At 41.6% G+C, this 121,896-nt stretch overlaps 1 protein-coding gene and 1 pseudogene across 10 annotated transcripts; both read left to right on the top strand.

Moving 5' to 3' along the window:
• Window positions 1-4,378: 4,378 nt before the first annotated feature.
• KCNC2 (potassium voltage-gated channel subfamily C member 2) lies at window positions 4,379-89,789 on the top strand. 9 transcript variants are annotated; one of them, XR_014502103.1, is made up of 6 exons: window positions 4,390-5,564; window positions 6,804-7,533; window positions 79,081-80,008; window positions 84,287-84,454; window positions 88,560-89,205; window positions 89,238-89,789. XR_014502103.1 is itself a non-coding variant. In XM_083399739.1 (6 exons), the coding sequence occupies exons 2-5, from the start codon at window positions 6,823-6,825 to the stop codon at window positions 87,465-87,467; spliced, it is 1,869 nt and encodes a 622-aa protein (XP_083255865.1). In that variant the 5' UTR covers window positions 4,390-5,564; window positions 6,804-6,822; the 3' UTR covers window positions 87,468-87,500; window positions 88,560-89,789. The 9 variants fall into 9 exon arrangements, 8 of the variants coding, with proteins under 8 accessions (XP_083255866.1, XP_083255869.1, XP_083255862.1 ...); XM_083399739.1 differs by adding an exon at window positions 87,406-87,500 and having other exon boundaries at window positions 88,560-89,789; XM_083399736.1 differs by lacking the exon at window positions 89,238-89,789 and having other exon boundaries at window positions 4,382-5,564; window positions 86,537-88,665.
• Window positions 16,725-17,683, top strand: LOC310658821 (nucleotide sugar transporter SLC35D2-like; annotated as a pseudogene). Its single transcript has one exon. The product of its transcript is annotated as a nucleotide sugar transporter SLC35D2-like (transcript).
• Window positions 89,790-121,896: the final 32,107 nt, after the last annotated feature.

Here is a 121,896-nt window from a genome sequence, read left to right as displayed (position 1 = left end):
ACAGGGTGTCTTCCAGCAGCAGTTACTTCCAGGACTTGCTGATCCCTTTCCCTGCCCCATGATTCTTGAAAAGAGAGAGAAGCTTTCACTGCCACACAGGGATCCACACTAGCAGCATCACTTAGCTGTTTCAACACACCAGTATCTTGCTCACTGCATCAGTAGGTGCTCTTACTTGTGGGCGAGAATGAAAGCCCAGTTCAATCCACTTGAAACTCATACAAATGAGAGGCAGGAAGAAATTTCTAACAACCTTCTCAAAAGGTCTGTGGTTTAACCTGTTTTATATTTTCTATTCTCCTTGGGCCTTTCACACATCATGCTAACATGGGTGTGTGATATCCCAGAGAGCAGATTGCAGCTGATTTGCATCTCTAGTTGTTTTGCATCTTTGCTATGCTCAGCAAAGCCTGGCTTGGCTTAGTGCAGGGATGGGGAACCTGTAATCCTCCAGATGTGTTGGACTACGATTCCATCAGCCCCAGCCAGCATAGCCAAGGTCAGAGATGATGAGAGTTACAGAGTTACCATCTGGATACCACACGTTCCCTATCCTTGGCTTAGTGTGTCATCCAAACACAAGACTCGAGGTTAACTCCCCAGAGTCTCACCACAAGCTGTTACTAAGGTTTGTTATTGGTCTACAACTCATGGTTAGCCTGGACAGAGCTAAACCATAGACCCAGGTTCAGACACCACACCAAGCTATGGCTTCCTAGTTCAGCATGTTGCTGCCGTTGCGATCTCCTCCCTGGCTGCTTATATGGATCACTATATCTCTGAGATGATTAAAGCTATTTGCACTAGTAAATAAGTTGGTTTCATGTTTCCTTCAGAATAGCTTTTTTCTGTTTAGCCCAGTGCAAAAAATAAAATAAAATATCCTGTTCCCCTCAAACACTTTAATGCTCTTTCAAAAATACAAATTGGTTTAAAATGGAAGTGCAGAACCTCAGGTCTAGGGGCTGAATGTGGCCCTCTAGGTCTCTCTATCTGCCCCTTTGGACTTCCCTCAGACTATGCTTCCTTCTCATGCCATTCATTGGTCGTGTTCCTCCTTTTTTCTGTTTGTTTGCAGTTGCCAGTATAATTGGTTTCACATCATGTCAATAATCTTTTCATTAAAGTGTTACATATTTAAGAGAGCTTGCAAGAAAGTGTTTGTTGTCTTCTAGTAAGATATCTCTTCAAGGAAGTTACTTTCTGCTGATTCAAGATGAATCTTTCTTTTAAAATTCCTTTCAAAAGAAGATTTCTTTTGTTTAAAGCTGAGAATGTCTGCTTCAACAAAACCTCAACTATAAACCAGTTTCCACTGAACAATATGCAGTATGATCACATCATGCATGGGGATGGCACATATACACAAAAATGTGTATACTTGAACCACCTGCTTGGAACAGCTCCTGTGCACACATTCTTACTTTTCTGGATGGTTCACTGAGCAGGCCTTGTCCCCCAAGCAAGGCAAAGTGCTTTTAAGCTCTCCACCTTCAATGCACTTAATTTGTATGTTTTCAACCAGTCAGTCTTTAACCATGTAAGTTTGAAATCACACAAGTTAAGTGAATTTAAGATGCTATCATACTGTATGTGAAATTCAGTTGGGACTGATTTAAGGAGATGTTATAATATTTATGCAATCTATATTGCATTCTACTACACAGAAACAAATTTGGACAAAATAAATGTGCAAATACTTCTAAAAACAAGGGGAAATATTATTTTTCTGTTTTTCTTTTAGCAGAAAAGCATATATGTTGCCATTCTCTAATACTTAAGTAACTTAAAATTGTTGCCAGAGGGAAAAGTTATAAATGTCCTTAAAGCCACTTAAGAAAACAAAAGTTAGAAGAATCATTAGATGATTCAGAGAGCTCTGCAGGATTGGGAAGGGTGACGGTGAATCTAAATGATTTTGACTCCTTGACTATGTTGGATGTGTGTAGGATCTTGATAATAGGCATAGATGACCTCTGAAGTCAAATGCTGTTCAAGCTAGCCTAAATTAAAATTACAAGTGGATCCCTTAGCTTGGAGAGAAGCAAATCACAACAAAAGGGAAGGAAAGAATGAGGCCAAATGGACCAAAAATATGTTTTAATGTCCCTAGAAGAGGGATATAATGAAGTCAAAGGCCTACAAAAAGCCAGAGTTTCTCCCAGAAGTGGGAACCAAAAAAAGAAAGCTGTAGACACTAATGAAATTAATTAGGGGATGGTGACCCATTTAAAGATTATTCTATATGTTACTGTGTTCTTGGACAAAGATACAAAACAAATATAGCTTTTAGATAAGCAACTTTTCCTTTTGCTATGAGCACACCAATTGAGCAATGGTACAAAATAATACCTTGTGCCATGCTTCAGATGTTGCAGTTAGTTTTTAATGGATTCAGCAGCTGTGGCACAGACACTGGAAGGCATTGAGAAAGACAGCCCCTTCTTACAGACAATTACCAGCATTGATCACAAGGAGACCTAATATCCAAGGTATTCTTGAATCTTTGATGTTCTAGCGCTGGAATGGGAAACTTGTGGCTATTGGCCTGATGACACACAGCTTGAACCACCATCCAACTCTGCAGGTGCTGCAGGCCTGTTCTTGCTTACCAAATTGCAATTGATTTGCAATTGATTCCTCTTATGCCCCATGTGTATATGTGAGGTAGAGGAAAGAGACGGTGGCACAGAGGAATAGCTAGGTAATGCTACAATCTCTGCCAGCTTTTGGATCTTAATTGTCCCACCATTGGCTGAGCCCCCTGGTTGACTTTTGTGATGTGTCAATGGCATTCTATGGGGGGGCGGGCGGTTCTTTATGTTGGGAAATTTCCATTCCACCTTAAGGAGCAGACATGGAACTGTTACGTGTCGCATGTCTGTTTACATTCCAGCACTGTTTTGCTTGCGTTAGCGGAACTTCCGCTGTGTTATTGCTTTTGCTTCTCTCGCCGAGAAGACAAAGAGAGAGACAACATGTTTTTTGTCCTGATTTATGATTAATAAATTTGTAGTTGTAGTATGCTTCCACAAGCCTCACGCCTATTCTGTGTGTGCAGTTTGCTCTGCTGATATAGTGTGCCCTGGCTTTGAAGCCTGGGTCGCTGATTTACGTCGGAGCAGAGGCCGATGGGTCTTCGCAGTGGGACGGCTGGAAGGAAACGACCCGGCTGGGGCTAGCCAGCTGGCCTTTCGACCCTCTGCATGCTGACACTTTATCCCTAGCAGATGATCTCCTTCAAATGTACAAAACAGAGCTCAAGAAATAATGGGAAGTTCAGGCTGTGTAACATCTTAGGGCATGCCCATGGTATTTGCACACATTGCCTTTTGACTTCTTTTCTACTAAACTATCTTCTCTTGCCTGCATTCATTCCTTAGCATGTAGATTGTCCTGCAAAGGAAGATGGACTGAGTATGAATTAACCTGGTCAATATTGGTTTCATGTAGAAGCAGCTCACCATCATCTAAAAACTTTTAGGAGCTGCTAGTCTCCGTATTTCAGTTTCCTTGCTGCAAGAAATGTAGGCAGACATTTCATCATTGATTCTCCTCCCCCCCGTTATCTGTCAATGGAGCTTCCTATGTTTTGTCTTGTTGTACTTCTTTGTTTGGTAACTCTTCAAGGACAGTTCAAGCTGATCACTGAGATTTAGTTTGTTTCTTGGTGAACAATCAGCATCTTCCCTATTCAGGCCATAATAAGACAAAGATACTTTACCAGTAAGTGTGATTATAGTGTATAAGCATAATTGTGAAATTCTCATAAGGGAGATTTTTAAAAGACAAGGACCTGCAAGATCATAGAAATAAAACTATAGCTATATATTTCTAGGAGCAGATTGGTTGCACCCCAAAAGCTTAAAACTTTGTTACACAGATACAGGACGTGTTTCTAATACTAGCAAATTGGGAGGAGTGAAGGTGCACAGAAATACAAAAACATGCAGATAAGCTGTAACCTGCAATGCAGTTATGGTCTTAGGTCTTGTTGAGGGGTAGCATTCTTTATAGATGTCAGGAATATGTGGCTGCTTCTCTTGGGATGTAGTCTGCCTACATGTAGAGCAATCCAGTGAAAAATTGCATTTGCTTTTGAAATCTTGTGTATGCATTTGTAACGGTGGATTTAAAGATTTTCAGGCTTACTTGCACTGAGAAGGGACTTCAGATTCCCTACTTGATTCTGTTTGTTATTATCAAGTGATCTCTGCCTGTTTTTATGCTGAATGAAAAATCACACCTCTTTGTTGTCCTTCAGCCTCCTTGGACCCTTAGGGCAAAACATCATATTAGGCATTGCGGGGTTGGTCCTCTGCTTTCTGGATAGTGGCTCTTCCTGATGTCAGATGATCTAGGTGAGCTTTTCTACCACCAAGGAAAGGACTACAGGATCAGTGGGATGGGGTGTGTGCAAGTGTATTTATGATTACATCTGAAAGCAGTCTCATAACCCTTGAACAGATTCATTTTTTTCGTGGATCATGGAGAAACAATGGCTACCTAATGGGAAGCAGAGCTAGCCACTATATCCTTCTGTTCCAGATACTTTTTAATGTGTTGTTGTTGTTTTATAAAGAAAGATTTTGGAACCATTCTGTTCATGCTGAGCTCCCAGAGATTGTGGTGAGGTTGTGATGGAACATTCTGTGGAGATGGGATATAGTAGTGACACACACAGCAAACCTTTAAAATGCTCCTGTGAGTCCAGTGAGTAAGGAGGCAGGACTAGAAACAGAGGTCCTTAGACACGAAACAACAACGTTCAGCCACATCCTTGTGTCTTTCCCCTCATCCTTGCTGTTGACTGCCATTGCACTTCCTACATCCAGAATTCTTCTTCTAAAGCCCACTCCGTGTCACTTTCACCTGTAGCTAGGTGCCATCCTCACTGCTCCTCTCTGGTAAACAACTCTTCCCCAACCGGATGCTCTGTTTCCCCCGAAGTGAAATCAGCGGGTGAAAGGAGCGGAGGTGCATTCCTCAGAGATGGCTTTTGCGTCGCGTTTGGTCTGCTTTCAGCGATCGAAGCAATCGCGCAACCCGAGAATACAAGGCTAATGGGGTCGCCTGCCACGTAATTGCTGGAGAATGGTGCTGAAGGGACAGCTCCCACCTCGCCTCTCTTGAAAGGCAGGGGAAGCCTTGGCAGCAGCGCTCCTTTCACCTTGGAGCTGGAGCGAGTGGAGAGGCGTTTGGATGGAGCAGCGCCGACTCCTTCAGACGCTTTGAGCCCACCCTGCCGAGGACACCCTCGTCTCCCCCCCCCCCCATGTTTTTGTGATGATTTTTCCTCCTCCGCGAAGCTAAAGCGTCTCCTCGATCTGGCACAATGACTGACGAGAGGTTTCCTAGCAGCAGGTGGGGGCTGCTTCCCTTGCTTTCGGGGTTGGCAGTCAAGGGCGCTGGCATGGCCACCTGAAGATGGGAGGAGCGCCCCCCCTTCCCGGCTACAACAAGTAGTTCTTCGTTTGACAGCAACACAACCGAGTCTGGAGGCAGCTGCGAAGGAAAGAGCGTTTGCAATGTGAAGAGCAGCCTCTTTCTCTCGTGTCACCAAGGTATGGGGAAGGATGGCATGGGGAGGGGGATAACCATAGCAGCGCATTTCTGACTACATCTGCTTCTCGGTCCTGAAATTAACCTGCACGTATAATCTGGCGAGGATCAGGAACGTAGAAATCTGCTGCTAAGGTTACACGACAACAGATCCTATAGGGTGTGCCCGCTGCTGGATTTGGGAAGGCGGGGGTCGGGGTGCAAAGAGTGTTTGGTTATCACTAGTCAACCCCAGATGTCTCCTGTAGATTTCTCTCCTAATAGATAGAAGATGGACAAAGGGAGGGCACCTCGTTTTAATTCCTCATGTTTGTCCAGACAACTTGAACGAAAGAATTCAGAGAGGAGGGATGAAGAGGGTTGACGAAGGTGACTACTGATTGCTAGCAAGGAGAAGCGGCTCTATTCCGGTGTGAGCCTCGGCTGTATTGGGGTGTTTGTGTGTGTGTGGAGGGAGGGGGCGCTTTGAGGCAGAGTCCGGATCATCTCAAGCGGAGGGAGGGCGAGGAGATGGAAGGATGAGGAAGAGCAGCCATCTGAAAGCAGGAGAGGCGAAGGCGGAAGGAGTGTGGGGCAAGAGGGCTGCTCCGGATTGTGCCCAGGGAAGAGCTGGAAGGAGCGCCAGGTTGGTTCCAGGGTCGTTGGCAGAGCAACTTTTCCCTTGAGCTGCGTTCTTTGCCACTGCTTGCGAGGAACTTAGACGGGAAACTTGAGCGTTCAGAGTCTTGGGCGGCCAAAAGGGATGGGACATGGGGTTGGGTTTTGTTAAGAAGAACGGCGGATATTGGGAGTGGGGGAGGCAAACGCGGGACAATGGAAACGGAGACAACAACATGGGGAAGTCCCTCTGGTGACCTGGCTCTGGGTTCCAGCAGGAAACGGTGTAGGTTGGGAAGAGCGCCCTCTCTTGGACAAGACCAGCAGGGGGCTGTAGGCTCAGGACGGGTACGCGACGCCTGGTTGTACGTCTCTTCTCGAAGGGCTTCGACCCTTCCCCTGAAGATCCAACCAGCTACCCTTCCCTTCCATGCAAGGTGCGACCTCTAGGAAGCTGCTCATCCCTCCCTGCTACCTCCCATTCATATTTGGGGGCAATTATCACGTGGTGGTGGCCGTGGCCCCTCCCCCACTCTCCCATGGCAATCGACGTCTTCCTTTCCCCAGGCGGCCTAAAGATAGCCACCCGGCTCTGTTGCCTCTGGGCGCCTCTCTCCTCCTTCTTCTCCTTTTCTCTCCCGCAGTCATGTCTGAGCCACAGAGATGGGGAAGCTCGAGGACCACGAGAGGGTGATCCTCAACGTCGGGGGCACGAGGCACGAGACCTACCGGAGCACCCTCAAGACGCTGCCGGGCACCCGCCTGGCTCTGCTGGCCTGCGAGTCCCCCGGCGGCGGGGAAGAGCACCAAGCGCCGCCCCTGCCGGCTCCCCCGCCGCCCCTGCCCGCCCCCAACCCGGGACCCAACCCGGGCGGAGGCAGCGGCGGCGGCGGCCCCCTGGACGGCGCGGGCGGCAGTGCCTGGAGCCCGCGCAGCAATGGCGCCACGTGCTGCGAGTTCTTCTTCGACCGGCACCCGGGCGTCTTCGCCTACGTGCTCAACTACTACCGCACCGGCAAGCTGCACTGCCCCGCCGACGTGTGCGGGCCGCTCTTCGAGGAGGAGCTGGCCTTCTGGGGCATCGACGAGACCGACGTGGAGCCCTGCTGCTGGATGACCTACCGGCAGCACCGCGACGCCGAGGAGGCGCTCGACATCTTCGAGGCGCCTGACCTCATCACCGGAGAGCCGCCCGTCGAGCCCGACGACGACGAGCTGGCCGCCAAGCGACTGGGCATCGACGACGTGGGCGCCGCCGCAGCCGCTGCCGCCGCCCTCGGAGCCCCGCTCGACGGCAAGGGCGGCCGCTGGAAGAGGCTCCAGCCGCGCATGTGGGCGCTCTTCGAGGACCCCTACTCTTCCCGCGCCGCCAGGGTAAGGAGAGCGAGGCCGAGGCAGGGGTGAGGTGGGGGGAGGGGAGGGGAGGGGAAGGTCCAACCTCTCTGCCCCCGGGTGCCCCACCTTAAAAAACTCACCCACCAACCCTTCGAAGGAGGCTGCTGTGAGAGGAAGGGGGGTGACAGAAACCAAGGGAGTCCCAACCTGCAACCGGTGACCTGGGAGCTGGTTTGGCAATTTGAATAAAATAGGGGGGGGGCAGGTAAGCCCCACTCCACATAATCAATCACATGATGGGGAACAATTGCACCATTTGAATGGCAATGTTCACCAACTTTAGGGTGCCCATCCCCTCATATATTTTAATGGGGACCTTGGCCCCTAGAAGTTGGCTCCTCTTCCTAGGAGTAACCGGGGGAGAGCTTCCTTCAGGGTAAACGTGCATAGGATCGAATACTTGTTGCTACTCCTATTCTTGTAACTTCTTCATTGTTATTTTTTTAAGAGCAGTTATGTGTAGGTGGGTCCCATTGGGTTCTCACACATTCCCAGGTGTGTGTGAGACTGCCACCTTTCTTAGTGCTCTTAACCACGTGAGATGCCTTACTGTTCCCATTTCACACAGTGGCATTAAGGGGGCTAAAATGAGGCGGGTCACAGGCCACAGGTAAGGGCCTTCTCAAGCATGTGTTTTAGGTGAACTCCCTCATATGGTGTGAGAGAATTGGTCTGTGGAGAGCAATAATTGACATGAATAGATGTACTTGCCATGGGCAGTGGCGTATTAGTATGGAGTGGTGCTAGTGGTGAATGGCATCAGTTGCCCTGTTAACACTATATGGAAAGGGCTGGTGCATGAATGCTTTATTCATAGAGTGTGTCACATCTTCCCCCAGTCCTTTACTTATTGAAGGCCCTGGGGCTCTGTCAGTACCACGAGATGTGAATCCAAGTCTTCCACATGGAAGGCCTGCTCATGGTTCATCAGCTGAATGGGCTTGATGGTGATCTTGGATGGAAGAATGTCTTGTAGTAACTGACAAAGCAGGAAGGGAGCCTAGAAGTCAGGTCTTCCTCGCAAACTGAGAGCATGCAGCCGCTACTGTCTCCAACACCAGCAGGCCTTAGCTGCCGCAAAGGGAGAGGCTTGAAAATGAGGGTCAGTTCTCCCCAGTTTTCTGTTTGTATCTGTAGATTTGTCATCTATAAGATGGTTTCCTGAATGGCTCTGATACACCTGTGAGAAAAGTTTAATCAGAATAGAGTTTCTATCCATCTTTCTCATAAAAACTAACCTCGGTTGAATAGAATTGCCAGCTTAATGCTAAATCTGCCTCCCCCTATTGTGTGATTCTTTCTATTGTGCATGAGCACACTCTTGAAATGCCCATCTTAAAGATAGTACACCATTGAAGAGCAGCTGTATGGAAGCAACAGGATGCTATGTGCATGTCTGAAGTTGCCTTATGCTTCTGTGATCCAACAAGCCGTATCAATGAAGCAGGGCACTTTAGCTTACAGGGTTTGCTTGGGGAAGCTCTCCTGAAAAAGCAGATACCAACTCCTACTTTTGGTACAGAGAGTCAGGGTTGTCTACATTGATCTTGGCTTGGTCATTGTCTGCTGTGTGGATCAGTGGAGCTCACGGCAGAATGAAGTACACCAAATCACTGAACAGCAAGGACTGGAAATACTGAAGCAGTGCTCTCAGTTCCCAAAACTAAGGCTGTCAGGGTGTGCCTTGGGGACAAAACATATATAGATACCTGTCGGTTCTTTGGGGTCCATTTAAAAAATCTGTTTTGGATCTGGCCTTGTTTGAATGAATGTAGAATAAATGTCTGAGGTTACATTTGCATAGCTTCTCTGCAATACAAGTAGGCTTTTATTAGTGTTATTTAATGCTTGTGTCATTTTTTACTACATTTTTAACTGCAAAGTTATTTTACAGCTCCTGTGTCTTAATTTGTCTGTTTTGTAGATAAGAAACTGAGGCTGATAGGTAGTGAAAAACAGTGTACAGAGCTGGAATTATTACAGCAGGATACATGCTCCTCTGCTTAATGGCCTGGTTCATCTGACACAGTCAAGCAAAGTATGGCTTATTGGGACCATGGGGGCTCCTGAAGATGAGCTTGCAGCTGCTTTCCTCTTCCCTGGTCCCGTTTACTGTTGCACCACAGTGAGTTAACCCAAGGTTGGTCTTAGTGTGTCATCTGAACTAGGAGGGCTTGTGGTTAATTTCTCCTCAATAGCCCTGCACTGTAACCAAGAAGCAGAAAGGACCAGGAGGGAGTCAAGCAGCTACAAGCTACTCTCCAGCAGCCAGCACCTTTATGCGTTCCCAGTACTAAGGTTACCAGATTTTTTCCCCAATGAATCTGGGGACACTTTTCAACTTCCTACTAAATAGATGGATTTTGTCAGGGGACTGATTTGTAAATCAGGAGACTGTCCCTCAGAAACGGAGATGTCTGGTAACCTTATAGTAAACCATAGCTTGGCTTACCGTGCTTTGTGAATGAGGCCATTGTCCATAACTTCCCTTGGGCCAAAGTACATTTCCCAATTTTCAAAAACACATTTGTTAAACCAAAATCAGCCCATTTTAGTGGGCAAACAGCAGGGGATGGAAGAAGAGCTGCTTAACCCTTTATCTTCAGGCGGTTTTCCCACTCAAAATTTTCACTCAAAATCTACTCAAAATGGATGTTTCCCCATCCATGCTGCTCTTCCTTCTGTGGAAGAAAATGATACTTTATATATCCTTGTCCACATGTACAAGGAGGATATAGTGGGTGGTATTCAATGAAATTTTACTCAAGAGTTGATCTACAGAAATGAATGGACCTAACCTAGACATGGTTTTTAAAAAATTTTTTTAATTAAACTTAGTTGAATACCACCCAGTATAATCACACAGTGTACTGTATATATAGAGTATAAAAACATATTTCTGTTAAAGAATAGATGCTTGGACATCTTTGTCTAGTGGGGAATACATATGTTGTTATTTGATGACGTGAGCAGTACAGGTATCTGTAACACAGTCAGACTGCTTGTCTTTTGATCATGGCCAAAGGAGAATAGGAATGCATGCAGCCCTTGAGACCGATACTATATATGTTGACTTGTTCTTCACTTGATCAGCATGTATCTTTGAAATCATGCTCTGCATCCTGCTGTATGGTTGTTTGCTTGAATGTTAACTCAGTTTATAGTACCTCATATTGAAATGCAGGGTTTGTCCATTTATACTGCATTGAACTGTCTATCGAAAAGCTTATTCTCCATCTTTAAAATGATGTGGTGGCATAAAGGAATGGGTAGTATTGGATTTGGGCTGCTGAGATGAAGGTTGGAATATCTCCGCAGACACAAAGTTCTGTGGGTGACCTTGCTGCAGTCTCTTTGCCTGACCTTTCTCAGAGGGTTGTTGCAATAGTAGAAAGTGTATCTGAGGCCCTTGGAGGAGAGACAGGATGCATTTACCTGATATTTATCACATTTCCTTTTGTATTGCATTACTATGTTATTGATAGTTACCTGGAGCACCAAGCAAGGAAAAAGCAGAGTATTAAAAATATTCAGAGAACTGTTAGAAATAAGAATTGTGAAGGACTTTTCACATCAAGGTCCCATTCCATAAACCAAATTTAGGTTAAAAGCCTTGTACCTCTTACCTGAAAGGAAACCATGCTGAACACAGTGTGACTTATTTCTGAGTAAACATGTATAGCAACGCTGCTTTTCTTATGGTGCTTTCCAGATGTTGGAATACAACTCCCATAATCTGTGACCATTGGCCATGCTGGCTGAGCCTGGTCAGAACTGAAATCCAACAACATTTGGAGAGTATTGCTTTTGTACTGGGTATTGCCCACATTGTAAGCTGTGAAATGCATCAATAGTGGGATTGATGTAAATAAAATTTCAGGCTGAAACGTTTCTTACTCTTTCTTTCTTAGGGCCCCACTCCCAATGGCAATTTTCTCACTAACACATTTTCAGGAGAAAAGCTCAAGTACTTTAGAAGGAGGTTCTTATCCTGAGATGGTTGTCCTAAAGAGCTGTCAGTATGGTGCTTGGCAGTATGAGAAGTATAGAAGTATGAGAAAGTAGGTTAGTAGAGTAAACTCAGAACTGCATACTGTGTTACACAATCTGTGTTGTTTTAGTCCATGGATAACCTGATAGAATTATCTAGGTCTAAAGTCTTTTAGTGCTTCATCATTGCTGGTTTTTCACATGGCTTCAGTTACTGCCTCCTCACCTGTAGGTTTACTGGGTAGGAAGCATAACAACAACAACAAAAATAGTCCTTTTGTTCCAAAGAGCAATATATGCAGGCAGCTGGACCTCAAATGGATCAGCTGTTTGAATGGATGTTGGTGAATTGTAGGCAGTTGCTACAGGAAGATAAAAGTAGCAGCAAAATGACAGCACGTTATGGGCCTACAGTGATGTAACATTGTGGGGGGGGGGCACGGGGTGGTTGTCCCAGGCAAAAAATTGTTAGGAACACAAAATTACCACACCTAGTGGTGCCTCAATACAGCTGGATGCTTCCGTTCCTAGGCTTGGTTGAAAATGGTTTCTCTCCAGACAACGGAACAACTCTTCTTTGCCTATCACTGCAGTTGTAATTTCCTGGGTGACACTGACACCATTAGGCAGTTGAATACACATGCGTAACTCTGTCTGTTTCCCTCCCACCCCTGCCTCCATGCGGTCCCGGGCTCTGGGAACCCATACTATGTCACTGTGTGCCTTTTATAGATGGAAATAAGTAGAAGAGAACCACTGTTGAAAGCAGGACTTTCAGAATCACTTCCTCCTATGGCAGCAAGCACAATACTACTGGTTTCATCTGGCCAGAACATAGTTGGTTGCATTGGTAACACCCACCTACCTCTTAAGTTTTTTTTTTTTAAAGCAGACCCCTCAGCATATTACTATTTAGTTACTTTATTTCACCTGTACAAGAAGCACGATCCACTTTCTTGAACCATGGGTACAGCGCCCATGCTCAGAGTACTTGATAGGACTCAATAGGACCCAGTTCCCCTCCCACCATTACTTATGCTCACAAGTGCAACAGGATGTTAGGCTGAGTAGGAGATACATATGTGCCTCTTGCATTCCCATCTGGCCATCTCTCTCTGTGCCTTGTAAATGCTCCAGCTGCATGAGGCAACAGACAGCAGACACAGACCTCCCTTTCCCTCTAACATCTTGTTGTGTGACCTCTATGTTTACCTGTCTGCACACATGGATGGAAATAAACCAGGCTATGTTTGCTACTGGGATGCAGAGCCCTCAGTGTGAGTGCATTGTGCTCAGTGTGTCCTCAGCTATTGATGATACAGATGTCTTCTATCAGGAACTTATTACTAAACTGCCTCCAGTAAATAAATATGGAGAACTACTTTGTCACTATGGTAAGAGAAGCCCGCTCTACTTATTTAGAAAACAATATATTAGCATAAGCTATCAAGTTCCAGCTACGCTATTTGAAAATAATGGCTCTTTAGGGACAGTTTGCTACATGAAAGAGAAGTGAAAAGGTTTTTGATTAAACATCAAGCATGGCAATAAAGCTCTTTTGCTGACATTTCTATTCTGTTTTATCCGTTTTCCAAAGGTGGTATGAATCATTGTGAGAGGACTGTAATAGTTGCCTTTTGGAACAATCCTGCAGTAGTGTGAGAGGATGGCAGCTGGAGGACTGGCTGACACCTGTTGCTTAATAAGTTTAGAAATGCAAGAAAAATGGAGTCAGTCGGCCTAATATTTTGATGGTAACTGTGTGAAAAAGATATGTGAAAAAGGTAACATAAGAGATATTTCAGCCCCCCCCCCCCGCCCAGCATCTGCAATTCTCCCTTCTAGAGCAGCACTGTCTAGTCCTCCTCTTGTTTCCATGGAAACAGGTCAGCTTCTGGCTTCTTCTTTTTAATTGAAAACAGCATCCCCCTGCCATTTATTTAAACATTTCCGCATTGTTCTGACATAAACATCACATAGACAATGCATGCTGTCATTTCAGATGATGGTTGCGTGTGAATGCATGTACATATGTGCACATTCTGCTGTGGTGGAATAACCCAGAGAACACCTTCAAAGTCACTATTCAGTCATTATCTGCATTAGTGTAGCTGGGAGCGGAAGTTGGCTCCAAATTGTAATGCTCACATATGCAGCAACTGATAAATAAAGTGTGGGCTTCCTTCTCGTTTGGAAAGCTTCACCGACAACATTATGTTCTGCTTTTTTTAATCTTTCAACACTGTTTATACTTTCACTGTTCATGTTTCAACTTGTTTATACTTAAATATTTTTTAAATAAATAAATAAATAAATAAATAAGAAAGCATATCTGGAAATGGGGTCTCTGAAATGGATGGCTACGAAGATTGCTTGGAGAAATTCCAGTCTGTTGCCAAATATCTTGATATTGCACTGACTTGGAATATTGGGATACATACAGCAAAGAGGAGATGTTGCAGGGGCTGGAAAAATTCTACCTGCTTCATTGCTCAGGTGTGTAGAAGGGTAATTCTGGGACCTAGAATTCTGAATATTTTTCCAGCTTTTATAACCAGCATATTGAAAGCTATGTTTAGATAGTAAGCTGCCATCCTCAGGTTTCTCAATAATCCAGAATAGAACACTTCTATGGTGAAGGAAATAAGCCCTGAGTGCTCACTGGAAGGACAGATCGTGAAGCTGAGGCTCCAATACTTTGGCCACCTCATGAGAAGAGAAGACTCCCTGGAAAAAACCCTGATGTTGGAAAAGATGGAGGGCAGAAGGAGAAGGGAACGACAGAGGACGAGATGGTTGGACAGAGTTCTCGAAGCTACTAACATGAGGTTGACCAAACTGTGGGAGGCAGTGGAAGACAGGAATGCCTGGCATGCTCTGGTCCACGGGGTCACAACGAGTCGGACACGACTAAACAACAACAACAACAATGGTGAAGCTATTTACTTCTTGTTTTGGTGAGCTACTTTTGACAAAAGCTATAGTCATGTAAAATAAAAAATAATGATTGTACATTCTGTGTGGTAGCCAGATTCTCAACCTAGGCCCTATTACTGCATGTTTCCCCCTTTTCTACTCCACAGTATCTCTCTGCATTTAGTTTTCAGATTGACAGGTTAATTCACTGCCTTGTCTTTTCGCTGACAGAAACTTCTGCATGCTCTCAACAGGGATTCCTCTCCAATCATATAAGTCTACTGCTCAGTTTTTGGGGAATGATTCTGGAAACTATGGGGCATGTTATAATTACTGCTGTACTTATAATCTGTTCCCAGGGCTAGCCAGGAGTGGGAACTGCTCTTTAAATCAGTGCTGCTACTGGCCATGTCTAGAGTGGAGTCACCTCAACTTCTTTATAAGATAGACTTGCCCACCAAGAGAGACCTAGGATGTTCTCTGAGGAAACCTGCCCTGAGAGAACCATTTTCCAGCTGGAAGGTGGACATGCCAGATGAGGTGAATGGCCAAATTCGCAATTTTATGACTGGAAGACATGCAAGTGACTTTGGCTGAAGGGGGTGGCTTTAGCTAGCAATTCTGTTTAAAAACATACGACTTTTTATAGGCTTGTGTATGGTTACGATTCCTTTCACTCCCATGTCTTGCTGAGATCAGGCAATGTAGGGTTTCTGCTGACTACACATATGCATTGAGGAGAACATAAAGCTACAGAATTTTCAACATAGTGTACCCAACACTTGAATCTCAACATTTTTTAAAAAAATAAGCAGCTAGGAGTCTGGGGTGGAAGGGAAGGAAGAATATTGCATTAAGGTAAGTAGCCTTGGGGGAGAAGGTGTGCCTTCTTCACCTATTTGCTCTTTCCCCAGATGACATTCCCCTACCTCAAGTTTCTATTAGGTGCAGGGGAGAGAGATGAGGACAGTATTGGTACCTATTTGTTTTCTCCAGTGGGGCAAATAGCAGCTTCATGGGAAATTGCCTTTTACTAGATCAGACTATTTATCCATCTAGCCAACTATTGCCTGCTCTGAGTGACAGTGAACGGAATCTGGGACCTCTGTGCTCTGCCAATGTGCTCTGCTATCATTCCCCCACTGCGACCCCCAAAAATCCATGCTGTGTTTCCTTCCAACCCTCTGGAGTAGTTTTGGGCACTGTGGGGGGCATGCAAAGGGAAAGGAGAGGGTGAAAAAGTATGTTGTGCAAGTGGAAGCCGTACTGTTTGTGCATTGATTCAGTTGAATTCTGCTGAACATTTCCAAATGCTACATGCCTTTTTGCTCAAATACAAATACAGCAGAGGACAGGATCTGACTATTAACCTCATTTTGTTCCTTAATGAACACTAATTGCAAGATGAGCCAATTTGTAAGCCATTTAAGCAACAAATATCAAAGGATTCATAACATGATGACCACAAACTCAACTATTTAGTCTGGTCCAGCTGTCACAACAAACCAAAGATGTGCTGTATCAAACCTTGAGCTCTCCCCTTTTCTCCTTATTTCTGCATGAGGCGAGAAAGTTTAGAAGACCTGACTAGGCAGTCAGGATGTTGTGGGAGAAGATGGTCCTTTAAATATCATGTTCCTCTTAGACCATTTGAACTGGGTTTGGAAACAGGCAGGGCGTCAGTGAAGATGCTGTAATATTGGAGTTGCATATGCATGCACCAGTCAAAATTCTGGCTGAGGCACTGTGTACCAGCTTGTGGCAGCCCAATGTAGAGCATACTGTAGCATTCCAACCAGGATGTTAATCAGGCGTGTGTAGTGTCCTTTACCAGGAAAAGGTGCATGCAAAAGTGTCCCTAGTGACAACTACCATTGGAAGATCCAGGAACAGTAAACGCAGGATGCAACCCTGCCTGGTTCTTCAAGGGGGACTACACATCTGCTGGAAACAGGTTGTATGATGAGTCCAGCCCATTCAAGGATCTGAAGTATTTTGTTGGTTCCATATTAAATGGAATTCCATGGAAGTCATGCTCCCTTGATTTCATGTTGTTTTTGATTCTCGGTCTTGGTTTTTCTTCTCCTACAACCCCTCTTGTAGATCTTCAGGTGACATGCCTCAGGTTTTGAGAACTTTCTCTGTTAAGCAGAAATGTTAATCAGCCCCTTCGGTGAGGAGGGGCTGTGGTGGCTTGCCAGAGTGGCGGGGATGCCATCTAGTATGGCCAACAGATTGGGGCTTGTTGCTGCACATGCCAAGAGATGAAAGGCAGACAAGAGGAAGAGGAGTCACTCACTTCTGCTGCCGCTGCCACCCCTTCCTCTCTGTTCAAGCTACTTTCTGCCCTCTTCTTTGGAATCTGCCCTTCATCCTTCTGGTAAACAAGGAGGGGCTGATTGATTGCAGATTCCCATCTCCAGTGCAACTTGGAGCAGGACAGCACTATTCTAATGTAAAAAATAAAATTAAATCATTCACTTCCCTGATTTTGGTAAGGTTACCCCCATGAAGCTGTTTCTACTTCCTCTGATTTAGGTTGGAAATCATTTAAGTGGATTCTCAAGCACAAGCAAGGATAAGTTTGCCAATGCTTACAGTCCTTAGGAAGTTTATCATTCCTTTTACATTACTGCTGGAAGTCATTATTCTTGGGAAGCACTATCCTTTGAGCATTCTAATTAGCCTGTTTGCAATCATCCTTGGGGCTTTCAAAGCAGCAGGATCATATCTAGCTTTCAGCATGGAAGGCTATGTGTCTGTGTTGTTGAACACAGTAAACGGTGTTTACACAAAGCAAAAAATTGACCCAAAGGAGCTGGGAAAATATGAAGTCATTTTTTTTAATATCGCCTGCTTTACTGTAATTCCTACAGTTCTCATAAGCTTCATCATGGGAGACCATGAAGGCTACTGATTTCAAGCAATGGACAAATGTTTGATTTATCTTTCAATTTCTTCTTTCCTGTTTTCTGGTGTTTCGTCTGATGTATTCTACAGTCCTCTGCAGCCATTATAATTCTGCCCTCACAACCATGGTGGTCGGTGCTATAAAAAATGTGTCCACCATGTTGTAATGCTAATTGGTGAAGGGTATCTCTTTTCCATGCTGAAATTCATAGGGCTCCATATCTGCATGGCAGAAAGGCTAAGATATTCATTTCTAACAAATGGCTGTCCTAAGAGCTCCACAGATGAAGAAAAAGCAGATGCCAAGAGCTAGCAGAAGCAAAAGGCAAGGGAAGCTGTAAGGATGTGGGCGCCTGTAGAAGTTCAACACACACATGCAGAATTGGCTGTGGAGTGGAAGTTCTTCCTCACCTCGCATTACAGTCCATGTGAGCCAAGTCATGATCTTAGACAGCTGGGAACAGTTGTCTTCAGGCATGTTTGATTATTTATGTAGACAGACTAATCACAGTAGATGGATGGGTGGCAGGGCTTGGGTATTTCTTTGTTCCTTCCACTGAAAGCCTTTGCACTTGGTCAAATCCAGGGGTCCTTGCTCAATGTTTTTGCTATCAAGGGCGCTGATTCGCCATCTCCCTCAGAATGCCTAGGGTTGTGGGCTCCTGGGTAGATTCAGATGAACAGTTTAAAACTCCTTGGCAGTGACAACTACAGTGAATAAGTGTCTCCAGACTTATCTAAGGAGGGGTGGGGTTGGGAAGAAGCTGACAGTGTCACCATTTTACTGTGTGGACTTTGTACATCTTTCTCTCATGTTTGTACAATATGCTGCACAGCTATCTGCCCAGTATTTCTTTTCCCTGAGCAGCATGGAAAGGAGCTGGCACACTTAGCTGCCAATATATATATCTATATTCTCCTTAAATCGGGAAGAAGCAGGTAGTCTGAAATAGTTGCCTGAACCAGCACAATAATATCTGTCTCCGAGATCAAACTTGGTGATTGCCACAGAAACACTTGCTTTTGTCGCTTGGTTTGCTTTGGTTTTCGTTAAGCATTTTAAGGATAGGATTCATATGAAATGATGTGCCAAGTAAAAATATAATTGAAAGAGTCAGTTACTTCTAGAATTCTAATAATAAATAATAACACTCTGACTTGTTTTTGTGTATAAGGCAGATATTACATGCATTAAACTGCTGTCATTTGAATTGGGGGGGAAAACATATAGCTTTTCATTATGATTCATTGCTTTTTCTACCACTTCTGCAAAACCTAGTATACCAGAAGTGAAAATCTGTTTTTTAAATTTATCATACCTTTCCTCCAAGTAGTTGAAATAAAGCATACATGGTTCTACAAAAACAGTATGTATGTCATTCACATCTTTCCTTTTCAATGTACGCTAATAATCAAATTGACTGCAATTATAAAAGGGATGGGGGTGGGGTGTGGATACAGCTCTATAGAAATTATCTATATTATTCTTCTGCTGTTGTGAATACTTCCAGTTTGTGTGTACAGTGGGTCCCCAACCTACGTGAAGGTTCAGTTCTGGGGGTTCATGCACAAAATCAAGTAAAGCCAGAAAACCTTTGAAGCTACCCCTCCATGCAACTCCTGTCTGGAGTGGGCCTTGGCCTCTGCTTTGCTTAATGGGCTCTGGAAAGGTCGTGCGAAGGTCCTGAGATGCTCCCAGGGCTCCTTGCATGGCTTTCCCAGAGCCTAGTAAGCAAGGCGGGGGCCTCAGAAAGCACAAACTGCCACAGAAAGAGATTTTAAGCCCTCTACCTTGCTTACTGGGTTCTGGGAAGGTTGCAAGAGATCTCAGACAGCCCCTACTGGCTCCCCTCCTATTCCCCATTTCCCTACCATCAACCTCAAGCTGCAGTCGCCTAAGTAAATTACACATAAATTGCAGGACCACTGTATTTCTAAAGCTGCTGACCAGGGTATTGTCTTCAAAGTGCCATATATTGTTGATGCTACAATTGGTTCTGATCCATTGGAGGCTCCTTGAACACCATTGAATTACACCTTGTAAGATCACTTTTGGTTGTTGCAGCCTGTGAATGTAGACAGGATGCTTGTGGCAGTGAGTCTGACAGTGTGCCCTCTTGATCCCTGCTCACCACAGTTGGAGCAGGCTCATAGCTTTCAGGTACTCCGGGGTCCAACACTGTCACTTGAAGCCCAGGTTGCCTTGGTGGCTAGGTGTGTCTGTTTCTACCTATGGCTTATTTACCAGCTCGTATGGCCCTTTTTGGACGGAGATGACTTGGCATGGTACTCCATGCTCTGGTGACTTCCAGATTGGATTACTGCAATGTAAACTGCAAGAGGCTGGCCTTGAAGCCAACTTGGGAACTTCAACAGGTCTCTATTACTGTTTTGGGTTGACTTTACAACCCAACTTGTACTTTACAACTTGTATAACCTGCTTTAAACCCAACTGTGTTGGCTTCCAGTTCATTTCTGGGCCCAAGTCAAGGCGCTCATGGTAATGTTTGAAGCCCCAAACGACTTAGGAGGCCCCAAATATCTGAAAAATATCCTTCCCTACCAACTCTCCTAGGTGTTAAGATCAGCAAAGGCGGTTCTCTTGATAGTTCCATCTCAGAAGTTTGGGTGGTGGTTGCCATCTCAAGGCATTCTCTGTGGAAGCCCCTAAGTTGTGGAATTCTTCACTATACAGCTTTTGACTGACGATACGCCTCTTGATGCTGTCCTTTGGCACCAACAGCAGAATGCAGTGCTAAATGACTAATTGGAGCAGATGGCCAATGCAACACATCAGCTAAAACATTGGGTGCCCATATGCTACTTAGCTAGGCTTAAGGCTGATATACAAAGCCCTGAACAACATGGGCTCAGGATGCCTTAAAGCCCACAGAAGCCTTTATATCCCAGCTTGTTCACTGAGACCAAGCAAAGGAACCGTGTTAGTTGTCTCCCAACTAGTGTTACAGAAGCCCAACAGGCATCCACTAGTAGTTGGGCATTTATTGCCATTGGTCCCATGCTACAGAACACACTTCTAGCAGTGATTCAGAAGTCATACAGTGGTACCTCAGGTTAAGTACTTAATTCGTTCCAGAGGTCTGTTCTTAACTTGAAACTGTTCTTAACCTGAAGCACTACTTTAGCTAATGGGGCCTCCTGCTGTCGCTGCGCCGCCGGAGCACAATTTCTGTTTTCATCCTGAAGCAAAGTTCTTAACCTGAGGTACTATTTCTGGGTTAGCGGAGTCTGTAACCTGAAGCGTATGCAACCTGAAGCGTATGTAACCTGAGGTACCACTGTAATTGCTTTTTATATTCAGGAATCTCTTCAGGATTTTTTTTTTTTATGCTGACAGGCCTGTGTAGCTGTTTGAAACTTTTTTTGACTGGTCAACAGAGGCACCATCTTCTGAAGCACATTGAGGGGCCCAATGTGATGTCCTGACACCACACACATGCAATGTTGCACAGTGTCCCTCTGTGCCCAGCTCCAACAATAGGGAGTCCCAGATCCCTAAAAAAATATATTGAGGGACCCACAGTGTCTCTGCCCCCTGGAACCAGCACCTATGCTGGCCAGTCATTTTATTGATTGTGTTGGGTGGTTTTCAACATTTGTCCTATTCAGAATAGACCTATTGCCATGACTACCTTGGGTTAATTACCTTAGGTTAATTAATTTCAATGGGTCTACATTGCACTTAGTTGAACACTCACCCCTGTTTTAAACGATGTGTTATTGCTGTGTACTGCCCTGATATTGCGGTTTATAAATACTTTTATAAATAAATAATACTATAAAACATTGTTTAGAATTGTAGGAATGAGCTTGCACAAGTCTAGACTGGCATATTTCCCCCACCCTAATTATAATTAAGTAACAAACAAGGATATCAAACTCTGGTTTGTTTTAAGTAGCCGTAGTTAGAACAAACCAGAGTTTTAGAGTTTTATGTCATGGGGGAATTGTGGGTAGATCTCATACATTGAAATGAAGAGAAAAGAGAACATGAACCCAAGGTTCATACACCCTCATTCCCATATCACGGATTAGCAATGTATCTGAACATGGGACCCTAAGGGTATTTTCAAAAATCACTGTGTTGGTAAAATTAATTGAATATGTGTGTCTTGGGAAACTCCCTGGTATCTCCCTCTTTCCTGCTTCCTGCATGGTTTGTGAGGGTTTTCTAAATTGGCTGTGGATTTATTGTAACATGCCGGGAATCCAAGGCAAGTGAGCTGACACACTTACTGACGGACTGGCACGCTAGAGCTTCTAAAGTGTCTATAAATAGCTACAGTTAGGATATCAATGTGAAAAACATATTAAGACCTTGTGGATGGATAACCCGGGAGCTGCCAGAAAAAAGCTGATGCCCATGAAATGACAATTAATTAGGATGAAAGGCCAGGAAATAAAAGCGCTGGAAAAGATTGTGGGCAAAAGCTTTGGAAGACAGAAAGGCAGGAGGCAGACTGGGAGAAGTAGATAATGCAATTGCCTTGAAATACAGGCTGCATTTGGTTGTAGTGTCTTCTTGATCCCTTTTATTTTGCTGCCTAGGGAAGAGAAAATGCATGTTAACAATTTTGTAGAGTAAAATTATTTGCATTTATCACAGACCTTGGGAATTCTTGAACTGATTATTGTGCGGCAATAAGGGGGGTGGATATTTAATTCATACTGATCTTAGATCCGTAAAGTGTTCTTGGACATAATTATGTACATGGAAAGAGAGAGAGAGGGGCTTTGTGCTTTTTATCCTTTGTAGGCTTGTGATTCAGTAAAGAGGATCCGCTGCCTGCAATGGACTTTCCGAATTGCTTTGTTAGTGGAGTTTTACATTAAGCAGAAATCTTAATTTCTTCCCTTTCTTTGCATGCCACTAAGACAGCTTGAAAGAAGAAGGAGCTGCTGCCTTGGCATCTTTGCACTGAAATGTTACTACTACAAAGGGTTGAGAGCGATAACTACCTGCTTCCTGCCAGCAGTTAATCAATTGGTCAATAGATTCTACCTGGCCCTATAAAGCTGCCAAATCTGGCTTGTTCCTTTGCCTGAGGTGTTGTTTAGATTGTCCATTTGTGGCTGCCTGTCTGACCCTAGACCACAATATCTGACAATCTGCTACATCAAATGTTTGGTTTTGGGCGTTCATCTGTCTCAAGGGACTACAGAGTGCACCTCTGGAGGTGAAGTCAAATTCCTGTGTTAGCAGTACCAAAGTGACCTCCTTGGGGCACAAACCTGGGCATTGTGTATGGAGGTCCTAATCTAATGCATGATCCCTAAAGAAGACCACAAGGATAGAATTTTGCGGAACGTTAGGTATATGTATGCATATGTATATGTGCGTGTACATTTAATTTATAGCCTGCTATGTAAACCAGACCCTACCCTCCTCAAAAGTGTCAATCGTTTCCCATAATGGAGGAATGACTTAGAGAATTTCTTGAACAATCTTGTTCTTGTAACATATAAAACAGCCCTTATGTACTGGTGTACATAGCGCCTCTAATACGCATACTAACTAGTGAGCTTACCTATTCCATTCAGTGTTGAGGAAGAGGAGACATGATAGATATGTAGAAAATTATGGACGTTGTGGAGGAAGTGGATCAAAATATTAGCCTGTTAGGTTTAGCACATCTCACACACACGACACAGCAAGCTGGCAGTTTAACTCCTTTAGCTTTATTTGGCAATTACAGGCTTAGAGCAAACAGAGCCTCCCACAGCTCATTCTTCACTATCAGAGTCAGTTGACTCGACTGGCCTCCGGCCCCTTCCAAGGCCAGATATATGCCGACCCCACCCTCACTTCCAGCTGGTCTTCCTTTGCTGTAATCACTTGCTCCACCTCCTACTTCTTGGAGACTCAGGTACTGCCAATTCCTCCTCCTCTGGAGTTGAATCCAACCCGCTACTACCACCTGCCTTGCATCTCAGTGCTGCTTTGAGAAGTGACAGGCAGTCTTCTGTTTCCCTCTGCCTCTTCCTCCTCCTCTGCTGATTCTTCTCTGTGGGCCATGTCTCTGACATCACCCCCCTCTATAAGCCCCCTCCCCTTCAGACTTGCTGCTGTGAAGGAGGACCTTTCTTTGGCTGGTCACCACCACTCCTCAGTCTCTCCATCTGCTTCCTCGCTACTAGTAACCTCCTCCCTCCACCCTCTTGGTTTGGGCTTGTGTGAGAAACGGCGATGGAAATCCCTCTGCAATAAAGGGGCATGCATATCCTCAGCCTTCTGCTAAGACTTCTCCTCAGGCCCATACCCTTTCCATGAAACTAAATATTGTAGCTTCTTCCTGCAAAGCCTAGAATCCAATATTGCTTCTATCTCAAATTCCTCCTCTCCCTCAACCATTACTGGGGGTGGAGGAGGTTGCCTCAGTTCCTGATACCTATGGGGTCGTGTGACTGGTGATAGGAGAGCCCTATGAAATACCGGATGTATCTTCATAGAATCTGGTAGTTTGAGCTGGAACGACACAGGGATAATTTGTTCCACTACCTCAGACGGCCCCAACCTTCGTGGCCCCAACTTCCTGCACCTCTCTTTTTGAGGCAAGTCCTTGGAGGACAACCAAACCTGATCTCCCACCTTGATCTCACCCTGATAGCTGTTGGCTCCATTCAATGAAACCGAATGTTGGAAGATTCAGGACACACAAAAGAAAGTACTTATTTTTACATTGGTGCATTGTTAAGCTATAGAATTCTCTCCCACAAGATGGCCGCCAACTTGCATGACGTTAAAAGAGGATTAGGCAGATTTACAGAGGAGAATGCTATCAATGACTGCCAGCCATGGGTTAGGTTCTGCTGCTACTGCCAGAGGCGATATGCCATTGAATCCCAGTTGCTGGGAATCACAGGTGCAGAGAGTGCTGTGGCACTTGGGTCTTGCTTCTGGGCATCCCATGGGCATCCAGTTAGCCACTGTGAGAACAGGTTGCTGGCATGGATGGGCCGTTTGCCTGATCCAGCAGGTTCTTCTTATGTTCTTAATTCATAGGGTGCTAATGAGAAATAAATTCCTTTTATTTTATAAGACATTTAGTAACCACTTTACTATATAGAAATATCAATGTGTGGTTGTATTAATAAAGCCTGGGCCAATAATGCTTATTATTATTATTAGTTTATATGCTTCCCTCAACCCCACATTTAGATACACTAAATGTTCAGTATATTGATTTATTCAGAGAAAGAGACATTTTCAAGAATACAAGTTCCAGACAGATTTTTCACAACCTGTTTGTAGCAAACAAGCAACTGAAAAATAGGCCATTTTAAACATAACGAAGAGGCTAATTAGATAAATGTTTGATTGGTAAGTCTGCAGTGACAACTAAGCACATCAATTGTAATATGATTATTACTTCCTGGAAACTAAATGAACTATAAAAAGAACAGGCAAAAACCCCACAAAAATCTTTTATTCATTTAATAACTGTGGCGCTGAACTGAACGAGTTAGCCAATTATATTCATCTTTTTTCTGTTTACAGTACAGTGGTACCTCGGGTTACAGATGCTTCAGGTTACAGACTCCGCTAACCCAGAAATAGTACCTTGGGTTAAGAACTTTGCTTCAAGATGAGAATAGAAATCTTGCTCTGGCAGCGCGGCGGCAGTGGGAGGCCCCATTAGCTAAAGTGGTACCTCAGGTTAAGAACAGTTTCAGGTTAAGAATGGACCTCCAGAACGAATTAAGTTCTTAAGCTGAGGTACCACTGTATTTTAAAATATTTTAAGATAATGGTTTGGATCCTGTGGTAATTGAGTGGAAAGAAGTTAATGACAGGAAAGTCTAGTGTACCTCACTCTAGTCTAGTGTACACCCACTGAAAAGCATCTTGGAGGACTGTGATCCTCCCTGAACAAAATGGAATGGGGTGAGGAGGTTTCTGCAAGAGGAAGGAATCACCCAAAATCAGACTGATTTTCAGAAGTTTCACCCTTCCAGCAGCAACCCCTATGTCCCATCAAACAGTGTTCAGGACGCAGTGGTGGACTTTGGCCTTTCAAATTTCAGTGGCGCCCAGTTCGGTGTGTGCTTAGGTGGCTTCATCCTGAGTCTGTCTCCACCATCACTTTATCTGTCTATCCACTTGTTTCATCACCTCAGAAAACCTAGGAGCCTGAGGTACACTGATTGATAGAGGGTATTTGGGAGTGATAGTGTCAACTGTCTGGCCCATTTCCTCATTTCAGAAAACAGCCAGAACTCATGTCACTATGGACTCATTGTAATTGACTGGTGGGACTGTAGAGTTTAGTGCAACAACTCCTAAATTCAGGGGAGAAACCCATTCAGTTCACAAGAATTCTCCTCAATTTATCATCGCCTGCAGACTCTGTTGACTCCAGTAATGCAGGCTATCTGCTAGGGATCCCAGTCTAGACAAATCACTTCCACAAGCTGTAAATAAGGGATTGAGATTTAGTAAGGGACAGAAAATAACGTCTTAGAAGAAAACCACTAAAAAGCTATAAATGTCTTAACATGGAAAAGATTACATCAAGAGTACCACAATTTCATTTCAATATCTTCTACTTTTTAAAAACTGGGACCTGAACCCAGAGATTCCAGAAATACGGTCCAGTCTCTTGATCACTGTTTTTTTTTTTATTTAAAAAATGGTAACTTAAGAACCACTGAACGATCTGAAAACAAGAAAATTGTCCTTTTCCATACCACCTGAGCCAGAGTGTCCTGAGTTTAGTAAAGTTAAGAACTGCAAATAAAGTCTTGTGAAATCTAGCAATGTGAAAAGAAAAATCTCCCTTAAAATAGCAGCCTTGTTTTAACCACAGGGCCATTTAACTCTCCATAAATCAAATGGCTGTTTGAATGAGTCATATCCATATGTGAGCTGAGTAGTTTTAGCTGTGGAGTCCTTGATTTTAAAAAAGGGAATTCCACAGAGAATTATTTCTGTTATGAAATACAAGTATAAAGCGAAAGCAGGATTTTTGCTCTCAACTGTCACAACTATCTTCTTAAAGGAGCCTTCATTCTTCTTCAAAGAGCACAACTTCAGCAGTAACTGAATTTGTTATAGAAGCAGATACACAGAATTGGAAAAAGAATGATTGGCTGAAGTAATGGACATATCATGTTGACTAGCTGCTCTATAGATTATTTTTCATATTAGGTTGTGTGATTTGGTTCCAATTGAGAAGACACATCTGAAAATACAAAATGTAATACGGAGAAAAGTCAACATTGGAACTGAAGCCTGAGTTTTAAAATACCCCTTTACGTTCTAATAATATTAGTGATATATATTAAAACTGTCATACACAATTTAAAATCTCTCTCTCTCACTCACTGTTAAACCATATTGTAAAAATGGAAGTCTTTTGAAAACTGAAGAGGTGCAAAGATAAAAGCCCGAGATCTTATGTGATGGTGATTTAATAGCACCTTTATCGTGAACTGTGTTCTGGAGAGACTTTACTGTTTATTGTTTAAAAATGTAAATCTGTCTGGCTATACAAAAATCAGTTCTTTAACTGATTCTAGTTAGATCAATTTTAGTTTACCATTTATTGTTCTTCCCTCATTTGTTTCTGTGACATTTTGTGAACTTCTCATTTCCTTGTCATCCTCAGTCTGGTCACATATTGCTTTTCTTTCCCCTGATTGTATGTTCCTGATCTTTCCAGCCAATCTTTTCGGATGTCATATTTCATCTGTCATTTTGCTTTTATGTACTTCTAAGTTGAGTTCAGTTGTGCTGTTTTTCAGGGCCACCATCTCAACCCCCCGAAGATGCTAACAACAATAATACAACTGCTGGATGATAATGTCAGTGCCTGGTGCAATGCTAAAGTTGGAGCCTCATGCCTCCACACTGCCCTCTTATGATGTTCTTTAATTTTTGTGTACACTGCTTTGCTAGCTAGCATGCTTAAAGCAGTTTATAAATCTTCTAAATAATAATGATAGCAATAGGAAAAATAGTACAAAAGGAATAAAGGTAGGAGAGGCGAGAAGCAAAAGTGATGGTCTGTGTCCATACACAGTGCTAAACCATAGTTTAGCACAGGGATAGGTAACCTGTGGTCTTCCAGATCTTGCATTGCCCATGCTGACTAGGGCTGATTGGAGTTGGGATCCAACACCCTTTGGAGGGCCATAGATTCCCATCCTTTATTTAGCATCGTAAGGATGAGCTTGTGCAAAGTTCAAGCTTGCATGCCACCCCACCCCCTGGTCTTTTCTCCAGTATGGCAACAAGGAACAGATTGGAAGCTTCTGTATTTGATTAATCACAGTTTAGTGTTACATCTGAAATCTGAACTTACCCGTGGTTTAGTAAAATAAGCTTTGCGAACCACAAGTTGGGAGGTCACTTGTACTAACAAGACTCACCATGGTTTTTCTTGGGTTTGTGGTGCGATGAATGCTTCATTGTTTCAATATTATTTTGCTGCCTTGAATCCTGTTCTGCTTTCTTGGATATAGGAATTTTAGCACATGGTTTTCCTGTTGCACATGCTTGGGCGGTGCACTAAAATGAGCAGTGATATACAGTGAGCTGCCAAGGAGAACAGATAAAATTTATGTGCATTGTTAGCCACACTCCTTCACAAAGACATCATGGGGAGGAGGGGGAGGAAATGGAAAATGAAGAGCAGCATCCTTTTGCTTCGCGAGAGAAGCTGCCCCTATTTACTCTACCACCCCTAAAGACCTTCATTGAAGCCATAAGCTAACTCTGCTTGCATGACTGAACATAACAGCTCCCTCTGTTTATGGATACTGTTTCCAGAGCTTCAGAACCAGATTGATTGGTTGACTAAATGCCGCAGGAAATGTCATAAAGTTGAAAATAACTTGATTTAGATTTCAAAGCAGCCGGTCATGCTAGTGAAGAATCTGTCCAAGGACACATCATGTAAAGATGTTGATAAATTTGGAGTTATTTAATTTTGACCTATAACAATATTCATTGTCAGATAAGAAATAGCATGAAGGTTATATCTTCTCTGTCAATCACAGACGTGCATCCTAATTGGATAGGTTTTCTTATATCCAGTAGCTCTTTACATTCAATTGGTTATCAGTCTATCAATATTATCATACATTTTTAAATATTTATGTCTCTTCAGGATCTTTGTTTTTTTAGCCTCAGAGAAGGATGTGCAGGAAACTGAAGAAGTAGATTTTGTTGAGGTTTTATTGAGTCATTCCTAACAAAAAAAGAGAGAAAATAACTGAACATCTCTCAAACAATGCAGCAGCCATGCAGGCTGGTGGGTGGGTCTCGCTTTGCCCTTCCAAAATGTTGGGTGGTATGAAAGTCTGATTTATTCCCAAGTGAGTAAGGATCACAGACACAATAAGGTGATATCATGGAACTTGAATCCAAAGGGATAGAAAACCGTGTCAGGAACTTTCCCGTTAATCTTAAGGGGATGTTGACTGAGAAGTGTATTTGCAAATGTGTTAAGTGCCAGTGTGCAAGTACACTTGGTACCGGGCTAAACTCAAGGTGCTAGTTTTGGTTTCTAAAGTCCTATACAGCTGGCGACCAGGATACCAGAAAGATTGTTTCATCTCTTATATACCCAGTTTGTCACTGTGTTGTGTATATGATGACATCTGGCAAATACCATCTTTCAGGAGGTGTGTTCTGCCCCGTATAGAAATCGGGCTTTCAATGTGGTGGCACATACCTTTTTTAATTCCCTCCCCTTGGATAATAGGCAGATGCCGTCTCAGTTGCACGTCAAGCCCTGAAACCCACCCCATGGAAATAAGACACAGTGGAGACAGAATTTTAGTTCAAAGGTTAATGGGCAAATTTAGGCCACAACTCTATTGAATACACAAGTGTGACTGGTATTGGCTTAGGCATTGGTATCTAATGACTATACTGGCTCCTGCCCACCCAGCAGGGAGCCTGCAAGGGTAAACTACCAGCAGAGGGAGCTCCATCAATGCATATTAACTGGAGCTCACCCCTGGATCCTGGCATGGCCCTAGCCCCTTCCTGGGCTTCGGATGAGATCCAGACCCTGGATTCCTTTAACAGAATACACTATCAAATGGAGGGGCAGGTGATCGCCGCACCTCCCCTCCCTGCACCTCCCTAAAACCAGTGCCTAACCGCCAAACCTTACAAAGTTGTGATGATTGCTAAGGGGTAGGCAAAAACCAAGTGGCCACTGCCAATTTGCCACATTGGGAAAAATTCCTACCCGGCCCCCGTTCCAAAACAGGCGACCAACAGAAGTCCAAAGCAAGGTCAGACAGGACATAACCAACAGGTGGGTGTGTGGGTGTTTGGCAGCGCGAAGCAAGAGGAGGTCCCTACGTCGCGCTGCCAATTAAGTACCCCCAAACCCCCAGCCCCCTGCCAAGTCACCGATTGGCTAAAGGCCAGTGGCATGATTATGGCACCACTGGCTGGAGTGGGGCAAAGCCCCGCATCCAAGCCGGTTAGGGGGAGTCCCAGGGCTGCGCGCAACATGGACCCTCTGTTAGGAGGATCCAACTTGTCTTTTTGGTGGCTTTTAAGTAGACATCTTTCCCAGTCTGCGTCTGTACTGGAATTGTTTGGAGGTGTTTTTATTGTTTTATAACTTGTTTGTTACCTTGGTCTCCTTTTGGAGGAACGGCAGGATATAAATTTAATTAATAGTACTATTTCAGCCATCTTACTAAAGCAAATATATACTGATTTGTTACTAAATATTTATTCTTTTATCACACAGCAGACATTCTAGAAGTGGATATGAAAGAAATTTAATGAGAGTAAAAAAAAAGCCAAATCCTGGCACATTTCAAGTCCAAACGCTCTTCAACAGGGAATATAAAAAGAATTGTGTAGTTTGATTTCTTAGTTGCATAAGGCATACAGAGAGAGTGATATAAACTACCTACAGATGAAAAGTGTTCAGGTTCAGAACACAAGGTTTGTTGTTTATTCTCATTAAATTGTCTTCAGACCTACTTCTTGAATGTTGTCACTTGAATAAAGTGGTATCAGCTTACTTTTCAGACTGTAAGCACACAAAGTTTTTAAATATTATGAATGGGATATTCTGATATATCCTTCCAGCCCAGCAGAGCTTAGAGATTCCCACAAGCCTCAACCTTTTAACAACATGATTACAAAGGTACTACCCCAAACTCATAAGACTACCTTCAGACTACTACCATCTTGCCGCCAGAGTTTGAAATTAGCAGGGCGCCAGGTGCATTTCGCGCCTAAAGATTCTCCATTTGCGAGAACCTCCAAAAACCTGGGTGCCATTTTTTGCACCTGGCTGACACTCAAGGATTACTGAAATGTATTTGCTTTGAAGTCTCAAAGTAAATGTTAAAGATAGACAATATGTTAAGGAGTTTAACAGTCAAGAGTAGTGTGTTTTGAAAACTGAAGTATGGTTGATACCAATATTTTTATTGCAAGCACCAAATTAAACATGTATTAACAATTTCTGCTAAAAATGTGATCTTAACAATGTGTCACTTATGTGAATTGTGTATTAATTCAAAATAATAATTAAAAAGTGTTGCTGACCCCCCCCTCCAAATGGCAACAAGACAATCTGTTTTGGTGCCCAGGTCCCAGGAGCCATTTGGTTCCTAGCTTTTCTAACCCACCTCTTGCTGCTACAAAACACGATCTTGAGCACGTGATCTGTCAAATGAGTGGGCCTTGATATAAATTGAGACAAATCCATGGTTATCGTGAAGACCATCAGATCCTGAGCTGCACCACATGTGGGGGGCCACAGCACAAAGGTTGAAGCCACCCAGAACAATTAGGCCAGCGGACTTTAACATTGTACCTCAGACAACCCCAGTTGCCTCAAGCAGGGAGACTATTAAGCAGCCTTGGAGGACAGGATATTAGTTCACTGACAGAGCACGTACTTCGCTTGCCAAAGCTTCAGGTTTACTCTCTGCCATTTCCAGATAGGTCTGGAAAAGACTAAAGCCCTGAAGAACTGCTGGCAATCAATGTAGACCAGGGTTGGTCTACATTCAGCGCATGCCTGAATATCACCCAGCCTGTGACATCAGGCAGCTCCACCACTTTAGTAAGTGGTGTCCAACAGTCCAAAAGTGCACGCTCTCCTCCACTCAGCCTTTCCCTTTTGAAAGACTAGACGGGGAGGAGCACTGGACACTATTTTATTTGGAAAGCAGTTACCAAAAGCTTCCCTTGGGCCAGGCCGAGTTAAAGCAAGCATTGGATGCTGCAACCCGACAGCAATCCCAATGTTGCTTTCTCTGTCTTTGTGTCTTGTTTGGTGTTCAGGCAGGTGCACAGACAGGTTTCAGAACAGAGGGGTTTGCCTATGCCAGCACCCCTAGATGATCTATTGCAGCACCCTGGTTCTGCAAAAGGACCAGCCTGTTACAGGACCTTCATGTATAGAGAGACAGTAGAGCAAGGAGAGATAAAAATAAGTGCAACCTGCTTTGACCTGTCTACTGTCTTGTGAGCAGCTGACCTTTGTTTGCCATTTCGACCAAATAAACAGGCGTGAAGAAGAGTTATTTTCAGTCTCCTATTTTTGGCCCCAAAGTACATACTGACCCTTCCTTGTAGTGATCGGTACACTTTAAAACCTAGAATTAAATGTATTATGTCAAAATCAATTTATCCAACCTGACAGCACAAGCACACTCTCTGGTTTGCCTTATATATAGGCTTATGGCTAGCATTTCGCAGTTCAAATAAGCCATAGACAACATCCCCTTTTCATCTTTTAGATGATTTCCAAAAGCCCCCTTTTCTGCAGCTATTATTATGTCTCAAAATTAGGAAGAAGTAATGGAGTGTAATTTTACAATTTGAATTCGGGGTTTTTTTTTCAGCCGCAAAAGTTATTTCTATGGCCCTTTGAGACTAACTGAGCATTCCTAAGGCGTTGAAAATCTGTGATTGGAGGAGACGCCATTTCTTAAATTCTGCCAGGTTGGAAGATGTGATGGGGTTTCCGCCTTCTTTTAGTCATGACCTCCTCCCACTGAGTCAAATAGGGTCTGTTTTTTTGAGGAGGTGATTGCAGAATGAGGAGGGTTTAGGATTTGTGGCCTTCCCAACACGGCTCAGCAATGGTGGTGAAACTTTCTGCTATTTCACTTGGGAATCTCCTGGCGTGGATGCTGAGCAAAGTGAACTCTCAAGACCTGTTATTTCCCTACAGAAAACTTGTCTTTTTAACCTTGACACATTTTGTGGGTGTGGGTAGAGTGCAATCTCCCTCCGATGTTATCAAAATACCAGATGAATATTCATCTGTAATGGCAGCTGCACTATTATTACTGTCCTCAGAGTGCTAAAATAAAGAGCTAAAATTTTGCTGACTCATTTTGGTTGCCTGCTCGATACTGAAAAAGTAAATGAATATTGAAAGAGACAGGTGAGAGCCTTTTGGAAAGGAACAATCAGGGAAGTCATCTGCCCGTCGTGTAGGGGTTGTTTTCTTATTAAAGTCTTGCCCAGAGCACTGTCAAGGTTAACTGGCTGTAGCAGATATTTCAGCAGGAGTGTTAAATTCCTGATGAGTGAAAGCTTGATCTTGCAGCTTGCCACTGCGTATTTTTCCCTGGCATTCCAAATGTCACAGGACACTTTCCCCACTTAGAACAAATAAGTGACCTTGCTATAAATGGACAGAAAATGACGAAATAATGAAAGCATATAATCTTGAAGGCTGAGGGTTGTGAACTGAAGTGACTTGTGCTGAGAAAGTGAAAAGCACACATGAATGTCATTTTGCAAGGAAAGGATCGGTTGAACGTAGAAACCACTCATTAGAGTTTCTCACAATTTCCTTATTTTTAGAACTGCCAATTTTATTATAGCCTGTTATACTGAAAGCAGGTGTTTTCACATCAATGTGATCAGCTAACTTCCACACATTTAAACAGTCCATCGCACTCTTTTTGCTATGTTCCCTTCCTTCCACCTTCCCCATTCATACCTCTGTAATGAAGTGCAGGTTAAAAGCTGTGTTCCTGCAGTTCTCTGATGCAATCAGGTAAAGCACACCCTGTACTTTGCGTGACCAAGTTTTTGTATAACTCTGTGAGAAGGAGCCTTCCAGATTTATTTTCCCTGACCCAGGTCAGGTGATAATTCTAGCTGCAGCAGTGGACCACCAAGACAAGTGTAAGCCTGCCATGAAATAGCTGTATATTTAGGAATTAGAGATGGGTATGATTTCTCTAAGATGATTGTCACTCAGCTCCCCAAAAGAAACCATTTGCCTCTTTTCTATACTACTGTTCAGGAGAATGTGACTAAATATTTCTTCCGTCAACATTCTCTTCAAGGAACCACAGATGCTGCTGTTCTCTTACATTAGAAACAGTGCTTTTTCTGGGGGGTACTCAAGGGTACGCAGTACTGGCACCCCACAAAAATGTTAAAAGTATGGCATTTACTGTAACAACAACCCCCCCCCCCAAAAAAAACCCCAGCACTGGTTAGAAAGAAGGAAACAAAAACCTGTATCAAGACAGGTCTTGGAAACCAAATCTTTAATGTGAAAGAGATGCGTCCTTGGCAGTTTCCACACACTGATATTTTAGATGCAGCGCATACTGAAATTCATACACGTGAGGTGTTCTAATTTTAGTTTACTTAATATGCATGATTAAAACTCACACTCATATTTGCATATATTTCCTGTATTTAGGAAGCTGAGATAGGACAACCTAATAGGAAAATTACATGGCTAAAGTTGAAAGTTACAGGTTGGTAGGTAAGAAGCTGGCGAGAGCAATGCAAAGGTCTTGGAAGAATGGGAGTAACATGGAAGATGACTTTGGTATATAGTCTATTCAGGACACCCTGTTTTGAAAAAGAATCCCTTCGGTACAGGGCACTCTCCATACAGAGAATGGGATAGATGATAATGATGATTTATTAGACTTGTTAGCTTGTTACCCAAAGGTTTCCAAGCAACTCACAACACATGTTAAATATAAATACATTGTACCATAAAAACAGAGTGAAAGCAGCTACAGAAAAGCTTTGGCAGCACCGAAAAGATGTCAATGACAGTGTCACGTGGACCTGGCTGGGGAGAGCATCCCACAGATGGGGAGCCAGAACTGGAAAGGCCTTCTTTCTTGCCACCACTGTTTGAGCCTCTCTCAGAGGGAGGGCCTGGAGAAGGGCCTCAGAAGAAGCGCTAATGGTCTGGGTATGTTCCTATCGGGAGAGGCATTACGCATGTTTAGGAGGCAGGTCACTGTAGCACTGTTTTGGATGCTGCTGCCATCTTTGCTTCAATCATCACTTGGGCAGTAGAGTCCCTTCCATTGTGCTGTACAGCATTCCCCGCCCTCAAGCCGGTCACTTTGATTCTCCTCCCCTAGTTTTCCTTCCCATTACCTAGTTTTTCTCTCCAGCAAATAAGAAGCCATACCCTAACTTTCCACTGTCTAACTTTTCGTTTCTAGATTTGTCCTTACTTACCTTTTGATCTGCACATTCACCAGGATTTTATATAACAGTATTTTATATTTACTCTGTGTTTATCTACCAGCTGCCAACCCCCAGAATCTCCTCAGAGCATGGATACTCTCTTAATTCAGGGTATAATGGGTGGGGTTGTTGCTACAATAGCGTGAACCTCTACAGTGTGGTGTAGTGGTTAAGAGCGGTAGACTCGTAATCTGGTGAACCGGGTTCGCGTCTCTGCTCCTCCACAGAGGAGCTGCTGGGTGACCTTGGGCCAGTCACACTTCTTTGAAGTCTCTCAGCCCCACTCACCTCACAGAGTGTTTGTTGTGGGGGAGGAAGGGAAAGGAGATTGTTAGCCGCTTTGAGACTCCTTAGGGTAGTGATAAAGCCGGATATCAAATCCAAACTCTTCTTCTTCTCTTTTTAGCACCAGAACTCCTTTTTTATCCTGCTTAACCCCTAATTTCCTTCTGCTGCCGAGGGAGGTGAAACTCAGGTCTGAAGGAGCTTAGGATCTCAGCTAAATCCTGCTCCTCTGCTAATTTGCCTCAGTGCCACCCATTTCTGCACCCTGAGTTAGCAGATTCTGGCATTTGTTATGCTGGTGTAACTCTGGTGTTACACTGGTGTGGAGTTTCTGATGTAGGAATATCTTCAAATTTAGCAGCCCGGGTAGCTTACTTAGTATTCTATGGTCCTGAGAAGAACAACATTGTGCTGCTTTTCTCTTTCCTTTTCAGTTTTTTTTTTTTGCAGGGCTGGTTGGCATGAAAGCAAACTGATGACCGATAAGAAGAACTGCAATGTCCAAAGAGCAATTGCAATTGGTTCCTGTGGCTTTTATATCTATAAGGTTCTCTTATTTTATGCTAACACAGCTTTATCTGCAATCTTAACATATACCAGACTGATAACTATTATAGTTATTAATGCGTTGTCAGTACACATCTTTATGAATTGCAGTAAAAAAAATTCTCCAGTGATAATTGCATCACTTAATTTGCCATTTTGTTCATTAGATGGATTATATCTAAATGAACTATAGAAAGATTTTTTACTCCCATTTTCACATTAGTCTTCTATTAATCTATCACAACAGAGATTTGTTAAGATTTTCCAGATGACTTTGTTTTAAGGGAAAGTTGAACTAGATAATGTTAACTATTTGAGAATAATAATAAAAGAGTTCGCTATTAGGGCAGATTGTGTGCACAGTCACCCTCTTCATTTCTTCCCAAATTAGTAAAATAGTGGCAGTCATGTGGTTTTCTAGTAGAGCAACGTTCTTACATTACACTGGGTATAGTACAATTGGTGGGCATGTATACATCTATCCTACATAGATAAATCTCTTATTTAAAATGCCTTTATTTATGTCCTGATTTCCATCCTGTATCTTAGATGCCCATGGCTGATAACAGCTTTGCTTGCTCAATAGTTCTGCAGTTTTGTTTTATTGCTTGCATAAATGCTATTATGCTGTTATCTTGCATATTTAGTATGTACCGTGCCCCAGAATCCATTTGGGTGAAGAGCATTTTAGAAAATTTAAAATTAAATAAGATGTCAAGGATGTAATCTTATGGTCCTTTGGGACCTTATTGGGCTTTATAGATAATAACCAGCACTTTGAATTGGGCAGTGAATTGGAGTGGAAACCAGGGTTGTACAATACTGAAGTCATATGCTACAAGTAACCAGATCCAGTCAAGATTGATAAGTAGTTGCTGCATTTTATGCTAGCTGTTAGTTGCACTCCTCTTGAAAAATCAGGTGCACTGTGTGAAATGGATGTCCAGACAGCAATTGTATCCAGCAACACTTTTAATTACACTAGTGTGCCAGCATTGCCTGTACCTGAAGAAAGACTTCACCATAGTCACACAGATCTCAGTAATATAAACATTTACTCTTTATGTCAATGCTTTAAAATGGTTGGCATATGGCACAGGGACAAATACTATATGCTTTTGATGAGGAAAGCCTAGGGGGAAAAACAGAGCTGAAATGATTGGAAGGAAAGGAGCAAACAAGCAAAAGGAACTTCTGAAATCTGAGTTGCTCTGTGCAGTGTTCAAAACTCCCATTGTTCTAGGCGCATTTTGCGACAGGGAATTTCATTAGCACGAGTGGCTTTTGAGCTCCGGGCACAGTACTGCGCCTAAGATTTCAGATTAAAACTACAGAGTGGAAGGAAAGGAGGTCCTTTTTCTGCCTCCCCACTTCCAGCTACTGACTTATGAGACCCTCTTAAGAATATTAGGGGGTGGGCAGGGAAAGGAGTAGACCATGTGAAAAATGAACATAGTATTTTATCTGCATTTTATTCATTTTTCGCTTTGTATTCTTGTTCTTTAAAAATTGCGCCTAGACATTCTGTTGTGCCCATAACCTCGGATTAAGGTGCCATTTAACTCCTAGCTTTCATATTTCCGCTTCTTACACTGGCTCTGTGAGCCAAATGGGTTTAGGGATTGGGTTTCCAAATTCAGTCTATGGAAGAAGTCATATATCTTTTAGAATGCAGAGAAGGGAAGAGTAAGTTGAATGCATCTTCTTTGAGTGTTTCACTCTCTGAAAGGCCCATTTCATAAAGCCTCCTGCTTATGTATTGTATAAAGATACTGGAATCCGCTCAAGCCTGGATATCACCTTCAGTGGAGCAAAGGTGGACAAAGGGTTGGTTGGATGGAAAAATTCCTGAGCTTCACATTTTGGTATTTATAACGTTAATTCATAAATGGGCTTCTGAAAACCTGTCACCAGCATTAGGGTGCTCATGTGGAGGTTGAGTACATTCCTTCTACTCTATTTGTTTATTGCTGCCCTTTTAAGTTGCAGAATGTTCCAGGTTTTATATTCGCATCTTTCTATCCGGCTAGCAAAGTTGAATGTTGATGGGGTGATTGGGAGGTTTGAAGGGGCCAAGCTTAACTGGAATTCATGTTACATGAATGGGAGTGGTATGATCTACACTTTTGGGTGACCATGGCCAACGGCCCATCAACTGAAGCAGCTCTAAGGGTAAATAGGGAAGACAGAAATTGATCAATCTGGGTCAAACCTGCCTAATTAAATGGGAAATTGTCCACAATGCAGTGGTTTGGTTTGTTTTCCATGGCTGTGCCTACATTGAGAAGGAAATCCTGCTATTCTTGTCAATTTTTTTTACCCCATTTTATTATCTCATTCATTTCCTTAAGCATGAATCAGAGTATTGCAGGTAATTGCTTCCTCCCAACCTTTCAGTGGAAAATTTCCATATCTGTTTTATGTTTTGTCTTGGCAGCAGAGAACATTTTACATCTCTGAGGAATAAGTGGTAGAAGTTGTGTACTACCTGGCAAATTTAGACGTGTCATTTCTTAAACTATTTCAGATTACTCTACCACAGTTCTATCATTCTCAATTACAGGAAAGTGCTTGATAGTTTGGCAATGAGAATGGATTAGTAGGTTTGTGAAACCTGCAAAATTAATTTAGTTTGGAATGACTGTGGATGTGCAAGCATATTCAGCACAACTGTGAATGATACTGTAAGCTGCATGCAGAGCTTCCATCAAAGGTCAGTTCAATACATGATGAAAACATTCCCTTGACCTGATTAGGTTTCCAATTATGTAAGCTTCTTGCTGGCTTGGTGCCTCTTGTTTGAATTCTGCTGCTAGAGTATGTGCTGTATTTTTGGACTTGTGCTTTTTCATCCCAATTAATACTTCAATGTGATGCCCCATTTCTCATATGATGGCTTCTATCGCTTAGATATGGACTGATCATTTTAGCTGGAACATTCTTTTTAATGACAGCTGACGTTAGGGCAGCTAGTATTGACAACTGATCCAGAACAGAGATTTGCCTTTCGGAACCCTGTAGAGAGAATGAGCTAGTGGTTCTGGGGAATCTTGGGTTTCAATGGAAATGTTTCAGGGGTAACTCAGTAAGAAGGTAAGTAATGGTGGATAGCTCACTTCTACTAGCCTGTCTCTGCAATTTCTAGCCACTGGGAAATTTTGACGTTCTTACAAGAGTTCACGCCCATTGTAAGTAGGACAGCTGAGCTTCATCAAGTCTATGGTGTTTCCTTTACTACAGCTGATACAGTGTTTTTCTGCAATTACAGTAGATGGAAATGGAAAAAGTGTGTGCTATAGTTCATGCCCAGAATTGAATGGACTCGCGGAATGCATTCTGTTCGAGAACCAAGGGACAACTAAAAGGATGACGTCATGTTACTGCTTGTGAAAGCAGAAGATTTATGTAGCTTCTTAAAAGTGGCATGTCAGACCTAAGCATAATTTGAATCTTGTGCTTCATTATTCTGGAAGATATTGAGATATCATCTTCCTGTTGGCAACAGCTGCCCTTACAGAGCAGAAGAATACTCTTTCTGGGCCCTGCTCAGATCTGTCACAAAGATGCACACACACCCTGCACAGATTGCCTAGACAGTTTTGAAAAATTGGTCCATTGATGGGTAATTCTTCAGTTTTTGTTTTTGCTTGCTTTCGTCTAAGCTTCTTGCAAACCTGGCTACCTGATTTGTGTTTATAGCTGGAAATATGGCTTTTTGTGTGTCAGTTACATAAGAAATGTGCTTTAGAACTGTTTCCTATGATCTAGTGTCAGGTTCATTTACTGAAATATGTTCTGGCATTTGTAAAACACCTCAGCGTCCTTGTTATGATGGTGTTTGCCCAGTTGTGCCCATTGTGACTGGTAGGGGAGAAGGCAGGAAGCCCAACAGTATGCGAGGCCAGAGCCACTGTCAGGCACAGCCAACTAATATCTAGTTTTGTCCCCATCCACCTTCCTGCAAGGGCAACACTGAGACCAAGGATGGGATCAAGCAGACAAATAGTGCGATCCCTTGGACTAGTTGTAAGTCAGGAGGTAGGCAGCTGGGGGCTGGTTGAGGGCAGAATGAGGTTGTTGGGCCAGTGCTCCACTTACCCTAAAGGACCACTCTCCCCTCCCTTGTTGTCCCTTCTCATCCATGGAAAATGCCAGCTGGAATGAAGGATCCCTGGAGTTAGTAATGCAGTTCTTCTGGGAGTATGTCACACAGGGAGCTCTGTATTTTTGAGCAGTTCACTCTAAGACTCAGTTTGTTAAATGGGTGTGTGCATATCTCTGACATACTTGCACTTCAGCCAACATTCTTTGTGTCAGGGAAGTAGATCCCAACAGGAGGAAAGTGCAGAGATCTAAGAGGTGCTTCATTAGTTTCTGTTGAATAATAGACAATAAATCTCTTTAAAGTGAGTATATTTAAGTGAGCATCTTTTGAAATAACAGGCTAGCAAAATCTGATGGAGCTTAACTTCTCTGTAGCTGAATAACAGACCTCTTTAATTTATAAACGACAGAGGCATCATTAATTTAGGATCCTGTAGTGGCACTGCACTAGCCACTGCTGTACGTTGATGAAAACGTCATGATTTGTATTGGCCCCTTGGCAGTGTACACTTTGGTAAGTGTACATTTCAGCCATTAGCTAATAATTTTAACTCATGGGTCTTCCAAGACAGGCACCAGTTCTCCATCAATGAGTTGTTTTTGTTTTGGATTTTTCAGTTCTCAGGCAGGAAGAATTTTTATCCGAGAAAATATTCTGATGTTTCCTATGCCATAAAAGACAGATTTGTATGGTGCTCCAGTGGAACAAAATTCAAGTTAATGTGTATGCAACTTTTATTCCTGCATAATTGCTTCAATTTTTGTTTGTGAAATGGACCTGAAATGTCAATACATTTCTCTGTGTGTTAAAACGCATGAATCAACCTGCTTACAGGTGAGAGGAATCCAGTATACATTGATCTGGAGCTTTTATTTCCAGTTCCTTGAATCTTAAGGCAATTTTCTTAACCCAGAGAAAATGTCAGTGGTGTTTTGAATTATGCAGAACGCAGTAGATTTCAGAGAAGCATAACAATGGAATTCTGTTTCTTAATTCTACTATGTATCCTCTGATGTTTTAAATGTTGCTTGAGTACATATTTCACATAAAAAATCTATTAAGATAAACAAGACTTTATCCCCATTATGTTGAAAATGCTGTGGGAATTGCTGTGGGAATTGCAGTTCTTTTTTTCTTCCATGGTGGGCCATGGTTGGACTCTACTGGAGTCCAAACATGATAGGGAAAGATGATTGAGACCATTTCTTCCATCACAGCCAGGAATTGAAGCCCTGCCCATCTGTCTGTATCTCAGCTGAAATCCTACTAGGCAGTTTCTCCCCAAAGGCTACCACCCTTTGGGGCCCATGGGCCCATCTGCAAATGGGAAAAACTGTCATGGGCACCCCACCCCACTATCAAGCACCCCCAGCCTGTTCCATCGGCTACAAGAGAATCCCTCTTCCATGTCTAATTTCAGTGGAGGGGGAGTCTGTGGCCACCAGGGAAGGCCTTTGTGAGCACATGGGTGTCTGCCAGCTCAACAGTGGCACACCCTGCTCTAACATATTCTAAGCTCAAGTAAGGAGATTTCCCCTCTGAAGTAGTACAGTAGCTTCCTCATTCCATTCAAAGCCTGCTGACATTGTGGAGCTCCCAGACAGGTAGGCTAAAGATCGATGTTTTATATACTGGTGACCCCTTCATGGATCCCTTCATGGATCACTGCCTTGCCGTGGCAAAGGGGCTTGAATAACTCAGAGAAGCTATGAACTATGCCGAGCAGGGCACCCAAGATGAACAGGTCATAGTGGAGAGTTTTGACCAAACGTGATCCACCTGGAGGAGGAACCGGCAAGCCACTCCAGTATCCCTGCCAAGAAAACTCCATAGACAAAGACAACAGGCATATAAAAGTTATGACGCTGGAAGATGAGCCCCTCAGGTCGGAAGGCGTCCAACATGCTACCGAGGAAGAGCGGAGGACAAGTACAAGTAGATTCAGAACTGATGAAGCAGCTAGGCTAAAGCCGAAAGGACACTCAGTTGTGGATATGCCTGGAAGCAAAAGGAAAGTCCAATGCTGTAAAGAAAAATATTGCATAGGAACCTGGAATGTAAGAACCATGAACCTGGGTAAGTTGGATGTGATCAAAAATGAGATGGCAAGAATAAATATTGACATCCTGGGCATCAGTGAACTAAAATGGACGGGAATGGGCGAATTCAGTTCGGATGACCATCATATCTACTACTGTGGGCACGAAACCCATAAAAGAAATGGAGTGGCCCTGACATTACAGAAGCCAAAAAGCATATCAATTGCCATGAGACTTTCTCTTGAGCCATGGTAAATAAGAAATTGTGATTTTGAGAACTGTGTGTGAAGGGGAAAGGTAGGTTGCGGTTGAGGAGCATATGCAACTACCACTGACCCATTCCTGACGGTTAGAGATTGTGATTAGTCTGGAGAGAGAGCCAAGCCCATGACCTTGGATTTCGACAACATGCCAGATCAAACTTTCTAGTAGTTCTTTGGCAGGCCGAACTATATGTTGCAGTGTAATATCTTATAAAAATTATATACCGCTTGGTTGTAGAAAAAAGAAACTCAAAGCAGTTTACAAAAAGAATTTCGCGTTTTGTTTTTAAAATATATAGCAGCTTGTGAGAAACAGTTTAGATTGAGAAAAAGGGATCTCCCCCACACCCTGCTTTGTTTCAGCTTAGGAGCCTGAGCCCTGGCTTTGGTAACAAACACTGGAAATCAATCATGCACCTGCCAGCATAGCAGGCAGTTTGGCTCTGAGTGGGTTGACACAGAAGAATATTCTCCAGATCTGTTTGGCCTGTTCCCTTGTGATGCCGAGCCTTTCGAGAAAGGCTTTTGCTGTGAACTGTTGAATTCATAAAACTGTGAAATACATTAAAATCCTAAAAGTGCCACATGAAAAATTGAATCTCCAAATGTATAAAACCCACACAGCACATCATCCTGCTACAGAGTTCACTGTTTTTTTTAGTCACCGAACAGTTCCAAGCTGCAAAAATAATGAATATTTCATTTGTGGATATGAAAAGTAACCGTGTGGCAAAAATACAACCTCCTGCATTTTTTATTTTGCTTATTCTACCCCCACCTTTTTTTTTTTTTTTTTGCTTTTCAGTTTTTGTCTAGATGAATCAGCTGTTTATCTCCCTTGAACTTTCTGAAATTATTATCATTGATTTGCAGCCGAGTCGAATGCAGATTTAGGCTTCACCGAGCCCATTTGTATGCCTTACTCTGCATCAGATCAAGCTATTGCTAACACTTCTGTCAAGAGTGGAGCACAGTGACATTAGAATCTTCCAGTGATAACCTATTGGTCAAACCTGACACAACGGTTGTCATGTGATTTGGTCTTGTGAAGCTGTTAAGAAAAAAGTGGGAGTGGAAAACCTGGATCAAGACAATGCCATGAAAAGGGAGAAGTGGGGTTTTAGCCCTGTGACATTATGGGAATTCTGCCCAGGTACTTGCTACAGTCAAACCTCAGTTCCCAAACGCCTCAGTTTTGGAATGTTTTGGCTCCCAAATGCTGAAAACCTGGAAGTAACTGCTGTGGTTTTCAAATGATTTTCGGAAGCCAAATAACTTCAAAGCTGCGTTTTTCATCCCCCCCCATTGACTTTGCCGACAACCCATTGATTTTCGGTTTTCAAACTTTTCGGAAGCCGAACAGTCTTCCGGAATGGATTAAGTTCGAAAACCGAGGTTCCACTGTGTTTGTAATGGGAGGAGAGCCCCTGTAGTCAAGTATTTCTTTACAAAGCAATGTGAGTAGAAGAATTTACCATATTGCAAGTGATCACAAAGGAACAAGAATGAGCAAGGTGTATTCCATGGGAAGGGCTATACGAAAAAAAGACAAGTAAACTATGAACACAACGAAACTATGACCTTCAAACTTTTGTATAACTGGCCTGTAAGGTCACCAAGCATCTTTTTTTTTTTTTTTTTTTTTTGTGAACAAAATATTTCTGTGTCTAAATATTATTGTTTTTTCTCTACTGGCTTTCCACTGACAATGTAACCTTCATACCTTCAGATTATCAAATGCTGGCAAAAAACCAAACAAGCCAAGCCATGGATTGTCTTTATGCATCATGCCTAGCTTGTGAGCTTTTGGGAGGTTTCTGGTCATTGCTGGAGCCAGACTGTTGAGAGGATACATCATGTGCCTCTTGCCTGACCTAGGAAGTGAATTCTTAGGTTAAGAACAATTTTAATTCGCTTAGCTTTTTTTAAAAAAAATCTGCCATTCAAAACATTGCTAGAGCTAACCAAGAATAAAATTCATTCCCTTCCTAAATCTCACAAACTTTCTTTTAACGTCTGGATTTTTTGTTTTGTTTTTCATTTCCTGTATGATTGGAGGAGTCTACTCACTATCTATAGAGGCGAGAAATGTTAATTTAAATGGGATTTTACATAGCTAAATGGGGAGGAAATTATTCCCTTAAATGGAAAAGACAGAGAGCTGAAAGAAATGCCTGGTACAGCCTAATAAAGGCCTCGCACAACAAGGACACATCCTGTTTCTGGCATACCATATCAGGCCTACTGGAGCATGAGCGTAGTGGGCCAATTTGTACTGTCAAACCCCAAGAATGGACACAGGACTCCCGCTCACTTTTCCAAGACCAGGATGCTCAGCTTAATCACCCAACAGTATCTCCAGAAATCTACCAGCTTGGCCCTTGGTTTAAATTGGCAGCAGTGTATAGGAAAGCCTCTAAAATTTTTCAATATTGGAATACAGCAGTAAAAATGCAACCAAAGTGCTAAAATAGCCTTTAGATTCTCTGTGATCCGAGATCCTCATTTCCTAACGAGCACCCCAATTTTGAAGAACAGGTGAATCTGATTGGAATGCATTTCTGACCTCAACAATGGCTGCATTGCAACCATGCAAAACCTTTGAACAAAATCAAAATTTTAAGGTACAGGACCTCTGCCCTGTCTTACATTTAGTCTTTGACTTGTTACTATTTAACACCAGTTATCTATTAGGATTTAACTGTTATCTTTAAAACAGCTCTTAATGTTCCTGATGGTCTTCCCCACTTACTTACAGTGGTACCTCAGGTTACATACGCTTCAGGTTACATATGCTTCAGGTTACAGACTCCACTAACCCAGAAATATTACCTTGGGTTAAGAACTTTGTTTCAGGATGAGAACAGAAATCGTGCTCTGGCGGTGCAGCAGCAGGGGGCCCCATTAGCTAAAGTGGTGCTTCAGGTTAAGAACAGTTTCAGGTTAAGAACGGACCTCCGGAACGAATTAAGCACTTAACCCGAGGTACCACTGTATATTAATAAGGTAAAGGTACCCCTGCCCGTACGGGCCAGTCTTGACAGACTCTAGGGTTGTGCGCCCATCTCACTCAAAGAGGCCGGGGGCCAGTGCTGTCCGAAGACACTTCCGGGTCACGTGGCCAGCGTGACATCGCTGCTCTCCAGAGCCGCACACGGAAATGCCGTTTACCTTCCCGCTAGTAAGCGGTCCCTATTTATCTACTTGCACCCAGGGGTGCTTTCGAACTGCTAGGTTGGCAGGCGCTGGGACCGAACAGCAGGAGCGCACCCCACCGCGGGGATTCGAACCGCCGACCTTTCGATTGGCAAGCCCTAGGCACTGAGGCTTTAACCCACAGCGCCACCCGCGTCCCCCTATATATTAATACAATATCACAAAATATGCTTTGCATTTTGCTTTTGTGCCTCTCTAATCAACACTAAATTGCAATGTTAAAGGTGCGGAATTTACTTGTATGCTTATTACACAGATTGATAACTTATTTGATTTGCAATTGAGCTAATAGCCATGTGTGTAGGCTGTATGCTAAAGATGGGCTGTGATTGCTTTGATTCTTTATCTCTGCTTTAATGTACACCTGGTCTCCATCTGTGATTTTCAGCTGGAGAAGCTACCATCTGGATTGGCACAAGCCCTTTGAAATGGGGTGGGGGGTGGGGGTGGAAATGAATGGATTTAAATTTAGGTTAAAATAGGCTTTTTCAGCTAATGAAGGACTAGTCTGTTTCTGCAAGGAATCAAATGACAAAAAACCTTTGCTTAGAAAGAAAAATCAGCAGACAAATAAGAGCGATCTAATTTCATATGGCTGAAAATAAGTGCGTCGGCTAAATTCTTTAAGTTGAATTTTCTGATAGCTTTTCAGCTAACCCTCTCTTCCCTCCCCCAGCTTTTAAAGTGAGGGCCAAAAGAGAGGAACATTGCAGAAAAAAGATGGTAAGGTGCTAAAGAACCAAGGAATGAACCAGTGGATGGCAGTACATACCACCTGACAATATCTATGTTGGCTTACCTGTTCCTCTTTATGAAAAAAGTAGACACAGCACAAACCATCTGTTAGTAACATGGACATTGCAGAGTTGAGATTCCTGCATTTCAGGGGCTTGGACTAGATAGCCCACCAGATACCTTCCATCTCTGCAATTCTATGATTCCACATGCACCCACATGTTGGGGCCTCCTACTGTGTTGGATGGGATAAGAGAGCATAAAAATCTCAGTCGCATGTGGTATGCAATATCGGAAAACTACAGCTGTGTTGTACTTCATTGGATGCCGGTCATGCTAATGTGTTTACTTCCTACTTGGTCCAGGAAGAAGTGGTTCAAAGAGTCCTACATCTGCATGGAACAGGCATTGTTAAACTCACCACCAGCCTGGCCATTAGCAAAATGTTGGGTTGGGTATCTGCCTTTTGAAATCAGAAACAGACGAGCCCACATTTGTTAGGTGGCATATCACAGAATGCTTGACTCTGATCCTTAAACGATTGTCATCATTTTGTAGTAGCCGTTCCTTTGAAAATAGTGCGGCTGGTGATTTCCTGGGAAGATCTTGCCTGAAATAGTAGTTTTCCACAGATCTGGGCTGATTTCAGGCATCTCTAATGTGTGCCTGGTATCAAAGTTCTGCACTGACAGCACATAAGAACTGGCACTAGAATAATGGTACATGGTGTTTATGTATGCAAATTGTGCTAAATTGATAAAGAACATATTGATAAAGACTCCCAGTTTGGGTTGTTGTAAAGTCTGTGGCTCTTACATTCTGTCTGTCACACTTGTTGACTCCCTGTAGTTCAAAATATTAGGTTTCCTTTTTCTTTTTCACTCATTGATTATAATTTGTTCAGTTCCACAGTAATACAGGAAGGAGTGACTTGCAGGTTTCCTTCCAGAAGTACAGAAAGAGGATAATTGTTATATCACCCACCCAGTGTTAAGACTGAATAGTTATGGCTTGAATCCAGTGTTGATTTTTTACTGATGTTCACTATTTTTGTCACTGAACATAGCTATGCAGTGCACTGCCAGTTAACCATCTCACTCTCTTTAGAACCAGGCACAGTTTGACTTTATCATTTCAGAAAACTGTGCACCAAGAGCGGGCAGAGTTCATGCTTGTTACTCCTAATTATATTACGACAGTCTCAAGACCCACCAATCAGTAAAATATCTATACTTAGAATTAAATAGCAGCGAGCTATATGTTCGGAGACTAGGAATTCGTTTTCATAGAATAGCCCCTCCATATTCCTGTGTGACAGGTGTTTGATGTTGCTATTCCTGAAGAACTGGGAGCGAACTTTTTATGATTTACAGATCTACTAGTAGATTCCTATCTAATTTCTCCCCATCTTTGGTGTGCATCTCTTGAGCTGTGCTTTCTAACTCTCAGAGCTATCCAAATCATCTGATGTCTCAACTGTTTTTGTGATAGGGACACAGGCGGTACAATGGTTTAGAAACTCATCAAATTCTGCAGAAGATTGATACAAATCTACTAACTAATTGAATAATAGGTTGTAGAAATGTCATGCCTGTAGTCATGTTAAATCTCCTTGCTACCTGTAGCCTAATGCCTGTTTGCCCAGTACTCTTGTTTGCTGTGTCTGTTCAAGTTTCAATGGTTGGAGTGGGCTCCTGTTATTTTTCTTTGCTTTTATAATCAGCTCCCATACCAACTGGTTTTTCTGAATGTGTCAAAATAGACATTTAACCAACTTTCAGAGAAAGTAAGCAGAATGTAAGGCAAAACCAAGAATTTACGGTCAATCTGTCATTCATTTACATATTGACCTTTCCATTAAATACTTGGAGAAAGATCACTGAAATGAGTTGCTTCTGACAAAAGCAATGTCTTTAAAGCCATTTTTTTAAAAAGACAGAACCTATTATTTCATAGGGAACCCTGACCATTAGGTCCAGTCATGACTGACTCTGGGGTTGCAGCGCTCACCTCGCTTTATTGGCCGAGGGAGCCGACATACAGCTTCTGGGTCATGTGGCCAGCATGACTAAGCCACTTCTGGCCAACCAGAGCAGCGCATGGAAACGCCGTTTACCTTCCCACCGCAGCGGTCCCACAGCGCCACCCGTGTACACAGCAAAAACAGTTATTTATAGAGCAAGTCTAGGAATTTGGGAATACATATCAGAATTTAGAGAATCCTTCAGTGGCTTAATTTGGTTATGGCTCAATGAAGGTTTCTGATTTTTTTATATTCCTACCCTTTTGCTTTGAGCCTATGGTATGACTAAGGCTATAATGCTGCAATTCTGTGCACACTTATCCTGAGAGTTAGGACATTCTAAGTGACTGTGTTTAGGATTTTGCTGTTAATATTACTACAGGGCAGCTGTCCTGTCTTTCCATGGACAGTCGATTTTGGTTTCCCAACAGATAATTCACAAGCAAACCTTGCTCTCAGATATTAATGCTGCCTAATGTCTAGCTGTAGCCATTAACTGGCGCTGGATGTTTGTTTAAGACACTGATGGTGGCGGTTTGAAAACATTTTGTCCCCTGTAAGGGCAAATATGTTACTACCAGATTGAATGATATTGTCGTATTGAACACTGCTGACATCTGCTTACTTGCATTTGTCATCATTATGTAAAATACAGTCTGTCAGGAAGAAACTTAACAGTGGAACAGTCCTGTGTAAAACACCAACCATCTGTGCTAAGTTCTGAACACATTTAAAATAATGACTTATGGAAGTTAAATTAGGCAACTATTGGGCTTAATCTCTTAATTTGAAAACAAGGGAACAGTTATATGTACTTACATAGTTTTCTCCAAATTATGTATCTTCTTACCCATCCTGAATTCCCATCAGTTCAGCTTTCTAGATTTGATTTACAGTGCATGATATGATCGTCCTACAATAGTAAGGATAATTGTGTCGGCAGGTATCTGATTAGTAAAAACGTATGTGTGTCAATATCAATTGGTGTATTGGGACTGTAGTAAACGACCCAAATGAGCTTCCTGCATCAGCAGACATCTTTAGAAAGATGTCTCCCCTGAAACATGAATAGAAAAAATTGCATGTATCTGTCTAGTGGAATTCATTATGATGTGTTATGTAAAACTATCAGTCAGTGAGTCCTTCATAAGGTACCTTAGGAATTTAACATCTACTTGTCATATGCAATTGACTTAATCAATTATGAAGCAGCACTGGGAAACATAATGTTATCTACAGGCTGAAGCAGACATTTCAGGGTTCTCTAGAGAATTACAGTGGTACCTCGGGTTACATACGCTTCAGGTTACATACGCTTCAGGTTACAGACTCTGCTAACCCAGAAATAGTGCTTCAGGTTAAGAACTTTGCTTCAGGATGAGAACAGAAATCAGGCTCTGGTGGCACGGCAGCAAGCAGCAGGCCCCATTAGCTAAAGTGGTGCTTCAGGTTAAGAACAGTTTCAGGTTAAGTACGGACCTCTGGAACGAATTAAGTACTTAACCTGAGGTACCACTGTACCAGGTTTTTATGGGCCAGATCCTCTAAACACTGATATGTGTGCTTAACTTTGCCACAGTGAATAATAATGTAGTAAATGATGGTGGGAATGAAAACACATGTTTATGGATTTAAAAGCCGGCCACTGTTGTAAATCAGGCTGTGCCTTTAATTCTAAAGCCCCAAACTGCTTAGCACCAGATGACCTCAGAAAGTGCCAGAATGCATAGGGACTTGTGCAGCCTTTAAACATCCATTCTGGAGTCCTTGTTTTCTGTCCCACCCATCCATGAGATCAGGTGGGTAGGTATGAGAGATGGCTGGTGCTGCTGATATAATGAAACTCCCTTCTGGCGAGAATCTCAGGAATCTGTCTTTCAGTATTCAGAGGGTTGGCATTAAGAGTTATTCCAGATTACTTTTAATGTATAGTCTGCTGTTTTATTATTTTATAACTTTCCTGGAAGTTTTAGCACTGCTGTATTTCAATGTTTCAGCTGCAATTGTTTTATTGTTTTAATGGAAGTATTAGTTTTAATGTTTTTTAAAAAAATATATTTTCACTGTAAGTCATGTTGGTCACTGTAAGTCATGTAAGTCAAAAGGCAAGTAGAACGCACACACACACCATATATTATAATAATAATTTATAATAATAATAATTATTATTATTTATACCCCGCCCATCTGGCTGGGTTTCCCCAGCCACTCTGGGCTGCTTCCAGCAGAATATTAAAATACAATTCATCTAGATATTCATCTAGTTGATTTCAGTCTTATCATTTATCCTCTCACTTTCCTCACCCTTCGTTTATTTTCTGAACCTTCAGCCTTACATTCCAGGCATTTTCCTCTGTTAAACAGCCAATTTGTCTTTCTGAGGCCCTATAAATTTCCACATTTCTAGCTGTTGTCAGCATATGAAGAAGATGCATGTGTCAAAAAGTATTTTTAGATATATTATGTGTTGGCTTTTAATACATGTGATGTGCTTTCTGAATGAAGACCAGAGCATACTAGGCTCTGTGCATCGATCGTTATAAGTAGCTTTTATTGGTAATAGCCAAATAATATGTATCCGCTGTCTCTGCAATTAAAAGTTTGGCTTAGCATTTTGGATGGTCACTTGCAGAGGTCTAGCCCAAATGAGAAACAGACAAGCTTCTCATCCTATCTAGATGGATCAGTGGGTGTGCTCAATGGGTGTCCATATCAGACGGAGATGGTAGGTTTTGTTGATAGGTGGCATAGCTGAGGCATAGCTCCACCTATTAAGGGATGGAGGTTGCATTTCCTATTAAGAATCAGGCCCATGGTTTGGATCTGTCCCTGCCTATGGGTACCTGTGGCATCTAAGACATGGAGAGTCATTCACCAACTGTGATTGGTGCTTCAAGTGCATCCTCCTTGGAAAGGGATAACTTTTTCCATTATCCATGCTTTGGGTAACAGCCAGGTTGGATTAATGCAATGCAGTAGTATGTTGTGAACCACCCTGTGATCTTCAGATGAAGGGCAGTATATACATTTAATAATAAATAAATGTATAAAATTATATGCGGGATTATGTTTGAGGAGCATTTGGAAACTTCAACTAGCTCAAAGTGTGGTGCTAGGTTGTGAGCTAGGATTGGTTTAAAGTGTCATCGCTGAAAGATCTGAACTTGCTTGCAAAGAGCTGGTTTTGACCTAAAATGATCTAAATAGCTGAGACTCAGAAAGCTGAGGAAATCTGAAAGACTGCTTTACTTATGAACCTGTGTGTTCTTTGAGGTAATTACCTGAGGCCGTGCTCTTGGCACCCCCATCATCTCAGACTACTGAGGTGGCACTCTTGATTATGAAAAGTCTTCTCTAGATTCACTTGTTTAGCACCTAACCTGCCTTTTAGGTGCTAATTTAAAACCATTTAATAATCTGTTTCCTGGTCCATGCCACACTTTTTATACAATGTTGAAATCTGGATGGAAGCAGGAAGCCTCTTGAGTTATTTCATAATTCACAAAGCATTCACAGTGTTTTGCAGCCCCTTACTTTGCAACACTTAACAGCACACTGGGGGATTTCTCTTAGAATGATGAAAGATAAAAAAAGATGGCAATATGATAAATACAAGCAATTTGTGGAAGAACATGACTTTAGTTGAAGAGCATGATTTTATTACTGCTCCGCCAGTTTGGGTGAATACAGGGTGTGGTGGATGTCCTCCTCTTCCTCCTCCCCATCGTCCTGCCAGTTCATGACACTATGGGACAGCTGCTGTCTCCCATAGGGAATGCCATCTCCTGCGAGGAGTTGGCGGTAAGGTGAGTGACTGGCAGTGACAAGCAGCAGCAGTGCAGTGCAGTGACGTGGCAGTGGGGTCACCAGGATGGAAGATGGTGGGGAGCCGGATGGTAGCAAGGTGGCAATGGGTCCTTCTGAACTTCTGGGCCCTCGGGAAGGGCCTGACCCTGTAGACACCACTCTGCCCCGCCAGTGGCGTAGCGTGGGGGGTGCAGGGGGGCGGGTCACACTAGGCGCAACATCTGGGGGGGGGGCGCTCGCACTCGCAGCTCTCTGAGTGCTAAAATCCACGGATTAGGGGGCGCAAATTACTTGCCTTGCCCCGGGTGTTGACAACCCATGCTACGCCACTGTGCCCCGCTCCATTTCTCCCACCCAGTGCACAAACGCCGAGTTCTCAAGCAATTATTCCAACATTTATCAATTTATGTGCCACATTCATATTTAATTATGGTACATTATTTGGGTTATGATAATAAATGTGTTGTGTTGTATGCCAAGTAAATATATATAAATAAACATGTTGTCATCATCACCATATCGGATTGAATTACTCTGTTCCGCTATGAATGTAAATACATATGTATTTAGTGCCCTGGAAGCTCAACTGAAGCGCCATATACATATTTGAGTTACTTAAATAAAAACATACATATTTGTTCATATTTTGTATATACAAAATCTTCTTCAAGTACCACATTCAGTTTCAGATGCAAATCCTCTCAGGATAACCTCCAGATGGGATGTCTGCCAAAAACGTCTGTTTAGGTGCTTTTATGGATATACTACTGAAAATGTGTAGACATTTTTTCTTCTTCTTATGCTGGAGTCCACAAATGTGTTTGCCAGCTTGTTGCTGGCCAATGCATTTTTAATTAAGTGAATTTTTAATTAATGAAGCCTGTGCTGAGTTTTTGAGATCTGAGAAAGAAACCAGGCATCTCTCTGCTTTCCAACTGCCAAACTAGAAGTGGAGCTAAATTTTATTTATGCATTTTGTGTATTAAAAAGATTGTTGTACCACCTTTCAGCCCTTATAAAAACTCCAAAGTGGTTTTTACACACACACACAATGAACAGGACCAAAAAGAGCAGTTGAAACCTCTGATCTTAATCTTGCATAACAATCACTAAAAACCAAGCAAAATAAAAAATGTTTTTACTGCCCACCTAAAGGTTATCAGGACATGCCAATCTAAGGTCCCAGGAGAGAAAATTCCATAAGAAGGGCTGCCACAGAAAAGGCCCTGTCTCATCCATCAGGTGTATCTCTTTTCATGGTTTGGCATGCAACAGGGCCTTGGAAGATCATCTTAACCTATGGGCAGGTTCATTTAGAAGGAGATAGCCTGTCAGATATCTTGGTCCTAAGCACCTTCACCTTGACTTAGGCCTGGAAATAGAGCACTGGGAAGCCTGCTATTGTTTCTTTAAACATTAATGGCAAGTGTGAACACCTTCAGTTTCCAGTATGGGCCCCTAATGTACACCTGCAGATAATAACCTTCAACTCCTAACTAGAGAAAGAAAGAGGATGCCTATATTTTTCTGTTAGATAGTAATGATTCATGCAAGACGACCAGTTAAGAAGCAGGGCAGCCAAACATGCCTTTGCTAAAATACCCTGAAGCAGTGATCCAATTGTCCATTTTTGATGAGAAAAATAACCTGAAGGGAACCAGTTGTCAGTGGCACTACTGCTGTGAAGTGGAAGACTGGCACAGAACCTAACTCTTGGCTGAAGAAAGCGGCACACCACATGCGAACATCTGGGCTTATGTAAAAGCATTTCATTTAAGTGTCCTCTATTGCAGCAAACTAGAAAATCGTCTTGCTGAGGAGGAAACAAGGATTGGCAGAACAATGATATTTATTTCTGGAAATCTGCCCGGAGGCTGAGTCTTGGAGCTAAACAAAGAAGCTGTGATTTCCATGCCCTGTTTAGTGAACCACAAAATGTTGTGTGTGTGAATAACTAGTTCTAAGATTTTTGCATTTAGAACATGATGACACAGTCACAAAGCTTCTGCAGCAATAAAAACCCAGTTCTTGCGAAGAATTCAGTTCATCTCAAGGTAATTTCATTCAGCTGATAAGATCTAGGACACTTCGTTGTTTTTTTTAAAGTGTCACATACTGGACATTGCCGTGGAGTTCAAAGTACCGTACCTTTTATAAGTCTATAATTCAGCACACTGTCGTTCAACAACAAGGGATTAATATATTTAGGATTTAGCTGTCCCCACACAGAAAATTTGATCATAAAATTATAGAACTTGGAAGAAAAATGGTGCTGTGGTTCAACTCTCTGCCCAAGGGCAGAATGGATTGCCTCCTCAGCAAGACTTTACTTAGAACAACTTACTTTGTTTGTGTCTAGCATATCTCGATGTATTAACATCTTCTGATGCTTCTGTTTGATTCTGAATCCTTTAGCTGCTGAAATAGGATCTCTGTAGGAATTTTAGCCCTGATAATTTTCTGAAATACTATTAGGGAAAGGAACCGCTTTCCAGAGGAAATTCATTCAGTTGCTGAGTAACAGGGTCAACTGAAAGGCAGAGGTGCAAAATATAGCTCTGTTTCAGCAGAGGCTGTAGAGATTTCTATTGATGAAATCAGCTAGTGACACACGGGGGAAAGAAAACTGTATACAAATAAATCACTCTCGACACATCCCTTGGGCAGCAGGATTTCTGGGGCTCTGCAGTGTATTGGAATGTACTATTATTACTTCCCATGTGATTATGTGTGTGCATATGCTGTCACTTTCCATTGTAGGAATGAGCAATTTGAACTCGATTATTTTTCTTTAGAAATATTGCCTTATTTCTTCCAAAGTGAAATGTTGTACTAGTGTGATTTCAAAGCTTATTGAATTTGAGCGGCAAATGAAAGCAATTTTCTGCTTTCCCCTCACCTGTCTCCAGCACTGGAACTAAAGATTGGCGGGTAAGGATGGAAGAGTTCACAGTGGGCCCTGGCTGTGTTTCTTGGACATTGTGAATGTGGACGAAAGGGCAATTTTGAGTCTTTGGCTGTCCAGTCTGGTTAACATCTAAAATTCAAGCCAACTCCTTCAGTTTCTTCATACAGTATTAGAAAGCACTATCCAAAGTTTAAAACAAAGCAGAAGGAACCGAATATTACTCAAGGCCACTTCATAAGTTATTTGGTGGTCAAAAGGAAGTTCAAGATGGCGCTGAAAACACTTGTTTGAAAACTGAGTTGCATTTCTATATTGTTTGCCTTTGAAACTGAACTCAATTCCCATTTAAATCAATGAGATAAGTTAGTCATGACTTAAGTCCTGTTGATTTAAATGATTTAACTTAGTATGCAACCCTATACCCACTTACCTGAGAGTAAATTGCATTAAATGCAACAGGGCTACTTCTGAATAGACATGCATGTTGTATATGGTTTAGGACTGCCCTGTCCGTCTGGATCCAGTTCAATATGAATATGCTAAATACATGAATAAATATTTTCCAGCTCATGGCAAAAGTTATATTAATGGAGACAATTGCAGTTCCATTGTCGTGGCTACCTATTTTGGGGGGTACCTGCTTTGAAGTATATCACTACCAGATCACTGCTGTTAGAGCATATGGGGGGAAAATGGTGTAGACGTCTAGAACAGAGAAACTTATTGTAGTGGTTTGTTCCTAGAACATATCACATGTCAGCACTAAGTAAAATGGATGATATGAGGAGCAGTGGAGTAGTAGTTGTGGAAATAGTAGGAGTGCTAGTAGCATAATATTAGGCTGCAGTGCAGGATGATTTGGTAGAGTTATTTGCGTTTCTTTTTAAATCAAACAGCTTTTCAGTGTTCTTTCAAAAGAAAATGCACGATCATTGTTTGTTTGCCTTTGCATGTATAGCTATTAACTATGCTTATCACTGGGGCCCAGGAAGCAGAATGCTGGTTAAAAACGTGAGAAACGTTTGTTCTTTGGACAAGAAGCCTGATCAATAGAGCAACTTCTGGGAGCCTGCACCAGCCTTCCCTCAGGAACAGAGGTGCGATAAACTTGTTGTACAACCGTTTCATCAATGTTAACATGCATACCCCTGAATGGAATGAAAGGTGATCATGAATCTACCAAGAGATCTAAAGAAACAATATTACTAGAGGAAATCATAATAAACTTTTTCACAGAATGCCCTGTTATTTCCATGTGCATTCATGTATGAAAGTTTATGCCTTGTAGATTTCTTGGGTGCTTTTAGAAAGTCAGGTAGCCCTAGGCATGAATGGTTTGTTCTGTTGCAGCTATTGGTTTGTACATTTTTAAACTTGTAACATTTCAGCATCTGTGTGCTGTTTCTCTCTGTTTTATTGCACAACATGCTATCACCTGGGGTCTTCTATGTCTACTGTCCTCTGAGGAGGAGCGATGGTAGCCCATAGTTGTTCTGAATGGTCCAGAGGGTTACTGAAGAGTTAGTGGTTGTTTTATTAGGGTGTCACAGGCCTTCCGAGTTCCCATGAGGTTTCGCTAGAGCCTTCCAGAGCCCAGTAAGCAAACATGAGAGCTTAAAAGCTCTTTCCGTGCTGGGAAAACCCTTTGCAAAAAGAGCTTTTAATCTCTTTGACTTCTGTGCATTTCATTTTTTTTAAAAATTCAACAGATTGGTCTTCAACTGTTTAATGCATGGATGTTAAAAAGGTAAAGGTATAGGGACCCCTGACCATTATGTCCAGTCATGGACAACTCTGGGGTTGCATGCTCATCTTGCTCTATAGGCCAAGGGAGCTGGCGTTCATCTGCTGACAGCTTCTGGGTTATGTGGCCAGCATGACTAAGCCGCTTCTGGCGAACCAGAGCAGTGCACGGAAACACCGTTTACCTTCCTGCTGGAGTGGTACCTATTTATCTACTTGACTTTGATGTGCTTTTGAACTGCTAGGTTTACAGGAGTAGGGACTGAACAACGGGAGCTCACCCCATTGCGGGGATTCAAACTGCTGACCTTCTGATCTGCAAGCCCTAGGCTCTATGGTCTAGACCACAGCGCCACCCGCGTCCCTGCATGGATGTTAAATGCATGTAAATTACAAGCTACCTATAAATTTAGATGCACAGTGGCTAGGACCATGCATAAATTAAATTGATAGACTCTTGGTGTCAGTTTCCCTCCTTACTCACATGTAGAGGGAAAGTGTGTCTAAATGAGCCTGGCGTTGTATGTTTAGCCCTACTCCCACCTGGCACTTCTTGCCATTGTTGTGTTGAAACTACTGTATTGTCCACTGCAGGGACATACTAGGGTTGCCATATTTCAAAAAGTAAAAACCAGGACACCCCGAAAGTTGTTGAGGTTTTTTTCTACAAGAAAGCCAAAAATACCTCGCCTTGCAGAACCCTGGGCAATTCAGAATCCTGTCCTGGGTGACCAGGGTTCTAAGTCTGCATACAGAGATGACTCCCTATTACAGATATTATCTTCAGCGGGGGAAATGTCAGCAACTTGGGGGGGGGGGTTAAATGTGCAGCCTCCAAATGCCTTCCACTTTCTCTCTAAACACAAGGAACCCATGAAGATGGCTGATGAAAGTCATTCGCTGGATACGTAATAAGCTGTCAAAATACTGAGTTGCAAAAAAAGTTTCCTTTTCTGTTTTCCTGGCTTAGAAATATTTGAATGTTACTCTTTCGACTTGGAGCCACTCCTAAGTCTAGCTGGGGAAACTCACCTTGCCATCAGTAGCTCCTGTTTAAAGAGTTTTGTCACGAGAATTCTACACCATTTGAAGGCGCATGCGGCTCATTGATGCTAGGTAGAACCATCTGCATTGCCAGATGGCCCCAGATGGTCCTTATGGCCTCTAATAGGGTATTATCACCTCAGCAGTTCAATTGGAAGTAGGAAGGGGAGGGGCTGTGCCATCGTATCACCTTGATAGCTGTCATTTTGTTGTTCAGCTTCCGCAATGGGTAGTTTCAGTGTATATTAGCACATGGAGATGAGCAATTTAATTTTTCCTCTTGAAGGATTTGAAGTCTTTCTGCAGATTCTTTTCTCTGTGAATTGCGGCACTTTTCTAGACATTTGACACATTAACGTTTTCACATGTACCTAGAAAAAGCGAATGATCGCAAAATTGTATATTATACAGAGGCTTATGCTCAGAAGCTGGAGTTGGGTGTAGTCTCTCACAATTTGGCATATAACGTAATCCTGACTATTTATAAGCCATATGTGTTGGTGGTGAGGGGATGGTTACCTTAAACCATTCTACCATACCTCCTCCTCACATTATTCTGATGTCCTTTGTGAAGAATGGCAGGATATAAATTTAATAAATGAATAAATTCAAAAAGATGGCCTAAGCTGTAACTAAGAAGACATTGATGTAAGAGAGAATCTACCCAGCATTCTTTGCTCTCTTTGTATCATTGAAATAGATGAGGCGGGGGGGGGGGATACGTTGGCAGAACATAATGAGGCGAAATAGCAGAGGACAGCTGTGGTTTTTATCCTGGGACCTTGCAAGCCTTTAAGAGCTTTAAAAGGAAGGGCATCCCCTCTGAATGAAACTTTAGTGTAGAATGGAAGCACATGCTTTTTTTTATAGTACTTCATAATAATTTTCAATTACTCTATTGAGACAGCGTTATAAAAATGACAGGGCTGCTTATAGAGTTGAGTTTGATGTTAGATATTTGCATCAATAGTGCCCATCTTTAGCACCTGTCTGAATGGAGAGAAGAGCGACAGATACATAAATTGCATACCCATAAAAGCATTCCGCTAGGTTGCAGCCTCGTAAATGTGAGGTGCTCCAGATGTAACTTCTGTGACCGGTGTCAGAAGTATTTCCATATGACATTTTGAGGCAATAGATATGAAGGCCTCTTCCGGCTTAGCCGAGTCAAATCAAAACCTGTCAGTAAATCTGTCCTCTAAAATGCTTTGACCATTCAAAGGAAAATTAAACAGCATTCAAATATGCCTACTTTCTAGAATGGATATAATTGGCTATTATAATTGTGAATTCAGCCAAATGACTTCTTTCTTGAATATACATTGGTGCTATAGATCATCCTTTTAACAAATGGACTGTCATCTCACCTAATTGAAATGAATTATATTAGCATAATTAAATTAACAGTATGCCTTGTAAGAATAAACCACAATAAAAGTCCATTTTAAGGTTAGTTTGACTTATTAGACATATCACTCTTCCTGTCACTTTACCAGACAATCTATTTTGAAAGATTTGCCATTATTCTTTGTACATCAATTTAATGAAGTTGTTATTTGGCTGTTTAATAATTTGTGGCTGACTATTTATGTTTTTAAAATGTATCGGGTGGTTGTGTTTTTTCCAAAATGTTCAGCAGGAATAGTGCCACATTACTCTTTGCATTTTCAGAACAATGAAAACCAGACCTCCACAAATTGCGACCTTCTAAGATGAACTCTGCTTACCAGACATTATTTCTGGTCTGCCAGATACTTGACAGCCTTCTCTGTTTTTGCTGTTTTGTAGGCAGGGAGCTGCCTCACAATAATAGTCAATTATTATTTTTTTTTGCATTCTGGAGAACATTGCAATGCAGTGTGTTGCAGAACCCCTACATAAATAAGTCGTTTAGAATTCCACATCTTATGTATTACTGGAATAATCCAGTTTTTATAGAAGTGAAATCTTTACTTTCTGAAACATCCTTGATTTATTCCTACCCCACCCCCGTGTGTTTTTAAATCCCTATGCTGTGCAAAACATGAAAACATTCCATTATATTTAGGGGGGGGGTGTGGCATATAAGTTGGTGATGGGGTAGATCCATACTAACTTAAACGGTGTTTACATCTTAACTTAACTTAAATCCCATTGGTGCATACAATTTTATTCAGACTAGACATACTGAAACCATTAGACTTAATTACAGTGATTTAAATGAATCTGCAGTGGGTATGACTAACATTGAATGCAACCCATTGGTTTATTAAGTGCCACTAATTAAACCAATCTGGATTCAACCCTTTTATTTTATATTCAGCCATGTACAATTGTTAAATGAATGTTGATCCAATACTTATTCATGTAATGAACATGAAACGGGATTTGACCCAATCTGAGCATCACATCTTGAACATGACTGCTTTCCATGTGACTGAGTAGTACAGAAAGCTTTAGCCTATGTTGAGAAAGTGGCTCTTACTTTTTGTCTCATTCCATGGGCAGATTCTAATGGGATCAATAATGATGCCTGAAGGATGTTTGTGGCCTAGTTGCAGCCAAGCCACATCCACCCCTGAATGAAGCAATCATCTGCCATGTTTTAGACTTCCGTGAGACGATCTTTAAAATGATTTCAAGCCAAGTGCTATAAAAAGAAAGCTGGCAGCTTTGGCAAGAGTCATATGCCATGAATCTTACAGAAACTCTATACTTAGATTTTTAAGGGTGAACTCTCTTATTTCCCCTCCAGTGTTCCTCAAGTTTTCAGCAAGAATAGTATGCTTTTGCAATGTTTGATAATGACGACAGTGGTGTTGGACTCCCCGCCTCCCGGAGGATCTTATATTTTAATGTATTGTTATACCATTTTGTTCTGCTCTTTTTTGTGTTCTGAAGCTCTTTTCATCTGTATTGACAAGGACACAGATGTGCCCAGTTATTCTATAGAATATTCTATAGAATATTCTACTGCATATTTTTTTCTTGACCCAATAAAATTATTTTTGTTCCTTTGGTGATAATGGACAAAATGACCTGAATTATTAAGCAATTCTGGGACAGGTCTTTTACTTTTAGGTAAGGGTGGAGGAGATATTCAGTTCAAATCTTATTTGAAGCTAAATCTATCAAGATTTGCACATTCTGTATCAATATGCCAACTGAAACACAGTTATCTTTCTAAATTTGCACAACTGATTTTTTTTGCCAGGTGATTCACCAGCCAATGTTTACAAAATGCACATATTAGGGGAAAGTGTGAACAAAAATGAATACATTTGTGAAATAACACTCAAAGATGCATTCTACTAGAGGAAATTGCTTGCTAAAATGTGTACGTTAGTCAAAACTTCATATTAAAAAGTGTTTATTATGAGAAATTCACACTAAATTATTGATGTCCCCCCCCCGAATGCAATTTGCAGCAAAATGTGGAAAACTAGGGTCAAGCTTTTTTTAAGAAGACCCTAAAATTGTTGAGCTAGGAAAACCGAATTTAAGATTGGAATAATAAAAAGCTATGTGAACTGGGATGAACTTCAAGGATCCAAGCAGCAAAGGTTGCTGGCAGCTGGCTATATTTGTGTTAGTCTGCGGTTCTGGTGTGTGGGCAGGGGAAAAATTACTCATCTCTATTCATACTCTGTACTAATTTTGAATAAAACAGTAAGGATTACAATTTTCAGCCAGTTTTAGGAAGAAAAACTTCATTGCATAGTTGGATTGATGATATGAAGTCTCTTTTCTCATATTATGGTACAGTGCATTCCTATACAGTGGTGCCCCGCAAGACGAATGCCTCGCAAGACGGAAAACCCGCTAGACGAAAGGGTTTTCCGTTTTTCAATGCGCTTCACAGGACGAATTTCTCTATGGGCTTGCTTCGCAAGACAAAAATGTCTTGCGATTCTTGCGATTTTTTTCCGCTCCCCAACCCCTTTTTCTAAGGCACTAAGCTGCTAATAGCCTTTTAGCAGCTAATCCGCTAATCCCTTAAGCCTTTAATAGCCGCTAATAGCCGCTAAACCGCTAATAGCGCTAATCCGCTAATGGGGTTGCTTCGCAAGACGAAAAAACCGCTAGACGAAGAGACTCACGGAACGGATTCTTTTTGTCTTGCGAGGCACCACTGTACATGTCTATTCAGAAGTAAAACCCAATGAATTCATTTTGTCTAGGAGTGCAACCCAGTTGTATTATATTGGGGGGGGGGGAGTGTTTAGAGTATGTTTTGCTGTTCCAAAACAAGAAAATAAAAGAATCCCAAACCCCAAACCTTGAGAGCCAGTGTGGTGTAGTGGTTAAGAGCGGTGGACTCGTAATCTGGGGAACCAGGTTCACTTCCCCGCTCCTCCACATGCAGCTTCTGGGTGATCTTGGGCCAGTCACACTTCTCTGAAGTCTCTCGGCCCCACTCACCTCACAGAGTGTTTGTTGTGGGGGAGGAAGGGAAAGGAGAATGTTAGCCGCTTTGAGACTCCTTCGGGCAGTAATAAAGCGGGATATCAAATCCAAACTCTTCTTCAGTTTTAAAAATCTGCTCACTTTTTATCTGGCTGCTTGGTCAAGACTCAGAGTATCTCTGTTATTAAACAAATGTGCCTATTTGTTTTATACCACTTGCCTGGGAGTAAGCTGCATTTAATTAAATGGAGTTTTCTTCTAAATAGACAGGCTTGGGGCAGGACAGTCAAGATCAGTTATGATATTTTTGCGTCTTGGGTCCATACAGATGTTACCAACTGTGAACTGGTATGATTCAAGTTTGAGTTACAAATGCCATGATCACTAAATGAGCAGGTACCGAGAAACCTCATCCCTATTCATAAATCAGTTACAGTATATTCTTTGTCACCTTTCCATACATGTAATAATAACTTGGTTTTATACTGAAAATGCAGAATCATTCCAATATATCCTACAGTGCAAGACATTTGAAAATTATGGTGAGATCAAGAAGGCGTCTTTCTGTTATGGAAATTTTAAAAGCTTAAGCGACTGTGGCATTTGACATAATAGGCTGGTTAGAAACTTTTGAGTGAAGCTTATAGAATCTAGCTTAATCACACGTTTAAGTATTGTTGATTTTAAGGTGACCTAATTTGAAAAATGTGCTTTCCGGGTGAGAATGTCAGCTATGAAATTGCAGACCATACCTTGCTTTTTGTACTGCTGTGAATGCTATTTAAATTTAATGATGAAGCAGACTGAAATTTTGCTTGAAATTATACCCATCTAGTCTTAAATTCCAAGACTCTTGCTATCCAGTGCAGCACATTAAAGCAGCCACATTCTTGCCCATCCTAATGCATGACTTTCCCAGATGCTTAACTTCAAATAAAATACCTTCTGTACCAATATTTTTCTGAGCAGTTATTGTTTAAGAAATGTTATGCACATTTGTGGCATCTGTTCTAAAGTTCCATTGACTTATTTAATTTTTTCATCCTTCCTCTTGTTGCATTTTTAAATGCTAGAAACCCAACCAAAGCTATTTTCTTATTTCAGAATGTGATTAGGTTAATCTATCAAGGCAGACTTGACACCCGTTCTTATTGATTGCACTTTTCTTTAGGCCCATATTTCCTATTTTCCTAACATGATGTTAACTTTGCTGCACTTTCTCTTTATGAATATTAAAGGTAAAAGGTAAAGGTAAAGGAACCCTGGACGCTTAAGTCCAGTCAAAGGCAACTATGGGGTTGCAGCACTCATCTTTCTTTCAGACCGAGGGAGCCGGCACTTGTCCACAGACAGTTTTCTGGGTCATGTGGCCAGCATGACTAAACTGCTACTGATGCACGGAGGACCGTGATGAGTGCCAGAATGCACAGAAACGCCGTTTAGCTTCCTGCCGCAGCGGCACCTATTTAACTACTTGCACTGGCATGCTTTCAAACCGCTAGGTTGGCAGGAGCAGGGACAGAGCAACGGGAGCTCACCCTGTCACAGGGATTCGGACCACCCACCTTCTGATCGGCAAGCCCAAGAGGCTCAGTGGTTTAGACCACAGCACCACCCGTGTCCCTTTAGGAATATTGCTAATATGGAGATTGTTCCTGATTGCCAAACATGAAATGTTTGTGCAGTTATTGCTACTGCTTAAGCCTATCCTTGGTAGAGCACAGGGGTTGAGTTACACAGTCACTTTCTCTCCCAGCTGAGTTTTAAGAGCAGGACTCATTCATCGCATTGCATACAATCCCTTTCCCATACATTGATACCAACATTAACTTTCTCTATATGCTGATGAGGTATGACATTGATGATGGGCAAACTCCCCCAGCTTTTCTCATAGAATTCTTAGAATATGCTTCATGCCTCATCTTCCATGCCATACTTTCTTCTTCCTGAGCAAACCTACTGTAGCTCAAGGATGAATGTCCTACACTGGAAGGTCTTTTGCCATATTTTGGATGCTTTCAGCTTGTCAGTATCCCTTCTGCAAAGATACAGTGAGCATGAGGACCTTTAAGTGTAGTCTGGAAAGCACACACTTAGAGACACCAAGTGTGGCATATTGCCCAGCATGACAACGTGATCGAGAAATAGGCAAGTTTATTGAGGAGAGGAGACTGTAGTTGAGAATTTCACCAAGGTCAACAGGGTATTGAGAGGAAAATATGTGCATATAATTGGTTCACTGATGAACAGTCCGATAATATACTGAATGCAATATGAAACCTCAAATGAGTAATTGCCAGAGGAAGATAGAATATGCCAATGTCTCCGTAGAATTCCTACAAACCACTGAGCCAAACTGTATTTGCCACTTGCCTATTTCCTGTTCCAGCCATTGACTTGACTGCGGTGATATATGGAATGCTCATAAACATTCTTAATGCCCAGGGTGAAAATATCCGGAGTGCAATATTGAAAAACAGCAGCTTTTGCAGGGATAGAGAGACATATTGGCTTGGGAACCAAGGGGGGTCATGTTAGTAACTTCGTAATGTGCATTAATTTCAGTGGATCCCCTCTGATTAAAACTTAGCTGAATACTTCTCCAGAGGAAGAATAAGAGGAAATATGTACTACAAGGAAGGACAGAGGCAAGAAGTCAGAAAGGATAGAAGTCAGAAAAGGATAGAGTAGGCACTGGACAACTAGAACTAGAAACCTGCGGGAAGGAATGGGTTGATGAGAAGAGGAAAAGAGAGAGCCAAGGAAAAAGAGGATTTAGAAAAAAAGTATAAACCCAGGCATTGGGTTGTTGTAGACTTAAGAGCTTTGGAGTCTCAGAAACAGTAAGGCAAGGAGCCAGAGTGGTCATTAGAGCCAACACAGTAGTGTGGAGTAGAACATTTGGCTGCAAGTCTGGTGTTATTTATTATTTCACATGTTTCTTAAAAGTTGCAAACTGTCTGGCTGCATTTTTTTGCATGTACTCATTGCTCACATTCCCATTGTGCTGATAAGGTAAAGAGATGCTGAGACTTGACCAAGCTTCAAGGTGTGCTTCTCAGGTACATGTTTTGTATTTTTAATCTCTCAGCTGGTTTCTGGGGATGGAGCCTGCTGCCTCTATGCCACCTCCAGGGCCAGATTAAGACATGCTGAGGCCCTAAACCATGTCAGGTTTTAGAGGCCCCCACAGCATTACACACACAAAAAAAGTGTAGTATTCTAAAAGACAGGACAAAAAAAGAGAGAGAGAGCTAATAAAGTTTTATCTTTGCATATATACTGGTACATAGGTAAGGATGCAACTAAGGGATAACAATCTAACTAAAGCATAAATATAGCAATATGTCTGTTTCCATATGAAATACCTTTAAATGAAAATACTGTATGATTTCTTAGGATGTAAGAAAACTTAATGTCTAGCATCAAAGGAGTATGTACTGTTTAGCACTTACTAAATGGAAGAAGCAATGCAACATGCACTGTGTGTTATCTGAGACTAAAGTCTTGAAATTCATTATTTCATTATTTCATTATAAGCTTACTTAGCTTGTGCCTAAGTCCAGCACTGGACAATACCTCCCCATGCATGTTCATTCTACACAGTATAATTCCCAAATAAACCTGTGACTAAAATAAACTACTTGTCCATTCACAGTTTAGTAGTAGAAAAATGTATGTATGTATGTATGTATGTATGTATGTATGTTTTTTATAGAATTTATATACCATCCTGTACCTGGAGGTCTCAGGGCAGTTCACAGAAAAGATACGTGCTTTTAAAAAAAAAACCTATATAACCCCAGAGTCTTGACCTGGGAAATTATTTTTTCTCCCACATAGATCAGTTGCTTTTCATATGGTAGGGAGGACAACCACATTTAGAAACCAATTTTTGCCTTTTTTGGTCTGTGCCGTTCACATTGCAGGTACAATATTGCTAATAGAGTCCTCCTTTTCTACATTCAGGGTTAAACATAAACATGCATTCTATTTCTGAATACAGTGAGCTATGCCCTCTGAAGTTGTTCTGTCTGTGCAAGGACTTCTGGTGGCACAACAGAAGTCCCCCCACCTCCCCTCAAAATGCTCTGGAAAGTTGGGGGACCCCAAAACAGACTTGGGAGAGTGTAGGGAGTTGAGAGGAAGGGAAGTTCTGTTGCACAAATGGAAGTCCTTGTGCAAGTGGGACAACTCTTTTGTATACAGCCCAACAATTTCAGCATACAGTACTCAGAAATGAAATGAAATATTGTAATTTCTTTAGTACTTTGCACAATATCGCACATTTCTGCCTTTGAAGGGTAAGCTGATGATGCATCTTTAATGTGTACAATATGGCTGTTTCTGGGGTTGATTATAATATCATACTCCAAAGGTTCTCTGCATGGCTTTGCATAATAAACAGCAGCACTCTTTGCTCATATTTATCAACCAATTATGCAACGGCTGGATTTTTCACAGCATTTACAGCTGGGATAATTATAGCCCATACTCTAAAGTTTTCATGAAAGAAATGTTTCTGACCTCTGCATCTTGAAGAACTTTAACAACATCACTTTTCTTGGCCCACAAGCAGTCGGAAAATACATTTTTTTAAAGATGGAAACTATCCAATCACTTCCACAAATAATGATACTCGTAACTAGAGATGTCAGTTGAAATGTCAATGTTTGTTTCATGAATTTAAAGAGAAGGAAGAATAGCAATTGCAACAGTGAGCTCATAGGATGTAACCTTGTAAGGTGTCTGGTTTCTCAGAGGAAAGGTGCAAGGCAATGGGAAGTAGAATATGTGGGCTTGAGTCCCTCCACTGAGGTATGGCTTATTGACACCACAAGAGGTGTCCCACCAGCAGCACTGAGTTTGGAGAAAAAGGAGAAGCTGCAAGCCTAGAACACAGGAGTCTGTGTTACAGAACTATACAGTACTGTCACAACACAATCATACAGTCAAATGAAAGACTTATGAGAGGGCACTTCATACATTCCATATGAACTCAGTGATTGACTGCCTCGGCCCAGTAGACCTGAAATCTCCACCCCCATCGTTCAGCCTGGACACTGAGGTCCAGCGCTGAGGGCCTTCTGGTGGTTCCCTCACTGTGAGAAGGCAAGTTACAGGGAACCAGGCAGAGGACCTTCTCGGTAATGGTGCCTGCCCTGTGCAACACCCTTCCATCAGATGTCATGGAAATAAACAACTATATGGCATTTAGAAGAAACCTGAAGGCAGCCCTGTTTAGGGAAGTTTTTAATGACTGATGTTTTAATGTATTTGTAAGCTTTTGTTGGGACGCGGGTGGTGCTGTGGGTAAAACCTCAGTGCCTAGGACTTGCCGATCGTATGGTCGGTGGTTCGAATCCCCACGGCGGGGTGAGCTCCCGTCCTTCGGTCCCAGCTCCTGCCCACCTAGCAGTTCGAAAGCAACCCTAAGTGCAAGTAGATAAATAGGTACCGCTTTATAGCGGGAAGGTAAACGGCGTTTCCGTGTGCTGCGCTGGTGTTGGCTCGCCAGAGCAGCTTTGTCACGCTGGCCAGGTGACCCGGAAGTGTCTCCGGACAGTGCTGGCCCCCGGCCTCTTAAGTGAGATGGGCGCACAACCCTAGGCCTGTACGGGCAGGGGTACCTTTACCTTTAAGCTTCCGTTGGAAGCCGCCCAGAGTGGCTGGGGAAACCTAGCCAAATGGGCAGGGTAGAAATAAATTATTATTATTATTATTATTATTATTATTATTATTATTATTATCATCATCATTATCATCATCATCATCATTAACAACAACAACAACAACATATTTTTGGGCCATCTGAGGAGTCCCCCAAGTGTTCAGAAATTCCATTTTTGACTGGATGGCTCTGTTTAGCTGCCCTGCTTATAAGCATGGTCACCAATTTCACTTTTAGAACACATAGTTTGGGTGCACAATGGAAAGTAAAGGATGGGATGAACAATAAGGAAATCTCTATCATAATAGCATGCGACTGCTGAACGTATGGGCCAAATGTGTAGATTCCTGTAGTTCAGTTTTAATCTTTCTCTTCTTTTTTGAGGGGGTTAATCTTTATGAAATACTCTCCTTGATACCTGAGGCTACTGCAGAAGTGCTTTGTGATGTCCACCCCAAAAGTGCTATTTATGCATATGATTGAATATATGTTTTGTTTCTTTCCAACCTTGTCTGTTGTCATGCAGCAGAGAATTTCTTTAGCTTGTTGTGCTCTAGGTAGTCACTTTGTCAAACTTTCCCTGACCAAAATACCTGACAAAACTACTGAGTCAAACTAACTTCTCTGTCAGAGGGACATCAAAAGTAAACTCAGTTACCAGAAATTCAGTATGGGAGATTCACTTCTAAAAATCAGAAACTTGGCCCTCCTTACTCTTTTTGTTTTGCTGAAGTTCAGTAGATACAGTAAAGATCCCCTTTACAGTTGCAGAACAGGTGTTCATCCATAGGAGACACCTATTATTATTATTATTATTATTATTATTATTATTATTATTTTAAACAAATTGGTTGGTTAGAAGACACTGATTACTCTGTAACTGAAGTTGAGAGCTATATGACTGTGTTTCAGAATTTCGATTTAAAAGGATAATCATTATGCATTTAAATAAGGTTACATGAATTTCTCCTGGCTCTGTTTAATAAGAGCAACTCTGAACTTATTTAATGTTACCTTGGGGAAAAGGATCAATTACAGTCTAGACCATCTTTGATCTAGGGATGCATAAACTATAGTAATCTGGTCTGTTTCAAAAACAAAAAGAAACTCAGCTTTTAGGTTTTTAGTTCTATCCAGAACTTGTTTTCTTGTTAAAATACTAGTTTAGGTAAAAATAAGATAATTAAAACAATACCTTAAGCTACATTCTGATAATGGAAGGATGCTTCCAACAAACTCATTCCAAAAAATGTTTAAAAATGTAAACGATGTGTGGTGCTATAACTATGGACTGCCAAACAATCACAGAAGACCTTAGGAATCTCCTAGGAAATGTGAGGGTCAATGCTGCTTGTCCCCCTGATTCCTGCTAATGGTTTTGTCTCAGGGATGCCAGAAGCTTGGCTTGCTCGAAACAACCAAGTCTGTGTGCATTGTCTTGTGGCTAAGTCGTGGAGGCAAGTACAGCCTGAGGATCTGAGACTGATGTGGGAACAGTGGATGGTCCTGGTGCGTTTGAAGCTAGGTGAGATTGGGGGCAGAGCCACACCACATTAAATAAGTGCATCCAACACACATTTAGAGCACACCCACCCACCCAGCTGAAGAATCCTGGTGTGGATCTGTCCAGAATTGCATTCCCCTTTGGCCTTTCATTGGCTACAAACAGTTCCTATCACTTTTTAGAGTAACCTGCAGATTGAATGTGTTTGGAGAGCGGATCTACCCAAGTTGCATCCTTTGCCATGACATAGTCATCAAGCCACAAGTGGTTGCCCATCACTGTCTCATTGTCTTGGCTTTGTTGCCTTCCTGAGACTGCAAATATGGTGATTGTCAAGCAACTGGCCACAATTTATGTCCACTAAGCTGCATTTGCTCCTTCATGGATCACTGCCTTGTCGTGGCAAAGGGGCTTGAATATGCCAGCAATATGCAGTATGCCACTCAAGATGCCAGCAAATTTGGAAAACTCAGCAGTGGCCAGAGGATTGGAGAAGATCAGTCTACACCCCAATCCCAAAGAAGGGCAGTGCCAAAGAATGCTCCAACTACCGCACATTTGCGCTCATTTCACACGCTAGCAAGGTTATGCTCAAAATTCTACAAGGCAGGCTAAAGCAATATGTGGACCGAGAAGTGCAAGCTGGATTTCAAAGGGGCAGAGGAACCAGAGACCAAATTGCAAACATGCGCTGGATTATGGAGAAAGCTAGAGAGTTCTAGAAAAACATCTACTTCTACTTCATTGACTATGCAAAAGCCTTTGACTGTGTTGACCATAGCAAACTATGGCAAGTTCTTAAAGAAATGGGACTGCCTGGTCACCTTATCTGTCTCCTGAGAAATCTCTATGTGGGACAAGAAGCTACAGTTAGAACTGGATATGGAACAACCGATTGGTTCAAAATTGGGAAAGGAGTACGACAAGGCTGTATATTGTCTCCTTGTTTATTTAACCTATATGCAGAATTCATCATGCGAAAGGCTGGGCTGGATGAATGCCTAGCTGGAATTAAGATTGCCGGAAGAAATATCAAAAACCTCAGATATGCAGATGACACAACTTTTATGGCAGAAAGTGAGGAGGAATTAAAGAAACTCTTAATGAGAGTGAAAGAGGAGATTACAAAATATGGTCTGAAGCTCAACATCAAAAAACTGAAGATAATGGCCAGTGGTCCCATCACCTCTTGGCAAATAGAAGGGGAAGAAATGGAGGCAGTGACAGATTTTACCTTCTGGGGCTCTATGACCACTGCAGATGGTGACAGCAGTCACGAAATTAAAAGACACCTGCTTCTTGGGAGAAAAGCGATGACAAACCTAGACAGCATCTTAAAAAGCAGAGACATCACCTTGCCGACAAAGTCCATATAGTTAAAGCTATGGTTTCCCCAGTAGTGATGTAAGGAAGTGAGAGCTGGACCATAAAGAAGGCTGATAGCTGAAGAATTGATGCTTTTGAATTATGCTGCTGGAGGAGACTCTTGAGAGTCCCATGGACTGCAAGAAGATCAAACCTATCCATTCTTAAGGAAATCAACCGTGAGTGCTCACTGGAAGGACAGATCCTGAAGCTGAGACTCCAATACCCTGGCCACCTCATGAGAAGAGAAGACTCCCTGGAAAAGACCCTGATGGACGAGAGGATGACAGAGGACGAGATGGTTGGACAGTGTTCTTGAAGCTATGAACATTAGTTTGATCAAGTTGTGGGAGGCAGTGGAAGACAGGAGTGCCTGGCATTCTCTGTTCCATGGGGTCACGAAGAGTTGGACATGACTAAATGACTAAACAACAACAATCTGCATTTGACTGAACTTCAGACAGTGAATTTCTTACCTATGTCACCTACATTTTTGGTTTTTGGTGTCCTTGCAAACAATGTGCTTCCAGTTTTGTTTTTTAAGAGATGCTTCTGTTTTCTTTTTATGTCCATCTTGGGCCTCTTATCAGGGAATATTAAATGTTGTATTTTCAAGAGCCTATTAAATATTTAAGCCTTTTTCTGTAGTCACTGTATCAAGGGCAGTCTTGTAAGTCCTGAAATCAATGCAAATAAGCTAACTGAACCTTAAAATCTGCTATTGAACCCTCTGGTTAGACACTGTACTTTACATAGCATTATATTACATAGCAAGGGGAAGTGGTAAAGTAGGTGATGAGAATAAAAAGCAGCATATTTTTCAAAGGTTGCTGACAAGGTAAGGAAGACATTTTTATAGCAGCATGAAACAAACAGGAGTAAACTTTTGCTAGCCCCACTGTGTCCCTTCAGAATATTAAAACTGATAATTTCTTGAACAAGCAATGAAGTTTTATTAATACTCTGGGATAGCTAAAACGAATGAGTAATCAGATACAAACAGGGAAGATTTACCTAGATTTGGTTGGGATGGGGATATGTGGGAAATAGTGAATGAAGGCTAGAAGAGTATATCACACTTCTGATTGTCAGCATCACATTTCTCGGTGACCAGGGATTTTTCAACACTGCAGTCAGTGAATCCAAGTAGTTGGGGGAATTGGGAGCAGTTCACAGATGGCCCATAAATGGTGAGATGAAGGATAGCATTCTGGGCTATTTGCCGTGCAGGGACTAAAAATGTGTTAGGCATGGTGAGGAGCCGGGGTGCTTTGCAAATAAATGAAGCAATTTTCTTGGAACACTTTTTGAGGTTTGTGTTTTGACCCTTGCTGACACATCCCCATCGTATGTAGAACAAAATATGTGATTCTGAGACTCTACACTAGTATACCCTACGATAATTCAGCTTCGCTTTTTTTTTGGTAGGATACTAAACAGAATATTCATAGTAGGTAAGGAGACAAGGAGTTTAGATGAGCAGTTAGTTCATCATTGCCATTGCCTTGTAAGGGATCCAACACACTGCCGCTGCCGAAAATGGTAAGCAGTCTTTGGCAATGCTACTACTGGTATTACAGAAAGGTGTCAACAGGTCAATTTGCAGAACTGTTAAAATACACTTAATTCATCATCAGATCTCATACGGTTTATACTTTCCAGGTTTAAATCAATGCTCTAATTTTTAAATTCACATATTTATTGAAAAAGTCTGCTTTCTAATTGCTATATAACAATCTAAAACCAATGGTCATGCAGGAGAATAATCAAATAGCAATTATCATGTAGCCCACAAGGCTTTTGCACTTCAGAGTTTATATATTATTTATACAGGCTTGCTTATTGCTAAGCATCTGCAAGCAGAAAAAAATCTTATCTGTTGATAGAAGGATCCTGATTCAGTGCAGGATCCCACCAGTGGAAGGAAAAGGAGTCAGTTTTTGCTGAATCCCGTATAACCCAGCAGGCCCCTGTGTTTCCTCTCATGCTGTTCTCACCCCCCCGCCCCCCATAATGGTAGAATAATTTTTGCCACTGGAATTTACATGACTTTTGTTCCTGTATTAAGAATGCTGTTGGATTCTATATCCCATCAGTCAGACCTCTGCTATAAAAGCTAGCTATATTGATTTCCATAGAGCAGTTTGGGTTTCTGCCAACGTCGTCATCAATGGTCAGGGTAAATTGCTTAGGGACATTGTACATGTCAGTTAAAATATATCTGTTTGTAACTAAAAATAAGTTTTTGTCTAGCATTTAAGTGTTTCTTGGAAATACCATTCCAGTTTTTGTTGGGAGTTCTTCTGGGAGGCAAGGCTGTGCAAGGCTATGAGGCACGATTCCAGTAGTCTCTTGTTCAGATTTTACCAGAGCCATAACCTTTATGGATGGCCTTTGCGTAAGCCCTGCATCTGCATTCAGGGTTACAATACAACCTTGCAAGGTTGTTCTAGGGTTCATGGAGATCCTATGTAGGAGTATAAATAAATCCTAAGTAGTTATTTCTGCTACCATTACTATTGTTGAGGAGCGCTATCATTTGTAGCCTGAAACAAGAGGATAATTTGTGAGTATCTGCGAACAATGGGCAAGCAGCTGCACCAACTCCACCTGTGCCCTATTGCTGAATGATGCAAACAAACATGGATGACTCATGCTCAAGGTTCATTGCCTTCAGAACAGGCACAGATGGGAATAGATGGGCAAGCAGCATCACACTGGATGAATGACCCAAATGAAAGACGATGTGTCATCCATCCTAAATCATCATCCTTGATAAAAAACATCTTATTGAGTCGATTGAAGTGGCACACATTTCAAAACGAAAAGGTGATGGAAGGTGATGGTTGCAATGTTGCGCGACACGCATCCCAGTTAAATTAACAAAGTGACTTTGCTTTGACCCAGGACTCAGCTATACAGCTGCAAATAGAACATTTTAAGTGTGTTGTGAAGTGCAATGTACAAACATGACACTGGGTGGCGACAGTGAGCTATGGCAATTTCAATGTATTTTTCAAAATGTTTTTTAAAAAAGCGTTTTCACAGCGTTTTTATATATGTGTGCAGATTCCACCCCAGTATGAGCACAACGGAAGCCACTTGAGTGCACATGTGGCCACATTCTTACTACTTTCTCAGCATGTGGCCGTTTTAGTTTTTAGTCCATCTATGTTGACTTCCAGGAGCAGTTTGAAATTGAGCTGTCACCTCCCCCCCCCCCAAGCTGGCTACGCTTACTTGAAAAGCCACTCACGCCTCTTTCCCCTAGTGTGTGTGTGTTTAAATAACTGAACAGCATTCTCAGAGGCTGCAATTAAGTGTGCAAGAGGGATGGGCTTGCTTAACCCTTACACCTTTCTTTTCTGCTCTTTTGTGTTCATTAGCACGTACCCAGAGCTGCTTTCACACCCATGGGGAAGAGAAATGGAATTGCCATCACTTTTCCACCCACAGGAGAAAAACACCTTGGGTTAGGTTTTTTTTTGGGTGGGGGGGGTGAAGATGCAGTTTTTCCTGCTGTACTTCCACTCCTGATATCAGCCTCAAAGGCTGCTTTTCCAAAATGGGGTGGGAGGGAACCGGGGAAAAGACGCATGTAACATGTCCTTAAACAACAGCACATAATAACCTTATTATCCATGTCGAGTTTTGCTTATGGTGCAGAAAAGTAGCACAGGTTGACTCAAAATTACAGCTGTGTAAAAAGGTCATGGGAATGAGCCCCAAGACACAATGCAATGTAAGCAAGGATAAATCTCATTTTGTTGGCGTGATTATAATTTGTATGAACTTTCCTGTAATTATGATTGCTTGTTTGCGTGTCGAGGTCCCCAGGGCCACCCCAATAACTCACACATCACACAGAAATTTTTGTTTAAGGTTTTTGGCATAATTTTGGCCACAACTTTATTAAAATACAAAAATGTGAGTGGTTGCTTAGGCATTGGTTGTGACTATCTGCCCCCCCCATGTGGGACAGACTGACATTCCGCACGCCTGTGAAAGTCAGAAAAGGGGAATACACTTGGGGGTAGCGACGGAGCAGGGAACCTGCCCTCAGCCCTCCCCAAATGCAACCAGGAACTCATTTCTATGGCCTGAGCCCCCTTGACAGGGTGGACAAGCAATAGTTAGCCCCTGATTCCTTTAACGGAATCACTTGCAGCAGAAGCATTAGAGGGGCAGGCACAGCCAATCCATGCCCCTCAACCAACCAAACCATAAACCAATGCCTAACCGCAACCTTACAAGTTGTGACAATTTGCTACGCAGTAGGCAAAACCAAATGGCCCCAGCCAATCAGCCAGATGGACAAATTCCTACCAGGCCCCCGCTCCAAAGCAGACGACCCCATGACAGGCATAGCAAGGTCAAAGCGAACAACCCTAATTCTAGGGGGGGGGGATGGGCAATCCGTTGCACAGGCGAAAAGAGGAAGCCCTAGCCTTGTGCAAGGAGTTTTAGCATTTCTGGCTGTCAATCAACAAATGGCAACATTAACTTCTTCCCAACAACAAGGGAAGCCCAATCGCATCAGTGGCCAACGACCAATTAGTCTGCCGCCAACTTTGGAGTGTCCTGGCGGCCCCAACCACAACATGTGCTCTCCATGAAGGAGAACACGCTTTATTGAAATCATTTGTATACCAGGTTTCATTCAGAGGATACTAAAGCAGTTCACAGTACAATAAAAAACAACAATAAACATAAAAATAATAAATTAGGAAGTTCCAATAAAATATTAGCACTTTTGTGATGTCAGAATGAAGGGCTTAAAAACATAATGTGTACATTTGCTTCTAATAAGAAACTTTGTCATCCTTCTTCCCTTCCTATCCCATATATGCATGCCAAGAATGTAGCTTGGTTTGGATAAGATTGCAAAGTTATCGACCATTCTGTTACCAAAATTAGGAACATCTCATTCCTATGGCCTTCCTTTCTTCCTTCTGTTCTCAGGATGTCACTTGGTAGACTGTGGAACAGGAAGTGCAGTCACTTTGATGGTGATGATGATAGTGATATACTGGGCTCCTTTGAATTTCTTTTACAAGGGCAACAGATATAGGCCTCGTTTGTTCTGTACTCTTAAAGGAGTATCATATGATGCTAAATTCATGGCTTAGGCCATGGGAACTGGGAACTGTAGCTCATTAAGGGTGCTGAGAGTTGTTAGGAGGCACCTGTGGCTCGGTGTGGGGAATAGGTAAAGGTAAAGGGACCCCGACCATTAGGTCCAGTTATGACCAACTCTGGGCTTGTGGCGCTCATCTCGCTTTATTGGCCGAGGGAGCTGGCGTACAGCTTCTGGGTCATGTGGCCAGCATGACTAAGCTGCTTCTGGCAAACCAGAGCAGTGCACGGAAACACCGTTTACCTTCCCGCCAGAGCGGTACCTATTTATCTACTTGTACTTTGACGTGCTTTCAAACTGCTAGGTTGGCAGGAGCAGGGACTGAGCAACCAGAGCTCACCCCGTCGCAGGGATTCGAATTGCCGACCTTCTGCCCTAAAAACAGTCTGTTGATAATTTACATTTTCTCTTGCTTCTTTTGGCGTTGTTTGGCTTTGCTGTCAGGAGTGAACAGGATTGTGGCAACATTGGCGTTATGCCAGAAGAATCTAGCGGAACCATGGGATCAGCCTACAATTTGTGGAAGTTTCCATATTTTTGCCCCTTTGCCCCTAATAGCCCAGTTTCACCAGGGTGAGCTAAAATACACATTGGATTCCATTTTAGTTCAGCAAAATATGTGGAATGTTGATTACACTGATGTCCTTTCACTATTACAAAGAGTTGCATTGTTGCTTCCATATGCACTTTTATAGTCTGTTGTTCTGCCAAGATTACAGCAGTATATTTTCAAGAAAGCAGCTAACTGTACGGAAGAGACTTTCCTAATAAGCAGTGAGTCTCTCATTTCCTGCAACTTAATTTTGACTTGATCTTTATGAGCTTCCTGCATTGACCAGTTCAGTATTTTGCAGCACTTGAATGCAATGGTCCCAGTTCAGCAGGGACCAAGAGACACTTTGAATTTTAAAACACCCTGAGATGAAAATTAGGAATAAAGAAATGCTCTGGAGTTTTATTTTTATTTTAAGCATTTACGAAGTGTGGCCTGGATTTATGGTTGTGATTACTTGATTGTGTTAAAATTAGGAGTGCTCTAAGCAGATTTTGGGGAGGGTTTTTAATGTAATTACTAATAATGCTCTGTGGATTTTATAGTGATTATCTATTACTCTGTGCCCTTTGTGATAACAGCTTAAGCAAGCTAATTTTAGGTCTGCATTCTGCAATAATTAAAATGAAATGTCAAAAATGTATTTAAAGAAACAGAGATAAATGCATCCTTTAAGATGTTGTACAGAAATAGTAATATTACTATTTCTCTTCTTGTGCAATCTAATTATATACAAAGTTTATAGTCTGTCATTGTTATAGTTCTTTATATGCCAAGTCTTTGAAATTAAAAACAAGTCATAGTTGTCTCTGACTTCCAGGCTGAGGTTTAGTCCAGGTACAGGTGACAGGTGAGCTTTGAAGGGTTTACATCAGTCTGTTCTGTGAAGCTGGTTCTTGGAAACATTTTACAGCCTAGGACTCTATATAAGGGTAGAACAGGTAAAAAGGAAAAGGAAATGACTCCTGGATGGTTAAGTCCAGTCAGAGGTGACTATGGGGTTACGGCGCTCATCTCGCTTTCAGGCCGAGGGAGCCGGCATTTGTCCACAGACAGCTTTCCAGGTCATGTGGCCAGCATAACTAAACTGGCGCAACAGAACATCGTGACATAAACCAGAGCACACGGAAATGCTGTTTACCTTCCTGCCACAGCGGTACCTATTTATCTACTTGCACTGGCATGCTTTCAAACTGCTAGGTTGGCAGGAGCTGGGACAGAGCAATGGGGGCTCACCCCATTGTGCGGATTCGAACCGCTGACCTTCTGATTGGCAAACCCAAGAGGCTCAGTGATTCAGACCCCTGCGCCACCCGCGTCCCTCTGAAAGGTGGAATAACCTACAATAAATAACCAGGTCAATATTCTTCACACAGCTGTCTCTTCCAAGGTGCTTCCTTTTTATATTACCTGGAGGGGTAACAACGCAAATGGGTTACTGGAGAATTAACTTTCTGCTGTCCCAATTTAGTCTATGGGTGGTATCCTATGAACTCGTTCCACTAGCATAAGGACTTTGGGTCAACCAACCCAACTTCCTCTTGCTCTTCGTTCCTTGTACACCACTAAATCTGTGATGGGTTTTCTCCCAAACCTCTGGAGCAGATGCATGGGGGGAAGGGAAGGGACGTTCCTTTGCACAGTGGAATTCCTTGTTCTGGCACTACTTCACTGGATATTGCCCTACACATCTTTATTTAATTAGGGCTTAAGGACATTTTCATGCCCTGAGGTGATGTAGGAGGCCAAGTGAGCACTGCCACCCACTGTCACTGCAGATGTGCAGTGTGTGAAGAAATACACAGCTTCAGTGAAAAAGTCGTAAGGAATGAAAGGCTTAGCATCGTGGTAAAAGTACCTGCAGTCTGCTGAGACTCTCACCAACATGCATTATTCAAATTCAGGACATCTCTACATTTACTAGAGTTCTCCAGAGTGTTATATGCATATTATAAAGAAACATGAGCCTTCAGGATACTTTAGAAATAATATTTGATTGCTGACATCCTGTGTATTGACATAAGCATCTGGTTGGCAGCTGTGGCAGCTATATGCTGGACTAGATAGGCCTTTGGTCTAATTGCCATCTGTAATTAAGCCCTTCAGGCAGTTCATAGCATCCTGAAGCTCATAAAATCAATGCTGGCTAAGGTATGTGGTAGAAGCTGAGCACATGATACAACATGTTTCTTAGCTGCCATCCCTGTTGCAGGAATGCTAGATGTGTCCTTAATAAGGAAATGTTTTGGTTCACTAAAAAGGTTTTAATATTTTTTTTTTTCTGAGAAGATGAAGCCAAAACAGCAACTTTCCTTACTGATGCTTCATTAGACCATTCCGGAAACCTTATAAGGACTCTATACTGCATACACAAGAGCCAAAATGAACATAATCCAGAGGATTTACATAAACAGTGTTACATTTTATTCAGGAACCTTCATTTTGCTTATCAGTTATGACTAATAGTTGTCACATCCTCTGTCCCAGAAGTTATTTCTTCTAGTCCCATACATGGAGGGTGTTTGTGGGGACACTGTGCAAACTAGACATAATATGGACGAGCCTTGACATTGGCAATAATTTTCAGTTACTTCCTAGAGAGTTTATGAATGGAGTCAGTACTTCTGGCTTAATTTAAGCCTTGACTATAGTTTCTCAATAAAAACTACTTCTAAAAAGTCTATTTGTTTAGATCATTACCCACAATGCCTGTTTTGTAGTTCCAGCTGGGGAGACCAGCAGGTGAATTCTTGATATCAATCTTATTGGAAGCAACCCCATGGGGAGTCTTTGCACTCAAGCGTGCTATAAGTTAAGCTATATGATACTTCTCATTATGTTGGTGTTTTTTTAAACTCTCTGATTCTGATAAGTGTCTAATTTATTTTTTCCTTGCAGTTCATTGCGTTTGCCTCTTTATTCTTCATCCTACTTTCAATCACAACCTTTTGCCTGGAAACCCACGAAGCATTCAACACCATCAAAAACAAAACAGAGCCAACCATCAATGGTTCCGAGGTGGTTCTGCAGTATGAAATAGAGACGGACCCTGCTCTGACGTATGTTGAAGGAGTATGCGTGGTGTGGTTTACATTTGAATTTTTAGTCCGCGTAGTTTTTTCACCCAACAAACTTGAATTCATCAAAAACCTCTTGAATATCATTGACTTTGTGGCGATTTTGCCCTTCTATCTTGAGGTGGGCCTCAGTGGGCTGTCCTCCAAAGCTGCTAAGGATGTGCTTGGTTTCCTCAGGGTAGTGAGGTTTGTGAGAATCCTGCGAATCTTCAAGCTCACCCGACATTTTGTGGGCCTCAGGGTGCTGGGTCACACGCTCCGAGCAAGCACCAACGAGTTTTTGCTGCTGATAATATTTTTGGCATTAGGAGTATTGATATTTGCCACTATGATCTACTATGCTGAGAGAATAGGAGCCAGACCCAACGACCCTTCTGCTAGTGAACACACAGAGTTCAAAAACATCCCCATTGGTTTCTGGTGGGCTGTGGTCACCATGACCACTCTTGGGTATGGAGACATGTATCCAAAGACATGGTCAGGGATGCTAGTGGGTGCTCTCTGTGCTTTAGCTGGGGTGCTGACCATAGCCATGCCTGTGCCTGTTATTGTCAACAACTTTGGAATGTACTATTCTCTGGCCATGGCGAAACAGAAGCTTCCGAGAAAGAGAAAGAAGCACATCCCACCTGCTCCTCAGGCAAGCTCCCCTACATTTTGCAAGACAGACTTGAACACAGCCTGCAATAGCACACAGGGGGAAGTCTGTCTGGGCAGAGACAACCGGCTGATGGAACACAATAAATCAGGTAGGACACCGTCCGAAACGCATGTCTGGTATGTTTGGCAGTACAAGGCGTCAGAAAGCATCGAATCTTTCTGCAGCTAGAGGAGGTAGTTGACACACCTCTCCCTTCACTCACTGTTTGTATATGTCAGTCTTGTAGATGGCAAAATAGTTACAGCATAAGAATGATGTTCCCAGATCTGTGCATTGCTGATCTGTAGTGTTCGCTAGGCGTTTCGTGAACAGTGCTTTTTTGTGACAGTACTCAATGGTACCGAGTACAATCACCTCTTTTTTTTTTTTTTTGCTGCCCATAGCAGCCATTTTGTGCTGGCACCCACAGCACTTTTATCAAGATAGAAGTACCAACACCTCATTTTTATTTATTTATTAATTTTTTCCAAAAAAAAAGCACTGATTGTGAATGCTGAGCTTCCTTTAATTTTCCTTCTTTCTTCATAATTCTTTTGTTTTACTGGCGGCATCTACTGTTTCTTTTGCCTGTTGCACTGTACAATGTTTTGTTTTGTTTCCTGCATGCCTGTTCCTGTACAGCTGTGCCTCCATTTTGTTGAACTTCATGGCGTTTTGCGTGGTGTTTGTCTCTTCTGTCTGCTTTGTCTCTTTTGTTTGCTTTGCCTGTGCCACACTGGTGGCATGAAATACTAGAAGTGGTATAAAGAAACATTCATTTAAACATGGATGATTAATCTGGGCCTACATTCAGTGCAACATTCAGAAGGGGGTTCTCTAGATTTCAAGGAGAGCATTTCTTTTTTCATAGATTGGAATGACCACCCCCTCCCCCGATCTAAGGGAACAGCTCATGAAATTACATTTAAGCTTAGACTCAAATTTTCTTACTTAGAAGCAATAGGTCCATTAAATTTCATTTGAAGCTCCCCCCCCCCCCGTTAGGATGCTTAGAACCTCACATTTTGTAGGTGGAGGTTACAACATGGACAAGATTTTAACTAACCATGCAATCCTATAAATGCCTACTAAGAAGTAAGTCCCACTGAGTTCAGTGGAGCTTATTCCCAGGTAAGTATGCATAGCATTGCAGCCATGGTGCTGTACTCTTAGAGACTTTTCATAATTATATTTAATATATAGAAGCATAAAATTTCTCCTGAATCAGACCAAAGGCCCTTTTAATCCAGAGTCCTGTTCAGCCAGATGCAAATGGGAAGTCCACAGGCAGGGCAGGAACACAGCAGACACTTTCCCCTTGTGATTCCCAGTACAGTCGTACCTTGGATCCCGAACGCCCTGGAACTTGGATGCTTTGGCTCCTGAACGCTGCAAACCCAGAAGTGATTGTTCCGGTTTATGAATGTTCTTTTGGAACCTGAATGTCCGATGGGGCTACCGTGGCTTCTGATTGACTGCAGGAGCTTACTACAGCCAATCAGAAGCGGCTATTTGGTTTTCAAATGTTTTGGATGTCGAACGGATTTCCAGAACGGATTCCATTCAACTTCCAAGGTATGACTGTAACTAGTGTTGAGATGTATACTGCCTCCAACCCTGGAGATAGTATGTCACCATTATGGCTGCTTGCCATTAATAGCCGTACCTTCCAAACTGTTTAAATTCCTTGTAAAGCCATTACTACATGTTGTGGTAGTGAATCCCAGAATTTAACTATGCACACTGTGAAGAAATGCTTTTTTTCCTGTCCCGAATCTTTCAGCATTCAGCCTCATTAGATGCCCCCACATTGTAGTATTATGAAACAGAGAAAAATCCATCTTTTCCTACTTTCTCTGTAGGATGCATAATTTTTACCTGCATTTTTCCAAACTAAGGATCCTCAAATATTGTAACCCTCCATAGAAGAGTTGCTTCACCTTCCTTGATCATTGTGGTTGCCAGCCGTTTAAATGATCAGTTACTGTAATGATTCACAATGCTTCTCCCCCCTCCAAATAAATCAATCAAAGTAATAATGGAGATGCAGAGAGAAAGAAAACTGCTGCTTTCTGGATTTATGGTCCCAGGGATTTGTCTTTTAAGGATATCAATGAAAATAGGTGCTCTTACAACTCCACAACTATCACAGCTAATTTCAAACTCCCTTGGAGATGATGAATCAAAAGTGCTTATACCGAGGGTTTTACTGGGGTTTGGGGTGGGGATACTAAATTTCAACATTTGGGAAAGTATGGAAAAATCTTGGAAGAGATTAGATACAGTGGTTGGAATATGCTGTGCTTGATTGGTACTTACCTAAACTACCCCCAAAGTGATAAGGGCCGCTCTGTTTACAGGTCAATATGAAGTCCACAGTGTTCAATTACATGGCAGTGGTAGGGAAAGGTTATAAAAAGAGAAATCTTGAGAAGGAAAAAAAATATTTACAAGAAGGTAATAAAATGTGTCTTTTCCCTTTCCAGTGCCTTTAACATCTGGCTCTCCAGATGTTGACAGACCAATTCCCAGCAGCCCCAGTGTGCATAACTAATGGCCACAGATGACAGAAGTGTCTGGAGGGCCACAGGTTTCCCACCCCCATTTTAAATTCTAGAATTATTATGGTTAGCATTTTAAAAGTAATAAAATAGATCACTGTTCTGAAATATTAAAAGCCCTATTATCATGATAAAAGAGCCTATTAATCAAAAACTGCAGATGTTTAAAGAGGGATTAGGCATTTTAATAACTATTAACTGCTCTACGGCAGGAGCTTTTACTTCCCTCTCCCCAAGCTTTATTAGGTATTGCCACAGTTAGCTTTTAAGACGGACACAGGGATGTGCCTAAGCACCATGAGTGTAACTAAAGGGAAAGTAAAACACACCATGTTTGGTTTGCTAATCCTTGCCTAGGCTGCAGCCAGCCAGACCACATGAAGGTCTGTTCAGATCACCCTCAAACCAATACACAGCCCAAAGCACAATTACCCTTCCAAAGATTCAGTGTGGCGTAGTGGTTAGATTGCTGGGCTAATATCTGGAAGAGGCCAGGGTTAAAATTCCCACTCAGCCATGAAGCTCGCTGGTTGACCTTGGGCCAGTCACTGCGTCTCTGCTTCACAGGGCTATTATGAAGGTAAAAGAGAGGGTTGGGTGGGAAGCATGTATGCCATATTGAGCTCCTTGAAGGAAAAGTGGGATATAAATTTAGTAATCAATCAATCAATCAATCAATCAATCAATCAATCACACCTCTCCCATTTTTGCAGCACAGTTCTCCTACCAAACAATGTACAAGCATGGTTTTATTAGGGGGAATTGCGCATAAAATTGCACACATAAAGCAGCATACCTGAATGCATTATACAAGGGGAATCTGTTTGCAAAAATTTGCACTTTAGTCAAAGATGTATTTTGTGCATTTTAGTAGAAATGTGTGCTAAAATGCTGATGAATTTCCATGAGGATTTTGTGTTTTAAAAATGCAAATGGCTGCAGAAATGTGGAGAACTTTAAAACGGGAAAAAGGAGAAACCGAGAGAACCCAAAACTGACAGACTGATCCATGCTTACCTCTGTGTGTGCACGCGCTATTAGAGAAGCAAGAAGATTCCTCCCTAAACTTGGTGCCATGTGGAAAGGAGAGCCATTGTCTTTACCCCTAACCCAACATGGCACCCTGTGTGCTTCTTAGTGAAGGACCACTTAGTCTTGTGATACTCATATAATAACGTTCAGCAAACCTGCATGACTTGTGACCCAGCAAGCTGCGTACTATGGTTTGCAAAACAGTCCCAGGAAGACAGAAGAAAAGAGGTTTATCAAGCTTTTAGCAGGCCATAGGACATGGTTAATCACCTGCATTCAAGTTGGGCGTGCCTGATGTGAATTCACGACTCAAGCACGGTCTCTTACTCTTGAGTAAGCGCCCAATATATTAGTTAGCAGTAGACCCGAATAAGCTATTCTATGGTTATATGTGGATTTATTTTAGTAGTGGATATGAGTGTGCCATCTGTATTTCAAGATTTAGTACTTACTATTATTATTTGGCAGCAAAATCTGACTTGTTTTTAAGTACTGAAGACACTGAAGCAATGAGTATAATATTGAAGATGGCAACCGTCTAAAAAGCCAAAAATCAACATCAAAATATTTTTTTCCTTAACCAAATAATACAGATGTGCAACTTTGTTCTATTTCTATATTAATGAATGACCATGAAGAGCCATCTCTCCCAATCCCCCAATTCAAGAACTAGTAGTTTTTTTTAAATAAATAAATAGATATTAACTTAAGTAACAGGCTGTCAGGCAAGTTGTTTGTGATGTTTCGTTTCCTCTCTGGCTATATTATGTAAATGGGCATGGTGCTTTAACCAGTGTTATCAGGTGAAGACAGTACAGAAAGTGAGCAGCCACTGTCACCTGTGGAAAGGCTCCCACCAATCAGACGCTCTAGTACCAGAGACAAAAACAGAAGAGGGGGAACATGTTTCCTACTGACAGCAGGTGATTACGCGTGTGCTACTGATGGAGGGATCAGGAAAGGTATGGACTCTTTCATTAGACTATAAAAGTTCATCCAGCACTGTTCTTCCGAGTAAACAAACCTGGAATGAAGGAGATGCGAACAAATGCTATATAGGAAACATTGTATTCAGACTAATGCATTTCTTCTTCTTCTTCTACTTCTTCTTCGGTTGTCCCTTTCTTGCTTCTTCTTTAATAACGGTCTTGGCTCATCAATCCATCCAGAGATATGTCCGCATTGTTTCTGATAGGTGTATCATTCATGGTTTCATTTGTCTGTCCTGTGCATAGATAAATGTAATTTAGGTCATGTTCATTAAATCACTTTCATAACAGTTCTTTAGAAATTGCTTTGGGATATCTTAAATTCCAGTTAAGGACTCACTAGTTTAATTTAGTAATATTTTAGAAGGATGGTTCACTTAAGAATGTATTGTACAGTGGTACCTTGGTACTCAAATGGCTTGGTTCCCGAACAAATTGGCTCCCGAATGCCACAAACCTGGAAGTAAGTGTTCCAGTTTGCAAACGTTTTTTGGAAGCCACACTTCTGACGCAGCTTCCACTTGAGTGCAGGAAATTCCTGCAGCCAATTGGAAGCTGCGCCTTAGTTTTTGAACGGTTTGGGGAGTCGAACAGACTCCTGGAATGGATTAAGTTTGAGAACCAAGGTACCACTGTAGTTCTAAATGCCAGAGCCCTGATGTGCAATACACATAGAAATGTGAGGCTTTGATGCCATAGGCTAATAGGCTAAAGGTGAACCCAGTTACCCAGCACAATATTGCTGCAGTAGGCCAGTGTTAAATAATTGTTTCCCATGGCAAGCTATGGAAAGGTCAATGGCATATTTGCCTATTGAAACAACGGCATACATGCATTATTGAGTTTCAGTCCAATCAGGCCTACCAGCTGTGTATACATGAGTTTTAAAAAATATAGCTTTATCAGTCATCTTTCTTGTATTTGTTTTGGGAAACACTGGTGGTGGTTGCAGCAATTGTGTGCTTAAATTGTGGATGTCTTTCCACATGGGGTTGGCTCCCCCGTTTGAGAACGACTAGCCTAAACAAGATGTGCTTCTATCTCTTTTCTGTCAAGCAGAGATTTGTGTGTATGGGGAAGCCCCATGAAGATAAATGGGACTTCACTCTCAGGTAAACTTGTTTAGATTAAGGCCAATACACAGTTTTGGCTTTTCAGTGTGCTGTAAGAACCGTGGTCCTCTTTCCATGCACAACACTCTGTGACATTAAATAGTTTATGCCGTTCTGTTGCTTAAATAAAGCACCCATATCTTGCTTTAAAAGTAGACACTTTCACAGTACAGTATCTGTGAAATGAAAATGTCTGGGGGTGCAGAATTCTACGCTAGTGGTGAATGTTGTTCTATAATATGTAAATTCTGGTTATTTTAGGCTTAAAAGAAGTCATGCTTTGTTCCTATAATATCAGTTGGATTGCAAATAGTATGTACTGCACAGATCACTAAAAACCTACATATAAATAACACATTTTAATGAATTGCAAATCAGTTAAATATTGCAAACAAGACACACTTTAAATAGTATTAGACAGAGCGTCAGATGCTAAATCAAAGCGCTTCTGAAGATGGAGCTTTTTTAACAATACATAATTTATTCCTCTGCATTTATGATTGCAAAATAACTTCATAAAATTAGGTAAGAAATGATTGTGGTTTGAAATATTAAGAACTGGCATTGAAACCAAATATATATATATCTATATACCTGTATATATCAAATGCTTTCTTCATCTGTCTTGCTTATCACCCTGAATTGTACTACAACATGCTCTATGTGCTATCATTGCAGTTCTACTGAAACCACTGGGCTTGTACTAAGTATACACCCCCAGCTCATTGGCCTTAACAAAATTAAGTATGTAGTTGGTCTGAATTCATTTAATATCATTAGTAAAAATAGCACCATTTTATGTTTTTCTCTGTTGTTGTAAACAGTCTTAGCATCCTACTCTCTTAGAACCCAATGAGCAAGAATGATTACTTTGCATTGCATTGTATTGTTTGTCTACTTTCTGGCTGAACTCAACTGATTTCTGTGCATTTTCTTGTGAAAGGCTACGAAAAATCCCGAAGTTTAAACAACATAGCTGGCATGGCAGGCAATGCCCTGAGACTGTCTCCAGTAACATCACCCTACAGCTCACCTTGTCCTCTGAGACGCTCTCGGTCTCCCATCCCATCTATTTTGTAAACCAGATGGCATCAGCTGGCTACATAGCTTTAACTGAAGTGCTGTTTATCACCTAATGGAAATAAGTGTAGCATTAGCTGTGGTTTCCACTAATACAAGTATAAATCTTGTGCGATATAACTGTCGGCAGCAAGCAATGCCACTTGGGTAGCTGAAGACCCCAATTTTGCTTATAAGATCCTCTAAAGTAGATTCCCCCCTCACCTTTTACCTGATTTTGTCCTATCTTACCACAGCAATAAAAGGACAGTTAGTGGACTTCACTGGCCAGTACAAATAAATAAGCATATTTTCAGGGAGATACAGTAAAACCAATGTGCTTCCAATTGATAACCATTCCATTGGACCATTTCTTGTGACTCTAACCCATCTCGAAGATGTCTGGAATCTTGTCTTGATTGCATAGAATGTGACTTCAGTCTGATCATTTGCATGGACCATACTGTCTCCATCACTTGAAATCCGTCTTGCAGACTAACCAAGACCACAGATGGCTCTGGATTGTGTGGGTTTGTTGTTTTATTCATTGTACCATCTTGCTGAAATCAGAAGGAAAAAAAATCACGACCAACAGGTCCGCATGTGGGATTGGGCTGTTTTTATTGTGCTGCTTTTTAGTTCTTTTTATTCATTTATAACTTTCCCCCCAATAATGTCTATTTCTTGATTGATTAAATTTGGTACTGGACTGATGTATCAGAGTTCTGAATGTTTTCGGTTGTTTGCACACAGATAACTGCAAAGAGGTTGTCATTACTGGTTACACGCAAGCAGAAGCCAGATCTCTTTCTTAATGGCTTGGGGAAGGCACAAAACATGAAAGAAAGGTAAACACCATCCAGGCTTGCAATTTTAAGATAGCAAGTTCTGCTTGGCCCTATAGTGATTTCTCTTCTGCAGGGTTCTTCAACATTTTCAGAGGCTGAGTGCCATGTAAAAGCAAGAAGTATACTGGAGTTTTAAATTTTTTTTTTTGCTATAGGTATAGGAGGGCAATAGTTTTCAAAAGGGTTTTTTGACCAGCCTTAAACCTCTAACTCCCAAGCTTTCACAATTTTGTTTCTGTCATATATTTTTTTAAAGATGCTTTGTCTTAGATGTTGTTTCTGTTTGTCTGTCTGGCTGACTGTCTGACTGTATTTTTCATCTGTCTCCATAAAGCACAGTTGCCTTTTTCAAAAATGCTCCCTTCATATAAGATTAGCTGCTAAATGCATTTCCTTCTCCCCCCCCCCCACTTTTTGATATATGTATCTATGCATATCTCAAGTGTAAGCTGATATCCTTTTAGTGAGCACTTCTTTGACGTTTCCCTCGAGTGTGGGATTTAGCAACGGTTCTGCCATTTCAATAGGGTTCCCGCTTCAATCCCACACCCTTAGCAATCTGCATTCATTCTTGTGTTGAGACTTTATCCCCTACATCAGCTTTTTCTTTACAATAAAACAAGACAGCCTTGTTTATGCAGCATCATGAATGCAGTCGCAACTACGACGTTTTGGGCTGGTGAGGAAAACACCCAGCAACGTAAAAGCCTTAGAAATATAAGGGGGGGTGGGGAGAAATAAAATCAAACAGTGTCATAAGAAATCCTTGAGATTGTTGAAAAATCCCTGATTTTTGTATGTTTATTTTTGTTAGGAAAAGAAGTCTATTTGACCATGTAACATAATATTCTGTATATAGCCTAGCATGAACTGCATGTGAAAATTTCTTGTACAAGAATGTATTTATCATTACTTACCTTTCTGATACATAGAGATGTACATTGATTTAGTTTTGGTAAAGAGCGCTGGCAGATATAGATTAATGTAATGTATATACTTAATATGCAAACAGCTTCTAGCAAAGGAATTAATATCTGGTGCTGCTGTTATTGGCTACAGTGTTATACAGAATTTATCATGGATTTTTGACTGCTGAAAAAGGGACAATGGAATTTAGCCATACCAAGGACTGTACTGGAAAGAGACTGCTCCTCCTGAATGGGTCCTGATAATCACCTGCCGCCTTGAAGAGATCCTTCCAATTTCCTATGGAAGTGGAGCTTGTTATGGGGATTAAGGACCAATTCCAACTGCTGCTGCTGCCGCCAGCAGACACAATTATTAGTCACTATTGATGAATCAGCTGTACATAGGTTGTGTGTGCATGGAATATCAGCTTTAGTCATCTATGCCAAGAGATGCTGAATTCAAAGACATCATCTCTGAGACTCCACGGGAAAAGAAAAAAGGCCGACACACCTCTTTGTGTATTCTTCCTGGTCCCTACAGTAGGTTATGCTGTGGATCATACAGAGGCACACATGTTTAACAATAGTGATGTAAACGCTGTCTGTCATAGGTTTCCTCATAACAACTGTATTTTTGCAAAGTTTGTAACTCATGAACGTTACTGGCATGGGATTTTGCTACAAGTCTTTATGCTCTCGGTTCGCCATATCTATATTTTTATGAATACTAGTGAACATGCCAACATTTTGGTTTACTTTTGAAATGGATAAGAAATATGTGACTGCAGACATAAACAGTAAAAATAGAGAGAGAGAGAGAGGGAGAGAGAGAGAGAGAGAGAGAGAGAGAGAGAGAGAGAGAGAGAGACCACAGTCTTTGTCTAGAGTTCTATAGAAGCGTGTGTGTTTTTTTAGTTCATTGTTACCTCAGACTTTAGGTATTGAGAGAAATAAAATACTGGCAGTAAAAATATTATAGGTTTTTTATTGAAACTATCACAGAAACAACATCAGTAAATATAAAATATAAAATAGATCCTAAAAATGTATATTTTGCATAAGAGAGATATTCTTTACCTTTTTGTGATTTTTGTGGTAAATTGTTCAAGTCTATTCTATGTCTATGATACTTTGTAGCCGGGTACTGTGTAATAAATTACATTCTCTCCATCCTGTTCAATAAGACCTTCTCCAGAAACTGTGTGTCACCCTGGTATTTTGAATGTAAGGACCTTTCCCACCTCTGAAATTCTGTATTGTAGACATTTTTGTGAACATGTCAAGGTGCATGCACAAGCCTGGTAGAAGCCAGTGGTCATGTAACTAACAGAAATGGAGAATAAAATTCAAAGATCCAGGGAGGAGGTTGGAACATACCTTACGATGTGGCTTATCATCTTTCTTTAGTTTCCTGTTTTCTCCTTCCTTCTATCTAGTTCTTGAGTGCTTGGCCGTTCTAACTGTTGCTTGCATCTTTCTCACAAATTATTTCGGGAGTAAACCAGTGTCCCCTGGTTTAATGAAAGGGGAGAAACGGATGGAAGAAGGAAGAGGGGTGAAGCTCATCCCTCTCCTAATTGTTACCCCTTAAACAAATTAATGCCCACCTCTAACTTTTAGCCCTGTTTTATACTGTTCACTTATAATTCCCATATATACAATCATACTTGGTTTTTGAACAGCTTAGTTCTCATACGTTTTAGCTCCTGAACGCCACAAACCTGGAAGTGACCTGGAAGCTTCCTGCAGCCAATCAGAAGCTGCACTTGGGTTTCCGAACATTTTGGAAGTCAAACGGACTTCCGGAATGGATTCTGTTCGACTTCCAAGGTACGACTGTATGTAGCATTTTCAAATTCTTAGCTGTGGAAGTCCAAGGCAGCCCAGCTCTTCAGAATGGGACCTTGAAGTCTTCCTCAGTTATTTGAAACTGGATCTCAAACAAGCAAGGGGTTAGGAGGTTAGTGCTAGTGAGAAGTTCTGTATTTTTGTGTACATTTTTGACAGCATTTTTTCATGCTTTAAAAGCAAGGAATATAATTAATTTTTCCTACTTGAACAGTTTAATAATTAGTTTCCACACATTAACCAAGATATTACTCAAGTTATTCATAGATGTCTAGAAGTTACTTACAACCATCTATTATACATAGACCCCCCCCTTTATGCAACAGCAAATCTTACCCATTCTACACAACACTCTTTGGGCCCACATAATTTTTTTGGATGGGTTCCCACATTCCCTTTTCCAAGTAGTTGCAGAAAGTAGCAACATATCAAGCAGAATGAGCTTCCCATCTGCTGTTAAGCAGGAGGTGGACATGTGATAAGCATTTACTCTTGTAGGACCGCTCACATTCACACCAAGGATATCTCTGTGCATGCCCCTGCTGTCACAATATAAGCTAAAAAGTTTGTTCCAAGCTATATTACATCTTCTTTTTTTTGAAACAGTGCCTTCTTACTGAAACTTTGAAATGTCCACAAGAGAACACTATATTTTTATAACAGAATGCTGTTTCACATCATATATCCTTTCCTACTAGGTTTTGAGCTCTTCTGCCTTTGCAAATTATTCTTCTGGAAGCTGTCTCACCTTCTGCTCCCCAAACTGTGTTCCTCAGACTGAATTTTGTATACACTTGCCTGAAAATAAGCCCCATTGGACTTTCCTTTAAACTTAGGTGTGATGAGACCGAGGGACCAGGAATAGCTCACCACCATGCATGCATCTGTCTGCAAACATGGTGTCTGCATAGAACATATAGAAGTATGTTTAGGATTGGGATGTTAGATTCAAGTGTCAGTCTATGTGAAGCATGGGGACATGGACTACCACTGCAGTGGAAGTGATTTGGCTTCATTTGTAGCTGGCCAAAGCCTAAGGCTCACTTTCCCACAAATATGCTTTTGGACTTTGAATAGATGGATGTGTGGCAGCAGTTTTACAGAAAAGCAAGAGGAACTTCACATAAATGCTGTGTACACTTTTAATGCCAGGTTGTACTAGCTCATTTTGACCTCGTCTGCAGTCATAGTGAGCAAGGAAGATGCAGAACCTGTCTATAGATCACTGATCTCCACATTCGATTTCAGTCAGCCTCATTCCTGCTTCAGAGTCCTCAGCAAAGTCTTGCTGGCCAATCTCAGACATGGTTCCGCCACTTCCAAACCTCAGCCTCATGTCCTTGATTGCTCCCATCATTTCCTTCCTCATACCTACTGGGCCCGTGGCTGCGTAAGCCTGTTTCATCCCTTTACTCTACTGCTGGTATTCTGCTTCTGGTGAAACTTCACTTGGCTGAACCTATGAGAAATTTGACTCTGCATAAGCCTTGCTTAAGGGTTCTTAACATGAAAAAGTCATGTACATCATTAGGTAAAGGTAAAGGGACCCCTGACCATTAGGTCCAGTCGTGACTGACTCTGGGGTTGCGGCGCTCATCTCGCTTTATTGGCCGAGGGAGCCGGCGTACAGCTTCTGGATCATGTGGCCAGCATGACTAAGCTGCTTCTGGCAAACCAGAGCAGCGCACGGAAACATTATTAATTAATGATGTACATCATTAATCCTGATATAATTTCCCCCAAAGTTATGAGATCCTATGATGACTTTCAAAAGACATCCTACAAGCCCAGTGGCCTGACACAAAATGGTGGCTTTGGAGGGAAGAAGAATGAGGAGAAAATACTTTTATTTTCTATATAATTAAAAGGCCCTAGGCTAAAAGTAGTATAACCAAGAAACACTGTAGAATAATGTCCAGCTGAACCGCAGGTGCCTTTCTAAGTGTGAAAATGGACTCTAATTGTATAGCTATCAATTTAGGTTCAAAAATAGATGGGTGGAATAAAAATTACTTTAAAAAAAATATTATTTTAAAGTTTTTTTTAAAAATAAAATAATATTCTTGAGGTTTTTAAAGCGAAAGCTGGGTAAAACAATTAGATTTAAAATAATTGGCTTTGTTTTGTAATGCAGAGATGTGAATTTACAAGTCTCAAATGGATTAGATTGAGAAAGCATGTTATTATCTAAATAAATCATGCAGCACCTATTTTCAATAATGATTCCAATAATGAAAATAAGAAAAGAATACGGAAACTAGGGAAGGAAAAATGGGCTGCTTAATATGCTTGATTACAAAGCAGTAGTGCAAGTGATTTCATTAATACTAATAGACCCCAAGGGAAGAACATCAAGGATTTCTAAATGAAAATTAGGAAATATTAGAAACACATGGGGGCAGTTTAAGGATGGAAATAAAAGCTTGCGTCCCCTTTTACCATACTGGCCTAGCCACAGAAACATAGCTGTCAATGTTTTCCTTTTTTTAAGGGAAATTCCATTATTCCGAATAGGATTCCTCGCAAGAAAAGGGAAAAGTTGACAGCTATGCACAGAAACCCTTGAGAAGCCTTGTTGTTTTGGAGATAATTGAATTCCATATGAAAACTTAAAACTAATATTTAGGACTTAATGTTTTGGAGTATTTGTCATGGGAAAAATAACAGTTCCTATTTCTGTCAACTCTACCATCAATTACCTCTGTGATTCTCAAGTCACCGCATTACCTATTCCTTCACTAGTGATGTGCCTGTTTCTGTGCCTCACGCTCTATACAGTATATTTTTATACACACCACAAGAAAGGAGGCCACACTGCTTTGGAAGCATTGTGTATCCAAGAGACGTTTCCCATTTCTCTACCTAGGTTTCCTGGTTCCTCTAGGAAATCAGCACCTTCCTTCTTGCCCTCTTGGAGTGTAAATTGCATCAAACCTCCAAGTCTCATAAAGCTAAGAGATGGGAAAAATGTGAAATGAAGGAGACTAATGCTTTTGAACACGCTGGAATTGAACTGCAGCTCTGAATGGAGCAGTATAAAACACATCTGGAAGAGCTAACAGTCCTTAAAATTGAGCTTTAGAAATATCATCAGGCCGGGAATATAATTCATCAAGTTCTCTTGAGCCTTCAGAAAATGGTGACGTTCCCAAAGGTTTAAAATGATTGCAGCAAGCTACGTGTTCATGCTCGCTGAGGGCTAGTCTCCTTTGTTACACACATTTGGAAGAAGGCATCAGCTCTGCTGGAAAACGAAACTGGAAGCGAGAACATCTTTGCAGAAAAAAGGAGGGGAGAAAAAGGTAAGCTAAATTCATAATTTTTGAAATGTAGCGCAACACCAGCAGAAGTTGCCTATGACTTCTGCCGTTGGGCTTGATTGTCATAGCTCTAAACAATCTCATATGGTGTTGTTGATGCTGCCTTCCTGCTGGCAGTGTTTGATTTTCTAAAGTGTAAGAATTCATGCCTGTTCATCCACCCCTAAGAATGCTAGAGAACAGGGATGTCCAACTTCCAAGAGACTGCGATCTACTCCCACTATAAAAACACTGGCAGTGATCTACCCATTGGATAGACCAAAGTTGTTGACTTCTTTTGGGGAGGAACAGTCACAGTTGTTGATCTACTTTGGGGGAGGCTTCAGCAAAGTTGTTGAGCACTTTTTTTTTGCGATCAATCAGGACCACGTAATCAGCCAGGAACACCCCGCAATCAACCGGTTGGACATCCCTGCTAGAGAATGTTTTCATAGGACCACTACTTTATTTGTTATTCGTTTATTTTAATATTTATACCCTGCCACAGGCCTACACCATGGCATAGGTAAAGGTGCCCCTGACCATTAGGTCCAGTTGCGGACGACAGTGGGGTTGCACGCTCATCTCGCTCTATAGGCCGAAGGAGCTGGCATGTGTCCGCAGACAGCTTCCAGATCATGTGGCCAGCATGATTAAGCCACTTCTGGCAAACCAGAGCAGCACACGGAAACGCCATTTACCTTCCCGCCGGAGTGGTACCTATTTCGAACTGCTTTCGAACTGCTAGGCTGGCAGGAGCAGGGACCGAGCAATTGGAGCTCACCCCGTCACAGGGATTCAAACACCCGACCTTCTGATCAGCAAGCCCTAGGCTCTGTCGTTTAGACCACTGCGCTACCCGCATCCCCACACCATGGCATAGAATATACTAAAAATAGCAATCACATGAAAATGTATATATATTAGGGGCTGTCATGCCTGCTGCATTGCTTGTCAACCAAACGTGCCTCCTGCCCCCTTGCTTACCCCCTCCCTTTATACCTCACCCAAGCCTCATCAGCTCCTTTAAGCCTCTCAGCTCTTCATAGCTCCTTCAAATTCCTCATATTCTCACAGCTCATCTGTCCCCCCACCCCCGCTTTGTACAAACTTATGCTGCTTAAAACTGGCATTTGAAAACCATCTTTCTCTTTTTCTCCCTTCCCTTGACTTCATGCAAATCTAGGATAGTGATGCAGCACTACAAATCCTCGAAAGAGGGCTATGCGATGGCAGCATTACATTTTATGTATATAGGAAGATGTACATCCTTAAAGCAACAAAACAGCACAAAGCATAAAGGTATTAAAATCCCATTAAAGCAATTTAAAAATTATCATAAGTCCCCCCCCCCCAAAGTCAGTTACTAAAAACCACAACCTTGAGATTCCTGGAGGAACAATTTCTATGATGTGGGGATTGCTAATGAAAATGCCCCACACTTCAATCCCTACAATTCTAAAGATAGCATTCTGAATAATGCTTCCTAGACATCCTTAGAGCGAGATGTTTTGGTCAGCAGCATAATTCAGCATTACACTATTATATTCGTACATCAAACCTATGTGAAACACTTAATGAGTTGTGTTTAAGACTAATAAAAATGCTGTCACAATTTTTTTGTTTAGAACACAGCATTTTCATTTCAGTTTCTCTAGAGGAAACTCCTTATTATGCACAATGAATGTGAAAGGGGGTTCCCTTCAGAAAGCAGACAGGATTTCATGTGACTGGTCTATAAATATTTCTCATTTGTTGGCAGTCTTTATCACTGAAATATTCAGTTTTGTTAGGTTAAATGCCCATCAGGCACTGGTGTCCTTTAAAGATCTCCATTTACATTTTCTAGTCATTTGTGTAAGCCTGAGGCCATTATTTTCAAGTGTCTAAGAGATGCTTCTATTTTTCCTCCTGTCTGTCCTAGAGGTTGAAGCTTGTAGCAGTGGGAATAATATTCCACGGCAGTTATTTCTGCTTGGAGTATTTATCTGAAATAATCTTTTGATGTTTATGTTCCAGCCATTTGACCTTTTAAGATTTCCTCCTAAGGTTAGTACTTGATTTCATTGTTAAGCAGAAGAGAGTTCAAGTTGAATTACATGTGCTCAGATTAGGATGATGACGCCTGAGATACTCATCATTTTCCTTGGTGTGGTATAATTTATGCAGTTGGCATGAAGCCATGATTTGGTGAGTAGGTCCATGTTGGACAGAAAATCTATGTTATCAAGGACTTTTAAAGATGTGAGAACGAGGATGTTTTGAAGCTAGGCTATTGGCTTGTACAATAATATGGGAATAAATCAGGGTTCTACAGAGACCACTATGTAATCCCATTACTTAAACATCCTCTCCTATTAGGCACACCTATTATTATTTTGCAGTTGCTTCAACTTCCATTGAATCATGTTTTAGACCACCAGTGATAAACCCAAACATCTTAATAGCATAATGTTCCCCAGACAGTTTCACTTTCTACTGTAGATGGGTATAATGTTTGAATGCCCCCCCCCAAACCCTCCAGGTCACAGGGAACTAGCACACTAATGAGAAGATATACTACCCCCTTATTTCAATATTAAATATGATTTTCTCATTGCAGGGAATTGTTTTAATGGTGGAATCATTAATGCATATTATTATTATTATTATTATTATTATTATTATTATTATTATTTACTTATACCCTGCCCATCTGGCTGGGTTTCCCCAGCCACTCAGGGCGGCTTCCAACAAGAGATTAAAAATACATTAAAACATCAGTCATTAAACTTCCCTAAACAGGGCTGCCTTTAGATATAGACATAAAATACATATAGACATAAAAACCTGCCTCATGTGATTTAGCTACGTGGGCAAATCAACTTTTAGGGCATTTTTAAAAGAAGATACAAAAGAAGATAACTGAAAGCAACACTCCAACTGGATTTCCATTGCAAAATTGCTTGGCAGTCTCCATTCACTCTTTGAATTAAAGGCAGAAAGGAAGCAAATCGCTGATTCCATGACTTCTTTGTTTAGTATTAGTGGATAAACATGAAGTGTGCCATAAATAAAGCAGGGTGGAGGGCATCAATAATCCTCTTGCAGCTATGAATGTTCTTTGGTTAGCAATCTCTAATGGTTTTGTATCTCAAATCAGAGCAATGATTTAAAAGGAGAGTGTAAATACTTAAGGTATTTTGATATTTCCCTTGGTGGTTGAACAGAGAGACTCTTAAATTCACATTACATTTCTTTGATATTGCACAATTTGCATTATTTCTCTACAAAAGTCTCGCCTTTTAATGGGCTTATTTTGCTTTAATTAAGTTCGAATTGTTCAACCACTTAAAAAGACGTGTTTTTAATCAGCAGCCGGTATCGAAATTAATGAATAGCAATTAGCTGAAACATTCTTGCTGAAGACTTTTGATCTAAAACCGATAGGTTAGTGCTTGCTGTGTACAACCCAGAAATGAAGTACAAATGTTTGCTACATTTTTGAGAGAACTACTGCTTCCTTCAGCCAGATTCAACTAACCCGGTGTGCTAGCATAAGCCAGAGTAATGACTCCCCCATGTGCAACTGGCTTTCCCTCTTCTCTCCCCCTTGTGCCTTCCCTAGATCCACTCTAGAGGTTTGGGAGAAACTCCAGAACGGTGGGGTGGAGGGCCAAGAAGGGAGATTGTTCCATCTTGCAAGCAGAAATGCTTGTTCTGATAAAACTATCATAGCACAATGTTGAATTCCCTGGTCCACTTTTAAGTATATGAAGTGATCCATTACAGTTCACTACTGTATTATTGTGTACGCTTACCTCAGAGTGAAATAAAAATGTCGCACCATAAAATTCCAGTTGGAACTATTGATTGGAAAGTGAGTGGTTATTTTACTATAGGGTGTTTGACCATCCTTCCACATGCTGTTTCCTTGGTAAAGATTACCCATTCAATTTATTGCTAGCAGTCCTCTGCTTTTGCGTTGAGCCTTGTTGGTCACATACCAGCTGGGAGAAATTGAGGATGCATTCAGACCTCCTTTTATGCTGTTTCCCCAGTGTTTGCTTACCTGATAATTTCCACATTTTATGGAATCTTTCACATGGTGTAAACGCCACTTCTGCAAATCTAGCAGATGTTTTGCACTCATTTCCATGTCAATTGCTTCCAGAAAAAACACACACAACTGTTTGCAACACTGTTAACCTAGACAATTACAAGAGTTTTGCACTGCAATTGTCCTGCCGTTTTCATGAATGATGGTGTGTGATGAAATTTGGGGGGTACAGTTCTTTCCTTCCATTTTCATTGGTTATCATGGGAAAACAGAAACACGTGCATAAAGGGTGGTGGCATGTTCCAATGATGTCACACAACGCCCACTGCTGTAAATAAAATTTAGTGTGACATGGGGTGGCATATCACTCAGAAGGCTACAGTTCCACAGTGTAGCAGCCAAAGCCATGTAAAAGGGAATGTTAGAATCCAGGACAGCAGTGCTATCATAACGAGGAAGACATAATGCAATAATCCCAATGTCTAAATGCAGCCTGAGTTTCCTTTTCCGAATGGATCAACAAATGCTTCTATTAGGGAAACCAGAGTGCAGAATAGCTTCAGATCTACTGTAGTTCAACTGTGGCTTAAAAACCTCCCAACAGTTCTATCACTTATTCGCCCCCAAAGACCTTCCAACAGTCTTTGACGGTGTTGATTGTTCATGACTTAGCTGAGAAACTGGATAGGAATTTTCAAGGTTGTTCTTCAGTGGTACCAACTTCTCTTGATAAGGAACATGAAAAGACCAGTGATACCAGTGGATGGACAGAAGGGGAGGGCTGTTGCTTTCATGTCCTGCTCTGCAGTTCCCCGAAGGCATTGGTGAATCCCACAAAGATCCTATAGATCGGGGTGTCCAACCTGTCAACCGCAATTGATCCCCAGGAGATTTGGGTCGATCATGGTCGATCGTGGGCTCTTTTTCCTTTGTGTGGAAAAAAGAGGATCCGCCCCCGCTCCCTTGCCCCGTCCTCCATTCGTGCATGGTCGCTAGAACGGAAGACAGAGTTTTCGCTGTGAGGATGTTTGTTTCCTGATCGATCTTTTGGTGAGTGACTTAACATTTTTGACCTGCCCCTCTAAAAAATTGGACATCTGTGTTATAGATAACTACTAACAATAAGCCCCAGTCATTTGGTGATAAGGAGTGTGGAGCCCAACTGCAAGTGAAACCACTTCCACAGAAGCCACAGTGCATGAAGAGTTCATCTTCAGCACCTTCCTGGCCTTAGGCTTAGGTGATTACATTTCTATAATCTTTTTACTCCCAAGTACTCCAGTTTGGGAATTACAATTGAGCCAAAGTCCTCCCAACCCACCACCCCAATGCCAAAGGTGCCAATAGTTGCTAAACCAGTAAGGTCCCTTTGATTGCGCAAGGCTTCCCCCAACAGAAGCAGAGCTGAATTGTGCCACAGAGGAAAAAACAAAAGGAAGAGATAAACAGGGGGAAATATTCAAACAGAGATGAGCCTGAATTTGAACTCACTGAGATAACAGCAAAATTTCCATTCTCTGCTGAAGAAACAGGATCTAGGCTATGGCAATCAATATGAAAGATCAAAAGAACAGTCAGAGATCAAACTAAAAAAATTCAAAGAGAGCCGAGGAAATCAAAGAGGGAAAAATTCAAGAAAGCAGAGCAGAGCAGTAGAAAATAGAGTAGCAGTACTTTTCTGTTCTTAGCATTGTTTTCTTAAAAGTAGCAGGCCTGAAAGTAATGTCAAAAAATCCGGTTCCATTGGTAAAATCTCTATGCATTTAATCAACATAAATCTAAAGAAATTTTGGAGAACTGTATTTATGTTAAAGATTAAAATAAAAGTCAATTTCATTTTTACCAAAGTTGTTTTGGGAAATTGTACAAACACAGTATGAGAGAGACTTTTAAGTGAAACAGTAAATTTAGCCAAGCATATTTTCCCCTTAAGCTGTCAGTTGAATTCAGGTTGCTATTTTGAAGAATCAAGTCAATATTTAGAAGTTGCCCTTTTGTTTTATTGTTCTTGCCATTCAGTCAGTTCTGTGACCTTTTCATTTCTTGTTCCAAAAAAAAAGAAGAAAAAAAAAGAGAGAGAGACAGGGAAAACAAAAGCACATAAGAGATAGAAACAAAAAAGTAATTACTGATGATTGATTTGTTGGCAGAAGATAAAATTTTCAGAAAACTATTGCAATGTGAGTAGTTTATATTGAGCACAATCTTCCAGACACTGCTACTTTTCAACCACAATCAACAGGACTTTTGTGGAATTTTCCATCCAGATTGTTAGAAAGGAATGGTACAGTATTATTGGTACCATTGGTACTTATCCATTAATGAGTTTTATTTCCGTTATAATTACCTCCTTATGATCATAGTAGTTTGGTAGAGAAGAGGAGCTATTTTTATTGTTGTAGTACAAAAATGTGTGTATTGTTTAAAATTTAGCACATTTGTTTTGATTTGATATGCAGTGCAAAATTTGACCTTCAAAATAAACAACTTAAAATAGTTCAGCTTTGCTCACTTTTCTTCTCTTAATGAATTCCATATTTTACACCTCAAAAATCTTCACAGTAACCACAAATTATGCAGTTTTTGCATGAGGCATTGAACAATGGCCTTCTCAGTAAAACATGACCTCTATAAAATGGACTTTTAAATATTTCATTCAGATTTCATGTAGAATAGCAATGACCAGATTTAGTTCAATAATATTTAAGTGTAGGCTGGAATGAATGTGGTGTTCTTTGTCTCTCTACAATGAAAGCTAGTTGTGAAACTGGGCAGCTTCTTTCTGTGTATCCATTGCAAAATGTAACCACTTGTTACCTGAAATGTGGTAATAAAATGGAATCTTATTGTTGCAGAATGCAAGGGAAGAAGACAGAAAGATTTGTTTGGTGACTGGTTGGTTCACAAATGTATGGATACCACTCAGTGATCACTGACACACACAAAAATCATTCTCTGCTGTAACAGTAATTGAACCAGTTCAGAATATGCATCATTTAGGAGATTGAAAGCTTTCACTCTGATGCCGAACACTTCCAGTCTTAAACAATCCACAGTTCCATGTGATGGTCAAACTGAGGTAACCATGCTTACTTAAACAATGGTTTCCACACAAGCCACCCTTCTTGAGTGCTTTGGCCTAGTAGGAATGTGTTCTCGATAATACCTCTTGCTTTCCTAAGGGAGGGGCCTGCAGGTATAGAAATCAGACTACTGTAGAAAGATAAAATTGGGATTTGTTGCTCCATCTGTTTTTGTCTCTGGCCTTTCCTCCACCATCACGTGGCCATTTTGGTTGAAATGGGTTCTCACCCCGGTTCTAGAAGAAGACTCCTATTGGTTTCCCCCTGAAATGCAAAAACATCTGATAATGTTGTTGTTTAGTCGTTCAGTCGTGTCCGACTCTTCGTGACCCCATGGACCAGAGCACGCCAGGCACCCCTGTCTTCCACTGCCACCCGCAGTTTGGTCAGATAATATGCAATATTTATTTATTTGCAAACAGCTGAAAAAAACCAAGATCTTGCACTAAACACATTAAAAAGCTGGAGTCTGCCTGATGACTTTACAATTTTATTAATAAACAGAAGGAAAATCCATATTTAGATCTCTTTCTCACAAGTTTGTCAGAGCAAGGGAGGTGGCGTAGCCTTCGTGGCTCTGTGCCCTTAAATTTCAGTAATTAACAAAATTGGAGCAAATTTTAATCGGCAACTAAAGCTTTAGTTAAATAAGCTCATGATTAAATTGAATAATACTAGCAGCCCTGGTATAAATTAAACCTCCTGCTATCTTACCCTAGTTTAAAATAACAGCTCTTTGTATTTTACAACTAAGAGAAATTAGATTGGACATGCACTCATTATGTCAGCTAGTGGAACATAAAGTGCAACTGAATGCCCTGCATGGAGTTTAATATTATGTACACTCATACTTCTCACCAGCCATTATGCAATCGGAACACCATTTTTCATTTTTCTTAAATTTAACTTGTAAACTCAGACACCAGTGTAAGACTTTTAACATGGAAAAGCTTTCAGGGGTGGCAAATGTATGGCAAGCTGCAGGGAAGCAATTGAGAGCCCTCAGCTCAATTACAGGATAACGGTCTGGAGCCCGGGGATTCTACAAAATGAGAAAAGGTACTATCAACTTTTCCAGCAAGATTTTGTGGAGACCAGTAGCCCTCCAACATATCGACTGGGACATGTAAGAGGTCACTGCTTCTGGACAGACTTACAAGTGAGAACGGAAAGCCCTTAGAAGTGCTAATATTATTCTCAAGTAATTCTAGAAATTTATCTAGGAGTGATACTGATTGTTAATATTGAACCACTTTCCATTTTTGAAAAGGATTTGCCCCAGACTGTCCAAGGATGGCCAATTGCTGAATTGTAAAATGGCCAAGGATGTAAAATTGGCCAAGGATGTAAAATGGCCAAGGATGTAAAATTGGCCAAGGATGGCCAATTGCTGAATTGTAAAATGTTGAAGGGATGCGGGTGGCGCTGTGGGTTAAAGCCTCAGCGCCTAGGTGATCGAAAGGTCGGCGGTTTGAATCCCTGCGGCGGGGTGCGCTCCCGTTGTTCGGTCCCAGCGCCTGCCAACCTAGCAGTTCGAAAGCACTCTCGGGTGCAAGTAGATAAATAGGGACCGCTTACTAGCGGGAAGGTAAACGGCGTTTCCGTGTGCGGCTCTGGCTTGCCAGAGCAGCGATGTCACGCTGGCCACGTGACCCGGAAGTGTCTTCGGACAGCGCTGGCCCCCGGCCTCTTTGAGTGAGATGGGCGCACAACCCTAGAGTCTGTCAAGACTGGCCCGTACGGGCCCGTACGGCAGGGGTACCTTTACCTTTTAAAATGTTGAAACCATTAGCAGTTTGCGCCCCGAGGCCCCCAAGCCCTTCCCCAGTAAATAAATTCAAACGGGCACATAATTTTAGTTGAAGTTTTTGGGCAAATTTTGCCTACAACTTTATTGATTACAAAACAAATTGAGCGGTACTGGCCTAGGCATTGGTCAGAGACTATAACTGACTCCAGCCTCTCTGGCTGCCTGTCAGAAAGGGTAAACACCAAACGAGGGAGCAACATCGGTGAAGATCGATTGAAGCTCACCCCGGGGTTCCTGTGGTCCTGGCATGGCCCTAGCCCCTCAAGTGGACTTCGGACGAGATCCAGGACCCCCAGATTCCTTTACCGGAATACCCTAATTTTGGAGGGGCAGGTGATGGCCACACATTTCTATAAACCAATGCCTAACTGCCAAACCTTACAAAGTTGTGACGATTGCTAAGGGGGTAGGTGAAAACCAAGTGGTCAAAGCCAATCTGCCAAATGGAAAAATTCCTACCCAGCCCCTGCTGCAAAGCAGGCGACCCAATCCAAAGCAAGGCAAAAGCAGCAGCACCAAATTAGCGGGTGTTCGGCAGCGCGAAGCAAGTGCCCCACCCACGTCGTGCTGCCACATTTATAGGACCCCAGAATCATGCCACCTGCCCCAATTGGCCCAAACAGCCAGGCATGATCCCAGGGCCCAACTGACAAGGCTTGGGCCACACCTAGTAACAACTCACCCCGTGGGGGTGGCTTAAGGGGCTCGAGTGCAACCAGGACCCTCAATTTAGGAGGATCCCATACCTAACAAAACAAAACAATACAAAAACACCTAGACATTGAAGGAGTCCTAAACTTGCAGTGACTTGTTGAAATGAAAGTATCCTGCTTTAACCAGCCTCTTGTGAACAGCAATGCTCCCTTCTATATACTGTATACCATTTGTTGATGAGTTTTTTGGGGAGGTGGGATGGGGTATGTACCCCTTATTGCCAGGTCATGAAGATGGTTTAAATTCAGAAACAAGAAATTGTACTCTTTGAACGGGAGAAAATAATAAAACCCTCATTATTACAGTCTGATGTTTTGTAATTTCCTTATATCATACCTGTGAAAATCCTGATTTTGGTTATCAAAGCTTGCAGCCCATCTAGGACACCATTTCCACAATTAGCAGTTGCCTGAATGGACTATTAAATTAAGCTGCAGGCACAGGAGGAGCATGATCTGAAGTGGAACTCCGGTGTGGAAGATAGGTAGACTAAGTTTGATTAAAGCTGATTAATCTCTCCTTGGCAATACTGAAGGACTTCTGAAAGATGCCATTTAAATTGCATAACAAAATTATGCTCAGTGGCATTATTCAATACCCAGTTTCTTTCTTTCTTTCTTTCTTTCTTTCTTTCTTTCTTTCTTTCTTTCTATCTATATCTATCTATCTATCTATCTATCTATCTATCTATCTATCATCTATCTATCTATCTATCTATCTATCTATCTATCTATCATCTATCTATCATCTACACACACACACACACACACACACACACACACACACATATACACACACACGTTAGAGACACTTTCCACCCTGCCCAAGTTGGATAAATTCAGCGTGTTTGTTATAGGAGATTCCTGGCTATCACAAAAATGGAGCCAGCCTGTTGACAAGCAGACATGTTGCAATTTATTACAGATGTTTTAATGCGAAAAGCATCAGCAAAGTTCTGTCTTTTTAAGAGCTGTCACTTACAAGGTGCCTATTCTACCAAATAAGCCTGACAAAGCCCTGAAGCATGACTGTTTGTGACAGGGATTCCGATGCTACATGACATGAGTTTCTCCAGTATGCCAAGGGGTGATGTATCCTATCATGGGTTTTGTTCAAAAAATGATGTAACCGTAATGTATATATTTATGCATAACAGTAGGTAAAGTTTTGGGGTGGCAGAGCTAACTTCCTTAGCTTTATTAAAGGGGAACCTTTCCACCAAATTTATGAACAAATCCAGTTTGGGTTGCTTCCATGGTTGCTGCCACCACCACCACCTCTAAACATTCTGCACTTACAGTTTCAATTGCTATCATCTATCTATGACAGCGCTGGCTCGCGGCCTCTAGAGTGAGATGAGCGTACAACCCTAGAGTCTGTCTAGACTGGCCCGTACGGGCAGGGGTACCTTTACCTTTATCTGTCTATCTATCTATCTATCTATCTATCTATCTATCTATCTATCTATCTGGGACATGGGTGGCGCTGTGGGTTAAACCACAGATCCTAGGACTTGCCGATCAGAAGGTTGGCGGTTCGAATCCCCGTGACGGGGTGAGCTCCCAATGCTCAGTCCCTGCTCCTGCCAACCTAGCAGTTCGAAAGCACGTCAAAGTGCAAGTAGATAAATAGTTACTGCTCCTTCGGGAAGGTAAACGGCGTTTCCGTGCGCTGCTGTGGTTCGCCAGAAGCGGCTTAGTCATGCTGGCCACAGGACCCGGAAGCTGTACGCCGGCTTCCTCGGCCAAAAAAGCGAGATGAGCGCCGCAACCCAGAGTCGGTCACGACTGGACCTAATGATCAGGGGTCCCTTTACCTATCTATCATCTATCTATCGAGCTATTGATCCATCAATCTATCTAAACATAAGGAGAGTCCTACTGGCTCAGATAAAAAAACACCTGTCTAGTCCAGCATCTTTTTCCGCAACTGGATGCCTATGAGAACCTCACAAGCAGATCATGAATGCCAGAGGACACGCCTGCTGTTGTTCCTTAGCAACAAGTATTCAGAGACTTGCTGCCTCTGACCCTGGAGATATATAGCTGTCACAATTAGTAGCCATTGACAACTTTATTCTCCAGAAATCTGTCTCATCCCCTTTTAAAGTCATCTGAGCTAGTGGCCACCACATCTTCTTGTGGCAGCAAATTCTATAGTTCCTGTCCGAGTGCGCACCTCATGCTCAGCTACTTTGGGCAGCAATGGTGCAGATTGGCTGAGGATAACTGGAAACTTTTCTCATTCAGACATCCAGGAAGTGATAGAACATTCATTCTGTATATGTGTTGGTTTCTGATTGAGAGTGTGCCAAATTGTACTGCCACCCACAGAGTAGAAGGCCAAAGAAGCTTATAGGATCCTATGCAAGGGAGCTAGAGAAAGGATATTGCCTCTGTCAACCCTTTCTTAATCTCCATCTCCTTCATGATAGGAGGTTATCTCTGTCATTAGAATATTCATCTTTGAATCAATGTGAATCATTTATAGCTCATATTCTAGTAAGTCTAAGCAGTCTTGACTTCTCAGCAGACATGACCCACAGAAATAGATGCTCTTGGTGTGAAATTCTGGTAAGTTCACAACTGTTCAATCTGTTGAATGTATGATGATCAAAACTTCTATACCGTCCTTCATCTGAAGATCACAGGGCAGTTTACAATATAGAAACACCAAAATACATACCATAATAACAAATAAAACCAATGCACCCCCAACAGGTCATAGATTGTTTAATTAGCCAAATGTCTGGGAGAAGAGGAAAGTTCTGCCTGGTGCCTAAAGGTATGTAATGAAGATGCCAAATGAGGCTCATTGGGTCTCTCCACTCCACAAGGGAGAAGCCCCCAGAGAAAAGACCAGTTCTTGTGTTGCCACCCTCCAGACCTCTTGAGGAGCCACAAGAAGGGCCTCAGGTGATGATCACAGGGCCCAGGTCGGTTCATATGCGATGAAGAAGGTCATTGAGGTATCGTAGTAGATCTGACATCTTGATGTGCACATGTGATAATTATATGTGTACTTCAAGCCAAAGCGTATCAGTACTGTCCAGAAATACATTTCACTTTCATTCCACACTCTGCTTAGGGTCCAACAAGATGTGTACTTCACAGCCATTGCAGATGTACACGTATTGTATGTGGACGGGTGGGTGGGACATGCATGAATTAGTGCATATTAATGTACTGCATTGCATTCATATATGATTGTGAGTATTGGTTTTAATATGGTATTAAGGGTAGATTAAATAAATAGTAGATTTTTTATCAATTGGATTTCTAAAAATTTGATTTAATCATTTTAAAGTGTTTTTCTTTAAAACAATAGCCTGATGAAAATTAAAATTATATCGGGATACACAAACGTTAAGCTCACTTTAAAAACTAAATCAATATTGACTTTAATTGTGAAAATCAGAAAGTCCCTTTCTTTTTACAATATGACAATATATGTTACTTATATTATCAAGTCCCTTGTTTTGATACTGAGTCCCACAATGAAGTTTAATCTGTGAAGATGGAAACAACTTTGTGTATGTATGTGTATTGCCATTTGGAGAAAGAATTCCCTGCCTTTAGAAAAGTGATGCGGGACAGATTAGGACAGAACTGAATTGGTGAGAATTAGGTTAGGCTTGATGTAAGGCATATGAATTATGCTGTTATTGTCAACTTATTGTTTGCATTTAAGCTTATAATTTATTAGGAGTCCCCTTCTGTATCATTTTTGAACATACCAGGAAAGATGATCACCTAGCTAACCTGGAGATTCTGAACATCCGGAAGACTGTGTGCTGCCGGTTACATTTCAGGAAGGTAACTGATTACATTATGACTTGGCTGGGTAAAAAGTTATGATTAGCCCAGCTGGGCAGAATAATTTATAATAAGCGTGAAGCTTAACTGCCTGAGGACTTTTAATGAATTTTGAGAGCATAACATCTAGCTGATTCATATATCAAAGAAGTTGTGTAATACATTCATCAGGAACTTGGGCACTTTACATTCTGCTCCAGAAAGATGAAGCACATACTGGATTCTGTTCTTGCGATCTGTTCTTATGCAGCTGCTGGAATCAATGCTGGGTATTAATGCAAGGCAAAGGCTACCAAGTGTATTAGAAAAAGAGAGTCATATTTGTGTCATTGTAAGAAGGCCCTGATGTGCTCTTGGAAATCATGCCCATAACTTAAGCCACATTAAAATATAATATGGAGAAGAGGATACGTGTCTATCTTACAGCAGGATAAATTACACACAGTTCTTCCAGAATAACATCCCCCTCGATTCATTATCTTCCCTGAGTTAGTTTCAGGGTTGAATCACAGACGGGAAGGCAGGGAATAACCTCTGGGAAAGAACATCAGGCCTTAATTTACCTCTGCTTCTTCCAGGATAAGGGGATTGTATGCTGTTGTTTTTAAAGAGATTTGTTATCACTGATGCGTGAAATCCAAACTGCTATGGAAATGGCAAAGAACTCAAGCAGGCAAAGCAGTCATGCACATACATCTTGGAACTGCTTGTTCAGTTCGTGGGGCTATGATTTGGGGTAATATCGCAATGAGAACCCTAACCCTATTTTAAATCTATATTACATAAAGGCCTCAGAGATGAGACAAAGTAACTTCCAGAATAACTTTGCAGACCTTTAAACTCTGTATGTATTTCTCCCATTTTTAGACATTTATGTACGTAACTACTGCAAATCATTATTTTTATAATTTTTTTTAAAGAAGATGCCTTAAATCCCATGCTGTTTTTATTGCCATTATTTGTATGGTTTTAATCAATTTCATATAGTTTAATTCTACCAATGTTTTTTAGCTACTCCCCCCTATGCTTTTAGTGGTTTTTATTTTTATCTGTAAGGTGACTCGAGTTTCCTCAATCCCCTCCCCTCCACTTTCTCTCTTCCCTCCTACATTTCTTGAACTTGGATGGATATGTAGCTACGCGCTACACCTTAAGCATAGGATACAGTTTGGCCCTTAGAAGCTTTTTGACAACTGAAATCAGTAGTAGGACTGAGGGCTGTCTATGCTCTGGTAACCTCTGGGTTAGATTGCTGCAGCCCGTTATACATGGGGCTGTCTCTGAAGACGGTTCTGAAACTTCAGCTGGTGCAGAATTCAGTAGCCAGGTTGCTTGCCAGGGCAAGATAGTTTGAGCATATTACACTGATCCTGGTCCGACTGCACTGGCTGCCAGTTAGTTTCTGGGTCGAATTCAAAGTGCTGGTTTGGACCTATAAAGCCTTAAATGTCTCAGGTCCACAGACCCTGAAATCATCATCTGAGGACCTTCTTCATGTGCCCCCTCCATGAAAGTTCATGAGAATGGACCATTTCTGCAGTAGAACTTGCGGAATATTCTTCCTAGGGAGGCTCGCCTGGTGTCTTAGTTACAGATCTTTAGCTGCCATACTAAAACATTTCTCTTTTCCTAGGCCTTCATTTAATTAAACAATCTTTGCCCTTCTAAGCTGGGTGGTGGTGGTGGTATTGTTTTGCATGTTTGTGTTTTTATACAGTCGTACCTTGTTTTGCAGCCAGGATCCGTTCCACAGCCCCGGCTGCTAGCCGAAAAGGACGCAGCATAAAGCGCTGCATCTGCGCACATACGGAGCGGTTTGCACTTCTGTGCATGCACATGCACGAGCGGCAAACCCGGAAGTAACCCTCTCCAGTACTTCCGGATTCGGCAAACCCGGAAGTAACCCTCTCTAGTACTTCCGGGGTTGCCACGGACGTTCGCCGGAATGGATGCTAGACAAGGCAGACATTCACGGAGGTATTACTGTACTGCGGGTGGCGCCATGGGTTAAACCACAGAGCCTAGGACTTGCTGATCAGAAGGTCGGTGGTTTGAATCCCCGCAACGGGGTGAGCTCCCATTGCTCAGTCCCTGCTCTTGCCAATGTAGCAGTTCAAAAGCACATCAAAGTGCAAATAGATAAATTGGTACCACTCTGGCGAGAAGGTAAACGACGTTTCTGTGCGCTGCTCTGGTTCGCCAGAAGCGGTTTAGTCATGCTGGCCACATGACCTGGAAGCTGTACGCCGGCTCCCTCGGCCAATAAAGCGAGATGAGCTCTGCAATCTCAGAGTCAGCCATGACGACCTAATGGTCAGGGGTCCCTTTACCTAAACTACCCTATGATCCTCAAATGAATGACAGAATATGCATTTAATAAATACATTAATAGGAGGACTGCTAATAATTTCAATCAGTCGAGCGACTGAGTATTATTTCCAGGGCTTTTATTCAGCCAGAAGTCACCATAACTCAGTTCCAGCACCTCCAAGGTAGACACTATTGCCATTATAAGAGAACAATAGCACTGGTTGTTGCCTAAAAGATGTCAAATCTTAATGGAGATAATTGTGACTTGAAGTTGTAAGCTCTCCGCAAACTCAGCAACAGTATTCTTTTTTGAAGCAGAAAGTTGCCAGGATTTCACATGGATGTACATAGCATAGAATAATTGGAACGTTCATGAGCACTTCTTGTAAAGAGAGGGTCAGTGCCATAAAGACTAAATTTCCACCATTATCCGAAACCAGAAAAATTGGTAGTGTGTGTATGTGAGAGCGAGAGAGACTAATTCATAAATATAGTAATGTCAGGTGACCAGCCAAAGAGCTAAACAGACACAACATTCATAAACCGGAGACACTGCTCAAAATAGAAAATAGGAACACATGTTAGGGAACTGCAAGGCAGATGGACTATCTTTAAGCAGGGTTACCCATATGGCAAGCAACTAGATAAACTTCTGGATGCTATATGAGCTCCCAGTAAAGGAAAAGCAGAACAATTTAACCCATACTGCAAACACATAGTTCAAAGGGTATTTATTTGTCCTTTGAGGTAATGGTATAAGTATTTGAAGACGACTCAAAAAGCATAATGAAGAGAAGTAATGAAACATGAACATATAAAACTGCCTGAATGAAGAAAAAGAGAGAGAAGAGATACTTCATACTTACAAGGAACATTGACTGCAATTAGGTGGAAGGTGGAGGTCCACACATTATACACCCTAGTGGAAATTTCTGGTGGGAATAGATATATCAGTGCCTGGGAACATATTCTTATTGGCAGACATGCACTTGGGCTGGCTTGATCCCAGTGATAAATGGGGCTAATGATAAATGTTGTGGCCATATTGCAACTCACATATTTCCACAGGGGGGTGAACTACAATCACTCTCTCATGGATAAAGCTTAAGCAACAAAAGTGACCACAAAACCAGATATGTAACTGAAATGAATTTAAGACTTTATTCTGGCACCAGACCCATTACATAAAATGAAGGCAAGATAGTATAAAAAGAACGCAACAAATGAATAAGCAAATAAAGAAATAACAGCTCAAGTTACTCTGTACTTAGGAGAAAGGATGATGGACAAAGCAACCAGTGCAGAATCAGTTGAACAGGATGAATAAAACATGGGAATGAATGCCAAAACAATTAATGCAAACTTGTAATAGAGAATAAAACAGAGACCTATTTAATACCCATGTTGGTGGCAATAAAGTGGCCAAAGGGACAAAATAAGGTTTTGCACACAGCAGATTGCTAACCTAATGCCCTATCTAAAATTCTTCTCCAATATGATAAGAGATATAGCATGTTCCTCTAGCCTACATATTCATGAGAAAAAAGGGAATCAGTTTATTGTCATGGTAATAGGAATGGAGATTTGAGTGAGGACAAGGTTGTTGAAGACCTGACCTTTACACCTATGTGTTGTTGGGTTTATTATTTTCTTTTTTTGTCAAGATATTGCTTGACAAAAATACATTTTATGAATATTGAGACAATGCGTCATGGACCCTCAGGCTTACACTCAAGACTGAATTGGCTTCTTTGTGGGTTTTCTGTACATACAAAGAAGCACTCTCATTTAAATTATTTGTGGATCTTCCTTTTAGGCTCTGCTCTTCTGATGCTGGAATAATCCTCTCTGAGTTCTGAAGAGCTGCTCTGGAGGCAGTGATGTAACAACTGCAATCTGCTGAACTGCTTCAGTGGTAATCACAGGTGCTTATACGTAGTATTAATCAGGTCCTATTTAGAAGAAGAAGAATGATCACTATTGGGGCCAAGAGTCTCTTAACAATTTATGCAGCTTTCTATTATTTATGTATCTAGAGAGACACTTTGGACTATTCTAACTCATTAACAGTGAAGAGAATATTTTCTTAACTGTGAGCTTCCCACTCATCACCATGTGCTCGTTTTTGTTTTTAATTCAAGAAGAAAATGAGCAATGCGATCTCTTTTAAGAGTAGTATTGGAAACTCAATAGCCACTTAGCAAGTGCTTTTTTGGAGTGAAGATGGAAATCTGGCAGGTCCTTGTTCTTGCTCCTGACTCTGTAGACGGAAATTTGTGGATATATATCATATCAGTGAGTCATCCTACAGTGGCAGCTACTTATTCAGAATTCTAAACTGGACATGAATTTCTATTGCATGTAGCATAGTTAAATTTCACTGCACAACTGAAGTGTATTTGACATTATGGTGCAATTGTCCCCAAATGATTCAGAGATTAAAATAATAAATGAGGCTCTTTGGATTTAAAAACAACAGGCTTTAATGAGAATGTTTCTGAGTCTGGCAATCCATCGTCATGTTTTATTTATAGAGCAGTGTATGATTCATCATTAGACTTCCTTTCAAATGTTGGAAGGGGGAGAATAAAGGTTCATACAGACACGACTATCTCCAGACTCTTGCAGCTGCTGCTGTTTTCAACATCAGAAAACTTCACATTAACGGATTTTAGTTTCATCTCCCTTCCTGGGCTTGCGCTCAGATGCTTGCTACTTCGCACAATCAATCTAATTGCAAGGATGCAAGGCAGTCTCTAATGTAGCAGTTATTTGGCTCGTCAGCAAGCTGTGGTTGGTGCTTTCCATTCCAGGGAGGAAAGATTGACAGGGAGTTGGAGGGCTCTTTCCACAGACCTTTCCTTCTCTTTGCAGCTGTTGCCTAATAAAACAAGACACAGGCAATATATAGGAAAGAAATACAAGCGTATTTTAACACATTGAGCTAAGTACACATTGTGTAGTGAAAAGAGGGGGTTTTTTTGGGGGAGGGGGGAACTATTAATCACAATATCTTGAATTCATTTGCAAAGAAGTTTGTTGAACAGATTTTATGTCTCCAAAAGTCCACCCCAGCTCTAATCCTCAGCCACCTGCCTCAGTGTGAATCATGATTGAGCCAGCTAGATGGATCCATAATTTGACTCAGTATAGAGCAGCTTCATAGGCTCAATGTGAAAGTGAGGGGAAGGCATTGGCAAGCACGGCTTTCTTCATCCTCCATAGCTCCCCTCCGCCAGTTCTCTAGAAAGAAATGCTAAACCCACCACAATAAGTCTGCTACTCCCTTGACAAACCCTTAACCCCTGAAAATTCTCAACGGATAAGAATTTTTCATATTATATGGGTCTCTGTGTTGGATAAATGTAAGTCGTGGATAGCAGCAATGAAAACTGAACATGTGAATGAGTCTCTGCCCTTTTAAAGCTTTTGTGGCAAATGCATGTGGAGATTTCCCCCACAAAAAAACACTAGGCAGAAAGGTCAGTGCCTTCCATGTGCTAAACAAAAGTGCTATCGCAAACCCCGAAGCGTCTTACAATTAGGAAGCGACACAGAGGAAAATCAGACAGAATAATGCAGGAGGAGACAGAGGAAGAAAGAGCAAGGAACTGGAGACGAAGAGCTAAAATCAGGTCAGAGACAGCACGTATAGAAATCCTCCTTGCCTTGAAGTTTAGGAATAAAGAAATCATTTTTGATTGAGCACAGTAGCTTATGTAAGTGGAGTCTTAAAAGAACGTGCCCCAGAGAAACCTACTATAATTTAAAAATGTTTCATTGGATGATCTGAACTGGTGTGCTGTCAAAATATGTCATTTCACATTGGGAAAGACTGTTGCTTCTCCTGCAGCCCTTCAATCTACTTTTGCCACCCTGCCTGGGGTTACAGGAGGGTGCAGAAATTGTTTGGGGCCTATTCCAGTCTTCTAGACCAGTGGTTAGTCAGCCCTGGCCTAAAAACTAACACAAACAACTCATTTAGATTTGGAAATTTCCACAAATGCCAGAATAATAGCTGTGGGTTGTGAAGTAAGCTAACCTGGGGTTAGCTTCTCTTCTCTTCTCTTCTCTTCTCTTCTCTTCTCTTCTCTTCTCTTCTCTTATTGTGACAGAGGGAAAGGACTGATCCCTCTGCAGATTTTTTTAAAAGAAACTTTGTAATTATATATATATTGTTTTATTCAATAAAGTTTTTTTAATGACTCTTGAGGTCCCTTGGAACTCTACAATTCTATGATTTCCAGGATTACATACATTGCTCATAACAATGACTATTCATTAACTATGTATGCATTTATTACAGCAACAAATCTGACACTCCAGAAATCCTCATTCTGAAGGCATCCTCATGTGTGCTGTGTGGCCTGAGCCACAACAACAGTGACCCATATGCATGGCTGCTTCTAGCACATCCATGAGGGGGGCTGCATCACATGAGAAGTAGTTTCCTGTGACATTCAGTTCTTGTCAAATATGTCAACTTTCTTTCTTTCTTTCTTTTTTAAAAAAAGTTTTATCACAGCCTTCCCAGCCTGATGCCTTCCAGGTGTTGTTGGACTCCAACTCCCCTCAGCTGCAGCCACCAAGGCCCAAGAGAAGGAATGATTGGGTGTGTGTGTGTCCAGCACAATATGGAGGGCATTGTTGTTGTTGTTTAGTCGTTTAGTCGTGTCCGACACTTCGTGACCCCATGGACCAGAGCACGCCAGGCACTCCTGTCTTCCACTGCCACCCGCAGTTTGGTCAGACTCTTGTTTGTAGCTTCGGGAACACTGTCTAACCATCTCGTCCTCTGTCTTCCCCTTCTTCTTGGAGGGCATTAGGTTGGGGAATTATTACACTGTTCCATACACGGTGATGTGGCTACGATTGCAACCAGCCACCTGTGCTACCCCTTGTGTGAATCTGATATTTGTCTTTCTTTAATGAGAGCTCAAGTATTTCCCTTCAGTAGTTTCCCTAAAGTGTCTTTAGAAAAATTAAAAAATCAGTGTTGTCTGTGATGGATAGCTACCTCCCAAATTTCAGCTCTGTTGAAGTGGGATTTCTCCCCCCCCCCCTACATGTAGTCTAATAGACCAGCACATTATTCAGGCCAATAGCAGTGCCCTAAAGAACCTGGCAATGCTTTATTACCACTAAATGAAAAGGTCTCCCCAGGTAAAATGTTCATAAGAATATTTTGCCTTCTATATAAAACGCCCATTAAGTAAGACCAATATGAGTCCCCAAGAAAGAGTTACGTTGGCCTATTTATAGCTTTAAAGGTTGTACCAGAAAAAAACACACACACATCAAAACAGGAGAAAAGGAGCAAAATCGTTTGAAATGACATCACGCCGAGCAGACTAGAAGAGAGATAACATGATTAAAGCAAGAGTGCAGCACGGGCAAAATGATATTTGGTGACATGAAAGGAAAGTTTGGGCTGTTTTGAGCTATCACCGGAGTGTATGACAGCCTGCAGAAAGAAGATGGTTGCCATGGCAAAGAGAAGGAATGAGTTAGCGACTGTGTGGGAGTGGAGGAGGGCAAGGGTCATGGGCAACCAGCGCATAAATGAGATGGCGGTAAGAACATAACAAGAGCCCTGCTGGATCAAAGGCTTATCTAGTCGAGCATCGTTTTTTCCACTGTGGTCAGTCAGATGCCTATGATAAGTCCTCAAGCAGAACTTGAGGGCTATAGTCATCTTCTGCTGTGGTTCCCCAATAATATGTTGCCTCTGATCCTGGAAGCAGTATATACATGTCATGACTCGTAGTCATTGATAGCTTTCTCCATCATTAATTTGCCTAAGCCCCCTTTTAATCTGTTGCAGTTGGTGACTACCAACATATCTTGTGGAAGTAGGTTCCATAGTCGAAGCATGTGCTATGTGAAGAAGAACTTCTTCTCGTCTGTCCTGAATCTCCCACCATTTGGCTTCGTTGGATGAGTGAGATTCCTCCCCCACCACAAATGGTGGTGTTCAATCTCACATTTTTCATTTGACTGACTTTCATATTATAAGTAATTATGTCTACTCACAACATAATAACCCAACAAACCTCTTAGAACTCTCCAATGGGTAGGAATGCTCTGGTATGAAAACATATTTTTTTTGGAAATTGTGTTACTGACAAGAAAATTGCATCATTATGATTTGTTGTAATGCAATAAGGTTATGTAAATTCGATAAAATTGTGGATGACATTCTCAACTGTAAACCAAAATCTGGGTTCAGTCTCATCATCAAGCAAGTCACTGTTCTCTCAGCCCTCTCCCTATTTGGAATCTGAATATAATACAGTGGTACCTCGGGTTACATACTCTTCAGGTTACATACGCTTCAGGTTACAGACTCCGATAACCCAGAAATAGTACCTTGGGTTAACAACTTTGCTTCAGGATGAGAACAGAAATCATGTGGCGGCGGTGCGGCAGCAGCGGGAGGCCCCATTAGCTAAAGTGGTGCTTCAGGTTAAGAACAGTTTCAGGTTAAGTACGGACCTCCGAAACGAATTACGTATGTAACCAGAGGTACCACTGTAGTGCTGCCCCACCCTACAGCTTTGTTGTCACAGTTACTGAGAAAATAAACACTCCAAAATGTTGTAGAAATGCTGCATATTATTAATAAAGCCTTTTGGTGATAAGCTTATACCGACATGTCAGTAATCAAGATGGTGTGTCCCTCTAGTACTGAATCTATGCACTTGAAAACTTGTCCAGATGCCCAAGTTGCAAAAAAATGTTCTAAAGATAACTCTGTAAAATTTGATTATAGGACTCTCAGGTATTAGATAAGAGCCATGCAATTAAAATTGGTTTGAAGTGGTGAAAATTAAGGAATATCCCACCCACTATCATTCTTCAGTGCAGACAATCAAAACTTTGGCTCAGAGCCAAAGAATTGTGACTGGGAGAAGAAAACACATTAAGGCTATTCCATTAACTATTGTGCAGGTGTTAGTGGAAAAGTTTCGCAGCACAACAATGATGTATTGGGGGTCCTCCCTAGATTTGGGGTCACTTATCTCATGCATAAAAGACTCTTGAGAGTCCCATGGACTGCAAAATAATCAAACCTATCCATTCTTAAGGAAATCAGCCCTCAGTGCTCACTGGAAGGACAGATCCTGAAGCTGAGGCTCCAATACTTTGGCCACCTCATGAGAAGAGAAGACTCTCTGGAAAAGACCCTGATGTTGGGAAATATCGAGGGCACAAGGAGAAGGGACGACAGAGGACGAGATGGTTGGACAGTGAGCCTAAAGCCCCATCTAATCCAGTTATCATAGTTGCCTGTCAGATGCTTATGGAAAACCCACAAGCAAGACGTCTTGGACAAGATCTCTCCATCTGCAATTCCTGGCAACTGGTGGGTCACTTGCCTCTCACAGTGGAAGTTGAACATACCCATTTTAGCCAGTAGACACTGGCAGCCTGATCATCCATGAATTTGTCCTATTATCTTTTAAAGCTATCCAAGCTGATGAAGACCACACCTTATGGATGAAATTATGGAGAGTAAATTTGAAATTTACCAATTGTATACTATTAAAAGAGAATTATATGAAAATGATGTACTGGTGGTATATCACACCAGTGAAAATAGCAAAATTGTACTGATCAAGCTCCAATAAGTGTTGGAAATGTAAAGAGAAGGAAGGCACTTTTTATCATTTATGGTGGAATTGTAAAGTAATTAAAATTATTGGGAAAAGATATATAATGAAATGAAAAAAATGTTTAAGATAATTTTTGCCTTTTTGTTAGGAATATTAGGTCAAGCTTTACCAAGGGGAAAACACAGACTTTTTATGTATGCTACAATGGCGGCAAGGATGTTGTTGGTACAAAGATGGAAAATCAATAAAATACCAACGAAATAAGAATGGCATTTTTTTTTTTACAGAATATGCTGAAATGGCAAAACTAACTGACAGATTACGAAATAAGGAAAAAAAATCCTTTAAAGAAGACTGGCAACCATTTATGGCTTATTTATAGAAACAATGCAAGGAATTGGACTCATTAGCATGGTTGAGTAAACATTTACAAATAATAAAATTTATATAAGTTATAAGATTAAATAGAAAAAATGAATGGAAAGGAAATAAGCAGGAATTGACATTGTTTTAAATAAACCACAAAATGAAGTTGAGGGAAGTACGGGGGGGGGGGGGAATTATTGGGATTGGTGAATTTTGATATCTGTTATAATGTAATTTTGAAGGAAAAAAATGGAAAATTATATATATATATATATATATATATATATATATATATGACCACAACTTATTCTGATGAATTTGGGGTTGTAGTCAACAACTCAGAGTACACCCATTGCAATCAGTGGACCTGAGTTAGTAATGTCCACTAATTTTAATGGGTTTTTCTGAGTAGCCCCAACACTAGCTATGACCCTTGGATTTTTCTTTGGCAGCAGCACAGAAGTAGGAAACATGCTTCTCCCATCACATTTCCGACCTTTCATACCACTTCCTGGAATTTGCTTGTGACGTTCCATACCTATTGCAAAGGCCTTTTTAGGTCTCATCACACCTTTTCTCTCTCCCTAGTCTGCTGATACTTAAACTGCCATTTCTCAATTGCCTGGCATTTGCCTTTCCACTTTGTCCACTTCTCTGAGATTGCCCTGTCTACACTTTCAGTTCTCTGAGATCACCTTATCTGCAGTGCTAAATAGTCAGTCTATTGCCTTGTGTAGAAGCAAATACTGTGAAAAGAATCAGATGAGTTTTCCAGTTACCCCATGCTAACTCTAGAAGTTTGGGAAGGAAATAAAAAAGGCAAATGAGAGTAAACCTAAAGAGCTTTGGGAACATCACCCTAAGCCTAGATTCTTAAAAACCATAATTAGACTCAATTATGGTACTATTTTTGTAAATAGTGTTTTAAAATAACTGAAATCAAGGAGGACTGATTAGACTGAAGGCAAGGTGCAAGTCTTTTGATCACTCAGATTAAATGAGCAGTGATGGCTTGATTTTTCCATTATGTTTCAGTAATACATTAGCTGTCTTTCCCTTAATATCTTAGTAGGCAGGAAAACTTTAAAATTTCATGTCATTTTCAGGATTTCTTTTAAATTGTTTGAATGCAGTAAGGATTACAACATGTCTATTCCATTCTTAGCATGTACAGCATGGAAATGAGGTTTAGAAATGCCCAGTCACTGCTTATGGCACTGGGCAACAATTTTTTACTTTTTGAATGTTGTCTAGATTTCTACAACTGATTTAGGGTATTTTTGCACTGCTGAATCAGGAAATGGCATCTGTTTCTCTCCATCAGGTCAGGTTTACTGTAAACTGAATGGTGGGCATTGATAAAGGTGAGTACACATAAATTGCATGTTGCTTCACCATTTTTCAAACTTCAGGGCTTCTTGGAACTCCAGGAATGCTCAGCGGCAGGGAGGTCTCTCTTCAGAGTCCAACAGTAGTCAGTCATCATGACTGCGTCCCAGCGACCCTGATACCTGGTCTCCATCTCTTTCAAATTGATAAACAACAGTGCTGCCATAGGCTTGGGTGCCATATGTACACAATCCTGACAGGCCCTAACAGCACTGATTTCAATGCGAGTTAAGTATGACTTGTTATACATAGGTTGTTGGAGACAGTAGACTCAATCACAGCCTAATATATGACCCGATGGCTTATTCCTTGATGGAGCTGTGGAAGAATAAAGCAGAGAGTGACTCAAATCATGTATTCAACAACAATTCAAGCCATACATCTGAGGAGAGAGGACAAGGGCTTCCAGTAGAAAGCATGTTTTTAAGTTGTCCCCTTCTCTTGTGGAAATCAGGTGTGGTATAGCATCAAGAAACCTATCCCTTGCAGAGTCTCAGTGAACAGGTCCTCATAGTCTGTTTCAAGGGTAGCTAATGCTGACCTCCATATGTTGTGGACTTCAACTCCCATCAGCCCCAGCCAGCATAACTTCATGGATGATCTTCAGATGAAGGGCAGCATACAAATTTAAATCATCATCTACATCACCATCCTTGGCTAAACCTGAGGGAACAGTGAACACCAGGATCTGGTAGTTCTCTTCAACCTGAATCTCTGAAGCAGCATTTGCTGCAGTACCTATAACCTTTGTTCTAGTGCTGAATGGAAAAACTCAATTCTTAAAGGACCCATCTCTTTCTATCTATTATTAACTCGAGAGCATTGTACATTATGCACAGGTAACAATTTATGATCTCAGTGCAGAACATTGAACCTCACAGAACATCATACCAAAACATGATCTGTGCTAAGCATAGTGAAAACTCCAGCACAACGCTTTTGAAATTGCCAAACATACAATAGGCAAGCCATCATTTAGATTTTTGGTTTCCCATTTATTGAACATTCAGGCGTCATAAATTTTTAACCACACTCCCATCTTCACGACACAGCAACCTCTTGAGGCAGAGCAACGTCCATCACTTTGGCTTGTCAATCTTTTGAATTCCTTGTGGTCCTTCTCCCAGACTTTTGGCTGCTTTCCTACTGGGAAACTTTCCTACTGGGCTGCTCTCCTAACTTTATTCAACATAGCTCTCTGTGGAGCTAAGAAGGCTTGGAGAAGAGGTGAGGAAGGTATTATTTTGCTGGCCTTCAACTCACATTAGCCCTTATTATGCTGGCTGGGGCTGATCACACGTTCCCCTTTGCTGGCATCTTTTTATAGGCCTAATTATTTAGGGGGGAATGAAAAACAAGTCATGAAGTAGTTCAGAATGAATCCTGGTCCCAGCTTCAGGATTCTTTAATCTAGCAATAAAACAATATGTGCAAACTCGGGAGGCTCAAAGGAGAACTTTTGATGACCTCTAATTCACATGAAAGTCTGTTTAAATTCGACACCTCAGAATTCACTCTCTTTGAAGTGCATGGACAGAATGAGGACAAGAGGCTCAATCTGTGGTTTCTATCTCTTTAAGTGCTCTGTATCTCTGTATTGCCTCTCAGATCAGAAGCCCTGAGCAAATAGATGGATTGTTAGAGGCATTTGAGAAATGCTGTAGTGTTCCAGTGCACAGCATATGAATATAGATATGAATCTGGAAACCCTCTACTTCCTGTTGTGATGAGAATAGCTTTTTTATGGAATGGTAGGCTTGCATTTTCAAGTATAGAAAATTTACAGTGCAGTTCACTACATGTCTACTTGGAAGTAAACCTTATTTAGTTCCATGGGACTAATTCCCAGATGTGTTTAGAAGTGCAGCCATGTTCATTATAGAAAAAGGAGCATGTGTATTTCAGAAACAAGAAAGAAGTAAAAGTATGTCTTCAACTTACTGATATTTTTGAGAATGCAAACTTTTGAAAGCTTTCTTGTAAGAAAAAAAAAGTGGTGTGTGTTTAGATTGCTTGTTAAAGTTGACATCAAAGAAAGAACTGACATTCCCTTGCAATCTTGTTTGAAGAGCTGTCCAAATCTTGAGTTCCAAATCTGAAACCTCTTCCTGCAATATAATGCCATCTTTAGGCAGTGCTCAATCCATTGCTTGAGTCCCTGGGAGAAAGGTTTGGGAGAAATTGAACTCCCCTTCTCTCCACCCATTATGTACCAGACTAGCCTCTCATTAGAATCCTTGTTGGTCTGAGAAAGAGCTTAATTTGAGGAAGGGTTTACCATTATTATAAGAACCTGGTTTCAATGGCACATGTTTACTAGAACATTCAGAGCAATAATAAAGGGTAAAAAAAAAACCTTTCAGGCATATGTAGAGTATTCCCTGCCCCACTGCTTACTAACCAGTAAATCTTACATACCTGAAATTAATTTAAGGCAGGATATAGCATTATTTGCTGTCAGAATCTGGCTTACCAGAACATTTAGCCAATAAAAAAATCAAAAAGTTTTGAAGCATGTATGAGAGTGGCATTTCCCTCCTGCTGAGTAACTGGTAAATCCCACACATCTGGGGGGGCTTTGAAATAGGCCCAGCACATCTCAGCCTTGAAAATACAGATCTTTGGATTGCATCTCATCCTCCAGCCTCAGGCCAAGAAAGAGAGAGAGAGAGAGAGAGAGAGAGAGAGAGAGAGAGAAGGAAAAGAAAGCTGGATTTCAGTCCCTCATTCTGTGATCTGTGAAAGCTATAAAACAGGTAGCAACCTCTCTGCTCAGAAGTCAGATTCAGATTAGTGAACATCAAGGTATGTTACTGGAACCCCTAAAGCTGAATGGAGGGGAGTGTACATCGTTCTCCCTTCCTCCATTTCATCCTCAAAACAACCCTGCAAAGTAGGTAAGTTTGAGAGACAGTGACTGGCCGAAGGTCACCCATTGAGCTTGATGGCTGAGTGAGGATTTGAACTCTTTTGTTCTTAGTCCAACTCCCTAACCACTACACTATGCTACACTGTGTGTATTTTGTTGGCTATTTTTAGAAATTAAGTTCTGAGAAAGTGGTTCTTTCTTTGCCTCCTATTTTCTTCATCAGCATTAGTTACTGCGTTCCTCCTTTGTTTTGAAACTGATCCACATTACTGGCCAGATTTTAAATGAAAGGCACTTGCTGTAGGTGAGCAAAACAGATATAGTATTTGG

The sequence above is a fragment of the Podarcis tiliguerta genome (assembly GCF_965153285.1).
Source record: "Podarcis tiliguerta genome assembly, chromosome: 10".
Classification (NCBI taxonomy): Eukaryota; Metazoa; Chordata; class Lepidosauria; order Squamata; family Lacertidae; genus Podarcis; species Podarcis tiliguerta.
Note: the sequence above shows the minus strand (reverse complement) of the source record. Positions and strands in the feature narration are given on the sequence as shown.

Coding starts and splice junctions, on each gene's coding strand:
- KCNC2 (XM_083399736.1), top strand. CDS start 6,823: ATGGGGAAGCTCGAGGACCACGAGAGGGTGATCCTCAACGTCGGGGGC. Junction 7,534..79,080: donor ACTCTTCCCGCGCCGCCAGG/GTAAGGAGAGCG, acceptor TTTTCCTTGCAG/TTCATTGCGTTTGCCTCTTT. Junction 80,009..84,286: donor GATGGAACACAATAAATCAG/GTAGGACACCGT, acceptor TGCTTTAACCAG/TGTTATCAGGTGAAGACAGT.